We start from the raw sequence: 144,179 nt of genomic DNA, 5'->3' as shown, positions 1-144,179 counted from the left end.
AGAAGATACTATTTATGGAACACAGTTCGGGAGTTTTCAATCCAATATTTCCAACTCATGTGTGTAATCTACAAAGGTGCCTATATGAATTGAAAGAACACCCAAAGCTTGATTTCAGAAGTTTAGTCCACTCTAGATTCTACATAACCTTTTCTACTATACACCCTTTAACTTAGAATTTCTTTGTGTATTAAAAGGACCCTCTCTCCTCTATTGTGAGTTAGATGTTCGTCCCCTTGGAGGGACATATGGATTTAAGCTTATGTTGAAAAAATTATTACTATTGTTCTAGTTTCCCAGATTATGACCACCTTTGTTCTGATACCTAGACCCTTAATTATCAGGTCCTTGTGGTTAAGGTTTTTATTGATTCTGATAGTTCGAACCTTGATAATTTTGACTCTAATAGACCCTTTGAAAGTTGTTGACATAATAGGTTCCCCAAATTGCATTGGATGAACCCCTAGATACTGCATTACCTGTTGTGTGTAATTATTTACTGCAATACCTACACTTTGTCAACCTTATTCACCTTCTTCATACCACTTTTGATGAACCTATTTGTTAATAAGTCAAAATTAGTACCCATATTGGAGATCAGCTAATACCTTTTTTGATTCTCCTTGATTATCGTAGTGAGAGAAGGATTACCATAAGATATGGCACCACTAGTTTTTCCTGAGCGCCAGACTGATTGTTCTACCGGAAAATCAAGCAACTCGATCTCAAGAATGCATTCCTCTATGAAATTCTTAAGGAGATAATATTTATGGAACACAGTTCGAGGGTTTTCAATGCATTATTTCCAACTCATGTGTATAATCTACAAAGTCCCTATATGAATTGAAACAACACCCAAAGCTTGAGTTCAGAAGTTTAGCACCCCACTTCTTTTAAGTGGGATTTACTTGTAGAAAAGTAAACTTTTCCTTTTACATCTTACAACCATTTTCCTTTATTATATGATGACGATACACTCCACACGTGTAGAAACTCCTCAATGCTTCATGCCTTAATTAACAACTTAAAACCAAGTATTCCATGAAAGACATGAGGCCTCTTCCTTACTATATATATAGGCATTGAAGGCATGCTTACCAAGGATGATTTACACCTTAACCAAAAAAAGTATATTTTGATGATTTAGAGAGAACGAAATTGGCATGTGCTTGTGCCATTTACACTCCACTTTCTCAAAAATATGGATTACATAATTCAAATGATCCCTCATTTGATTCTTTCAAATTTAGAAATGTGTTTGGCGCTTTCTAGTGCCTAACTCTCACATGATCAGACCTCGGTCATACTGTTTATCCTCTTTGTCAATTCATGCAAAATCGAGTGGATAATCATTGGAGTGTTGTAAAAAGGAGTACTTCTATATATACTTAGCTAGTACGACTCAATTTGACTTTTGAATCTCTGCTTAATCATCACTTAATCGTGTGGGATTCTCTAATGAAGATTGGGGTGGATCAAATTGTGTACCATGGGCATCGAAAAAATAGTGTATCATCAATAAGTCTAATGCGAAAGCAGAATACATATCCTTAGTTCCTAAACTCACATGAATATTCTGTTGGAGTAAATTAAATAGACAGGAAAACTTTAAGAAGAAATAGAGGATTGAAGGTTAAGAGAATTGTATGCTGAAGTCTTTTCTTTTTTTTTAGTATATGAAATCACAGGAAAGTACAGATTTATATAGACTTAAAAATAACAAACTACTAAGTCACTAAATGACCACTACTTTCATTAACTAAGCAACAACTAATTACTAACCAAAACACAACTAGAAAGTACTGCACCATGATCAACATATTTGCTAACAACTAGCCCTAAAATATAGGACACTACAAACAAACTTAATTGACCAGGTCATACTTTGAATCAGCCTTCAATATTCCTCCTTGATTCAAAGTTACAGACACCAAGCAAAACCCTCAAATAGATAAACTTGTCTGCTGCCAAAGACTTCGTCAATATATCAGTTAATTGCTTATGATTGTTACAATGCTTCAATACAATCTCCTCCTTTGCAACCAAATCACGAATGAAATGGAAACGAACAACAATATGCTTCATTTTACTATGAAAATTTGGATTCTTTGTCATGGAGATTGATGCTTTGTTGTCACAGTATATCTCTGTTGCACTTTCTTGCTTATGCTGAAATTCTGCTAACATCCTTCTTAGCTAGATAGCTTGGCAAGCGGCTGAAGTAGCTGCAATGTACTCAGCTTCAGAGGTGGATAAGGTTGTTGTAGCTTGCTTCTTTGAGCTCCAGTTTATTACTCCTGACCCAAGAGTAAAAATATGTGCCGAAATGCTTTGTCTATCATCCAATGATCTAGCATAATCACTATCAGTGAACCCACATAATCTAAAGTTAGAACCTTGTGAATACCAAATCCCATAGTCCATACTTCAAGTGAGATAACACAAAACTCTTTTTGCTGCTCCAAAATGAACCTTTGAAGGTTGTTGCATAAACATGGATATAACACCAACAGAGAATGCAATATCGGGGTGAGTATGCGTTAGGTAAATTAAACCTCCAACCATGCTTCTGAAACTTCTAGCATCATCCATCTCTGCTCCATCCTTAAGCTGCAGTTTTTCACCAACATTAATAGGTGTAGCAGCAGGCTTGCAATTAAGCAAACTAAACTTAATGAGAAGGTCCTTGGCATATTTACTTTGTGAAAGAAACATTCAATCTTCAGCTTCATGGACTTTAAGGCCAAGAAAATAATGTAATAACCCCATACCTGACATCTCAAACTCATTCATCATTTGAGACTTAAATTCATCCACCAGAGAAATAGAACAGCTAAAATAAATGTTATCATTAACATAAAGGCAAACAATGATGAAATCATTACCTTTCTTCTTTACATACAACGTGGATTCATTCTCATTTCTCATGTATCCCTTTCTCTGAAAATACCCATCGATTTTGCTATACCACACTTGAGGGGCATGCTTTAGACCATACAATGCCTTTTTTAGTTTGTAGACCTTTGTTTCATCGCCCTTCTTTGTGAAACCTTCTGTTTGTGCTATGTAGACCTCTTCTTGTAGTTCACCATAGAGAAATGCCGATGTGACATCAAATTGATAAACTAGCCATTGTGATTGTGCAACCAATGCTAGAACAAGTCTAACAGTTTCAAATCGAGCGACCGGAGAAAATATTTCTTCAAAATCAATACCATATTGGTGTGCATATCCTTTGCCACAAGACGATCTTTATGCTTCTGCAGGCTCCATCCACTTCAAATTTGTCTTGAACACCCATTTCACACCAATTGCATTTTTGTCTTCTGGTAATTCCACCATCTCCCAAGTGCCATTCTTTTCGATAGATTTCATCTCTTCTAACATCGCTCTCTACCACTCTTCCTTTTCAGCTGCTTCTCCATAATGTGTAGGATCTGAAATAGCAAAAGAAAGTTGACAAGTTGTATACATGTCATTAACGTACTTGGGTTCAGCTTTTTATGCCTTGTTGATCTTTTTAATGGAATTGGCTCATCTGAAGACTCTTCAACAGTAGTAGATGAAGAGTTTCTGCTCCCTGAAGTTGAAGAAGATGAATCTGGAGAAGTTGTACAAGAACTGGCTGCTGTAGCTGTAGGAGTTGGCTGCTGAATTGCATCAAAAGTGATTCCAGTAGGCATAGGAATCTGTTCTTGCATCTTATCGTTGCTTCCACTCCAATTTCAGCTTTCCATTTCATCAAATACTACATCCCTTCTATTTAAAATGTTTCTACTAAGACTGTTATACAGTCTATATGCTTTAGATTGTGTGCAGTAACCAATACAAACACATTTTTCAGATTTTACATCCAACTTATGACGAAATTGGAAATTTACCAAAGCATAAGCAATACAATAAAAAATTCTTCAATAACTTTTAGATGGTTTTCTACCCTTCCAAGCTTCAAATGGAGTTTGATACATAACAACCTTTGTTGGAGACAGATTTAATAAATAGACTGATGTCTCCACAGCTTCAGCCCAAAATTGATTCAAAACTCCCTCCACTTGTAACATGCTTTTTGCCATCTCCACAACAATGCAATTTTTTCGCTCAGCAACACCATTTTGCTCCGGAGTATAAGGTGTTGTCATCTCCCTATGAATTCCATTTTCCACAAAAAAAATAGATTAAACTCCTTGGATAAGAATTTGCCGCCTGTATCTGTGCGAAAAGTTTTTATGCACAGACCACTTTGCTTCTCAACCCGGGCTTTAAAGTGCTTGAATTTTTGAAATGTTTCTGATTTGATTTCTAAAATATATTCCCAACTCATGCGACTACAATAATCAGTAAATAGTAGAAAATAACGACTCCCACCAAAAGATGTAGTATGCATAGGTCCACATAAATTAGAATGTATTAATTCAAGACACTTTGAAGCCCTCCAATCTTTTTCAATAGGAAAAGACTTCCTAGTTTGTTTTCCATAATTGCACCCTTCACATAATTCAATAGAATCAATTTTTGGTAGTCCAAGAACCATACCTTTGTCAACTAGCAATTTCAGGCCCTTTATATTGAGGTGACCATACCTCAAATGCCACAACTTTGACTCATTCTTTGCACTTGCAGCAAGTGCAAAACTTTCCATGTTAGAAACATCCAGCAGAAACATCTTGTTTGGTGTCATAGTGATGCAAAATTTTTTGCCTAACTTTTTATTTGTAATGAAACAAGCATCATCATCAAACCAAAGAGAATGCCCAACAGACATTAGTTGTCCAACACTCAAAAAATTGTATCCTAAATCAAGTACAAATTGAATGTTGTCCAACATTTTTACTTTGTCGTGGCTAATGTCAATACCCACGGCGCCTTTTCCTTCAACCTGCATCTCTTTTGCGTTGCCAAGCTGCACCTTTTTCTTTTTCTTTTCATCTAGCTCCTGGAACAAAGATTTGGTTCCTATCATATGATTTGAATAACCACTATCTACAAACCATACATCACTTAGCCTGTGATTTGTATCAATGCAAGCCATAGAGAGATAATTCTCTTTCTCATTTTCTGTTGCTGCAAAGTTTATTTTCTGTTCTTTATACCAACAATTAGCCTTTACATGCCCGTAGCGCTAACAATGATGACATTGAATGCCATTTTTTGTGTTACCTTGCTCATTGGACTGCCTATGCCCATTATTCCTTCCTCTGCCTCTTCCATAGCCACGACCTCGACCACTATGGAATCCTCCTCTTCCTCGACCTCTGCTTGCTGGACCATTATTCTCACCATATTTGGTTGTTGCTTCCTTCACCTGGAATGTTTTATCTTTATTCTTTTCAATAGATCGATTGAGTCTCGTCTCATGGGCTTAAAGAGATCCCATCAGCTCATCAAAGGTAAAACTGATAGATCCTTAGACTCTTCTATAGCAAATTTTGGAGTCAAGCTTCACAATATCTTTTTCACAATCGTTTGATCAGTAACTTTCTCACCACATGATCAAATTTCGCTGACAATTGTCACTGCTCTAGACAAGAAATCAACAATTGATTCTTCATTTTTCATCATCAAGGTTTCAAAGTCACGTCGAAGTTATTGCAATCTCACCACAATGACCTTTGAATCACCTTGAAAGTCTTCTGCAGAATGGACCAAGCTTGCTTTGATGTGGTTGTTGCTGCGATCAGTGAAAATTGGCTATCATGAACTGCCTGCTAGATAAAAAATCAGTGCTTTAGCATATTTTTTCTTACTGTCTCGCAGTCAATTTTTTTTTGCCAGGATTTGCAAATCCTCGTTCTACCAAGTCCCAAAGATGTTGAGATTTGAGAGTTGTTTTCATATGAATACTCCAGAATTCTTAGTTTTTTCCCTTGAAGACGGGAATGAGTGGTTGTGCCACACTCAATGCATTGCCATTACTTGCTATGGCTCTGATACCAAAGATGTTGGAGTAAATAGACAAGAAAACTCTAAGAAGAAAAAGAGGCTCTAAGGTTAAGAGAATTGTATGCTGAGTTCTTTTCTTTTTTTAATCACATAAAAGTACAACTTTATATAGACTTAAAAATAACAAACTACTAAATCACTAAAGTCACTACTTCCATTAACTAAGCAACAACTAATTACTAACCAAAACACAACTAGAAAGTACTGCACCATGATCATCATATTTGTTAACAACTAGCCCTAGAATATAGGACACTACTAACAAACTTAATTACCAGGTCATACTATGAATCGGTCTTCAATATATTCTACATTCTTTAATAGTATTAACATCTTCCTGCACAATCCTTCTTTGCTCTCCACAAATAACACATGTAGGTACACAAACCTCTAAATATCTTATGTGATAGATTTTATACTTGGCTCTCTATGTATCATAATCTATCGAGAAATACACATATTTTCTTTGTTACATTGCTCCTCATATTGCTTTAGATAAGATTTGTTCAAAATCGTATATTAAGAGGCTTTGCTTCTTTGATGAGTTATAAATCTCAATTGAGGGTTTGCAAATTGCACATTATAGAACCTAATCTTAAACTTCAAAAGTCATTACTTAAAATCAATTTATTCTAATGAGGAAGAATAAAAAGGGGTCGTGGGTTTAAGTTAAGATTAAATAAGGTTAAGTTTCTTAATAAATGGATGTGTGTAATTTAATCCTAAATTATACGTGTGACAAACTTATAACGTGCCATATAATTATTTTAAAATCCACAATAGATCAACTTGATCCATTAGTTGTAGGGTATATTTGAGCCTAAAGTTAAAAGGAAGACATTTATGAGCTACTTTTAATATTTTGGGTATATTTTAGCTTCTTTTCATTTATTTAAAGTTTGAACAGATTGAGAGTCTGTTTGGCATTACTGCTAAAAATTATTTATTTTAGAAATATTTTTTAAAAATGGATTTTAAAAAAAGGACTTTTGAAAAAAAAAACAATTTGTGTTTGACTAATTCATTTGAAAAATGTTGTTGATAAGCAAACCGTGTTTGACTAATCTCTTTTCAAAAGTGCTTTTGAGAGTCAAATTAAGAAAAAGGGTAAGTATCAATGTACTTTTAATATTAAGATTATTTATGAAGAGAAACTATGTTAAATATTTATAGAAATTTTTTAATTAAAATATACATATTCAAATTTTCAATCAATATTATACATAAATAAATAAATAAAATATTACTATAAAACTAGCATGATGACTTAAATATAATTCAAAATATCAAGAAAAATAAATTTAAAAATCATTCCAAAAATTCACCACAAAAATAAATAAAGTCCATATTTTTAATCGTACAAAAATGTAGTTGTTACATTTATTTCTGATTCTTTAAATAAAATGTAAAATAATATATAAAACATAAATAATAATGATAATAATAATAATAATAATAATAATAATAATAATAATAATAATAATATAAACAAGAAATAATAAAAAAATATTATATAAAAAAAATCTTGAATGAAACTAACTAAACTTATGAAATATGTTAATTAATTAATAAGAGATACAATAGTAAATATGTATATATGGGAGGGATATTTTAATCTTCAGAAAATAATTTTCTGTTTCTGCTTTCATTTAAAAATAGTTTTAAGAATTTGCCAAAAACTAATTATTTTAAAAAAAAAAAAAAAGATTTTTCGCCAAAAAACACTTTTGGGCTCCCACCAGCAATGTCAAACAAGCTCTAAGAGTGGAAAAGAAAAAGAAAAATTTGGAGCCGGTGTTGCCACTAGTTCCTTACCTAGAGTTTGACCATTTATTTTGAATTAAATTTTAAAAATGTATTTGCAAATATCTACTTGACTATAAATTTTGATATAGATTTTAAAAATCTGTTTCAAAAATATTTTTAATTCTAAAAATTGATCAAACATTTTAGAGTTTTGCTTACCAAAACTTCAAAGCTTTTCCAATTAAAATAATATCCATACACAAATTCAAGTTGCAAAAATCACAATTTTTTTCAAAGTTCAACTTTCCAATGTGGGCAAAGGAGAGGTTATATTCTTGGAGTGTAGCATGGTTGATTCCATTAGTACATACAGTAATAGAAAGCTTTCCATGTATAAAAAGGGAAGAAGAGTAGATAGGAATCTTGTGGGGTCACTGGAAAACGAACTGTTATTCAAAGTTTGTTTATCTTTCACTGTCTTTGTCCTTGATTATCGTTTCAATTTTTGTTGGGCACCGCATCTTTATTTGATTGATCCCAATTATTAACGAAGCTTGCTGGCTGGCTTTGCTGACTATTTGGGTTTGTCTGCTTTTACCCTTTTTACTTAACACCAGAAAATCATGACACCTCGTTTTCTGTTTCTGGGTCACACTTTGAACATTTTTTTCTTACTCTGAAGAAACCTTTCAGTTAACATCCGTCCAATTCTTGATTTTGGATTTGGGAATCTTTTATTTGCAACATAAACTGAATGGGTTTCTGAGGAATAATCAAACAATTGAATTTATCTGAGATGAAGAGTGGGAACTTGGATGTGGGAAAGAGAGTTGTGGTTGTTGCTGTGAAAGCTTCGAGAGAGATTTCAAGAAGTGCTTTTATTTGGGCATTAACTCATGTGGTTCAACCAGGGGATTCTGTTAAGTTGCTGGTTCTCATTCCTAATCATACCTCAAGTAAATTTTTTTCTGCCCTAACATATATACTACTAGTTGTATTGGAGAAGGGCTTTCTCCTTTTATGTTTCATTTTAGTTGCTATTGATTGTGCAATTTGGAGGATTACCCTGTTTTTTGTTTTCTTCATTTCTGCTCATTTTTTCAGAAACACAGTGGTAAGATCTGCGTATACTCTCTACCCTCCCCAGACCCCAATTAGTGAAATTTCATTGGGTATGTTGTTTTATTTTTGCTCATTTTGTTGATAATGAATATGGCAGCTTCTTCCAGAATTTCTAGAGCTATTACCAGTTCAGGCCTTGATTCATGTCGTTGCGCTGTTTAACTTGATCTTTGAAAGAATTAGGATAGTTACTACGCATGTGATTCTAGTTTTTTTTTCTCTTGTCATCACTACTTTCATTTGCTACAGAGAAATCTGTTAAAAGTAGCTTAGAACTGGTTACCTACACTTTCAGGTATAAGGCTTTGGGGTTTACGTAGATTTAACAGCGATTGCACAGCTAGCAACTGGAGATCACTGTCCGGAACGACTTTAGATCAAAAGGATTTCATTTCAGAATCGTGTACTCAAATGTTGCTTCAACTTCATGATATTTACGATCCAAATAAAGTAAGTGATCTATCTAATTCTGAAAAGTTAGTTCCCTCATATAGGATTACCACATCACTCAGTTCTATTTCACAGATGAAGGTGAAGGTCAAAGTCATTTCTGGATCACAGTCTGGAGTAGTGGCTGCTGAAGCTAGGAGAGTTCAGACTCGATGGGTGGTATTGGATAAGTAATACGGTGTACATCTTATTTCATGTTTTCATATAAAAGCTTTGTTTCTTGCATCTGATTAAAATCTAGGCGTTCTCTTGTTGCTAAATGCATATTTCCTTGATGACTCATGTCCAGGAGAATGAAAAAAGAGGCTAGAATCTGTATGGAGCAACTGGAATGCAATATTGTTCAGATGAAAAACTCTCAACCAAAAGTGCTTCGTTTGAATTTCCTTGGATCCCCCAACACTGAAACTGAAGTCTCCCGTACGTCACAAGCATCTTCGAAACATTTAGGTGAAAAGTCTGATGATCACTGGAATGAGATTCGGGTGCCGAATGTGACTCCAGCAAGTAGTCCAGAGCATTCATCATTCACCACAACTGATGCTGGGACATCCTCAATTTCCAGTCTAGACATAGGGACTTCGCCTCTTTTCTTCTCTGAGGTTAATTGGGATATGAAGAAGACCTTTTCACATAAATGCAATCATTATTCAGATGAATCCGATTCAGATACAGATAGTGAAAAACTGAGATCACCTACAACAAGCATATGTTCCCAGCAATGGATGCAAGACATTCTCGTTGCAGCAAAGGATTTCTCACATTACTTAAAGAGAGACTCACCAAGATCCAAAGGCACACTGCTAAAGTTAAAGCATGATGTTTTCCCAGAAAAATCATTTGGACTTGATCGAGAACCTAAAGTTTGTTTAAAGAAAGAAGGGCATGATGTGGAAATAAACAGTAATATGAGAAAAATGATGTTATTAAACAAAGATTCTCCTGCTGATCCTCCTCCACTTTGTTCAATATGTCAACACAAGGCACCTTTATTTGGAAAACCACCTCGGTGGTTCACTTATTCTGAGCTCGAACGTGCTACCAGTCGATTTTCACAAGCTAACTTTTTGGCTGAGGGTGGGTATGGTTCTGTACATCGTGGGCACTTACCAGATGGCCAAGTTATAGCAGTCAAGCAATACAAATCAGCTAGTTCGCAGGGAGACCTTGAATTTTGCTCTGAAGTGGAGGTCCTGAGCTGTGCTCAACATCGAAATGTTGTGATGCTTATAGGCTTCTGTGTGGAAGATGGAAGAAGGTTACTAGTTTATGAATACATCTGCAATGGCTCTTTAGATTCTCACCTTTATGGTACCAACTTCTCTAGTCATATGTTTTTATATCTCAATACTCATTAAACCCCATGTCCAGTTCTTGATCTATATGACATTGAAATGATTTAAGTGAATGGAAATTGAAGCTGTTATTTTCTTCTTTTTTTCTAATTTGATAATTTTGAGTGTGAGGTTCCACTTCTAGTCATAACTCCTCCCTTACATAGATCTGTCAAAAGTGTTTTTTCACCTTACAAACTCACTTTATATGGACGATTATTATGAGAACCTCTTTTGCTCATGTGTAGAGCATGTAGTGAACACCGAAGTTTCTTGAAAGCTTAGGAACCTGTCAAAAACTGTGCAACCCATAATTATATGTTCATAACCAAGTTGTCAATCCACAGGACGTAATGGACATCCATTAAATTGGTCAGCACGTCAAAAGATTGCTGTGGGAGCTGCTCGAGGACTGAGATACCTGCATGAGGAGTGCAGAGTAGGTTGTATTGTTCATCGTGACATGCGGCCAAATAATATCCTCCTAACTCATGATTTTGAGCCATTGGTGCGCATTGCTCTTTTACACTTTAGTTTTTCTATTTGCATTATTGCTTGTCATGTTTTGGCCTTCTTTATATACTTTAAAAGAACACAAGCTTTAGTTGATTCTTGTAAATCTTTGTTCTACATGATGGAAGGGAAAAACAGTTTTCAGAAATATCTTGCCGTAATTGTTTTTAAAATGTAGTAGATTATTTGTTCTCTAAAACTGGTCACAAAACGAACTTCTTCTTGTTCTTGCTTGGTTCTAATATTCTTTTCTTTCATCTACTATTTTAAGCCCCCCTCTTCACTTTTTCTTTGTGATATAGGTTGGAGACTTTGGGCTGGCGAGGTGGCAACCCGAAGGAGACTTAGGAGTTGATACCAGAGTAATTGGAACATTTGGGTAAATAACTATATATGAAACCTTACACAGTTGTCCCGGCACACTATCTTTCGGCCTATTAATTGGTGCAATTTTTTCTTGTTCAGGTACTTGGCACCGGAATATGCTCAAAGTGGTCAAATAACTGAAAAAGCTGATGCATACTCATTTGGTATAGTACTATTGGAACTTGTCACTGGAAGAAAAGCTATAGACATTAACCGCCCAAAGGGCCAGCAGTCCCTCAGTGAATGGGTATGAGTTCTTTAAGTTTTCCTTGTGTTTTATTGGCACATCAATGTCTGTGTATGACCATGCTATAATGGTTTAGAGTACTAATAGTTTATCCTTATATTCCAAATGGAGCAGGCACGTCCTCTGCTTCGAAAGAGTGCCATCTCTGAACTCATCGACCCATGTATAGTGAACTGCTGCTTGGAGCAGGAAGTTCGTGGCATGCTACATTGTGCTTCATTATGCATTCGCCGGGACCCTAATTCAAGGCCGAGGATGTCTCAGGTAGAGATATATACTGAATGTTGCTGTCTAAAAATTTAAACTTGTGAGAAAACTGCCTATTTTTGCTACAAGAGTTTCTAGTTCTGGAAGCTAATTATATGCTCTGACTATAATGACTGTGGTCCAAACTATTGACCAAATGCAAAAGCTTCACTTGATAGACCTCAACAGTAAACGGCAGCAAGTGATTGAAGTTCATTAGTTCTTCATATAAAATTGTTGACTCTAGAGATATAGTAATACGAGAAGACAAAATTGTCTACCCCCACCTCCCAAAAAACAAAAGAAACAGAAAGGACCTAATGTTAATAGATTCTTCATGACTGGTATTTCAGCTTTGTTTCAGTAAAAGATCATTCTTGAGTAAAGTTATTGTAACTCAGGAAGTTCCCCATGGCTCAATAATTGCAGAAGGTTAAAGCTGGTGCTTGCTGGTACTCTATTGTTTGATTCATCATCTAACAGTCTTGTTTCTGGCCTGCTCTATAAGAAGATAAACATTGCTTATATCACTAGAGTAGTAGGAACTGTCATATAACCCGTGTCATTTTTAATTGCTTATTATCGACAAGCAAAGCTCATGCTACTTTCAAGGTTAAACTTAATGACATCATATTAGCAACACCTTAGAATAGAATTCATCTGAATACTATAATATGATCCTTATGTATATACACACTTCTTGTTTTTCTCATTGCACTTGTAGGTACTTCGGATGTTGGAAGGTGACGTGTTAGTGAGCTAGGTTTGTAGTGAACACAATGCTCTGGAGTTGATCTTCAAAAGAAGTCGAGTTTGAAAAAAACAATCGAGCCAAAGCTAGAAAGGATATAATGCTCCACCTGTTCTGGATTGCAAGAAGATGCCACAGGTAGAGAGGTCTCTTATATATGAAACAAGGGGAACTTACATGATAAAAAAACAAGGATGCCATGGCCATTTTTAATCCTCCCACCATCATATAACAATTTTTGTTGCACTTCATGATCCACATGCATTATAGATGCATTATAGATGCTGTAAAGCAGTGATAAAATGAATGTGTTATATTGTTTTGTTCTTTTTTATTCATAGTAGAATTAGGAGAAAACGTTGGATATAGAATGGCAGTGGAAGTGTACCTTGCCTTCAATCTCTGTAAATGCAATGGCATGGCTTGATTTCACAGTTTATTGAATTTTATGCTGTTTGCTTGGTAGAATCCCTTGGAAGATTACCACAACTTAATTATTTCTTATACTCTACTGTTTTAATTTAAACGTATTTAATTGGTATCAGAGCCTGAAGATTTTTCGGGATATATGAAACAACACCCTTTTGCCAACCAATTAAGGTTATATTATTGGTACTTATATAGAGAATTACAGACTAAAACAGATTGGTTAAAAATCAAGGAGGCATTAAGCTTATATATAGAAATATTAGAAACTAAAGACCTAACAGACAGACTTTGTAACCACGGGGGTTTATACTCTTCAAATCGACCAACCCTAGTCAACCCAGAGTTATTAAATGCTTTAAAGTGGGAACTACATAGTATAGATAGTAATATCCAACACGCAAATAGACGTATAGAAGTTTAAAGAAATCATATTAGTAATTTAAATTTTCTCTTAGGATAAATAACGTAGTACTCATACTAGTTTAGGTATATGTCATCTAGATTATATAAGAAAAAATTTAGGCCATACGAAAAACAAATTATAGTTACCAGGAATATCATTGGTATCTATTAAAAATAAGACAGAACTATATAGATATATACGATTTTCTGTTAGAACAAAGAAAACTATATACAGAACAACTAAGGTTATTTTCAAATTTATTAACATCAAATCAAATATCCTCTATACATCAAGAAATAAGACAAATAGATTTACAAATACCCACCATAAGAGCAAGAGTTTATCACTATATAAAAGAGATAAGAGTAGAAACACAAGATTGCAAAAATAGAACTCTATATTTAGCATAATAGAAAGTATTAAGAGATTAGAATACTTAGATTTAGAAATAGTTTCAGAAAAGAAATATCGAAGACTAAAATTTGGATCACTACTTAAGTGTAATTTCGCAGAAGGAGACCATATTTTACATAGCGAGAATCAACATCTAAATACTGTTACAGATCTAATAATAAATTTAGCAGAACATAGTCAGTCCAAAGACGATAAATTTCTAAAGATAATAGAAACCATAGAAACCCTGCAACAAAGACAAAACAAATCATTAGAAAAAATAGAACAAAATTTTGACTTTCTAAAAAATCAGCAACTAGATATAATTTCTAAAGTACAAACCATAGTAGTAAATAAAATAACTGATAACAATCCTCTAGAAATACTAAACAGTCGTGTCACGACCCGATTTATCAAGTCATGATGACACCTACTATAACCCGCCAGCAGGTAAGCCAACCCGTAACCCGTAACAACAAGTAATGGGTCTGAGGGTAGAAATTAAACAAGAGTAGGCAAATAACAATATAAACAGGCGGACGCAAACCAAAAACATATCTACAAATAAAGATCCCTCCCAGAACCTGGAAGTCACTAGTACAGAGCTACTACTAAATGAGTACAAGTCCCAAAACTGGACAACAGAGACTGGACTGTCTCGAAAGGAAAAAGACAAGTCTATATATACAGATGGAGACTGAAATAGTACAAAACGCCGTGTGCTCACCCCCGTCTCCGGATAAGTCTACTCCAAGCTCGATCAACGCTGGCTACTAGTGCTCGGACCTGCATCACAAAATAGATGCAGAGCGTAGCATGAGTACCAAAACAACAGGTACCCAGTAGGCATCATCGGCCGACTGAGCAAGATAAGCAAAAGTAAACTGAAATGCGAATAAAGGGTCACATCAAGTGCAAAGAGTAGTAAATGGGGGGTATGTACACGAGCGTACAGGCAACAAAGACAAGCAATCTAACTAACTCCGCCGGGCTCCCATAAACCCGACGGGTACGCTCGTGCACAATAAAAGAAACCACCTGCACGGACCCCCATAAGCCCGGCAGATGGACTGACAGTTGAAGTAAAATAATGGAGCTAGAAGGTCTATCACAATATTACCAATTTCCGGACTTGTAACTGAACCATTCCCAATCATATTCCAAGATCTCATTACGTCCCGGACTTTAACCGGAATCTCTCCAACCTCCAAAACCTCAACCTGCAGATGAGAGTAATCAAGACTAAACTGAAGCTTTAGTGAGGAATTGGGAATACACCACGTGCAAGCTGGACCACGGACTCGAACCGGGTACTATAGCTAATGAGTCAACCTATATGGGCTGGACCACGGACTCGAACCGGGTGCTGTAGCCAAAGGTCGGGCACGGGTGGGCTGGACCACGGACTCGAACCGGGTGCTGTAGCCAAAATCAGATCACAGGTAAGCTGGACCACGGACTCGAACCGGGTACTGTAGCTAAGCCTGGACATAAATGAGCTGGACCACGGACTCTAACCGGGTACTGTAGCTGAAACCAGATCACAGGTAAGCTGGACCACGGACTCGAACCGGGTACTGTAGCTAAGCCTGGACATAAATGAGCTGGACCACGGACTCTAACCGGGTACTGTAGCTGAAACCAGATCACAGGTAAGCTGGACCACGGACTCGAACCGGGTACTGTAGCTAAGCCTGGACATAAATGAGCTGGACCACGGACTCTAACCGGGTACTGTAGCTGAAACCAGATCACAGGTAAGCTGGACCACGGACTCGAACCGGGTACTGTAGCTAAGCCTGGACATAAATGAGCTGGACCACGGACTCTAACCGGGTACTGTAGCTGAAACCAGATCACAGGTAAGCTGGACCACGGACTCGAACCGGGTACTGTAGCTAAGCCTGGACATAAATGAGCTGGACCACGGACTCTAACCGGGTACTGTAGCTGAAACCAGATCACAGGTAAGCTGGACCACGGACTCGAACCGGGTACTGTAGCTAAGCCTGGAAAAAGTAAGCTGGACCACGGACTCTAACCGGGTACTGTAGCTAAGAATCAATATCCAACCATCCGTCGCGGGAAATATCACCAAACCGATTACCATAAATAATCCTTTTAGTCCGACCCTCATATACCCCAAATCGCCGAGGAAGTATCCAATAATGAGTAAGCTAGACCACGGACTTTAACCGGGTATTTGTAGCCGATATAAAAGCAGGGCATTATGGATACAAGGTCATAAGCTGAGTTACCGACTATCAGACTCAAGTCTGCTATATCAGTCTACAAGGAGCTAACCGTCCGAAACGACGTCGGAAAAAGTTCTACTGCCCAACGACATCCGAAATCTCGCAAGTCTATGGCAACACTAGTCTAAGCCTAGACTAAGGCCAAACATACTTCAAATCAATATTATCATATACACCACCAGATATGGCTATTCAATAATATCAAGAGACATGCTGTCATAATCCAACACTTTCCCGAAATAAGGTCTAAGGCAGGAATTATAGAAATTTAGCATGCTCGACACCCGAACCCCTCCATACTCAAGCAAATCAATAAACAATTGCCTAAACATGCTCAATCTCACGAGAGAAAACCATAGCCTACCTGAAAGCCGATCACGCGTGCTCCAACTCACGGTACCGGATCTTTTCCTCTCCGAACGGTCTCCAAATGCTTCCCCACTAACAAAAGGTTAATCACCTCGTCATTACGAATATATTGACACTAAAATTATATTTTTCGGAGACGGACCCAAAATCGGGTCTAAAACGGGATTGTGGGGCCCACAATTAGAATCTCGAAATCGAATCCGTGGAAACGTCCCAAATACCTTACTAAACTAATACCCCAAAATTATAGCACAAACAGATGCCTAAAACACCGCAAATCAGCCACAACAATTAAAATGGACAGTCCCTTGATCACCAATTTTCGAAAAAACGAGACCCTTTCAACCCAAACAGATTATACCACGACGATCCTTGCGAAAAACTCTACAAGTTAGCCTCAAGAATGACTCAAAACGGACTTACGATGATCAAGATCTCATATTTCAAAATTTAACCAAAAAAACCATCCGGAAATCACCCTGGCAGTGGCTAAAAATCGATTTCTTACCTCAAATGAAGCCTCCCCTCGCGTTTCTGAGACCACCGCTAGATTCCCCTCGAAATTCTCTTGAAGTTTGCCTTTTGAATCACTTAATTTGGATTCAAAATGAAGGAGCAATCTCAAGTTGAAGTTGAAGGAAAAAATATGGACGAATTTCGTCCTAAATTCTGGAAATTTCCAGAATTCACTCCTCTGCCACGTGGCGTCACGTGGCTCTGCCACGTCAAAATTCTACAACCCTTTCAAACTTAAATTTCGATGTTTCGAACTCGTTTGGAGTCGGAAAAATACAAACCTTATATGGAATCTGATTGGAAATGATATTTCGGACTCAACGGTGAAGGCGGAATTTCCATTTGGAGCTCGCTTTGATGAAAAGTGGGTCCCACACCCAGTATCGTTTTGAGCCAGATTCCACAACTGCCATCTAAAGCCTCGGGAAGTGAACAAAGGGTCGTTCTAGACCAAAATTGATCTTCCGAAGCTAATCTAGCTGTCAGAATTTTCATCTGAGCACGACTTCCAAGAAGTTTGACCGAAGTTTGACCAAAGTCAACTTTTTAAGTCATTACAAGTCAAATAGAAAACCTTTATAAAGAGACAAAAGAAATTAAGAAAGAACTAGGTAAACTTAAAGATTTAACCCTTTCATGAACAATCTCTTTTACCAAGAAGTCCTTAGAAAAACAGCACAATTTCAAGTTAACCCTGAAGGTTTATCAGATTACATTCCACCAGGCAAAACAGATTCTATAAGCGTAAAACAAAACAATTTGATAATATTTGCTTTATTAGAATTAAATAAAAATCTAGAAGACCAAATAACAGAAATAAATAAAAAATTAGATATTTTATTGGAAAATAAAACCCCTACTAAAAAAGGTAAGCAAGAAAACGATATACAAGACTTAATAGAACAGCTCAAGAGAGTTGAATTAACTCCTCAAGAGGATAGACCTAAAAGAAAAGATAAAACATGGACCTTTTTTCAAACAGGAATAGAAATTCCCAAGAAAGACAAAGGACCAGTTTCTCTCAAGATCGACTAGGAAACAATATGTTAGCTCGAATACTGAATAACTCATCTAAGCCTAGTAGTAGTCATCAGCTGGATGAATTAATAGATGTAGATAGAGACATAGAAATTTTCAAACAAAATAAATTAAAGTTGCTAAATCCACAAGTCCTCTATAATACAGGTTTTTTCTCATCAACAACACATCTATACAGACATTATAGAGAAGAACAGTTAAGCGTATCAGAAAATGATAGTGAAAGTATAAATTTAATTAGTAAAGAATCTATGCAAGAAATACAGAAAAGACGAATGAATCTCATGCACATGGGATTGGTGGTGATTGGGCTTAAAGGATTAACTAGAAAAAATTTGGGTACCAAAGTACTAATTACTTTATATGATAGCAGATGGTCAGAATCTAAAAGATCTATAATAGGATTAACCGAAGTAGACATGAGTAACAATGGAGGAATATTTTACTGTAGTCCAGATTTCATGATAAATTCAAAAGAATTTGGTAAGTACATAAAAATAGGCATACAGACCAAAGGGTATGAAGAAATGAACTGTGGAAATAATCTTTTATTTTGTGTTGGCTTTATAGGCAAGCTAGCCACAAATAGCAGTTCAAGGTTTAAAATAAAAATAGACGATGCAGTAGGTATAATGGGAAATAAAGGAATCAAACTAATGAATCCTTTAAAGATAAATTCAGAGGAATATGCAGGTAGAGAATGGAATTTAGAAAAATTCTGTAAAAAAGAAGTATTACGACCAAACGATCACCTTACATACACTAATACTAAAGGAGAGACATCGATTAGATTTACTGATTATAAATATACAGATCAAAAAGAAATAGAGGAAGATTTAGAAGATAATGAATCAACCATTAATATGGAAGGTATGAATATCCAAAATATAAATGAAGAAGACTACGAAGTAGACTTATCAATAGCAAAGGCTAAAGAATTACATCAAAAAAATAAAACAACTTTGTTTAAGTGTAAAGGTTGTAAAATGGGAAAAATAGATATCTCTATAGTAGAAACACATTTTAGAGAATGCAAATTTAGAATAGATAATTATGGGTATAGAAAAAAAGAAAACACCCAAGAAGAAAGCGATGATGAGACAACACGCAGTATAAAAGAATTCATGGAAACCGCTTCTTCTAGTTCAAGTCCATTTCAAAAGACAACCCCCATAACACCAGTAGAATATACTATAGGTAATTTACCACGTCATCGGGTATATAGGCAAGACCCGGCAACAGAATCAGAAATGGTTAGACCAATAGGGATAAGAATGCCAATAGAAGCCCCTATCAAGCTTCAAGATGGAGGAGATAGAGGTAAGATATTAAATATAGCAGCTCATGATCCTCAATTGTGGAACTTAGTAATAGATGTGTGGAAAGGAATAGTAGTAGCAGATTACATACATCATTATAGTGAAACAGATGCAGAAACTATGTATAGATACATGGAAACCTTTTTAGGAGAATCAATCAAAGAAATGTGGGAAGCATACAAGGTAACTTACCCTCAAGAATTCCAAGAACTAGTAAATATGGGACCAAATCCGTATAATTTCACTAATAAAATACACAACCTAATAACGGGAGAAGACCCTAATAGCGGATTAGTAGTCTTACAAAAGAATGCATTAATAAAGCTAGAACAACTTAGCATTACAAATTGGAGTCATATCAAAAACTTTTTAAAAGATTATTTCTATTTATGTGCTATAAGAGGCAATGCGTTTGATCAAAGCTTAGGAAAAAAACTTTTTAATAAACTCCCTGGAGCATTAGGAAGAGAAATAGAGGAGAGATGGAGCAAAAGAGAAGGAGTTATGCAAAATCCAAATGCTAATTGGTCTATCGGACATAAAATACAACATGTTATGGAGATATTACAAGAAAAGTGTACAAATATACAAATACAAAAACAATTAAAGCAAAATGAGACTGATTTTTGTAAAAATATATATACAACACAAAGTTATGATCAAAATACACCAAATAAGAAATATAGAAGGAAATATCAAAATAACCAAGACTACAGACCAAAGAAAAAGTATTATCTAAGAAAATCTACGGCGAAAAAGCCTTATCTAAATAAAGATAGACATGTGAGAAAACATAATAATAATAGAATTTATAAAAATAGACTATCTTGTTTTACATGCGGAAGTGAAGAACATCTAGCTAATACTTGTCTAGGAAGAAATAATAGTAGAACAAGAAACTCCCAACTCATAGAAGATTTCCAAGAAACTCTGATAAATGTAGATGAATACATGTCAGATAACGAAAGTATATATTCAGTAATAAGCATAGATGCTTTAGAAGGAAGACAACACGACTCGTCTGATTCAGAAGAAGAAACTTTAATAAATGAGATTGGATTAGACAAATTAGATATCAAGGATTTTACATTTGTCAATATACATTGCGATCACCAATTTTCAAAAGGAAAAGGTTTAGATAGCCAAAAATGTTTTAATTGTACAGGATATCCCAGTAAAGACAGAAGAGCCAAATGTACGAATTGCTATATAGAAGGATGCCTCATGTGCATCAATAAAATATTTAACATTAAAGTTATAGACCAAACCATGAGTATAAAAGATAAAACATTAATGTCTCTAGAAAAAAGGATTGATAGTTTAGAAGACAGAATAAATAAATTAGAAAAAGGAAAAGAAAAGGTAGAAGAAGAAGAAAAGGAAGAAATTGAGCTCTTAAACGAAAAAGAAGAATACAAATCGTTTGAAGGATTAATTTGTAATGAAGACAAAAAGATCAATACTATCAAAATATTAACAAGAATAAGAATTCAAAATTATGAAATAGAAACTCTAGCTCTAGTAGACTCAGGATGTACAAAAAGTATAATAAATAGAAATATCCTGCCTACAGAAATAATAAAGGATTTTCCTGAACCACAAAGCGCCATGCAAATGGACGGATTGTCAAATGTATACAAACATTATGTTAGTAATGCTCAAATAAGTTTTTTAAACACATGTGCAGACTTCTATAAACCTACTTATAAATTAGAAAAAATATGGGTTACAGATTTAAATATTCGGATAGACTTTGTTTTAGGCTTAGATTTCTTATTACATAATAACGGAAGTTGTCTCCTCACTAGAGATGGAGTAATATTTTCTAAAAACATGACTCAAACCTCCATAACAACAGAACCAGTTCCTACAAAATCAAGGTATGTTAAAAATACTGATAATACAAATACATTAAAATGTAAGAAAGGGAAAGAATGTAACTGTATTAAATTACATGAGAGGAAAACATTAAAGAAATTGAACTTTTAGAATCAAGTTTATCTGATATACAAATAGAAAAAAACTATGATTTAATAGAAATAAATACTGAACTTTATAATTTTAAGAAAGGATTACAACATATAGGAGTTATAAAAAACCAGAAGGACCTAGACGAAGTAATTTCCATCTTAGATAAACTAGAAATAATTGGAGAAAGACCCCTGAAGCACTGGGAAGCCAATCATATAACCTGCAGACTTGATATTATTAACCCAGAATATACGGTTAAAACTGCTTCAATAGAATCCACGAATGAGGACCTGAGGGAATTTGAAGATCAAATAAAAGAATTATTAAATCTAGGGGTAATAAGAAGGTCAACTTCAAAGCATAGGTCAGCCGCATTCATGGTACGAAATCACAACGAAATACTAAGAGGAAAAGCTAGGATGGTAATAAACTATAAAAGACTTAATGACAACACTAGAATGGATGGATAAAAATTGCCAGACAAATCAGAACTAATAAATCGGATACAAGGAAGAAAATTTTTTAGTAAGTTTGACTGTAAGTCCGGATATTGGCAAGTCAAAATGCATGAAGATAGCATAGAGTGGACAGCTTTTACCTACCCAGAAGGACATTTCGAATGGTTGGTAATGCCCTTCGGTTTAAAAACAGCCCCTCCAATCTTTCAAAGAAAGATGGATAATATATTTAGAGACTATAAAAACTTTATTTTAGTTTACGTAGACGATATTTTAGTTTTTAGTAATAATACCAATGAACATCTAGGACATTTACAAACGGTATTCAAACTATTCGTAGACAATGGAATTATAATTAGCAAGAAGAAAATGGAATTATGTAAGACTCTTATAAAATTCTTAGGAGTAGAAATTGGAAATGGAAAGATAAAATTACAACCCCATATAGCAAAAAAGGTTCTAGACATGCCTGATAAATTAGACAATACTAAAGACTTACAAAAATTTCTAGGAATACTAAATTATGCACGAAGTTTTATCAAAGATCTAGGAAAGGTAGCAGGACCCCTAAACTCTAAAACAGGAAGTCATGGACAAAAGACTTTTAATGTAGAAGACATAAAACTAGTACAAAAACTCAAACAAATGGTTAAAGATATACCAGATTTAGCCCTCCCACTAGAAACAGATTACCCAATAGTAGAAATAGATGGAAGCCTCGAAGGATGGGGGGCAGTTTTGAAAACAAAAAACAATAAATATGGAGATAAAAAAGACGAAAAGATTTGCGCTTATCACAGTGAAAAATACAAAGAAAAAGGAAATATGAGTAGCATAGATGCAGAAATTTTAGCAGTTATATATGGATTAAATAGTTTTAAATTATACATTATTAATAAACAAGAAATTTTGGTAAGAACAGATTGTGAGGCTATTGTAAAATTCCACCAAAAAATAGAGGGAAAAAATAGTAGTAAAAGAAGATGGTTAAATTTTTTAGACGCTACGTCAATATACAACATATCTTTAGAACATATAAAAGGAAAAGATAATTCTTTAGCAGATAAACTAAGCAGTCTTATGAAAACTAACTATTTGTTTTCAGCATGAGTACAGATAAAGACATAGCATCCAGTTCAAGCTCAAGTGGACAGAAAGACAAGGATTTGTTGCAGACTCTCTTAGGAAATACTTTATTTCAACCACAGACAAGACAAAATACAACGAGCATGGAAAGACAACCTATTTTGGAAAACAAAATTTAATTTTCTATCCTCCATCTAATCTAAGTTTCAGGGTAAAACCAGAAACGAAGATAGATAGACCTCAAAGGTGCTTAATAGACAACCTATGGATAGCATACAACAAGATTCCTCGAGACAACAGTTATTTTGTGTCAGTAGTAAACTCATTAAGCCATTACTTTACGGACAAAAATGAAGACAAAAAATTCAGATTTTATGTAGTAGTCCAAGGAAAATTATAGGGAGTATTTCAGACATGGATAGAAGTAGTAGATTAAATTAAAGACTTTCCTACCCCACTTTTTAAGGGATTCACAAATTTGAATGAAGCACTAGACTATGCCAGAGGAACACTCGGGCCTAACTATTTCATAAGCCCAGCTTTGAGACAAATTTCAAAACCATCTTTACAATACAACATTCAGAAAGACACGGACAGAATAATTTTCTGCGATCATTGTTCCTCAATGACGGAAGGGTTCAAAAGACTAAATCAGACGATCGAAAGACTAGAAACAGAAAAAGGAAAAATGACACAACATATCCACTCATTACAAGAGAGGATAAGATTTTTACTTGGAAATACCGATCAAGATAAGAGTTCTCCATCTCACTACAAAATGGATAAGATGGGTGTACATTCCCCAACGAATGTAGAAAAAGCTATTGTACTAGCTAAAGGTACAGCTAGTCCCGTTCAAACAGTAGCGGGTAAAGACTCATCAAATCCGTTAATGGTTGACACTTTGCCAAAAAGTGTAAGAATTCTGCCGGCAAGTTTCAATACAATGGCAGAAACAAGTAAAAAGACAAAAGGATTCCCCCTCCAAAAAAGAAAAAAAAAATAATAAAAGGATAGAAAAAATAATAAAAAGTTCCCTTTATAAATTACTCACAGAAAAGACTAAGGAGGTACAAGAAAAAATTATACTAGAAAATCCAAAGCCAGATCCAGCAAATTCCAACCACGAAGACATAGAGAGTAGCAGTGATGAAAATAATTTATCAGACCAATTTAATCAACATTACGACCCAAATGAAGACAATGATTCGGGGATGAGTTTTGATTCCGTAACACTACACAACCTGGATACCTAAGAAATACATAAGCAATGACATCATCACAAGAAGACAAACAAATAAGTAAGCAGTGACATCACAAGCCACTATAATAAAGAAGACTCCACCTACTACTCCACTACATATCCATTACCAATAAAGACAACTCCACTATCGCAAGAAGACAAATGAAGGACACTCAATTTCAACAAAGCCATGTGACGATGGGGCCCGAAGAGCACCCGGCAGGTGAAGAAAGTTTTAAGAATTGAAATCCGATTTTCAAATCCGGAGGGACTTCTACTATAAATAAGAGCCATGTTGCAAGAAGAAAAATAGAGCGAAGTGCAAGAAGAGCATTGAGTAAAGAAGTTTGTAAGATTACAAGGATTTTATAGTTTTACATATTCCCCTTCCCTTTCATAAAAAAAAAAAAAAGAGTGTGTAAGTATTTGTGTACAAAGTGTGTGGGTGTTTAAATATCAAGTAGCTGCAAGGTCACTCGGGGACTCCCGAAAGGGAAACCTCATTCCGGCCATTATCATGTGAGTAGTTATTAGTTTTCTAGATCTTCGTAACTTTCTCCCTATATCATGTAGATATTATTATTTTTGTTATGAATATAAAGTGTTTATATGTTTATGGGTATATGTTTATTTAACGTTTAAATTACTCTTAGTAAATGGTTAGTTCCTTATCTTCTTAGTAACCCCGATGGATTAACCTGTAAATGCCTAAGGAAGTTGAAAGTCCGCCATGGTTATGGAACCAAAAGGACTGTGTATCCCAGGGTGTGGTTAAAGAAGCAGGTGCTAAGAACATGGGTTTAAGGAAAAGAGATGAACAGAGTAAAAAAAAAAAAAGTAATTTTGGAAGAAATTACATAGATTTAGTAGCATATCACTACAAACAAGGTAACGGAGCCAGAAGAGGGAGTATTGAGTAGGATTTTACAACCTATATCTACAAACGTTTTACAAACAACTTAATTATTTCTTATACTCTACTGTTTTAATTTAAACGTATTTAAATGTTAACAATGAATTTTAGGAAGCCAAATTTCTTTCAATGTTATTTTTTTACCTTCTCCATTTTCCAAATTTATATAACACACTATAATCGTGTGTATACACTTTTTTACACAATTATAAATTTTATATATATATATATATATATATATATATATATATATATATATAAATATATATATATTACCAAAAATATGTATCTCCTTTGTATAACTATGAAGGATGAATGTATCTTGTTTATGTAATCATATATATAAACAATGTATCTATACTATGTATAGAAGGTCGTTACACATTATTAAACAAGAGAGCGCCATTAATAGAACAACTCACATTTCCGATAAGCGAGGGGACAAGAAACAACTCAACTAGAATTTTAATTGAACAAGCAAGACACGATACACGGTACAGGGCCAGAAGGTCAATCGACAAAGCGATGAAATATAATCATATGGTGGAATGTAATTCTAGAACTTGGGATATCTAGAACCCTCATTCACTTGAGTACTAAATACTACTCCCAAAAAATATTATCTATATAGCTCATACAAACATATTTGTTACGCTTATATAGAAGCTTATCATGAGTTTCGTAAATTTTTCAATTTGCAATTCAAAAATCAAGATTTAAAGGCTTAGTTTCGTAAATGCTCATTGGAAAATGAAGGTTTAGGGTTATAAACACTTATCCAACAGATTCACTGTGAAAAATCTAGTTAAAATCGCCTCCAAGGATTTTCCAAATCTCAAACTAGGAGAAATTGGGGGGAAACCCCAACATTTCAGACCAAAACCCTCCTAGGTCTTGCTTTCACGTGCCCAAGATCGCTAACACGTGCTTCGCGGAAGTGACGACTTGGTCGCGAAACAGCCCCCGCATAAGTGGCCAGCCTCACTTTTGTGAGTCGTCCTTCGCTAAAGCAAAGGTTGCGAAAGCGATGCAATCTTCACGAATGTGAGGGTCAGGAAAAACTTGACCCCTTGCGAACGCGATCAGATCCTCGCTGAAGCAACGTTCATGAAGCGAGCCGTTCCTCGCTAAAGTAAAGCACACCATGCATAAAAAAAATAGCCAACTCTCAAATTCTCGAAGGGATCCTCGGGATTCATTCAGAACCCCGTGGACACAAACCAGATATGCTAGCTGACTAAACTCAACATTATGGACTCAATGGAACCATTAAAACATGAATCTGAGGTCTTGTTGACCAAAAACTCGTAAAAATCACAAGAAACAAGCATAACGCCTAAAAAAGTCTAATCAAGCTAGGGACCTCTAAAAATTCAAAAAAGAACACCTCTGGCCTTCAAATCATCCACCAAATCCAACGAAACTGTCGAAAATTCTTTCTGAACATCCAAACTCCAAATGTTGACCAAAGTCAATCCAAAGACGAAAATCTCAATAATTTCCAATTTAGGACCTCAAATCCTAAATATTGAGTTGTAGTTGTTAATTTCTTATTTGAATATTGTGTTAGTCATAAACAATAGTTGAGTTGTTAATTTCTATCTTGTGCTTTTGTAATTGGTTGAATATTCTCTTAGTTATGAAATGGGTCTTTGATTATCTAGTTAATCTCATACTTTAATTGTTTTTCAAAGGGAGTGATCAACTCTAGGACTTGCTCATTTACTTTGATTTAACTTGAAAGAGTTAATTGAGTTTCGACAAAAAAAACCGATGAACGGAATTGAGGACTCGACTTTTTGGACCGACCTATCCGTCAATCCTTTTTCTTTATTTTTAGCATTGGATTTTGTCCATGTTTGAAATAATTTTATTTTCTCCGTATTACTATATATCTAGAATCAATAATTTTATTTGAGGAACTATTGAACTGAATCCTCCTCCGTGTAATATTAATTCTTGGTGTATATACATGCTAGAACCTCTGGAAGGAAAAAAAAATCTTCCCTTTGGATAATAATGTCAAATCATGATTTTGGTGGAGGCTTATCTACATTGACCATAAGTTACATAATCCTCTAGAAGGATAGAGATAAAATCATTAAATAAAGTTTACATCTTTTTTGACATATAGTATTTCATTAATAACACATTTGGTCTATTTTCTTATTACATTTCTACTATGAGATAAAGCCTAGTTGAGTAAGACAGCTATCCACGAAACTTTTTGAGTATTACTAAAATATATGTTACTCTTAATCAAAGTAAACAGATGGTCAGTTTATTGATTTAAGTAATGATAATGGTGTAGCAGCCAAGTCATTGGCAGACAAAGTACATCTTATAAAACATAAAAAATGGAAGACCTAAAATAGTTGACATGTCAAGTTGTTCGTCTCTTTATTTCAATAAATAATATTATCGAGAAAGGATTTAACCAGCCTATTGGAATGAATTTCTATTTTGGTTTTTCTGGCAAAAATTATAAAGAAATTTACAAGTAGCAAATTTCTTTTCTAAGAAATAACAGTTGATAATGATATCAACGTCAATACACTTTCCACAAGTAAAAACTCTGTTTTCTCACCGAAAAATGTTCGATTGTTATTTCTACAAATATTTTAATTGAAGCGATATGAAAAGAAAAAATAGTACTATTTTCATACGAAAAAAATTAGGAATATTATGCCCATTACTTCAATGAGAACCTGTTTCTCAATGTGCAATTTTTTCAGTCGGCTAGTTCGGTAGAAAATTCATGCTCTATAGCACAAATTTCCTAGAGATATTGACTTGACGTATTCGGGCGCTTCATCCAATACTAAGCGTCCACGGTCGTTCAATAGTAATATAACCTGAGTTGAGGTCGAGTCCCAAGGGAGCGGTTTGTGATTGAGAATCAATAGAAAAGCAAGAACTTCGTTCAAGTCAATTATAGCTAAAGACTTTTACGAAAATAAGCATATCACATTAAAGGGTGACACAAGTGTCAATTATCGAAGGGGGTTTTGTAATCAATTATCAACTAAAATGACAACTAAACACGAAAATGCGAATATGGAGACGGGATTCTTGGGATGTGATAGGAATATGGGCTAAAATACACAATCGGGTAAATGCTATTGATAGTAACTCGCTGCAAATTGGTAACTAGGCTAGACTTTAGTGGGAGTAAATTTTCTCTCGAACAATTTACCCCGAATCAAATCGGTTTCTCTCGAACACCGATAAGCGGCAATGAAGTACAGTTTTCGCCTTAGTCCATTCACTCTCTCGAGCTGAACCCACGACAACCCAATAACCACCAACTATCGATTTAGTAGTTTTGGTTTTAAACCCTCTCTCTCGAGCAAGTCAAAAACACAAAGATAAAATTGTATTTGCAACTAATGCCCCATTAAATTCAAACACAACTGCTGAACGAAATCACCTTTAAACAGCGAATAAACAATCAATTAGCAATACCCAGCAGTAAATTCAACCCATATTCACGAAATCACACCCAAGAATTGGGGTTTTAGCTAGACATAGTAAAGAGATAGAAATTGATATCGAAAAGTGTTTTCATCAAATGGGTACGATAGATATTGTCATTACACACGTCAAAGATGAAGAATCTTCAATACCCACTTCCAATTGCTTAGAAAATGGAAATCTTCAAAGCTAAGAAAAATTGTCTCCAAAAACTAAGTCCTAACACTGAGTAATTCTAAAAATTGGTTTCTAAATTGTAAAACTTGATACTAAACTAAAAATTCAAACATGTATTTATAGTTGTCAAAAAGTGTGCTGCGAAGGATCACTCGGCGCAATTAGTCGGGATCGCCGATCCAATCGGCGATCTGCCCTTTGGTCTGGTTCATCGCCTTTTTGCATTGGCCTCCAGCAAATTCAAGTTCTATAACATTGGGCAATGGAATACAGCATCGCGGAATCGTTCGGCGACTCGCCGACTGCTCATTTATCTCGCCGACTCGATTTTCTCCTTCAAAGCTTGGCACACTGGAACATTAGGCGAGATCATAGTCATTTGGCAACTTGCCTAATGGCTTAGGCGATCCTCACGTTGTCTTTTCTTCGTTTTTTTAGCTGCCTTGTTCAATAGTATCCATGCTTTGTCTCAAACTCCAAATACCTTAAACTCAAGGATTTTCATCAGTTATTGAGACAAATTATGCATTTGAGGACACTAAATCTATCAAAATAAAACCCTAAAAGAGTCCAAATCGTGGACTCATCAACACCCCCAACTTAAACTTTTGTTTGTCCTCAAGTAAAACTCAAGTTCAGCAGTTCAAAACGGATGTCTCAAATAGTGTTACACAAGACTCAATCATGAATGCACACAAACAGACTTAACTTACTCGTGCAAGGATCAATTGTGCACTCAAAGATTCAAGTTATGACTCACCATTACCAAAGAATCTCAAGCTAACTATACTTGTTTCAAATGCAAGTTCAAGCTCAACACAGGTATTCAAATGCCCTCACAAAAAGAAAGATTTCATATTCACTCAATGGTTCAATCAATTAAAGTTTTGGAATCAAGATCAACACTCACACTCACACTCACAAAGATAAAAACAATCCATGATTTCACCCATAGGTTTGCCCTTATTTCCAATCGACTTTTGCTTCAGCTCATTCAAAATCAAAAAGGTCTTTTCAGGGCTGGTAATGGGGCTGAATGTAATGGTATGGTCATTTAGGCTTATAGGCTGAAAATCCACATGAAATGTGATGTGAACAACACCTTCTTTCCTTCTCTTTATAATTTTCATTCAAGCTCAAAAGTCACCTCTTAGTCATCTTCCATGAGTCATTAGAAACCCCATTTTCTTTGTATTTCCACAACTTTATTTCACAACTTTTTCTTTCTTTTTCTTTTTCAATCTTTTCTTCTTTTTCTCTCTTTTTTTTATATGGAAGGGTTCCATTTTTCTCAAAACATGGGCACAAGGGACTTGGCCTAAGTTGGCTATTCAAACAAACCACAAATCATGAGGATTATGGGTAATAGATAAGGAAAGGTTACAATGTTATCAAGTTTCTTCCAAGAAAAGGTCAAGGCTCAAAGGGTGTTTAAAAGAGGTTCACACACTCACAAGGTAAGCCACAACAAGTTATAATGTCAAATTGGTTCAGACTCTTTAAAGTTGCCTAAGATCATCTCAAGAGTTCACATCACTTAGTCAACCGGACCAATTGGGAAAATTCTAGGTGTCATCACACATGGTTCACGGTAAGCTCATCACACAAGGCATTGACACCAATGTCAAACAAGACTCCACACTTTCGCTAGTGTGCAATGTTCATCACAAGAGACTCAATTCGATACTTGGCTAGTCACAACGAGATGCAAGGAGTTCACATATTGTCTACGCAACTTCAATTGGCCTCGTTGTAGCCGCGCATTCATTTTTGTTCGATTATGAGCACTATTCAAGTCATCGATATTGATCAAAACCGATACTCAAATTTGCAAGAGAACAGCCACATTCCACGCATACAAGAGGCGGCAAAAAAATTTCGGAAGGGCCAAAAATTATTTACAATTAAAAGCAATGAGCCACAAGCTCAAACCTTCCACAAAAAGCAGTGTATAACACGAATTTAGCTCAAAGCCCAAATATATAAACAAAACAAGAATATTCACAAAATGAGTCATAAAATGTGAGCCTCACCCCACTACAAATAAAAGCATTTGTCCTGAAATGCAAACAAGATTATCCAAAAGTCAAAAGAAATAAAGACAGAGAGGGAGGTAAATAGGGGATCATGTCTACGCAGTCTCTTCATTTGTCTCAGCATCAGTGCCCGGTGCATCAGTCTCGACTTGGGCATCGGTGCCCGGAGTTACCTCAGAAGGAACTGTAGTGCCAGACCCACCAGGAGCTTCCACATGTATATCTGCCATAAAAGTCCGCACAGCTGCACAGAATCTCCGGGCCCATGAAGGAATAGAGGGGTCTCTGGGAGTAGGCTTCCTGTCAGAATTTGACCTTTTGCCTTTATCTCCAGGTAGAGGTTCTTGTCTTCCCATCTTAGGGGGCTTTAGTCTCCCTTCATTCATTTTGTGATTTTGTGCTCTTATCTCTCGGGGTGGCATGATTCTCCCAACAACTTTTGGTCTAACCATATCTTTATGCGGATTAAGATAAGATTGAAATGTTAGGAGGCAATGTAATCCAACTCCGAGCACCAATCAACAGCTAAAACACTTACAGAGTGTAAAAAATGTAGAGGATAAAGTGCAGGTGTGAGTTTGTGCAGCGTTAAAGAGAGGGAAAATGAAGGTGTTTGAGAAATATAACCTTTTGGCCTTAAAACCGTCCAATTTTTGCCCGTTCGCCGACATTAGTCTTACTCGCCAATTTGCTCGACAAAGCACCAAGCAGACACTTACCTCGCTGAATTTTACAGGACTTCTAGTTGATTTGGAGATCCAAACGACGGACTATATCGGGGTAGGTCGGTGACTCGCCAATTATTTCCTGGTTTTTGCCGAAAGTTACAGACTCCAAGTTAAATTTGTCTTGAGTCCAATGGCGGTCTGAGTCGGGGTCGCCGACTCTTTCGGCGATAAAACTTGGGTTGCCTCCTAAGCAGTGCCTTAATTAACGTCGCAGCACGACGCAAGTCCACCTTCAAACCTCATTCTTGGGGTTAGCCATAGTATCACTAGGCAAACCCCCATGTTGTCTCGGGTTGAGATGAGATGATATATGACCCATTTGGGTCTCCAACTACTTGATCGACATTGAATGAGAGGTGACGGTCTGGTTAAAGGTAGACACATCTTCTTTCATTTCTTTTAAAATCTTGTCTGACCCTTCAACTTTGTTAAGGATACGAGAGAGCATATCCTCAGACCGACTACCTTCTGAATCCTTTGGCTTTTGTTGCTCGTGGGGAGGCACATACATATCCTTCTCCCCATCCTTCCAATTCGGATTATGGTCACTCCATTCACGATCTTGATCTTTCCAACCTTCATCCCTAGCCCAACCTTGGTTACCACCCTGCCTCGGGTAGTTTGAACGATAGCCACCGCCTTGGTTGGCTAGGAAATTTACCTCTTCATTATACAAGGCTTCAAACTTGGACTCATCCGGATTAGCACACCCGACACCCACGACATTGACACTTCGAGCACCAGCTCCCATGATATTTTGAGACAAAATATCAAGTTATGTCATGATCTTGGCCATGTTTTGGTCCCTCTCTTGGTCCTTCTCCATTTGTTCCTTAGTCAACTTGAACGTGAGAGGGGAGACCTGGTCTTCACGGGTATACCACGCCCTGTTTATGGTAGTCATGTTATCCAAGAGCTGAGCCGCTATCACATAAGGTTGTTGCATCAAACCTCCCAGAAAGTTGGTCATCAACACCCTTATTTACCGAATCAAGACTCCGGTAAAAATATTGCAGCAACACGTTATCAGGCAAGCCATTGGATGGGCATTCAAACACCAACTTTTTAAATCGCAGCCAAGTCTCATGAATTGGCTCGCCTTCTAGATGCTTAAAGGTCTGAATGTTGTCCCGAAGAGTCATCATCTTCGAGGGAGGGAAAAATCGCGCTTGCAATGCGATGACCAACTCCTCCCACGAAATGATTGATTCATGTGGCAATTTAGCCAGCCACTTGCATGTTTCACCCATCAAAGAGAATAGGAACAACCTCAATTGGACCGATTCTTGGGAGATATTTTGAAGGAGAATGGTATGGATACATCCATGAAGTTTCTAATGTGCTCATGGGGATCCTCATTAGTCAAACCACTAAAAAGCCCTTTCATTTGCAAGAGTTGCAACATAGTACTCGTGATGTGAAATACCGCATTCCCTTAGGCCGGAGGCAAGTGAATGGCATCAATACCGCCCATGAGGTGAGGGTCATTAGCATGAGGATCATTTAGGTTTCCGATGTCGTCTTCATGGCCTACTTGGCTGCCATTGCTGCCATTTTCGCTCATACTTCCTGTTTTCAACACAAAAATAGGCAAAACAGAACTAAGAATTAAGTAAGTAGAACTATAACTAACAAGAACAAAATTCAATGTAACTAAAAATTCTCAATTAACACCATTCCCCGGCAGCGGCGCAATTTTGACTTGGCGTATCCGGGTGCTTCATCTAATACTAAGCATCCACGGTCGTTCAATAGTAATATAACCTAACTAGTGAGTTGGGGTTGAGTCCCAAGGGAGCGGTTTGTGATTGAGAATTAATAGAAAAGCAAGAACTTCGTTCAAGTCAATTATAGCTAAACTATTTAACAAAAAGAAGCATATCAAATTAAAGGGTGACACAAGTGTCAATTATCAAAGGGGGTTTTGTAATCAATTATCAACTAAAATGACAACTAAACACTAAAATGCAAATATGGAGATGGAATTCTTGGGATGTGATAGGAATATGGGCTAAAATACACAACTGGGTAAATGTTATGGATAGTAACTCGCTACAAATTAGTAATTAGGCAAGACATTAGTGGGGATAAATTTTCTCTTGAACAATTTAACCCAAATTAAATCGGTTTTGTAACATCTCGCACCTAGAAAAGATTATAAAGAGTTTAATATATGAAATATTGATTTTTGGAAAGAATAAGGAAATCTGGAAATTTTTGTCTAAGTTAAGAAAGTGAGTTTTGGCCATTTTCAAACGGCCTTAACTCCTAGCTCAGGATGAGTTAGGAGAATCCCTTGATATGGTTGGAAAGACTTTGCAGAGATATTTCCAACGCCGCCAAGTTTTCGCAATTTCAACATCGTATGAGTGAGTTATGTCTTTCGGAAGTTGGGTTGTTGGATTGAGGAAAGTCCCAATCCAGAATTAAGGAAGGGTAAAGTAGTCTTTTCTCTAATTTATTTCCTAATTCATTTTAGGGATTTATTGGGGTAAAAATTTATTTTTTTGTCAGATTAGAAAAATTAAATTCACGCTTAGGGCTAGGAGAAAAGAGAAAAGAAGAAAGAAAGGGAGAAAAGCCTAGATTTCGCCAACAACGTCAAACGTTTGGAGTGGAATTTGTCGGGGGTGATCCCTATTAAGGTATGTGAGATCTTTCCGTGTTGGGTTAGTTCACCCACACACCAAATTGTTTCAATCCAATTGTTTTGAGTTGTTTAAATGTTGAAGAACTAAGGTTCTTGAAGAACAAATTGTAGAATTCTTGTTGGTTGAGTTGTTGATGCTTGGGGTGAGTTGATTCATGTTTCCGAGTTGTTTTTCAAGTTAGATTGGTTGTATATTGAGGTTACAATTGATCCTAAGTGTTTGGAGAAGGAACTATGGAAGTTAGGGAGGTTTAGAGATGAAGAACGGAAGAGAAAACTTAGAAGTCGCTAGGCAAAAAGGGTTGGGGAGTCGCGCCTGCCAGAGCGCCACAAAAACTAATCTGAAGTTTGGCCTCTAGCGTGTTGCGCCAGTCAAATTTCTCTAAAGTTTGAGGGCTGGCGCCCCGCACCTCTCAAAGCGCCAGGGACACCAGTTCTCCCCATTCGTTCCCCACATTTTCGTACTAGTTCCTAAGTGATGTACCTATGTTTCCTAGTTGATTCTAACACTCTAAGGCACATCTAAACATCATAAAATCATTCATAAACAAGAGATCATGAACCTTTAATCCATAATCCAATTCAAGGAAAGTTAAGATCGAAGTCAAAGAAGTTAAGATCCAAGTCTAAAAGTTAAGAAGCAAGTCAAAGCAAAGTTTCTTAAAGTTTTCAAGAGACTTTAACAAACGTTTCAACTTCATTTCAAAGCCCAAGTTTCAAGTAAGCAAGGAGTAAAGAGTTGAGTCCATTTCTCAAAAAGCTATAAAGGAACCAAGTATTCCCAAAGAGTTTATAAATGTTTTCACATTTGAGCAAGAAAAAGGGAACATCGATTCCAAGAGAGCTTTTAAGCTAAGTTTTGAGTAATTATCTCAATTCAAAGAAAGAGTTTTGTTTTTACAAACATATGAGCTAAGTATATTTTGGGAGTATTATTGAGCACCGAAATGAGGATGCAAGTTTATATTAACTCAAGTCTCCATAAATCATGTAGCCATCATGGGTAGTAAAAGATCTTACTTTTTAGATGACTCCTTAAGATGCTTTTAGCATAGACTAGTGAATCCACTAAGTTAAGCGTTTATATGACGGCAAAGTATACGACAGTTCTGGCAGCGTGGTCAAGACATTGTATCACTACTTAGGCTCTTAGTGGTGGTTGTCGGTTAGAGAATCTCCCACAAAACTTATATTACTTTTATATATAAGTAAAGTTGAGTTTGTTATTGCTTTATATTTAATGAACTAAGTTGTTTATAATGTTTTACAAGCTTTATATATATATATATTGCATGTGTCTTATTGCTTTATATTGAGTTCGGTTATTGATGAGTTGTACAGAGCCAAGGTAAGTGTTCCTTCTTACTCTTTTCAAGCTTAAGTTGTTGTTTAGCATTCCAACTCGCATACTCGTACATTCAATGTACTGATGCCAGTTGGCTTGCATCGTCTTATGATGCAGATGCAGGTAAGCAAGATCAGCATCCAGTGCCTCGTTGATCCAGTTGAATACTCAGAGTCAGTGGTGAGCCTCATTGCATTCCGGAGGACTCTTTTATTCGCTTTCTAGTTTAGTTCATTAGGATGTTGTGAGGTTTGTCCCAACATCCATCTCAGTTGTTTAGAGGCTTCATAGACAGTTAGCAGTTCAGTTGTCTTTACATTATCATTCAGATGTTGTTTAAAGACTGAGTTGCCATTTTGGCTAAACTATTATTTCTCAAGTTATGCATGAGTTATATTTTTTTATGTTTAAGTCTTCCGCTGAGTTAAGTAAGTCAAGCCAAGGTTTCGCTTGAGGCCATCAATGATCTTCGAGTGCCAGTCTCGCCCAGAATGTAGGCTCGGGGCGTGACAAACTTGGTATCAGAGCACAGAATTGAAGAGTCATAGGGAGTCTATGAAGCCGTGTCTGTAGAGTCCTAGTTATCGGTGTGAAGCTCACCACATCTATAATTAGGAGGCTGCAACAATTAGGAACTATCTCACTTCTTTCACATTCATTTCGTGCGATAAGTTAATCTCTATAAAAGTTTCCTTCTAATTTGTGTTTGCGCGTGTTTCAGATAATCATGCCTCCACAAAGAGCAGTCAGAGGTCGTCCTGCTAGACGTAATGTTGATGAACAAGAATTACCCAATGCTCCTGAAGTGTAACCAGGTCCGTGAGGCTATTCAGATGTTGAGCCAAGCTATGACTAACCAGGTCGGGCAACAAAGAGGAGCTCAACAAGAAGAGGCTAACACTTCAAGGATTCATGAATTCTTGAGGATGAATCCTCCAAGTTTCTCTGGTTCCAGCACTACTGAGGATCAAAAGAACTTCATTGAGAAACTGAAAAAGGTATTCAATGTGATGCATGTTATTGATATTGTGAGAGTTGAGCTAGCTGCATATCAACTGAAGAATGTTGTTAGGACTTGGTTTGATCAGTGGAAAGGGGGTAGAGCTGAGGATGCACCACCTACGAGTTGGGCCTGTTTTAAGGAAGCTTTCTTGGGGCGTTTCTTTCCCCGAGAACTGAAAGAGGCTAAGGTACGTGGGTTCATCACACTTAAGCAAGATTCTCTAAGTGTTCATGAATATGGGTTGAAGTTCACCCAACTATCCCGTTATGCTCCGGAAATGATTGCGGACATGAGGATTAGAATGAGCTTGTTTGTTGCTAGGTTATCTTGTCCGTCTTAAGGAAGGAGGGGTTGTAATGCTTTCGGGGACATGGACATATCAAGGTTTATAGTTTATGTGCAGCAGGTAGAGGAAGAGAAGCTGAGGGATAGGGAAGAGTTCAGAAACAAGAAAGCTAAAACATTAAATGAGTCCGGGCAGCAGAAAAGTAATGTGAACCGTTTGTCCTTTCAGCAAAGGCAAAAGAGACCTGCTCCATCATCTGCTAGTGCACCTGCACCCAGAAATAGAGGTGAATATAATGGTCATAATTCACAGAACTTCAGAGCTAAACCTGCACAGTCTCAGGGTAGTGTGGCACAGGGAGGTAATTGGGTTGCTACATGAGCTAAGTGTGGTAGAACTCACCTACGTAAGTGTCATGAGGGCCAGACATGTTGCTTCAAGTGTGGACAAGAGAGTCACTTCTTGAAAGAGTGCCCAAAGAACAGGCAAGGTAGTGGAAATCAGGGCAATAGTGTAACACCCCGACATTCCAAAACATCTAAATTAACTCATATCTTCGTGGAAAGACAAGAAGGGTGAGTAATAAATTAAAAATGATGTGGTATGTCATATTTTAAGTGTTCAAGGGTTGTATCTCAAGTTTTGAAGTTAATTAAGTGGCAAAATAAAAGTTGGCGAAAGTTATCGTAAGTTCCTTTTTAAAGATTTGTCTAAAATTTGGGTCAAATGTCTTGGATGTTTTCTCCCAATATATAAATAGTTAGAAGGCCTATCACCCATTAAATCGAATGCCTACGAGTCTAGTTTGCAACGCACAAAACCCTGTATCAAACCGACATCAGAGCAAAAAGTTATGAGGGTTTTACTAGCGACTGTCGGGGAAGAATCCGGGTCGGGTCAAAATATTGTATGTCGGCTTATTTAACGTTTTAAGCCATGAAAGCATTCCATTTCAGTTCCAAACCAGAGAGAAAGCTTAAGAGAGAGTTCCTATGGAGTTCTAGCATGATGAAGGTTAGTTTTTGACGATTTCTACCATTAAACATTGCCCCCGTGCCTAGAAACGTAATCCCTACACGTGGCAATCATTTTTTCCTTTTATTAGCTACGTTTGAAGCTGGTTTTTGAAGATATAAATTTTTAGTTATTGGTGTTTCTTCAAGGTTTACACTTGGTTAACTAAGGTAATCATTTCGGGACCCTTTTATGGTTGTTTTTATGAATTTCTATGGATGTTTCGACAAGTTGGGGCAATATGGCAAATCTGTCGATTTAAGATTAATTATGAACTGTTTATAGGTGCGTACCAGTTGTGTATATATAGTATTTGCGAAGCTTAGGACATAAGAAGCACCTTTCATGAAAGAACTTCGATCTTTCGAGCATTCATTGGAAAGGTATGTTAAGGCTATTCCCTACTTACGACATGTTTCCTTAAAGCTTAGGAGCAATGTAATTGGATTGTTTTCCTTGTTACACTTGTAGCCATTATTGTTGATTGTTGGCTGCTCGAGTTGATATAATCCTCCCTTATCGGGATTCTTATTCAGTTAGTAGCGTCCCTGTGTTGGACATGACTTAGAGGCTATTTGTATAGGTTGCTTATAACTAAATTGCTCTCTTTTAGCGATTGGATTGTTATTGTTGCCCTTGGGGCTATTGTGGTTAGTTGTAGGAATGTGATCTATGCCTAGAAGGGCTATGTTCTGCCTACAGGGTTATATGGATGCCTAAAAGGGCTATGAGTTTCCTACGGGGCTCTATTGATGCCTAGAAGGGCTATGAGTTGCCTACAAGGCTATATTGACGCCTAAGAAGGCTATGTGCTTCCTACAGGGCCACGTTGTTACATAAGAGGGCTATGAGTTGTCTATAATCTATGTTGATGCCTAAGAGAGCTATGTGCTGCCTACGGGGCTATATTAATGCCTAAGAGGGCTATGTGACTGCCTACGGGGCTAGGGGACTATCGATAGGGGTATATAAGCTGATTGGCACCTTCCGGGCTTATGGGGGGCCTGAGTAGGTGGTTTTGTGTGTTGTTTGTACCTGCCGAGCTTATGGGGGCTTGGATAGGTTGTTGTTTATTATTTTTGATAAGTTTAGATTTAGGAGCAGGTCAGTACACTTATCTTATCCTTGATTTATTTATCAGATTATTCCAGTATATTAGGATACCTCTTCATAGTCTATTGCCTTTCATACTCTGTACATTATTTTGTACTGATGCCCCATTGCCTTGGGGGCGCTGCATTCATGCATGCAGGTCCTGACAGATGACCGAGTAGACCTCCTCAGTAGTAGGATTGACTTTTATCCGGTAGGCTAGCCCTTTCCTTCAGAGCTGCCAGAGTTGGGAGGTTTGTTACCTTTTGTTGTATATATCTTTATGAGTAGGCTGGGCCCTGTCCCACTAATCTTTACTACTCTTAGAGGCTTGCAAACTAGTGTGTGGGGTGTATAGCTACGTTATGGCCATACTGGCCTATGTTGTTGGTTTGCTGAAGTTTGTGAGTTGTTTGATGTATTGTAATGATATATACCTGGGTTTAGTTTTGGTATAGATATCATGGTGGCCTCGACGGCTCAATCAGGACTTCTGTGCTAGTTGGCTATTTATTTATATGATCTCCTGGGAGTAGCTGTTTCTTTTATAGATCAGTTGACAGGGGCCTTGCCAGCCGAGGGATTAGTTTTAAGCTGAGATATACTTGTTTGTTTTCTTGATTGTGTGTGGCTGCCATGCGCTAGTAGCAAATGGTTCAGCAGGGTCGGCTCGGGCCTGAGTTTTGGCATTAGGAGCCAGTTGCGCCCCTCGAGTTTGGGGCGTGACAAATAGGGCCCAATCTTCATCAGTTGCTCCCCCAGACAGAGCTGCACCTAGAGGGGCTACTTCAGTACTGGCGGAGGAACAAACCGTCTTTATGCAATCATCAGTCGTCAAGAGCAAGAGAACTCTCCAGATGTTGTCACTGGTATGGTCAAAGTCTTTACTTTTGATGTTTATGATTTGCTAGACCCAGGAGCAAGTTTGTCTTTTGTAACTCCTTATGTTGCAAATAAGTTTGAGATTCTTCCTAATAAACTTTGTGAACCCTTCTGTGTTTCCACACCTGTTGGGGAGTCTATTCTAGCAGAAAGAGTCTATCATGATTGTCCTGTTTCCATCAATAACAAAGACACTCTGATCTAGTAGAGCTAAACATGGTAGATTTTGATGTCATTTTAGGTATGGACTGACTTCATGCCTGTTATGCCTCCATAGATTGCAGAACTCGAGTTGTCAAGTTTCAGATTCCTAATGAGCCAGTCATAGAGTGGAGTAGTAGTTCAGCAGTGCCTAAGGGTCGTTTCATTTCGTACCTTAAGGTGAGAAAGTTAGTTTCAAAGGGTTATATCTATCACTTAGTCCAAGTTAACGACTCAAGTGTTGAGGTACCTCCCATTCAGTCAGTTCCTATAGTAAGAGAGTTTCCAGAAGTCTTCCCTGATGATCTACCCGGAGTCCTTCCTGAGAGAGAAATAGACTTTGGCATAAACGTCATTCCAGATACTCGTCCTATTTCTATGCCACCATATAGAATGGCACCAGCAGAGTTGAAACAGTTGAAAGATCTCCTAGATAAAGGTTTCATTCGACCAAGTGTCTCACCTTAGGGCACTCTGGTCTTATTTGTGAGAAAGAAAGATGGTTCCCTTAGGATGTGTATAGACTACCGCCAATTGAACAAGGTTACCATCAAGAACAAGTATCCTCTTCCAAGAATTAATGATATTTTCGATCAACTTCAGGGTGCTTCTTGTTTTTCTAAGATAGACCTCAGATCAGGTTACCATCAGTTGAAAGTAAGGGAATGTGACATTCCAAAGACAACATTCAGGACCCGTTATGGTCATTATGAATTTCTGGTTATGTCGTTCGGTTTAACTAATGCACCAGCAACGCTCATGGACCTTATGAATAGAGTCTTTAAACCTTATTTAGATATGTTTGTTATCGTCTTCATTGATGACATACTAATCTATTCAAGGAATGAAAAGGATCATGCTAGCCATCTCAGAATAGTTCTTCAGACTTTGAAAGATAAGGAGTTGTATGCCAAGTTCTCTAAGTGTGAGTTTTGGCTTGAGTCTGCGGCGTTCTTGGGCCACATAGTTTTCGGTGATGGAATTAGAGTGGATACTCAGAAAATTGAGGCAGTGTAGAATTGACCTAAACCCACATGTCCAACTGATATTAGGAGTTTCTTGGGTTTAGCTGGCTACTATAGAAGGTTTGTAGAGGGGTTCTCGTCTATTTTGTCTCCTTTGACCAAGTTGACTCAGAAGACAGTGAAATTTCAATGGTCTGAAGCTTGTAAGAAAAGCTTTCAGGAATTGAAAAAGAGGTTGACTACTACCCCAGTTTTGACCTTGCTAAAAGGTACTCAGGGTTTTATGGTGTATTGTGATGCATCCAGAGTTGGTTTGGTTTGTGTGTTAATGCAGAATGGCAAGGTGATAGCTTATGCCTCCAGACAGTTGAAGGTTCATGAAAAGAATTATCCAACCCATGACTTAGAGTTGGCTGCTGTAGTTTTTTCCTTGAAGATTTGGTGACACTACTTGTATGGTGTTCATGTTGATATATTCACATATCACAAGAGCTTGCAATACTCAAGGATTATGACATGATTATTCTTTACCACCCAGGTAAGGCTAATGTGGTTGCTGATGCTTTAAGCAGGTTATATATAGGTAGTACCACCGATGTTGAGGAAGAAAAGAGGGAGTCAACCAAAGATGTACACAGACTTACACGCTTGGGAGTCAGACTTATGGATTCCACAAAAGGAGGAATAGTGGTGACGAATGGGGCCGAGTCATCAATAGTGTCAGAAGTGAAGGAAAAGCAAGACCAAGACCCCATTTTGCTCGACTTGAAGGAAAATGTTCAAAAGCAAAGAGTATTAGCTTTTGAACAAGGAGGAGATGGTGTATTGAGATATCAAGGTAGACTGTGTGTACCTATAGTGGATGGACTGCAAGAGAGAATCATGGAGGAAGCTCATAGCTCCAAATATTCCATTCATCCGGGCTCCACAAAAATGTATCGTGACTTGAGAGAGGTTTATTGGTGGAATGGCATGAAGAAGGGCATTGCTGAATTTGTCGCTAAGTGTCCAAATTGCCAACAAGTGAAAGTTGAGCACCAAAGGCCCGGTGGTTTAGCGCAGAATATAGAACTTCTGGAATGGAAGTGGGAGATGAGTAACATGAATTTCATCATAGGCTTGCCAAGGTCGCGCATACAACATGATTCTATATGGGTGATTTTCGATAGAATGACAAAATCAACCCACTTTTTTTGCCGGTAAAGACTACCCATTCGGCAGAAGATTATGCCATGTTATACATTCATGAGGTGGTAAGACTTCATGGAGTTCCAGTCTTTATTATTTCAGATAGAGGTGCACAATTTACTACACAGTTCTGAAAATATTTCCATAAAGGTTTGGGTTCGAAGGTGAATTTAAGTACTGCCTTTCATCCTCAAATAGATGGGCAAGCAGAGCGCACTATTCAGACCTTAGAGGATATGTTGAGGGCTTGTGTAATTGATTTCAAAGGAAATTAGGATGATCACCTACCTCTCATAGAGTTTGCTTACAACAACAGTTTTCATACTAGCATCCAAATGGCTCCTTATGAAGCTCTTTATGGGAGAAGATGCAGATCTCATATTGGATGGTTTGAAGTCGATGAAGCAGGGTTGATAGGACCAGATTTGGTTCACCAAGCTATGGAAAAGGTGAAGGTGATTCAAGAGAGTCTGAAAACGGCACAGAGTCGTTAAAAATCTTACACAGATGTTAGGAGATGGCCACTAGAGTTTGAAGTAGATGATTGGGTGTATCTGAAGGTTTCACCTATGAAGGGTGTTATGAGGTTTGGTAAGAAGGGGAAACTTAGTCCCCAGTGTATTGGACCTTATCGCATAGTCAAGAGAATTGGCAATGTAGCTTATGAGTTAGAGCTACCTCAAGAGTTAGCAGCAGTTCATCCGGTATTTCACATCTTTATGTTAAAGAAGTTCATGGAAAATCCTTCATTGATAGTACCAACTGAAAATGTTGGGATTAAGGATAATTTATCTTATGAGGAGATTCCGATTCAGATTTTAGATCGCCAAGTTCGCAAGTTGAGAACAAAGGAGGTCGCATNTAGCAGCAGTTCATCCGGTATTTCACATCTTTATGTTAAAGAAGTTCATGGAAAATCCTTCATTGATAGTACCAACTGAAAATGTTGGGATTAAGGATAATTTATCTTATGAGGAGATTCCGATTCAGATTTTAGATCGCCAAGTTCGCAAGTTGAGAACAAAGGAGGTCGCATCAGTCAAGGTCCTTTGGAGGAACCAAATTGTTGAAGAAGCTACTTGGGAAGCTGAAGAGGATATGAAGAAGAGATATCCACATCTCTTTGAAACTGGAGAAAATGCGGACTAAGGTACTAATTCTCTTCTTAGTATTCTTTGAATTATGAATGAGCATGTTGATTGTTGCTTTTACTTGTTGGGTGTTTGAACTAGATGTTAACACCCTTAGCTTAGTGAAATAAAGCTATTCTAGGAAGAATGTTCCCAAGGGGGAGATATTGTAACATCTCGCACCTAGAAGAGACTATAAAGACTTTAATATATGAAAATATTGATTTTTGGAAAGAATAAGGAAATCTGAAAATTTTTGTCCAAGTTAAGAAAGTGAGTTTTGGCCATTTTCAAACGGCCATAACTCCTAGCTCAGGATGAGTTATGAGCAGCTATTGATATGGTTGGAAACCCTTTGGAGAGATCTTTCCAACGCCACCAACTTTACACGATTTCAACATTGTATGAGTGAGTTATGCCTTTTGAAAGTTGGGTGTTGGATTGAGGAAAGTCCCAATCTGGAATTAAGGAAGGGCAAAGTAGTCTTTTCTCTAATTTATTTCCTAATTCGTTTTAGGGATTTATTGGGGTAAAAACTTATTTTTTTGTCAGATTATAAAAATTAAATTCATGCTTATGGCTTGGAGAAAAGAGAAAAGAAGAAAGAAAGGGAGAAAAGCCTAGATTTCGCCAAGAACGTCAAGCATTTGGAGTGGAATTCGTCGGGGGTGATCCCTATTAAGGTATGTGAGATCTTTTCGTGTTGGGTTAGTTCACCCACACACCAACTTGTTTCAATCCAATTGTTTTGATTTTTTTACATGTTGAAGAAGTAAGGTTCTTGAAGAACAAATTGTAGAATTCTTGTTGGTTGAGTTGTTGATGCTTGGGGGTGAGTTGATTCATGTTTTCGAGTTGTTCTCCGAGTTAGATTGGTTGTATATTAAGGGTACAATTGATCCTAAGTGTTTGGGGAAGGAACTATGGAAGTTAGGGGGGTTTAGAGATGAAGAACGGAAGAGAAAAGTCGAAAGTCGCTAGGCAAAAAGGGTTGGGGCGTCGCGCCTGCCAGAACGCCACAAAAACTTCTCTGAAGTTTGGCCTCTGGCGTGTTGCACCAGCCAGAGCACCAATCAAACTTCTCTGAAGTTTTAGGGCTGGCGCCCCGCTCCTCTCAGAGCGCCAGGGACGCCAGTTCTCCCCATTCGTTCCCCACATTTTCGTACTAGTTCATAAGTAATATACCTATGTTTCCTAGTTGATTGTAACACTCTAAGGTACATCTAAACATACTGAAATCATTCATAAACATAAGATCATGAACCTTGAATCCATAATCCAATTCAAGAAAAGTTAAGATCAAAGTAAAAGAAGTTAAGATCCAAGTTTAGAAGTTAAGAAGCAACTCAAAGCAAAGTTTCTTAAAGTTTTCAAGAGTCTTTAACAATCGTTTCAACTTCGTTTTAAAGCTCAAGTTTCAAGTAAGCAAAGAGTAAAGAGTTGAGTCCACTTCTCAAAAAGCTATAAGGGAACCAAGTATTCCCAAAGAGTTTATAAATATTTTCACATTTGAGCAAGAAAAAGGGAACATCGATTCCAAGAGAGCTTTTAAGCTAAGTTTTGAGTAATTATCTCAATTCAAAGAAAGAGTTTTGTTTTTACAAACATATGAGCTAAGTATATTTTGGGAGTAGTATTGAGCACCGATATGGGGATGCGAGTTCATATTAACTCAAGTCTCCATAAACCATGTAGCCATCAGGGTAGTAAAGGATCATACTTTTTAGATGACTCCTTAAGATGCTTTTAGCATAGACTAGTGGATCTACTAAGTTAAGCGTTCTATATGATGGCAAAGTATAGGACAGTTCTGGAAACATGGGCAAGACGTTGTATCACCACTTAGGCTCATAGTGGTGGTTGTCGGTTAGAGAATCTCCCACAAAACTTATATTACTTTTATATATAAGTAAAATTGAGTTTGTTATTGCTTTATCTTTAATGAACTAAGTTTTTTATACTGTTTTACAAGCTTTATATATATATATATATATATATATATATATATATTGCATATGTCTTATTGCTTTATATTGAGTTCAGTTATTCATGAGTTGTACAGAGCCAAGGTAAGTGTTCCTTCTTACTCTTTTCAAGCTTAAGTTGTTGTTTAGCATTCCAACTCGCATACTCGTACATTCAATGTACTGATGCCAGTTGGTCTGCATCGTCTTATGATGCAGACGCAGGTAACCAGGAGCAGCATCCAGCGCCTCGTTGATCCAATTGAATACTCAGAGTCAGTGGTGAGCCTCCTTGCATTCCGGAGGACTCTTTTATTTGCTTTCTAGTTTAGTTCATTAGGATGTTGTGAGGTTTGTCCCAACATCCATCTTAGAGGCTTCATAGACAGTTAGCAGTTCAGTTGTCTTTACATTATCATTCAGATGTTGTTTAAAGACTGAGTTGTTATTTTGGCTAAACTATTATTTCTCAAGCTATGCATGAGTTATATTTTCTTATGTTTAAGTCTTCCGCTGAGTTAAGTAAGCCAGGCCAAGGGTTCGCGTGAGGCCAGCAATGGTCTTCGAGTGTCAGTCTCGCTCAGGGTGTAGGCTCGGGGCGTGACAGGTTTCTCTCAAACACCGATAAGCGGCAATGAAATACAGTCTCCGCCTTAGTCCATTCACTCTCTCGAGCTGAATGTGTGAGAGAGGATTTATGATTCACTCTCTCGAGCTGAACCCACGACAACCCAATAACCACCGACTATCGATTTAGTAGTTTTGGTTTTAAAACCTCTCTCTCAAGCAAGTCAAAAATACGAAGATAAAATTGTATTTGCAACTACAACCCCATTAAATTCAAACACAACTACTGAACGAAATCACCTTTAAACAGCGAATAAACAATCAATTAGCAATACCCAGCAGTAAATTCAACCCATATTCACGAAATCACACCCCAAGAATTGGGGTTTTAGCTAGACCTAATAAAGAGATAGAAATCGATACCGAAAAGTGTTTCCATCAAATGGGTACGATAGATATTGTCTTTACACATGTCAAAGATGAAGAATCTTCAATACCCACTTCCAATTGCTTAGAAAATGGAAATCTTCAAGTCTTCAAAGCTAAGAAAAATTGTCTCCAAAAACTAAGTCCTAAAACTGATTAATTCTAAAAATTGGCTTCTGAATTGTAAAACTTGATACTAAACTAAAAATTCAAACAAATATTTATAGTTGTCAAAAAGTGTGTTGCGAAGGATCACTCAGCGCAGTTAGTCGGGATCGCCGATCCACTCGGCGATCTGCCCTTTGGTTTGGTTCATTGCCTTTCTGCATTGGCCTCGAGAAAATTCAAGTTCTGTAACATTGGGCGATGGAATACTGCATCGCGGAATCGTTCGGCGACTCGTTGACTGCTCCTTTATCTCACTGACTCGATTTTCTCCTTCAGAGTTTGGCACACTAGAACATTAGGCGAGACCATAGCCATTCGGCAACTCGCCTAATGGCTTATGCTATCCTCAGGTTGTCTTTTCTTCGTTCTTTTCAGCTGCCTTGTTCCTTTTTGCCTAATAGTGTCCATGCTTTGTCTCAAACTCCAAATACCTGAAACTCAAGGATTTTCATCAGTTATTGAGACAAAATATGTATTTGAGGACACTAAATCTATCAAAATAAAGCCCTAAAAGAGTCCAAATCGTGGACTCATCAGATATACAGTAGAAAAAACTTTTATTTCTAATAATATTCTATTATTATCCATCTAAGTCTTCCCTCGTCTCAAGCTCATCAACCTACTCCTTGCAAATCACTGACAAAGATAATTTGATTTTTGCATCACCTTTTTCCATATCTAGGGCACTTGTATATTGTCCTAAACAAATATATTGAATTTGGAGTTGATTTTTCAAATTGACATTCAATTGATAGTTATTATTCTCAAAAATCAATTTTTTTTATTCCAATAATTTCTTCTTTTTTAAAACAAAAATATTTTTTTATTAATTGAGTTACCATCTGATAAATCAACCCTACCATTATGTATTAATTACTACTGCTTATTAAAAAACTTTATAAATTTCCCAGAGATAATCCAAGAGAAAAACTTCTTTAATTTTGTAGATAAGGTTATTTATCCAATGATGATCTGAACAGGATCACCTTGATAACCATTTATAATTATAAAATAATACGTGTTGAGATAATAGCCGGTGTGACAAATCTTCCATTATGTCAGATATTATGGCTATATTTTTAATTAGTTGATGTTTAACATGCTTAAACACATGCAAATGCATGGAATATCAAGACAAATATATGCAATTACCCCATTATACATATTGAAATCAAGAAAATTGATACTGTAATAATTAATTATGATATCTCATAAAATAAAGCTAAATCATTTCCTACTTTATTTTTTTGTTATAATCATTGAGTATTTGGTTTTACTGATTTCAGTACGTAAGCCCCATTAACATAAACGTTACAATATTTTTCCATTCTCAAAAATCAGAACATGAGTTTAGCATTCCTACCCAAGTTGGATATATAAACAAATAGCCTAGTGCCTAGTGGCCCATCCAATCATCTTCACTTGGTGTGCTCCTATTTTCACAAGTCCCAACTTGTACTACAAAACATATTACTATCATATAAACCACTTAATATAAAGTTGTTGATACAATATTCCATTTCCTCTTCTTTTGAATACCCCCCAAGTCTAACCAAGGTCTTGTGTGGATATGGGAAGGAAGTGTTCACATTGTGGTAATATAGGTCACAATTCAAGAACTTGTAGCACTTTCAAGTTAGGTGCTAGTGCTAGCTTTGTTGGTGGATTAAGGCTCTTTGGAGTACAACTAATTGGCATCTCTTCTTCATCTTCTACATCATCTTCCTCTTCTTCTTCTTCTTATGATATCCACTTGAAGAAAAGTTTAAGCTTAGATTGCATGTCTTCACCTCAAGTATCATCATCATCATCACTTGTTACTCTTAATGAAAAGAGTACTACTTGCACAAATGGAGATTATCTATCTGATTGTCTCTTAGGTCAACCTCAAGAGAGAAGGAAAGGTTTGGAATAATTATTCATTTTCTAGATATAATTATTTGACCACTTTTTAGTGGAAAATGTTAGTATGAAAATAATGGTTAAAATCGTATTCAGTTGTCAAAAAATGAGATTGACTATGGATTTCAAAGAAAGTGGAGTTACATTTGCTTATGTAATATGCATCTTCTTCCTTGAGAAATTAGGAACGTGAATTTCTAAGGAACGCTTATTAAAAGTGATTTTGAATTAGGAGTTGGATGGACAGAGGAGGAACATAGGAGATTCTTGATGGGACTAGAAAAGCTAGGGAAAGGAGATTGGAGAGGAATTTCGAGGAAGTTCGTCACAACAAGAACTCCAACACAAGTAGCTAGTCATGCTCAAAAATATTTCCTCAGACAGTACTCAACTCATCTCAATAAAAAGAAGCGCCTTTCTAGCCTCTTTGACATGGTATGTCTCATAATATTTTTAAGTCATTTTTCAACAATATATATATACTTTTCATTTTTTATTATATTTAGTCATAACGGGGGGTGTAGTGTAAGTAGTTTAATTATAACATCTCCTTAGAGCTCATCACGAAGACAATTTTCTTTTATATAAAATGAATATTATTATCATGTGATATATATAGTTGAAATTTAATGTGTGAAATGAACATGATACATAGGAAAGGAGGAAGAACAAAATGGAAGAAAGCAAGGAAGAGTATGGAAATTCAACAAGTCCAATTAGTATGATGGATGAAGAGATAGCATTAACAACCAAAGATACTCTAATTTGGTCTTCTTATTATGAATCCCCACTTAATTTGGAGCTAAGCCTAGCAGCTGCAAATACCTTTCTAATTGGAACTATTCCAGTTAATTCTAAACCAGATCAACTGCCTCTTAATTGTATATATGCTAGCTAATTAATGAATCTATCATGTATTTCAACTTACTTAATTATACCCTGTAATTACTACTTGAAAGTATGTATTTATATTTCAAGTATCTTATTGATTTATACAAGTAGAACGATATAAATATGTTTTTTAATTTGTCCAAATTATAAAACGGCCTGGACGAGAACAATGAATTATTTTGACTTTTTTAGCCCCACAAATCACTTAGAACCAAAGCTATTGAGTTCGATCAAATTCATACCCCAATATAAGAGAAATAGTTAACACTACTTTTTGCCTTGTTTTTTCAGAGAGTAAAACCCTTGTATTAGAACAGATCAAGAAAAACAATTTAAAGGAATTTGGTCAATCAATTACTCGCACTTTTCACTTGTGCAATATAACTCTATAATGTTCAGACGAGGAACCTTCTTAATTAATACTCACCACTTTAATTTTGATTAATAAGCACCTTATTAATTACTTATATAGTATACTTTTCTTCTCTCTTTTTTCTTTGTCGTGAAGGGAATCTATTTTAGGGATCTTTCTTTGGCATAATATACATAAATTTGCTACCAAGTTGTCAATTGTCACATCCCATGGTACATTCACTTTAAAAGAATAGTCCCTTCAACCAACAAGCACCCCCCCCCCCCCAACCCAAACACACACATACACTTTAAACAGTAAAGAGCAAGAGCGTAAGATAAAATGTTTTATCTGATACAGGGCGCGGCGTAAGCTTCAAGGTGGTAGGCATAAATTTTAATTTCATAAATTAATATAATAAAAATATGAAATTACATAACAATTTCAAAAAATATATATAAAATAAGTGTAAATGTATATAGAATTACGTCATTTTAAAGTGGTAATCAAAGTCATCAATTAACTTAAAAAAATAAATCGGAACTATTTATCTCAAAAAATTAATTAGACTTTTTATAGAAAATAATCGAGTAGAAATTTATAAATTAACAAGGAACCTACAATCAAAAAATCAACCAAACCAGAATAACCATTAAAATGATGTGTTTTTACTTTGTAGTTAGCATATTGATCTTCTTCTTACCCAATGAAAGATAAAGAATAAAAAAAATTAATTTTTAAGCTTAAACAGTAATTATGTAGACAACTGAATGAAAAAACAATATTGTATTTTTCTATTGTCTACATAATTTTGAACAAATAAATAATACTCTTAATCAGTGATTTCTTCAATTGCCTCTTTCTTTATTGAAGCTCATGCCCTTTTAACATATAATCTTTTTAGATTTCACCACTTACTTTTTTCGCATTTGATAACATTGAGGATTGAGCTCAATCTTAATGCACTAAATTATAAGTTGAAAAACAAACAAGCTACGTATATAATACTTTAATTGTGTAAATCCTTTGATGAAAATTGTTCGCATTTGGCTTAAAGTGAAAAAAATATGATACCACGTTAAATGGACTAGGTTAGCTAAATAACGGGTCTAGATTTGCGATTTGAGCTAGTGTCGGAGCCAGATGATTGTGATTTGTGATGTGCACAATTCCAAAGCTCACTCAAATAAATAACAATGGATGGCAGCATCATTATATTTTGGCATAATACATAAATATGACCCTTAATTTATCTTCAACTAATAACTATGCCCTCCAACTTTGAGTGTGCACAAGTAGGCACTTAAACTTGTATAAAATTGAACAAGTAAACACGCGTGTCCTACATGACATAAGACACATAAGATGTCATGTAGGTTACAAAATTGCCATGTAAGGTGTCATATAGGACAATTGTGTCCATTTGTTCAATTTTATACAAGTTTAAGTGTCTATTTGTGCACATGCAAAGTTAAAAGTCATAGTTGACAGCTAACACCAAGTTAAAGGTCGTGTTTATGTATTATGCCTTATATTTTTTGGCCCACTCTTGCAAACCAGCTGTTACTTTTACACATAGGACCACAGCTTTAAAGCTTTTTTCTTAATGCAAATTGAGTTAGATTGTCGTATCTATGAAACAAACATATGCACGACAAATTCTGGATATAATGAATGAGTCCAGATATGGGATAAGGCCAAATTTGGACACGTTTCGACCTTCAATGCCATATACTATGCTGCACATGTTTAAGATTCCTCATCATCCTACCATTAAAACCATTTTATTTCTAATCAAAATGAAAAAGTAAGAGTAAACTTTTTACAAGAGTTGACGTTTGGACAAACAGGGTCCACACATTTTTCTTTTTAGTTAATCTAAAAAAAAATTGATACATTTCTTTATTAAGTAACAATTTAATTTTAAAATACTCACTTTAGCCTTAATGAAATAATTTATAGTCATACAAACATTTATCACTTATTTTAAACAACAAATTTCAAAAGTCATACATGTCAAGTCAAACTAACTCATATAAAATAGGACGGAAGATGTATTTGTTTAGTGTCTCTAATACACTGCATGTTGGAACAAATAGGAAAAAAGAACAAGTAAAATGATACCCCATATTTAAAGTGATTTACCTTTTCTCATTTACTTTCGATTTCTTTGCGTTACTTCAAACTAATCAAGCACTTATAGCCAAAAAAGAAATAAGGAAAATACTGTCATTAGTACATAGAATTCTTGCTTCATACACACTTGCAAATAGATGGTGAGAAAGAATCTAACTCACTTCCAAAACCATGTGGGGTTATCAGGAGAAAATAATATAGTAGAAAGGATCTCTTAAAAGTAAACTTTGTAAAATTCATTTGTGTTCTTTCTTTAGCTTTGCTAGTTAGAATAGCAAATTCATTCTCAAGGAGGTAATGCCAAATATGATCATCTAGAGTTCTGGTGTTGGGAGTACATGCAACTTTATGCACTGGCTACCAACCAGAGAACATCAGGATCAGTTCCATACACAACTATATTTCTTACATTCATGTGTTCATCATCTATTTACAGACTACCCCACAAAACCAACACTAACATCAAACTAGAGAATATAAACAATTGCATTACAGATGGACATCATCGTATGTAGCACCTAATTGGCAAGTAATCACGTATCAAAAAATAAATGCCAGAAAATGTTGGCAGATAGGTCAACAGCTCTATATTGTGCAACTCCTCCGATGTATCAAAGAAAACTACCCGGCATTGGTGCATAAGAGCTTCATGATTATAAACTGTCCACTCAGTCAACCTCCTTTGCTCTCTTGTGTGATTTTCTTTTGCTGTTGCTTTTTTTTTATGCAACTATCATGAATCACGGGATCCTTGGATCAGTACACTGATGCGCTTAGAACTGTCTGCGCGTAGGATATCTCCTTTGGGTCCAATCTGGGATGAAAAATCATTTCCAACATCTCAACTTTAAATACAAGCAAGTATTCAAGGAAATGTAACCAAGAGAGCTGATAGCATTGCAAAAAGACCAGTCATTTTTTACACAGGAAAAGTTACCTCATTTGGAATTTCAGGCGAGAACCACCGCAGTAATACTCCAAGATGCACAACAGCAGGAATTAGCTTGAAAAGCAAAGGCGTGGTCACCTGTAGCATTGATTTGGTGCATTCAAATATTAGGATAGAAAACAAAAATGAAAGATTAAATAGAAGATAAAATTTATTACTGTTGAAACCTTTTCCTAAATCTCCATATTGGCCCATTTAATAACTCATAAGTTGTCTTCATCACCAAATTATTAGTTTAGTTGTCAAAGACACATTGCAGCAACACTTATTCCAGGTTTGGCTGCTAACTCTCACCAAAGCATTACAAATATAATTTCCAACCTTAGTGTGATTTCACTGGGTATGTTGTTGTATCTTTACTTCGAATAAAACATTCAAAATTCAGACTCCCAAAGAAAGGACTGCCAAACTACACATACTAAGAAGTGGAGAGTGTTCTGGTAGTAATGAAACTGAGCTTTTAAAACCCATGTTGAACACACTACTCAATGGACTACCCTTTCACATGCCAACTTTTAGCGCTACACAATACTCTTCCTGAACTAGGCGTATTTGAGCACTAAACAACTTTTATTCCAAGTTTGGCTGCTAGCTCTAACCAAAACTCCTTAATGTAGTGCTCAGTACTCACAAGTCTTCCATATTTTTTTAAGCAGCAGCTCTTTACCTCCCAAAGAAAGCATGCATTGTCACATGTCCAGATTCTCATCAATTTATCACTCAGAGAAAGGTAAATAAGTATCAAAGCAAGAAGGCAAGCAAAACGTACAACACTCTCAGAAGTATATCAGATACAGTAACTGTTGCTAGAAAAGAGAATAAACAGTAAACATACCAAGCTAAGTGCAGTAGTGCCCAGAAGCAACATATACACTTTACCCTGCAGCATGACCGAATTTCATTACTTATCTCAAATCAGTAGTCAGAAAACTCAACAATGATTGATTATACATAATTGAGAGTTGCAACAAGGAAAAAAAATACTAGTACTTATTAGTAATTCCATTTCGATACCATCTAGTCACACAAAATAACTACAAAATGGTAATTGAAGGGGCTAAATAATTCAGCACCTCAATTAGATGCAGATTTGAAGCACGGCTAAGAAGAACAAAAGCAAACTCTCCTATTTGAGCCAGAGACATTCCAACCTGGACATACCATACAAAAAAGAGTCAGTAATGCAAAATTATGGAGAACAGATACAAATAGATGCTTTGTATACCAAAAAGAGTTCAAAAATTATGACCTCATATGATCTGGAAAACTTACAAGAATTGCAGCCTTATTGGTGTAGCCAAAACCCTTGACAACTGCCGCAACTACTATAGTTTTTATAACAATGACCAATATAACAGCTGCTACTAAGATGTCGATGTGATTCCAAAGAAAATGAACATGGATAAGCATTCCAATGCTAGCTAGAAAAAGAGCAGCAAAGAAGTTCCGTATAGGTTCAACCTGAAACAAAATGAAAACCCAGCTAAGAACAATGCATGTAGAGCAGATGATGTAACAATCTAACCATAGCCAAGAGTATGTGAAACCCACATCTTCCAACATGCCTACAGCTCTATGAAACTGTTAGAGAAAATCATTTCCTCAAAGAAGGCAAAAATATATAATCTCATATGGAATATTATATAATTCTGGAGAATTAAGTGCCCAAATAGAGCAGAAAAAGTCCTATAGATAAGGAAAGTTATCCCAACTCCTAAAGATGGAATATTATATAATTCTGGAGAATAAGAGTCCAAATAGAGCGGAAAAAGTTTTATTGATAAGGAAAGTTATATCTACAGGAGGATCTTTATTTTCTCTCAATGAGCCTCACCAGGGCTATGCTAGGTTGATTAGGCTGGGAATGAGAAAACAGACAGGAAATCCCACACTGCTCATTGCACAAGAAATGCTTGTTTAGTGCTCTAGTACTCCACATTGATTTCCATTAAGGTTGAGTCACATACATTGGATAATTGGAAAGAATATTTTTGAAGGCATATCTAGAAATATACTCCGCCTTAAATTTAGATCTCTTTGTTAGCATTTTGGTGCAACCTGGTCTTAGTACATGATCTAGATTAGGGGTGACAAATGAGTGGGTTGAGGCTTGCCTCCGGAGTCTTATGTGATAAGAAGGAACCACCGAAACTTAAAGGTAAGGTCTACAAAGTTGTGGTTAGACCAACTATGTTGTATGGGGCGGAGTGTTGGCCACTTAAGAAATCTCATGTCCAGAAGATTAAAGTTACGGAAATGAGGATGTTCAGATGGATGTGAGCATACTAGGAGGGACAAGAATTTGAATGAAGATATTCGGGACAAGGTAGGAGTGGCCTCAGTGGTGGACAAGACGAGGGAAGCAAGGTTGAGATGGTTTGGACATGTGAAGAAGAGAAGCGTAGATGCCTCAAGAAGGAAGTGTGAGAGATTGGCAATCGTGGGTGTAAATACAGGTAGAGGTAAGCTAAAGAGGTATTGGGGAGGTCATTAGATAGGATATGACGTATCTTTGACCTTATTGAGAACATGGCCTTAGATAGAAGGGTTTGGAGGTCGCGGATTAGGGGAGAAGGTGAATTGGTAGTTGAACGATCACTTGCTTTCCTGTTAGATAGGCTGGGTGATCTTATATGTACTTGTTTTCTTACCGGTAGGTTTAGCACTATTCTCGTAGTTTCATGTTTTTCTTTTTCTATTACCACCGGTGTTTCCGATACTTTGTTTATCACATTATTTCGTTGTTGTTACTGTTATATTTTCTGAATGCTATGTATTGTTTTCTATTTCGCATTCATATGTTGTTACTGCTTTCATTTTCATATTCCCTTTTTTCCTTCAAATTGCTTTTACTCAAGCCAAGGGTCTTTTAGAGACACTTTTTCTATCTTTACGAGGTAGGGGTAGGTTTGTGTACACACCACCCTCACTAGACCCACTTGTGAAATTACACTGGATATGTGTTGTGGTATTTCCAAACCTTTATAGACTTACTTTGCTGCCTAGGACCTGTTTGGCCACCAATAAAGAACATGAAGGTTGGAATTTCCACTTTAGAAGATTCTTGAATGACTGGAAAATGGGAAGGCTTGCTGAATTTTTGGCTACAGTAGAACCTTTTCAAGGTCTGGACAATAACAACCGTGACAAGCTAATTTGGAAGATTCTATGGAATAAGATTGTTGAATAATTTCATTCTATGTTTCTATGTCATATACATGGCTTTTATATATACATAAGAGATTGTGGAATAGAATGACCTAAATCCCATGAAATTTGGGATTATACAGAATCATATATTTTACATTAAGGGGTCGTTTGGTGTGAAGGATAGTACCAAATAGTCCTGGGATTAAATTATAGTATCGCTTATTTTGTTGTTTGGTTGGCAAGTTCGGGATAACTTATCCCGGGATTAATAATTAGTACCGGGATAAGTTATCCCTCTCCTTGGGTGGTATAGTAATCCCGGGATAACTTATCCCGGGATAAAATAGGTAAATGACAAAAATGTCTCTTTCAACCCTTTTGTTCTATCACTTTTTACATTAATGAGGGGCATTTTTGTAAACAAATAAATTATTCTTAAACTTTATTATTTTGAATACAACAAACCAAACACTCAATAAAAAATAATCTCAACACAACTTATCCCATCATAACTAATCCCAACATAACTTATCCCAACATAACTTATCCCATCATAACTCATTTTCAAACCAAACGACCCCTAAGAGAAAGAACCAAAGATATGATATTCTAGATTACCACAATTATCCTAAGATCTTAAAGGATCATATCTTGATATGAGGAATATCTTCCCAGCTTAGACGATTATATCTTGATAACAAGAATATCTTCTTGGAAATCCTCTATCAGCCAACACTCCCCCTCAAGTAGGTGAATGGATATCTTCCATTCCTAGCTTGCTTATTAGATCTTGAAACACATTGTTTGTCACTCCTTTTGTTAAAACATCAGCTACCTGATCTTTTGTAGATACAAATGGCATATAAATGAGTCTGCTATCTGATTTCTCCTTAATGAAATGTCTATCTACCTCACATGCTTAGTGCGATCATGTTGTACAGGATTATGAGCTATACTTACTGTTGATTTATTGTCACAATATAGTGTCATAGGTCATTTGCATCTTATCTTCAAATCATCAAGGATTATCTTTAACCATAACAACTCACAAACTCCCATAGCCATAGATCTAAACTCGGATTCGGCACTTAATCTTGCTACTACATTTTGTTTTTTACTCCTTCAGATTTCCTCCTAAGCAAGTACAATATCCAAAACTTGACCTTCGATCCACTAATGAACCAGCATAGTCCGTATTTGTATATGTGAGAAATATATGGGAAAAATATTATTGAATTGTGTATCTAAATAGTTACATTGAAACCCTATTTATAGACACTACATTGGAATCCTTTTCCAACTAGGATTCCTATTCCTATTCCTATTCCTGTTCCTATTCTAAGTAGGAAATACTTATTTATATTCTAACACTCCCCCTCAAGCTAGTGCATACAAATCATCTGTACCTAGCTTGTTATAGATGTAATTAATACGAGGACATGTGAGGGACTTGGTGAAGATATCTGCAAGCTGATCATTTGACTTCACAAATTTCGTAACAATATCTCTCGAGAGTATCTTTTCTCTGACAAAGTGACAGTCAATCTCAATGTGCTTAGTCCTTTCATGAAACACTGGATTTGATGCGATATGAAGAGCCGCTTGATTATCACATACAAGTTCCATCTGATCAATTTTGCCAAATTTTAGTTCTCCCAGCAACTGTTTGATCCAAACTAGCTCACAAGTTGTTGTCGCCATTGCTCGATATTCTGATTCTGCACTAGATCGAGTAACCACATTCTGTTTCTTACTCTTCCACGACACCAGATTACCTCCTACTAAAACACAATATCCGGATGTCGAACGTCTGTCAGAGGGTGATCCTGCCCAATCAGCGTCTGTATATCCAATGATATGCTCATGGCCTTGATCCTCAAAGAGTAGTCCTTTACCGGGAACTGACTTTATATATCGCAGAATACGAACAACTGCTTCCCAATGACTATCACAAGGGGAAGTCATAAACTGACTTACAACACTCACAGGAAAAGAGATGTCAGGTCTAGTCACTGTGAGATAATTCAACTTTCCAACAAGCCGTCTATACCTTTCAGGATTACTAAGTGGCTCCCCCTGTCCTGGAAGGAGTTTAACATTCGGATCCATAGGAGTGTCAATAGGTCTACATCCCATCATTCCTGTCTCCTCAAGAATGTCTAAGGCATACTTGTGTTGAGAAATAACAATACCTGATCTAGACTGAGCAACCTCAATACCTAGATAATATTTCAATCTGCCAAGGTCTTTGGTCTGGAAGTGCTTAAAGAGATGTTGCTTCAAATCGATGATACCATCTTGATCATTACCGGTGATAACAATATCATCAACGTAAACAACCAAATAGATACATCGACTTGGTGCAGAATGCCGATAAAACACAGAGTGAACAGCTCCACTACGAGTCATGCCAAACTCCTGAATTACTGTGCTGAACTTCCCAAACCAAGCTCGAGGAGACTGTTTCAGACCATAGAGTGACCTACGCAATCGACATACAAGGCTACTAGACTCCCCCTGAGCAACAAAACCAGGTGGTTGCTCCATATATACTTCTTCCTCAAGATCACCATGTAGAAAAGCATTCTTAATGTCCAACTGATGAAGAGACCAATGACGAACGGCAACCATAGATAGAAAAAGACGAACATATGCTATTTTAGCCACAGGAGCGAAAGTGTCACTATAATCTAGCCCAAATATCTGAGTATACCCTTTGGCAACAAGGCGAGCCTTAAGTCGATCAGCCTGACCGTCTGGACCAATTTTGACTGCATAAACCCAACGACAACCAATAGTAGATTTACCTGCAGGAAGGGAGACAAGCTCCCAAGTACCACTCTTATGTAAAGCAGACATCTCATCAATCATAGCCTGCCTCCATCCAGAATGAGTAAGTGCTTCACCTGTAGTCTTAGGAATGGAAATAGAGGACAAAGACGACACAAATGCATAATGGGGTGATGATAGACGATGATAACTTAAGAAGGTATAATGTGGGTTAGTATTTCGAGTGGATCGTATACCTTTTTGAAGTGCAAGCGGTTGGCTAGGAGGAGGCAAGTCCGCAGTAGGAGCAGGGTCTGGCGCATGACATGAATCATCTGGGACTAGGGTTGGACGTGGACGGCGATGATAAGTTAGTAGTGGTGGCACTACAACTGGAGATGTAGAAGTAATCGTAGATTCCTCAAAGGTTGGCATAGGTAAAACCTGAGGTATGGGTAAGACCATAGATACATCAGGATGATCAGAAGATGTATAGTAAGGTTGAGACTCAAAAAATGTAACATCAGCGGACATAAGGTATCGATGAAGATCATGTGAATAACAACGATACCCTTTTTGAACTCGAGAGTAACCAAGAAAGACACATTTAAGGGCACGAGGAGCTAATTTATCTTTCCCTGGGGCTAAATTATGAACAAAGCATGTGCTCCCAAAGACACGAGGGGGGATAGGATAGAGATGTGACTGAGGAAACAGTATGGAATGTGGAACCTGATTCTGAATAGAAGAAGACGGCATTCTATTAATTAAATAACAAGATGAAAGGACTGCATCACCCCAAAAACGCAGCGGAACATGGGATTCAATGAGGAGAGTGCGAGCAGTCTCAATGAGATGCCTATTCTTTCTTTCTGCTACACCATTTTGCTGAGGAGTGTAAGGACAAGATGTTTGGTGAATAATTTCTTGGTGAGACATAAACTCCTGAAACTGGGATGATAAGTATTCTAAGGCATTATCACTACGAAAAGTACGAATAGAAACACCAAACTGATTTTGTATTTCAGCAAAGAAACTTTTGAATATAGAAAATAACTTAGAACGATCTTTCATTAAGAAAACCCAAGTGCATCTCGAATAATCATCAATGAAACTAACAAAATAACGAAATCCTAAGGTGGAACTGACTCTACTAGGACCCCAAATATCAGAATGAACTAATGAAAAAATAGACTCTGAACGACCCTCAGTACTACGTGAAAATGTAGCACGAGTGTGTTTCCCCAGTTGACACGACTCACAATCTAATGTGGATAAACTAGACAAACTAGGCACCATCTTTTGCAGTTTGGATAGACTTGGATGTCCCAAACGTTTGTGAATTAGATCTGGGGAATCTGTAACGGAGCATGCTGTTAAGGAATTTGAAGAGGTAAGATAGTAAAGGCCTTGTGATTCATGTCCTGTTCCAATCATCTGTCCCGTACTGCGGTCCTGCATGAGAAAAAAATCATCAAAAAAGGTTATGCTACAATGTAGGGCTTTCGTCAAACGACTAACCGATGCTAGATTAAAAGGAGAACCAGGGACATAAAGAACAGAGTCTAGGGTGACAGAAGATACGGGTTTGGCTTTTCCAACCCCTTTTGGTTTTGTTTGGATCCCATTGGCTAAAGTAATAGCTGGAAGAGATTGTGAATAAACAATATCAGACAATAGTGATTTATTACCAGAGATATGATCAGAAGCCCCTGAGTCTATGACCCATGATCCAAGAGTGCTTGCCTGTGACACACAAGTAAATGAATTACCCGCAACAGAAACATCAGGTTGTGCAACCGAAACTACTTGTGGAGACGTTTGTTTATTTGCACGATACCGAAGGAACTCTTTATATTCCTTTAGAACACTAGGATCATAACTGGGTGGTGGACCATGCAAAATATAACATATGTCACGAGTATGTCCAGGTTTATGGCAATGACTACACTTGGATCGAGGTTTTCCAAAACGTTGTTTACTTGCGCGATTTCGAAGGAGCTCATTATATTCCTTTAGAACAATAGGATCATAACTGGGTGGTGGACCATGCAAAATATAACATACGTCACGAGTGTGTCCAGGTTTATGACAATGACTACACTTGGATCGAGATTTTCCAAAACGTTCTCTCCTTCGTCGATTCTCCATAGACTGGTATGTATGCTGGAAACTGACAAAAACTGCTACAGTGGTCTGAAAATATTGGAAGCTGCCGGAATCTGCCGTAATCTGCCCACAGTGGCCTGAAAATTCTGATTTTACCAGGAACTTGCCAGAAACTGCCCTACAGTGATCTGCTTTCGCCGGAAGCTGCCTGTAAATCACCGGAACCCTAATTCCGGTGATCGGATCTGGAGAAAACTGACTGGGTTCTGGTCGAAAATACTGGACGACCCTAACAGAAGAAAACTGCTCAAACAGATGACCAAAGCAGCACAAACGCGCCAATGTGTGACCAGATCTTGCCGGAAAACTTCCACCTTCGAACGGCGCGTGGAGGCGCGTGAGGGGCTGTTTTCCGGTGGATCTAATTGGGGTTCGGTCGCCTGAGCTTCCCGAGCCTCGTGATGGTGTTGTCTTTCGCACAACACCTTCAGAACGAAAGATGACACAAATCAGTCCCAACCGTCGTCGCCGGAATTTGACACGGTGACTTGAAGTTTCTCACCAATGCTCTGATACCATGTGAGAAATATATGGGGAAAATATTATTGAATTGTGTATCTAAATAGTTACATTGAAACCCTATTTATAGACACTATATTGGAATCCTTTTCCAACTAGGATTCCTATTCCTATTCCTATTCCTGTTCCTATTCTAAGTAGGAAATACTTATTTATATTCTAACAGTATAAGCCTCTAAAATCATGTCTCCTCCTCTTTTGAATAATATTCCTATTCCGGACTTCCTTTAAGATATTGTAGAATCTGGTTGACAGCTTGAAGATGCATTTCTCTAGGATCATGCATAAATTGGCTAACAACACTTACAACAAATGCAATGCCCAGCCTTGTATGGGATAAGTAAATCAATTTCCCTACAAGTCTTTGATACAAGCCTTAGTCTACCACAGAACCTTCTGGAGCATTGCACAATCTATGATTATATTCAATTGGTGTAGCAACTGGTTTACACCCTAATTTTTCCTGTTTCTTACCACAAATCAAACACATATTTTTGTTGGGAATAAAGATTCTTTGTTTTGAGCGTGCCACTTTGATTCCCAAAAAATACTTTAATTTCCCAAGCTCTTTGATGTGAAATTCTTTGAGTAAACACTTCTTCAAATTTTGTATCTCCTCTGAATCATCACATGTTACTATGATGTCATTCACATAAACAAACAATGTTGTCACCTTTCCTGTTTTTGAGTGTCGTGTGAACAAGGTGTGGTCTACTTAACTTTGTCGATACCCTAGCTTGATCATAACCTTTGTAAATCTTTCAAACCATGCACGAGGTGATTGCTTTAATCCATAGAGTGCCTTTTTCAGTCTACACACCATTCCCTTCTTGCTTTCAAAACAAGGTGTCACCTCCATATATACATCTCCTCATCTAAGTCTCCATGTAATTTCATGTGGAATAAGATTGTTGAATAATTTCATTCACATGTTTCTGTGTCATATACATGGCTTTATATATACATAAGAGATTGTGGAATAGAATCACCTAAATCCCATAAAATCTGGGATTGTACATAATCATATATTTTACATTGAGAGAAAGAAAAAGAGATATGATATTCTAGATTACCACAATTATCCTAAGATCTTAGAGGATCATATCTTCATATGAAGAATATCTTCCCATCTTAGAGGATCATATCTTGATAACAAGAATATCTTCTTGGAAATCCTCTATCAGCCAACAAATTCATAGTAAGGAAAACTTCAGACTTCAGTAAAGTCATGTTAATTCCACTTCAATTCTGGTGGGCAGCAAAGGGGTCTTTGGCCATGGAAGCAAACCTGAAAAACAAATGCACCACACAAAGTGGCTTCTTTCACTTGGTTGGTAGTGCGAGAGAATTACTTAACCCAGCAAAACCTCCAAAACGTAGGATTTCAATTGTGCTCTAGATTGTTATCAATGTGGAGACAAGGCTGAAAGTATCAGTCATTTATTATTTGCTTCGTCATCTTACGGACCAGCTATGGCAATTCTTTCTGAATATGGTGAGAATAAAATGGAGCATGCCAGGGTTTACTTATGAGCTACTAAATGTTGGAGCATCAGAGGAAGGATTCCAATCAAAGGAAATGGTGGAAAACCACTTCGGCATGCATATGGTGAACAAGGTGGAGGAATGATATGATCGGTGTTTTTTTTTTTATGACAAGGGAAACCCGCAGTCGCTACCTTTTGGGTGCGCACAAGGTAAAACCCCCGCCCCTATGCAATAGCTCGCAAACCACATAGGAGAGGTAACCCGCACTAGGCAAGCCCAGTGCGACGAGCTTGACCCAGAAGGCAAACCCCTTACTTTCGCTGGCAAGGGGTTTCGAACTTGAGACCTCCAACATGGAAGTCCAAGCCCAAACCATTGGGCCACCCCGAAAGGTATGATCGATGTTTTGAAGATCAAGGAAACTCTATTCAGAAAATCAAGATGAACTATTTACTTTTGTTTCATTATTGGTGTAAACAAGGTGTTGTAAATGGAAAAGGACAAAAACTGCCCCTGCTCTATTGGATTTGGTTTAAAACCCCTACCATACTCTGATGGTTCAACTCCTAAGCAAGTAACAAGGTCCAAATATTGCCCAACGCACTAACAACAAAAACCGAGTCGGGGTATTTGAACCTTTTTAATTGCTTAGGGGTAATATTTGAGCCATTTGAATTGTTCAGGGGCATGTTTAAAATTATTTCATTTGCTGCTAAATTTGAATATCTCATCCACTTGGCATAAGACACAACTGAAGAAAAATATTAAGAAGTATAGGCTAAAGTAGAGAGAAGTATTGAAAACATCCCTAAACTAGGCGCAAATTATTAGTTTCATCCTTAAACTATTCATAGCCTTAAAAACACCCCTTTACTTGACTAACTGAACTTAAATACACCCTCGATCTTGCAACATCAGTGAAATACACCCCTAAATTCTCGTCAAATTTAGGGATGTTTATAACACTTCTCTCGACTTTTTATTATTAGCCCATAATCCTACAAGAATTTGAGATCACTGATCGGGGTGTATCTAAGTTTAGTTAGTCAAGTAGAGGGGGTGTTTTTAAGGCTGTCAATAGTTCAGTGACGAAACTAACAATTGGCGCCAAGTTCAGGGGTATTTTCAATACTTTTCTTGCTAAAACAATAATATTAGCATATCATGTTTCACTAAAAGAATTCTCCAATAAGATTATAGTAGTAAGATCCGGATAAAATAAAGTTTCACAGAATCGGGAGTGGGTGTCCAGTTAGAGGGTGGATCTAGAGGTCGGATCTTTCATGATCAAAACTAAAGATTCGGGGGTATGGATACATGTATGGAAATGGGTGCAGAGATTCATCTAAAAATAATTTAGTTATCTAATAAGAGAGGCATTAGTCGACCTAACTCTAGAGGTCAAAAATAAATTATCCATAAAAGAGAGAGTTGATGATACAAGGGCTTGTGAATCGCAAGAAGCTGAAAGGGATTTACAAATCCAACTGATAATCAACGCTAAGCCTGTGAATATTCAATCACCCAACACCCAAGAAGTACTGGAAACAGAAGCTTCAAATTGGGTTAACTCCCATATCTTAGAGCTGAGCAACACCTACGGGGTAGCGTTTGTAGGTTCCGAGAAAGAAACACTAGCTCTTCTTATGAGAATTGATGAAAGGAAAGCTGCTTTAGATTTTTAAAAAAAGGCTAAGAGAAGACAACTACAACCCCAAAAAGTAGAGGAATTGGCAAGAATGAGTTAAGAAATCTGAAATCAAACTTGAATGAAGTGGTAGAAGGGGCCAGGAACAGTGGGAGAAATTTATCTTTGACTTATAAATGAAAGTCAAATTAATCACTTGGAATGTGAGGGGACTCAATAGACAGAGTAGCAGAGTATTGATCAAAAGTTTATTTCAGAAATGGAAGGCAAACATATATTGCTTGCAAGAAACAAAAGTACATACGGGAGTAGAAGACTTGGCCAAACAGCTTTGGTCATGCAGATGGATGAAATGTGGGTATATGGAAGCAGAAGGTAGCAAAGGGGGGAATCTTAATCATGTGGGACAGTAGGAACTAGGGAGGGACTCAAGTCGAGATGGGTCAACATTTCATGGTCCACATACCAGAGAAGAGAAATTGGCTTGCTGGGAAGAGATATTTGCAATTAAAGAATTATGTGGGGGACCTGGGGTGGCATGTGGTGATTTCAACACAATCAGAAGTATGGGGTAAAGAAGAGGGTGCAATAGAATCACTAATGTAATGACTGATTTTACAAGTTGGATCGAAGAAATGGAACTGCATGATCCTCACATGAGTGGAGGAAAATTCACATGGTTCAAGGGAGTCAATCATCCTAGTGCGGCCAGACTCGATAAATTCTTGCTCTCTATGGAGTGGAAGGAGAGCTTTAAGAACATTAGACAAAAGCTAATGCCTAGAGCAATGTCTGATCACTGACGAGACTGGGAACATAAAAGATCAAACTTTAAGTTTGAAAATTGGTGGTTAAAAGTGGAGGAGTTCAAGGAATTGGTACATTCATGGTGGAATGAGTTCACTGTGGAAGGATGTCCAGATTACAAGCTAACTGTTAAACTTAGAAGGCGGAATGACCTGAGAGACCCCCGTACTTGTATTTGTTTGTCAGTTGAACCCTTCTACTCGTTACTTTGCCAAATGAACCCTTAAACATGATGAAACTCTATTTTTCAAACCCCTTTGACCATTGACCGAGCTTATGCAACATTAAAATGGTTTTGGATAAACGCGTGATCACACGCATTTTGAAGCAAGTGAATACAATTTTTTTATTTTAAAAATCTCAAAATTATAAGACAAAACAATAATAATAAATTTTAAAAAATAAAAAATCAATAACTCCTTCAGCCCACCCAACCCATCGCCACCCCCACCCCTTCTCTCTTTTCATTCTTCTTCAGCCCAGCCCCAGCCCCAGCCCGAGCCCCACCTTTTTCCTCTTCTTTTTAGTCCCAAACCCCACGCACCCACTCCCCGCCCCTACCCCTTTTCTTTTTCTTCTACTTTGACATACACCCCATTACCATAATCATAATAAAAAGCTTTTGTTAAAAAATATCTCATTCACCTTTTTTAAAACTTAATTTTTCAAGATCTATTGCTTGAATGTACTTGTAAACATATTTATTTTCAATTTGAAGTTTTCTTGATATATCTTTTTACCAAATCTAAATAAATAGAACCCAAAAGCATGTGCAAGAGCTAATTATAATTTATCACACTTTGTCGCTGAGAAAAATTTTGAGTGTGAGGAAGACGAAAAATGGTGATTAGAGGGTGGGGAGGAAGAAGATGAAGTGGGAATATGGAAAATGAGTATAGTGAGAAAAATTTGCATCTTTTTTTCAAAATATTATTTATTTTTAAATATTTAATTTCTGATGTGTCATTAAAAAATGACGTGGAATTTCATGTGTAAAATGAGTGTAATACACGCACACACATCTGATGGGAAAATGGTTTAAAATATTGTGTTTGAATGAGTTTAAGGGTTCAGTTGGCAAAGCCAGAAGTACAAGGGTCCAACTTACAAACGGAGCCAAGTACGAGGGCCTCCCAGGTCATTCCGCCAACTTAGAATGCTTAAACATAAGCTGAAAGATTGGAGCAAAACCAATTTCGGGGAAATAACCAACAAAAAGAACAGTTTACTAGAAGAATTGGCAGGAATTGATCTGACAATGGAAAGCAGGGACTTGTCTGAAGCAACCATTGTAGTTGAACTGGAAAATATGGCTAAAAATGAGGAAGCAAAATGGAGACAAAAATCTAGAGTGTTGTGGTTGAAGCAGGGAGACAACACAGTTTTTCCAAAGAATGGCAACTGCTCACACAAGATTTAATACTATTGACAGATTAGTGGTTAGAGGAGAAAAAATTGTAGAACCTGATGAAATCAAGACTGCTATGGTTGAGTTTTAAAAAAGACTTTACTCAGAATCTGAAAGTTGGAGGCCTGGTTTCGACATGATAGATTTCCCAACCATTTCACAAGAGGAACAAGATTGGCTTCAAAGACCTTTTTCTGAAGAAGAGGTGCTGAATGTAATCATGCAATGTGATGGAGACAAAGCCCCAGGCCCAAATGGTTTGACAATGAGTTTCTTCAAAGTGTTGGGACACTGTGAAGGAGGATCTACTGGAACTGTTCATAACTTCCATCAGAAAGAGTTATTTGAAAAGTCTTTCAATGCCACCTTCATAGCCTTAATACCAAAGAAAGTTGGAGCTGAGGAGCTTAAGGATTTCAGACCTATCAGTCTAATAGGAAGTGTCTACAAGATACTTTCCAAGCTTATTACTGAAAGGTTGAAGTCAGTTATGGGGAAATTAGTAAATGAACACCCAAATGGCTTTTCTAAAAGGCAGGCAGATTATGGATGTGGCTCTCTTTGCAAATGAATTAGCGAATTCCAGAGAGAAACAAAAGTTTCCAGGGATCTTATGCAAACTTGACCTAGAGAAGGCATATGACCATGCTAATTGGAAGTTTCTACTTAAGGTGCTAGAAGACATGGGTTTTGGTAAAAAAATGGATCAACTGGATATAAATGGCAATAATGAAGGCTTCTTTTCATCCGAGAGGGGGTTGAGGCAGGGTGATCCTATATCACCTTTTTGTTTATCTTAGCTATGGAGGGGCTCAACCACATGATCAGGAGGGTAAGGGCAAATGGTTGGTTAAAGGGTTTCAAGCTCAGGTGCAAGGACATAGAGAAGATGAAAGGGGAGTCACACATCTGCTTTATGCAGATGACTTACTAATATTTTGTGAAGCTGAAGTATCTCAGATTAGACATATCTTCACTATTTTTGAAGGCATTTTTGGACTGCATGTTAATTGGCAAAAGAGTTATCTTTAGCCAGTGAACAAAGTTGATAATGTGGAGATATTAGCAAGTAATCTTGGATGCCAGGTAGCTACCTTACCCATAAAGTACCTAGGGATGCCCCTGGGTGCAAAGAACAAAGAGATGGAGGTCTAGAGAGATGTGACAGGAGATTGGCAAGATGGAAGAGCTAGTATTTGTCCTTAGGAGGGAGATTAATACTAGTCAAATCTGTGTTGGATTCCCTTCCTTCCTATATGATGAGCCTATTTCCTATACCAAAGAGTATTGTGAAGAGAATAAATTTGCTCAGAAAAACTTTTTTGTGGAATGGAAACAAGGAGCAGAAAGGTTACAACCTTGTAAAATGGAATGTTGTAACACTTCACAAGAAGCAGGGGGGGATTAGGTATCAAGAAACTCAGCCTCCAAAACTCGTCTTTTGCAAAAATGGTTATGGAGGTCCTGTGCCGAGGTTTATGGAAAAAAATCATCATTGAGAAATATGGACTTCAAAGTCACTGGATCACTGAAGATGTCCTTGGAACTTTTGGTTGTAGTGTCTGGAAGACTATTAGGAGACCCTGGCCCCAGTTTCAAAAAATTATTTAACTCAAGGTGGGTAATGGTGTGAAGATTGAGTTCTGGAATGAACTTTGGATAGGTGAAAGGAGCTTGAAATCTCTCTTCCATGATCTGTTCCTCCTCAGCCAACAGACTAGGGCCACTATAGCTCAGATGTGGAGCATACAAGGTTGGAATTTCAACTTCAGAAGGGCCCTAAATGATTGGGAGGTTCAAAGAGTTGCAGATTTTCTTATGGTGATAAATGATTTCTATGGAACTACCAATGCACCTGACAGACCAGTGTGGAAACTTCACAGCAAGGTGCGTTCACTGTGAAGTCATGCTATTGGAGGAGAAATACTGGCCAACTGCAGATTAGGAACTAGCCTTGGAAACTAATTTGGAAAGCCAAAGTCCCCTTAAAAGTTTCTTGTTTCCTGTGGTTTGTGGTTAGTTTGCAGAAAAAGCTTTTTTAACTCATGAAGTACTAGCCATCCATATTTGCTCAAGATGTTTTATGTGTGACCAGGATGCTGAAATAAATAGCCATCCATTTCTACACGGTAAAACAACTGCAAATCTGTGGAACATGTTCTTGTGTATACTTGGAGTGAGTTGGGTGGTTCCCAAAAGGCCAAACACATACACAGCCCCTCAAACTTGGCCCCATTTTTCATTTTGGCACTCCAACTTAGCCTTGTTCCATTTTAACCCTTTAACTCCATTTTTTCTGTTCCATTTTAACACAAAATACTATTTTTATGATTCTTTATTTTATATATATTCTTCAAATGCAACTTCTTATTTTAAATCGACACGTGTCAATTAATTTTAGTTAAAAAAATTAAAAATTAACAAAAAAATTTAAAAAATAGACGTGTGCCTGTTAATTTTCATAAAATAATTAAACATTCGCAAACGAATATAAAAATTTTCAAATAATAATATTATTTTTTGAGATTTCTCTATATTTTTGCATGAAAATAAATTGACGAAAGTTCTTTGATTTTCTTTCTTAAACATTCAATTAAATTAAATAACACTACTTATTTATTTTTTCTTATCATCTAGGCTATCTAAATTTAACGCAAATACTCACTTTTAATTTTTAATATAAATCAATACGAATAAAAAAACTCATCTTCAATACGAGTAAAAAAAGACTCTTGTTCATTGCTAATAACACTACTAAAAAATGTTACCAACACAATTTCGTCAGTTTTTTTTCACACAAAAATACATAACACTCTTAAAAAGAAATTATTATTTTTTAAAATGAATTATTTTTTGTTAATTTTTAATTTTTTTAACTAAAATTAACTGACACGTGTCGATTTAAAATAAGAAGTTGCATTTGAAGAATATATATAAAATAAAGAAATCATAAAAATAGTATTTCGTGTTAAAATGGAACAGAAAAAATGGAGTTCAAGGGTTAAAATGGAACAAGGCTAAGTTGGAGTGCCAAAATGAAAAATTGGGCCAAGTTTGAGGGGCTGTGTATGTGTTTGGCCTTCCCAAAACTACTAAAAGTATGATGGACTGCTGGAAAGAGATTGGAAGAAGAGAATCAGAAGAGGACTGGTGGGAATTGATCCCTGCAAGCATCTGGTGGACATTGTGGAAGGAAAGGAATGCAAGAGGCTTGGAAGACAAAAGCAACAACATTCAAAAAATCAGAATGAATTGCCTTAGTCTTTTTTGTGTAAACAGGATATGGTGGGGGATATAGAACTTTTTGTTGATTTTATAGGGAAATTGTAAAGCTCCATAGACTAGTTCTTATGGCCTTCTATTTTTTACCCTATGGGATGTAGGTGCTCACTCTTATCATTGTTTGGATGATGGAATTTTGTGAATACACAGTTACCTGTTCCTCAAAAAAATAGAGTTGTGAAAAAATATGCCTAAATTTTGGTGAACTATTTGAAGGAAAGATTGCATGAACTATTAGAGCAAGTTTGAATCTGTAATTATTATTAAGTATTAATGCATATCCTTACTCTTTTGGGTATAACATGGCTATTGCAAACAATAGTCTGTGATAGACTCCTTGAGTCATTCAACATTCAAGAGTGATGTTGACCAGTAAATATCTTTAAAGCACTTTCTAGTTGCTGACTGTTTAGTACAAATGGAAGTGATGGAAAGAATCTGAGTCGTGGACTTGTTCAAGACCTTGAAATCTTTCCAGGGCTTCAAAGAATCTGAGGATAGGTTGTGCTGGAAATCTGGAAGTGATGGAGTCTACACTGTCAAATTTGCATACAACTACCAGATTAGACAAAATGCACAATTTGACCAGTGGCCATGGAAATGGAAGTTCATCTGGAAGACTAAGGCCCCTTACAAAGTCTTATGTTTTTCTTGGCTTGGAGCAAGAGAAGCATGTCTCACTCAAGAAAACTTAAGAAGAAGGGGATTTCATCTATGCTGTAGATGTTGTATGTGTGGTGCAGCCGGAGAAAACAATAGCCATCTGTTTCTACATTGTCCTATAACTGGACAATTGTGGCAACTTTTTTTGAACTTGGTAGGACTAAGATGGTCTATGCCAGCAACAAGTTGTGAATTATTGAAGTGTTGGAACTATAATGGCGGTGCAGTGAGACAAGAAGTGGTGGGAACTTGTCCCAGCTTGTATATGGTGGACAATTAGAAAAGAGAGGAACTACAGAATTTTTGAAGACAAAAGCAATCCTGTGCAGAAAATCAAGATGAATTGTATTCTTTTTGTTCCTTTTTTGGTGTAAAGAAAACTATGTAGAGGAGACTGAATCACTAGTTGATATGATAGGTTCCTTGTGAAGCTGTAGGGACTACAGCATGGTTGGGTTTTTGTAATTGTAGATAGCACTGTCATGGTGCAGATCTAATTCATATATATTTATATATATATATACATGTTACCAGTCTAAAAAAAAGAAGTGCAAATATCTTTTAACAATAAAAAGAACATATGCCTAAAGTATATTTCAAACTACCTTTTGTTTTGATTTCAGAAATCATTTTATCAGTCTCAAATTTCTCTACTGAATATTAAACATGGCTATTGCAAACAATATAAAGTCCGTGATAGACTTCTTGAGTCATTACACGTTCAAGAGTGATGTTGACCAGTAAATATCTTTAAAGCACTTTCTAGTTGCTGACTGTTTAGTACAAATATCTTTTAACGATAAAAAAACCATATGCCTAAAGTATATTTCAACCTATCTTTTGTTTTGATTTCAGAAATCATTGTATCACTCTCAAATTTCTCTACTGATTATGGCCAAAGTACCAAAAATCATTTTACCCGATCCAAAATGGATCCCACACTCACGTTGTGTTGTCACGAGTGCGACGCAAAAAATGAAGAGTTTGAGAAACCTACATAAAATAATAGACTAAATGGATTTGATTAATTGTAACTTTTTATCACAACTGCGTGCACATATGTTATATATCGTTCAACCCTATGAGCAAAATGCAACAAGAAAAGCAAGGAAAACCGAATGGACCAATCCCGTCATCACAACCCCATAGGAATTACGAGATCACCCCAAAGGGCAACTTCAGCATGGAGGGGTCACAAACCAACCATAGAACCCTGTGGAACGTATTAGTTGTCCGCTCTTAGGATTAATTTGACCTCACTTTAAAATTACAAGCTAAAGAATATATTAACCAAGAAAGAGAAGCTAAAGAATATATTAACCAAGGAAGCGATACATAAGAACACTATAATTGGGAAAACTAATTTAGAGAAAAAAGCTAAAGCGTAGTCCAAGTTATTAGCTTCATATGTAACAACTTTGACCTAACTCTAACATTAGCTCCAAGCATGCCCCTTAACAATTGAAATGGTCTAAATATACCCTTAGGCAATTAAAAAGGTCCAAACACACCCTGATGTCGCTTACCCCATTGGTGCGGGGGACATATTTGGACCTTTTTAATTATTCAGGGATATACTACTATACTTGAACAATAAGATAATGGTAGGGATATTTTTGGTCCAATAGGTTAACGGGCTGCATTTTTAAACCAATCCAATAGGTCAGAGGCAGTTTGTCCATTTTCCATTTTGTAAATGATGTTGAACTAGTGATAGAACTCATACCTTCCAAGAATAGGAAGGGATATTCTGTTTGTATGTTGTAAATACTTTGCCAGCACCCCCTTGTTGACATTTACCATTTCTCAAAGAAGTCCCTAATCCCAATTTAGTTGGGACCCACCGAATGAATTCTCTTCTATTTTTTACAGTCTAGATGATGATTAAAATTTTCTAATCTTTGAATCTGTTAAACTTGTCTTCTCTGAAAAACTAAAATGTCATCATTTTTTTATATTTGTTCCCTTTAGATAATCTTCAAAAATTTTGATAGGCTAGGTGTCATTGAGAATCTTCACCTTGAAAGATAGTTCAGTATTGTGTGCATAGACAAGAGAGAAATGAGGAAAAACAAAATGCTGATGAAATGTACGAGATGACAAACCTGTTCAAGTGTATGTTGAGCCAGATCGGTTGTTGATATCATTACTCCGGCAGCAAAAGAACCCAGCTCAAGACTCAATCCTAGTTTATCACTACACTGAGATGCAATAGTACATTTAATCCACAAGTAAGCCATTTCTAGGAGATAGTAAGAGGTTAAAAGGTTGAGAACCATGCATTTTCTATTCACAGATATGAAAAGGAGACAAACCCAAGCAACAAGCAAGCAGAAAGCTACAGATGCAAGTTGATACAGCTCATTAGTCTGCAAAAAGTTCAGTAAATCACAGTCAAACATAGAAACAGCTGTGACATAAAGGATGTTTTATTTCAAGAGATGCAAAGTTACCTGTGAAGATAGGCCTATCATTAGCCTAAGAAACCAAGGTACACAGGTGCGACATAATACTGACAAAATGGTCAAGAATATGACCAGAACAACCAATCTGCAATGAAAGGAATAGTAGCAGTCAGGGGCAAGATTGACATTTAACTGTTTAATCCAGTCAATAGCATACAAGAATAAAAAGAAGATCAGGAAATGTGCTCTTTGGATTTTGTTCTGCTGCAGCGGAACTAATAAACAGAACTGGACTTTAGATTTATGGAAAGGAAAGATGGAATGTGCCCTGTAATACATATGTTGTGGGTATGAGATATACGTCCTAAGAGCTTACAGAGACATGCCACCCTGAACCAAAATGACTCAACAGCTGATTTTTATTGGTTTCGCACAAATCCAAAAGGTCAGTAAAGTAGTAGTTGGTCTAAGCTAGTGTGTTTTCACACTTAAGGTGTCAAACTAATACGAAGTAGTGCAATTTCACCTCTCAGCTTTGGACCGTCTTTTTAAACATGTAGGGACTTAACTGGTCAATGCCGAAGTCTACATTGGTCAATGCGGTCCATTTGGAAGGAAGGAAATGCAAGAATTTGTTCAAGCAAAAAGAATCTATAATCACAATGAAGTAAATATGCATCTCTTTATTTCTTTTTGGTGCAACATGGATTTAGTTAAAGATGTGGAAACAATGATTTTTTGAGCTTATTATACAACTTGTGATCCAGCTATACTGTAAGACTATGACAAATTTTTTAACATATCACACAAGTAATGATGCAGATATATGATACATACCTCCCAGCACATACTTTGTTGCTGGAAATAAATAAAACTACCTTTTACTGATAAAAGCAATTTTGCTTGGCATCATAATTTCCAGATAAACCACCCTATATATCATAATCTCACCTCCAAGAAAAGACAATTCAAACAACATATGGCATATGGAGACACAAAAAAATATTTAATGCATGTAACAGCATAGTTGCTTCACATAGATTTGAGTCTATATTCCGAATTCAGAAATCATTCAATAATCACTGCTTACAATTTTGCCATGGAAAACATTCCTTGAAGTGCACCAGAAGTACCGCCAAGAATAGGAAGCAGTGCAAATAGCAAACCAACAGTGCAATCCTGGAAGCCACAGACATCTCAAAAAATTAATCAGGGAAGGACTCTTAAGAAGAAGAATAAGATAAATCTGATGAATAGAATTTCTTTTTTGGTATAACATATCCATGTGAAAGATAGCACTGAACCAATATTTTGTCAAAGATATAGCTATATTTACAAAAGAGAAGGACAGCTGGGACAGACCTGCAGAATAAGAGTTCCAATAGTGACTTGTCCATAGAGGGTGTTAACACTATTTCTTTCCATCAAAAATTTCAACACCTGTTATTCATAAAAAGATCTTCAATACATTTATAAGAAGCTTTACTAAATTATAGCATAATGTGCCTTTGCAACATTACAGTCCATAACATCTAATTAGGGGAGATTCAACATTCAAAATGCATTCCCTTCCTCTGTTTTCCAATTTTCCCTATTCAGTAATTAGAAGTTATGACAGCTAACGTGTCGTGAGAGAAAATCTGTAACAGGTGCAGGTCAGCGAATCCCGAAACAATTTTGCAGTTACTCTTATCAAATTTCTTGGTTCTTTAATACATCAAATCATATTTCTTAGCAGCAAGTTAAGCACAAAACTGATACAGCAGAAACAAAATGCCTACGCATCATGCATTGTGATAATATTCAAATTGAAGTGAATCCCACTCCACATCTTATTAATACACTTTATTCTATCAGTACATCTTTCTACAATACACCACTTTTCAGATTATTCAGAAAACTTTTCCTATGATGGCGAGGTTACTTCCTGTCTAAAAACACTCAATAGAGGTCCTAACATTTTGTAAAAGTAACTGATATTGGGTATTGAGCCCAAAATAGAAAGTGCTTCATGCATGCTTGGTAGAAATTTTTATTCTCCTTTCCTTAATTATACCTTTATAAATTTAAATATCAACTGAATTTTTTTCCATTTTCCTCTAGGAACAAGAAACTTCCATTATTTGGGATAGCTATTCTCAGTTCTCACCCCTGACATGAAATTGAATAAAAGCTAGTGACAAAATACTTGATGGTACAATGAATTGGATTGGAAAGATAAATTCAATAAAAACATCGACTTGCCACTGCTGTCGAAGACATTGATAAGAAAACGCCGACAAAAACACCTTCAGATGCTTCCCCACCGCATAACTGCAAGTATCATTGGTTCATGGCTACAAGTAAGTTGAAGGAACTATATAATAGAGATGCGCAATTTTGCATAATTGGCGTTTCAAACATTAGACCAACAATTCATAAATGCAAATTCTCAGAGCTGAACTACATGTCGAAAAGGTAACTCCAAAAAAAGGCAATAATAGAAATTCCATACCGAGGCTGTTATACCAGACAAACACATAAAGAGAAATATTTGGAGTAACCCTCCTAGCACCGCAACAGCTCGAACAATGCGAAGCTGCAGTTACAAATTAAAAATACATACCTACTTTCACTCAGTGAGATAAAGTACAAAATTTTCTTAATTTAGAAAAGCAAAAGCAAACCTTCGCCGTGGAGAACTCCAAACCCAATGCAAACAGAAGAAAAATAACGCCAAACTGAGCAACTGTTTCCACCTGAATGATGTAACCACTGGAAATTAGGAAACACAAACATAGAAAACCTAAGTAGAATATCCCGTTAGACCATTAGCACAACATTCCATTGTGGGAGTCCAAAAGACAACTTAACCAACATAAAACCATAAGCACAAAAATCTATCAGGAGGTTCTAGACTGTTGCCATAATGCAGTTTTGTACAGAAATTCAATTTCCAGGAAGTGGTAATGGTAAGATGGCAATTAACCAGCTCTCCAAATATATAAATTTGCATCTCAAAACTCTGAAAATGTATGCAACAAGTCATTAGACCTCTTACATTACAAACTGCTAAAGTCAATATAGTAAGGGTAACATGTTCAAGTCCATACAATTCAGTGAGGGGATAAGTGCAATAATTGAGTGGACCTGCAACAGACCTGAAAGACTAACTATTCTTTGGGAAAAAAGGACTAACATCTAAAGATAACTTTTTACCCCAAAATAATGAGGAACTTTCAAGTAAAAAGAGCAAGCAAACCATCCTTCATGTGGTGGCAGTTAAACATAGGCTATGTGGATCCTATAAGCCATAAGACCAACATCAAGAATAAATATAATTTTGTTTTCTATTGACTGGGATGAATAGTTCAGGTATATTTGACAATTTATCATGCTTAAAGACTCTCAGATCATTTTCCTTCAAAGGACACTGGGAACAAAGGTAGTCCCACTTTGTTACGAGAATATGCAGCTGAAACCAATGGTTTTGTAGATATGGTCAAGGTTTGCTGCAGTCTTATGATGCAAGAGGAAGGTTGTTAGACAGTTCATGTATCTATTATTATATTTAGTGTCCCACTCCTCAGGGACAGAGTTACCCTTGTCTGTGGGGTGTCAAGCGACACCCCTTCATCAGAAAATTACGTTGTATAGATAGGTCGAATTTTGATTTGATACTTATATATATTATTGTTGACACCTCTTGAAACAAGGTGAAGAGATAGTGCAACGGTTGAGCGGTTGCAAAAACTCTCAATTGTTGGCAGGTCAAGTGTTCGAACCTGGCTCAAGGTTTTTTTACTTCAGCGTTTCTTTTTTCATTTTTTTTTTGCGTGCTTACTACTTTATATTTTGAAACCCCTCAATAAAAATCTTGGCTCCGCCACTGCCGCTTCCACATCAAAAAAAATGTATTATGTACTGTGTAAAGTACAAGTATCAATAGGGCTCGGTGCAAGACAATAGTTGAGATGAATGATGAATCTTAATAATATTTTCTCTCGTGCCTTATTTCGCACATGGTAACAGCATAGTGGTGAGAAACACCCACGAAAGAGAACACAATCAGACAGTCACCATGCCTCAAATTCCAGCGACTTTATAGGATTGTTTTGCATCACCTACTCTTCCTTCTGTGGTTGTGCGAAAACTAGCACTACCACAAGATATGTAATGGTCCGATACCTAATCCCAATCAGATTCTCTGGCAGCAGAGAAGCTAGGATTCTGGCTAGCCAGTAACTCGACACGCTGGTGCATGAGGTACTTTTTCGGCATCACGGAAGGTTCTTCTGAGGTGGCCTCTTGCCTCTTCCAACGCTACCCATAGGGATTTTGTGGGATAGCAATTGGTGGAACAGTGTTAAATCGGTGTTACAGTTGATTTCTCTACCTTTCTTCACCGTTTCGCCCATTTCCTTGACTTTTGTGTTACTTGGTGACCTTTTTTGCTGAATCTCTCTTCAATCCAACCATGCCTTTTAGATTTGATGTTTATTAGGTAGGCATTAAGCTTGAATTCCTAATTCCCATGTGTTTTGTTCCAAAAACAAATTCGAGACTGATGATTGCTCATAATATTTAGCTCAAGCTTCCTTGGTAGAGTTGCAGTGCAAACGTCAAGCTATCTTCGATCACTTAACTAAAAAGGCTCGAGCAAGTTGGGAGAAGGTTTGTGTTCAATTATGTAATATCCTGTGGCAGACTATTGAATCCAAGTTAATGTGTTTGTTTCGTCGCAGACATGTTATTCAGTTTGGGAAAACACTTGTAGCTTAAACACTAATGACATATCTCATTTTTATAATGTGATTCCTCAAATGACTAACTTAATTAAAGAATTGAATATGTCTGCTTCTTCGCGACAGGTACAGCAAGTCAGGGAGGAATTTGAGAAGTTGAGAAGAGAGGCCACCTTCCAAGGTGATGCCATCCCTAGAATATTTGAAGAATAAATGAACTGGATAATTTCAAAAAATATATATATACTAGTCATGGAGGTCTTTCACAGAGGAAGAGTTGGTGTCTCTTTAAAAGAGTTCAGGCATAGAGCATATAGGCCTGACCCTGATGGGTTATCCATGACATTATATCGGAGGTGTTGGGGAGTTACTAAATCTGACTCAATTGTTCCATCAGTTTGCAAGCATAGAAAAATCTTCAATGCCTCATACATTGCCCGCATCCCCAGAGAAGAGAGAAGTAGAGTTTAAGGACTTCAGGCACATAAGCTACATGGGAAGTTTCTACTATAGTGTTGTTGAGTTGCTCACTATGGTCATGGGCAAGCTAACAACAACCACAGAGCTAACATTTACACAAGGAGGCAGAATATTAATGCAATAAAGCTTGCAGATGGAGTTCACAGGATGTTGAGAAAGCCATCAAGAGTATGTCGATGATGATCCCTGGTGTTATCTTTTGGTGTTTATGGACAGAGAGGAACAAAAGATGTTTTGATGGAATTTCAACTTCTAGAAATCTTTTGCGAGGCAGATGTCTAGTTAGCCTTTTTAGTTGGTCCAAACTGACCCCTGTAAATAATTTAGAACTCTTCTTGGATTTTGTTAGCTCTATAGCTTAGAAAGAGGCAACAAATCTTTTTTTTTTGTGAGCTTAACTGATCTATCCTTGTAAAGCTTGCATCTTCTTGATGCCTTGAAATGAATCTACTTACTTCATCAAAAAAGACAAAAAAAATAAAGATTGCAGATGGGTTTTTCCTCAATGTCCATGAAAACTAGACATTGAGAAAACATTTGAACATGCTGATGGGGAAGTGTTGGCATTTGCTGATTATAGTAGTGCTGGTTTTTGTTGATTGATAACATCTTGGTAACTTAATGAATAAAAAGTATTTTACATGATAACATTATCTATATAAGTTACTTAAATGAATCAGAAAATCAACATACCTGCACCATTTCGCTGACAAAGTTAAAACCCCCAGGTCCAATTACAGATCCTGCTAGCAAATATCCTGTGAAAACCTGAAAGATATTAACAGGATAGGACTTACTTGTTTCTGGCAGGTAATGCATAAATTAAAATGTGTAAAAGCAGCCAAGTAGATATTATCAGCATCTAAATTAGCACTAGTGCAGAAGAAAAGGAAAGAGGTTGTCCAATTAGCAGTAGAAGCATGCAAAGGATGAGTTATCACACCGGTTGTCCAGCACAAGCAAAGGCAATCCCACCGCAAGTTGCAGAAACAATGACAACAACAAGATCGGATATCAATCTGCCCATTGATTTACAATAAAATCAGATCACTTAATAATATAGCTCCTCTTAACATAATAGTCTTCCTTTTTCACTAAGTTCAAAATGACCAGGATGGACAGAGTTATAGCTAACCTTAAGTCTAGCTGCAGCACTGGAAACTTCGACTTGCGATTAGACATGATGAAGACATTATCCTAATGAAGGAGCAGGAGGGAAGCTACCAGTTAGTAAATCATGGTCAGGAATCCATAATCATCTCTCACTACTACCAATGCTCCTGTGCGGCCTATTACCAGACCCAATTCTTTCTAGATGCAATAGGTACCTTTCGATCTATCAAGGTAGGTGTATCTTCAGCTCCATTGTCATTCTCCAAGTGGAAAACATCATGCAACTGGAATGACCTAATATAAACCAGTAATACAAACAATTTTCAGTCTTTTAATTTCCAATAACATGGAGACCACTGAAAGTAGCTAGCATGTGTCAAATATTAGATTAACCTTACTTTTCCTCCTTTGTCTCATTCTTCTTGGGCTTGACCCTTGCAACAGTTTCCAAAACTGCCTGAGAAATGAAGCATTTCAAGAAATGTTTAGTTGCACTAAATAATTCCTCTCTTCACTTTTACTTGTCCACTATTCCAAAAATATATTTACACTTTTACTTGTCACTTTTAACATATCAAGAAAAGACAAATTATTTTTTTCCTATTTTACCCTCAACATTACGTATTCCCCAAATCATTTCCCAGGACCTAAGATCAATTAATATGGGTATTATGGTAAAATACTCATATTAATTATTGTTTCTAAAGGGGCGTGCAAAGTCTAACGTGGACAAGTAAAAGTGAATGGAGGTAGTACATCAGATTTGGAATCAGGTCACAGTTATTTCCAAACGTGTTGCACAACCATCTAGAAAGCAATTGATATTGATACAGTTTTCTTCCTTAACTCAATTAGTAGGACCCCTAGAGTCCACTCCTTCCCCACACTACGAGTGAAAGGAAAAAGTACGACTACCATTAAAGTAGCCCAAGCAAGACTAACTCTATCCAAATGAACTATGTCCCCAATCTCTCTATATATAATGGAATTGTTCCATGATTCCTCACTAATAATAGTGGAACCAATGGCGCAGAGTCAAAAAGAACGACAATGGGAAGACACATCCAAAGATTTTTCTCCGACATTTATTATTCAAATTGCAAGCTACATGGTAAGCAAAAAATAGAGCCTTAAGCTAAGGAATAGTGCATCATTTAAAACAATCTACTAGCTGAATAATTCAATAAAACATCCAAGTTACTAAAAATGAGAATCTCTTGTTACCATAGCAGCCATATGTTAATCTGTATCTAGCTCTCAGGAATAAGAACAGCCAATAAATTCCAATATCAAAATTCTTATTTCATAAATTGATAAACAACATAATAGCACTTCATTCTTTTTACTTTCCAAAGACAGTCAATGTTTAATTAGCTATTCTTGTCAATTGCAGATTAACATCTCTCCCCTTGTCATGTGTTATTGAAAATGGAAATATCAATATCAAAAGAGCAACACGCTATATCTTATCATCAGGACCTACACATAAACAGACAGTAAATATCACAATACCATTTAGCTCAGAAAAGCAAGCTACTTCATTTTCATCAAAATTATGTTATGCCTATTTTGAACTACAAGCATCACCGTTATCATGCATCACAACTTGGTTAATCGGAGTACAGGGATTAAGTTTCAGTCCAAATATGAGCAGAACAGCCACTGAACCTCACATCGTAACACTAACACCAACCTTTATCTCCTTTGAGTAACAGAAGTTCAACCGGTTGGTAATAAAAGATTCATCAACACATAACAGTAGCTAATTGACCAAGGGAGCAAAACAAAACTTGCAGTATAAGAACAGCCATCAGAACTAGAATGTACTTCGTCAGAGAAGATGTTCCAAATGGCAGAGCCGAAAACTCATCCTTGAAAAGTAGTTCTTTAAATAGTTCCCATTTATAGCTAAATACTCTAGTGGATAAATATATAAATAACAACCCTCAAACAAGCCAACTAAAGCTACAGATCAGCAATCAGACTACAAATACCCTATCCAAGCGCTATTTCAAGGAACAGATAAGAGAAGAACTATGGCAATACCTTCTTCCAACTAAAATTTCAGTAATTTTTTTAAGTTCAGAAGTAATTGGGCGCCAAATTATTTTCACAATTAGTCTATTTCAGACAACTCGAAGGAACTAGGGACAAACCTCTTGCTCCGCCACGCTATTGTTGAAGCTTCTGTGATCAGTTACTGAAATGAAAAATAAATAAGTAACTGTATCAAGAAAGACCAGATACGAGTGTTACTGAAGCCTAAATCACAATCAAAACCTTCTTCATCACTAGTAATAGAGGTAAGTAAGTATATCAGAGGATAAACAAGCAAATCAAGAAACAGAAAGCGTATATGTAACAAGACTTTCAGTAATTCTACTGAAATTGTTTTCTATAATCAGAATAGTGTGAAATAGCTACTCTAAAAACATGCAATGTTAGCCCGGCATTGCATATTTTGATCGATTTAAGAAAGGCAAAGTCGAATTTGAACTAACCATCTGTCTTGTCGTCAGTCTCGTTGAACTCCTTTTCGAGAGCTTTATCGATCATGGTAGCGAAGGTAGATCTAGACGAGTTGAACTCAGAAGCATTTAGGACATCGTTTACATCTTCAGGCTTCACAGCAGGATCAGGATCAACATCAGAGAGGACGCATTGTAAGGAGAAAGAGAGAATGAGGAGAACGAAGATCACTTGCATTTGCATTTTTTTGTTAGAGAGAAAAAACTCTGATGAGGGTTTTAGAGAGAGAAGGAGGGTTGTATCGTATCGTAAGTAGATAAAGGAAAAGGGTGCAGTGAGTAGCAACCGATAACCGATTGAGAGAGAAAAAGCAGAGCCTCGGGCACCGGGAGAAGTTGAGTGAAAGTACAAAAAAGTCCTCCTTTATATTCGCTTCTTGTGATTTCCGTCAGGTGTTTCGACACACCAAATCTCCCTAATCGTCAAACCTTAGTCACATCTTTAATTATTTTCACCATTTTGTGTTTACGTGATCCCAAAGCGAACCAAATCGTTGGCAAAGAAAAGGGGGAAAAAGGGCAAACTATTGTAACTAGTATAAGTATTCGTGTATTGTGCGAATAAATTAAAATATAATTATTTTTTAATTTAAAAATAAATAATATAAATTATTATTGAGTAACAAAAGTGCATATATAATTATATATGATATTTTAATTTTATATTAATATTTGATGCTAATAGAATTTTATCATAATATATGTACATGGTATGTTCTTTCAAGAAACAAAACATTATTATAACAACCTATACTTCTCCTAGTATAATGAAAATTAATAGCTTATATGGCGTGTGTTGAAAACTATCAAATGACAGATATACACTATAAAAGTGAAAAAATGAGTGGTTTTTTCCTTCCACCCACGACCCTTTTTCTTTTTCTTTTTTAAACTGATTTTGTATTTCTAATTTTCTTCATATCTTATATTAGAAACAAATAGCTAACTAATAAAAATGTAAACGTTAAAGCCACATTAATAGGTAACGGCAATTTGCAAAGAAATTTTAGGAAAAGATCTAAATTATGTAATTTTAAAATAATTACATATTTTTTAAATTATATATAATAGATGTCAATTAATAAAAATAAGTACTCTAATTAGAATAAAAAAAAGAGTCCAAAAATACTTAAACATTAGCCACATGTTTTATTATTTATTTTTATAAAAATAAAAAAGAGTTATATCAAATATGGTAACTTTCTAATTTTTAAAAGAATACATCTAGCAAATATATAGATTTTTTGAAAATTTAAATTTTAAATACCAACTAATACAAATTTAGATTGTTTAAAATATTAGTTTTAAATAATTTAACAAAAACTTAGGATATTGATTTGGATAAAAACTATTTTTTATATAAATAAAGTCAAAAAGGGTGACCAAAGAAAGAGTTAAGTTATTTTTTATTTTTTTTATTTTTGTAAAACCATGTTTTTGTAAAGTCTTTACACTTTTAATATTTATTTCAGATTTTAAATTGATTTTAATAATTAATAAATTTTGTAATTTTTTTCTTTTTTGCAGATTATGTGTTTTTTAAAAAGTTACAATCATAAGTGCACAATAATAGTAAAAAAGAACGGGTGGCTTTTTTCTTGCACCTACATCCCTTTTTCTTTTTATTTTTAAAATATTTTTCTTAAAAAAATCTCTTCATATCTATATATTTGAAACAAATAGCTAATAAAAAATGATTAAATGTTAAAGCCACATTAATCAGTAAATGCAATTTGCAGTAAAAATTTAGGAAAAGATCTAAATTATGTAATTTTAAAATTATTATATATTTTTTAGATAATTAAATAGATGTCAATCAATAAAGATTATTCTTATATTAGATATAAATAAGAGTCTAAAAACACTTAAACATTAGCCACATGTTCTATCCAATGTGGATTGTAGAATTTGCAGTAGTTCTATAAAATAATTAAAATAATAAGTCAATAAGAATTATATTTTTTATCTATGGCAAATAAAATACTAAATAGGGTTTGTGAATGTTTGTTCCCATAATAATAGATTAAAGACATTAAATAGAAAAAGTAAAATGGAGATATGAATAAATCATAGATAAAGATTTAAAAGATTGAGATTCAAATTCAAATAGATAATCTTATGTAAAATTATAGTTATTGGCTAGAAAAAGTAACAACTTAAAGATACTTCTTCTTAAAAAGTATTTTGTACGAAAAAAAATGATCATGATCTTTTAAGACTATATAATCTATATAACGAATGCACAATCTAATACTAATTTAAAAAGGGGTGGGAAAACACTAATATGTTCTCCTTTTTAAATTAAGTTTTTTCTTTTACACTTGAGAAGAGTGAAAGAACAGAAAACAAAAAACAGAGAAACTTTTTTTCTTTTTTGAGAACATCAACAAACAATTAGAGATTTAGTTTGTGAATCATAAACTTTGATTCCTTGAGACTCAAAGTCGGACTTGGAGCAACTGTTTCACAAGATTCAATTATTAATCTGACAATTTTCTCCATGTTACCTAAATTATTACATCGGTATCAGAGCCATGGATGTTTGTTCTTTCATTTTGAATATTGTTTCTTGTAGTTGGTCACTATCGATAGTTGTTAACAATTGTCATATTCTAAAAAAAAAACTTGAAATAAAGGATATAGTACATGTTACTCACTTGTTACAAAGCATATTTGAACCCAATATTGTGCTTTTGATTTTGAATAAAAAATGGTGTTTGAGCAGTGTGTATTTGGGTTTTTTTTCTCTCACACAGAAGTAGAATTCATAGATATTGATGATTCGATGTCTTTATCATTCATCTTTATTGAGATTATGGATTGAAAGAATTTTTAAGGAAGATGAGTAAAGTTTTCTGAAATATTTTTTTTAGGAATATGGTGAAAGCGTATTTCAATACCGAGAGAAAGTGAGGCAAGATTTTTCTTAGATAAAAGATGGTGTTGGCATGTCCTTTCTTATTTATAAGGGAAAAGGGTTAAAAATACCCATCAACTTTGCTTTATTGATTGACTTTACCCTTACTGTTAAAATGAAGTTATTTATACTCTCACCGTTAGCAAACTTGTCATTTATACCCTCCAAATTAACGGTTACCTTAAATCGACCCCAAATCCCCAATTTCAATTTAAATTACCCATTTAAAATTGATTCTCTCTTTTAATTTGGACCCGACCCACTAAACCAAATAACATTGGTGAAACTTTAAATTTTCTTCCCCAATGTTGTCAAAAACATAGATTTTATACACTAATGTACAACTCAATGTACATAAACCAACAAAAATGAAAAAGCACCATTAGAGGAAATGGAAAGCTACTGTCATGGTACAAATCATTTTTGCATAGACGATAATAAATGAGAAAACACCATTAGAGTATTTAGTGATGTTTCTTTGTACTCCGACAACCTTTGAGCGATCCCAATGATGACAAATACAACTAAAAAACTTAATTGCAGATTTAGTGACAAATACAATTGAAGAACTTATTGGAGATTCACATCTTCTCCTGGCAAGATGACAATCAAAAAGCAAGAGGCCAAAACCCTTATGCCTCACTGTTCCACCCCATTTTCTTCCACACTAAATTTTCTTACATATTCCCTGCTTTCAATCTTTCAATTTTTTGCCATTGATTTGAACCAAAACCCATCAATATTTCATTTTTTTTTATCTCAAAAAACCATGTTGGTAATCGGCAGGAGAAAACATCGGTTCAAATCAATTTGTGTCGGTTCATTGGAATCGGAGGAAGAGTAAGAAGAGCCAAATGTGCGCCAGTTCGTCGGAATCAAAGGAAAATTAATAAAGAAAAGAAAGAGGACGAAGAGAGTTATCCTTATATTGCTTGAGACGATTCTGGATCTTTTTGATGGAGCAAGAAGAAGTCATTGTTCAAGTTGTTGAGAGAGAAAGAGAAGAGAAGGGTTTGTTGTTATTTGTTTAGTATAATGGGTCGGGTCGGGTCGGATTTGGGTAATAGATAATTGGACAATTTTAATTGAAATTGGGTCGATTTTGATTGATTTGGGGATTTTCATCTAAATAAGGGTACATATGACAAGTTTGCTAACAGTGAGGGTATAAATAACTTCATTTTAACGATAAGGGTAAAGTCAACCAATAAATCAAAGTTGAGGGGTATTTTTTACCCTTTTCCCTATTTATAATGAAAAAAAAAGGTATGAGATTTTGTTATTTTTTGGTCTTGTAAAAGGGCCTTTTATTTTTTTCTCAAAAGAAGTTCCTTAAAAAGAGAATTGTATTTGTAAAAAGGACTTGTTAAGTTCGTAGGATGAAAAAGAAGAAGGACTTGTGAAAGTACTTTTCATGCTTTTCTTCTTTGAAAAGATGTTGATGTTTTTTATTTATTTTTAATAATGACAAAATAAAGTACCTTTTAGATTGGTTATTGAAAAGAGCATCTAGTGCTTTATATTACATATTATATATTTATATAAATGAAAGACTTGTCACTAGGGGTGTTCACGGGTCGGTTTGTATCGGTTATTGGTCAAAACCAAAACCAAACCACCTTAATCGGTTTTAAAATTATCAAAATCAAACCAAACCAAATATAATATAATATACATTTATCGATTTGGTGGTTATCGATTTCAGTTTGGTTTGGTTCGGTTATTCGGTTATTAACCATACACAAAATTAAAAGAAACAATTCATTCAAAATGTGAAAAAAGTGACAACAATCCATTCAAAATGAAAAATAGTTAGAATGACTTAGATTACTGAATTTTCGATCACTAAATTTACTATCAATAAAGCTTTAAAATTCACTATATTGGCCTAGAAGGAAGAGAAAATAACATTTTCAGTCCCACAAAGAATTGTCATAGACACTCATATACATGAAATCAATAAGATAAATGTTTCATCTTGGGCATTTTTGCTTTCAATAAGTAAATTATAAAGAAATTTTAATAAAAATATGTATAAGATCTTAAAAATTGTTTATAAAAACAATATATTAAGTATGTATATTAATAAAATATATGTATATAATTCATCGGTTCGGTTCGATTCGGTTATTTCTTCGATTTTTTCTAATAAAACCATAACCAAACCAAACCAAATACTATCAGTTTTCAAAAATTTAAAACCAAACCAAACCCAAATAAAATCGGTTTTATTTTATCAGTTTGGTTCAGTTTTTTGATTTGGATCGGTTTTAATCCAAACCATGAACACCCCCTACTTGTCACTGCTAATTTTTTTCCAGATAACATTTTGTTTTTCCTTTGAAGATAGTAGTACTGTTTTGTCTTTCGTTTAATATAAATGAAAAAATAAAATATGTGGTCCATTTTTCTAGTTGTTGTACCTTTTATTTTATTATTTGAAAGGAATAATATATAAATATGATTTTTTTTTGGACATTACAACAACTATTTTGGGTCCATATAATTTTTTTTGGCCTTTTAAATTTAATTTTTTTAAGGCTATGAGTTATCTTATTTATTTAATAAAAGAGTAGTGACCAATTGTTTTGACTAGATATGTGTATTAAAATTGGTCTTGAAAATTCGCTTAGTCCTTATGTTCCTTAAACAATTCCTTGTCTTCTACCAGAAATTTGTGACATACGTTGTCACATTAAATGGTATTAACCATATTTCTGTTTTGTTTCCATTTCAGATATGGCTGAACGGGAACATGCTCAAATTACTCCAAGTGGGAATTCTCAAAGTAGAGCAAAGGGACGGGGTAGAAGAGCAAGTCGTCGTAGGACATGTTTCCGAGGGCGTGAGGTCATACAGATTGGTGTCCTAAGGGCGACACAAAATCTGTTAAGGAATCAAAGGGCAGATCGGAGAAAAGAGAGAAGAAATTTAAAGAATTTGAGTCTTTGAAGATGTCTCCTAATATTTCAGCACGAGATTTTATTTACTTTTTTTGAAATAAAATGGGTTGAACTGGCTGATTATAAGGAAATTTCAGATTGGAGGGCCCTAGCTTATTTAACAGACGCTCTCCGTGAACCTTGGGGCAGTAGATTGACCGGTGTTTATCATGACATTTGGCCTAGTCAGCCTTTTAGGGTGTATATTTGTTGCCTTGAAGACTTGTGGGAGGATTTTAGTCTTTAAAAAACTAGTAATTTGTTTTTATTTATTTGTTTTTCAATATATATGAATTATGTAGTTTGTTTTTTCTCTATTTATGTTATTTAGACTTGAAAAATCCTTGTTATTAAAAGTCTTCAATATATTAGTATACACATTAAGAAGTTAGTTTCAAATTTTGGTTAAATATTTATTTTGTAGATGATGCTTGGATGCTTACGTGTCTTTTCGATTTTATATTAGATATGAAACCTTTATGAGAATTGATTTGCTTGAATGTGTATGTTACATGCATAATTGATTAAAAATTGTTGCCTTATTATATCTCAAAACAGACATGGCATCAAAAAGTATCATTGCTGACTTAAACAAATGTGAAAAACTTAACCGTGACAATTACGACATCTGGAGTCATAAATTATGATATGTACTAGAAGAGCAAAATGCTCTGGAAGGTATAAATCATATTTTGAATCAACCAGAAGAGGGTAGTTCTGCAAAACACAGAAGGGATCTTGAAATTTACAAAGCTTGGAAAAAAGCTAACTCCAGTTACGTGAAATAATAGTTAGTTCTGTAGTTGATGACCTCACACATGAATGTGAGGAATTTATTACTACTCATGTTATGTGGGCACACATCTAAGAATGAAGACGGACAGGCATCTGATGCCCTCAAGGCCCGAGAGAACCAACATGTAACTTGTGCTTACTATGCTTATAACTAGGACACTCTTGTGATAAGTTCACATAGGATACAACGATACGAACCAACATAAATAGATCCAAAACATATATACAAGACTTGGCCGTTGAGGCCACAACTTGTTAAGACACAACTGAACCATATACATAAGTCTACAAAGCCTCTAAAAGACAGAAAACCTTAGAGTAGGTCGGGACAGACCCCGTCTTACTGTTAACTACGATACAATACCAAAATGAATCTACCAAGGACTCAGTAAAGCTCTGAATCAATCTAGAGCTCACCAAAAGTAGCTGAGTGTCGTGTGCTCCTACTGAGGAGGTCTACTAGTTGAAGTACATGTGCCTGCAACTTGAAATGCAGTGTCCCCCACGAGGGACGTCAGTACGAGAAAATGTACTGAATATGTAAGGCAATAACATATATAAAATAAGAGTTCGAATGAAACCAAGTATCAATATATGTGTGCATAAATCAGAACAGAAGACCACCTTTGCTAACTCTTGTGGGATCATGTATGTTACATTCTTATCTTTACCTTTCTGTGTGTTATGATCTTTATAAGAAATGTGATACGAATGACCAGCTGATCAGTGGTAGAAGAGGATGACCCATGCTAGGCATTTTAACCCTTGGAATGCGGTCCTCATAATTACACAAATTGGGATCGGCTCATGCTAGGTTTTCGCCCTGAGCTGCCACCCTTCTATAACAATTGGGATCGGCCCATGATAGGCTTTTGCCCCTGAGTTGCCACCCTTAATTATACAGATTGCTTACTTAGATTCTTTAATATTTGAGATTGATATTTTGGTTGTCATAATCATTTTTTATATTTGGAACTACGGACCAGTAGTAGAAGACATGAAAATAATACTTCAAGGCAGTAACAATGACATAAGGAGCTATGTAACATCAATGCATTACTTGTGAGCTTAAATGACACGATTGACTTCAACTGACTAAGAGGATGATTCACCAAACTTGCTTTTGCAAATACCATTTATATACCAGCATATAGGAGGATAATTACATAAGTATAGAGTAGTGAACATATAATGAAGTAATTCTATACACTAAGGAGAGGGGGAATTATTGTCAGCTATTTGGAGATCGTAAGCTGCCACTATGTTTTCTTTACTATGAATAGAACTTAGGAAATTCCCTTATTGATATTGATTGCAAGTATCAGATTTCATGTCGAAGAATATTGAATCGAATAGCCTTACATACCTTATCCTCTTACCAATACAACTATCATGATTCAACCTCCCCTTTTTGGTTTTAATCTACAATATAAGTCATGATAAACTAAAATTAGCTGCTATCACACCGTGAGCCTCATAAAATAGTAGCTAACTTGACGGATTATGAGCCCATATAGCCCTCAAAATAATGTGTATCACCACACCCTCCTTCTCTGCCCAATACATACATTATATATCCTTTTCCAAGATTACCCAAGTTGCACCAACAACAATACATATAAACAACCTCAAATATTCTTTATCATACAACCAATTATTGAACTCACAACCCCTTTGAGTTCTTTATGACAACACATCCATAATTCCTCACTCATAAATAAAGAGGACAAAAAAAAGAGCAGTCGCCTTACCTTAATTTATGCAATTTTCCCTTTTAACTTGGAATCTTCAAGAACTTCAACTTCCCTTCACACTTAAACCAAAGAAGAGAAGAAAAGCATCTTAATAACCAAGGAAGTGAGCTGTAGCTTCTGGAAATATTATGCCTTTATACTTATACTTGAGCATGAATAACATGTTTTCCTAATCATCCATGGGAGAATTAAGCTAAATTCATAAGTGTTTTCACTTACCTTGTCTTTTAGAGATGATGGTTTCTTCAAGAACCCTAAAAGAACTTTAAGGCTGCTGTTTTAATCCTTAAGAGAAAAGAGAGAGATAACTGGAGTTAATCCTCAATATTGTGTGTTAAAATAAGTGAGAATAACAGCCAATATATCTTATATTGAGTTTTCTTCACCTTTAAGAATATCCTCTATAAAACTTCATTTTCAGCCACTAATTGGTCAAGTAGGTGATGCACCTGCTTATGTACATCAAACAGCTCAAAAGGTCAAACTAGGTGATGCACCTACTTGCTTTCACTTGGGCTTAAATATTGGGCCTTGACAGATTTTGGCTGTTGGGCTTAAATTTCATTTTCCTTTTATTTAACTTAGTTTGGGCCTCAAGTGACTCCATTAGGATAGGCCCAAATCTGATCCATAAACCTTGGCCTTTTAAACTAGATCCATAAAGCTCAAGTAGGTGATGCACCTACTTGGTCCTTTGGACTGGTCAATAAGTCAAAGTAGGTGATACACCTACTTGTCACATGCTAGCTTAGTTAAGTCAAGCAAGCACCTCACTTATTTTATTCCATTTTCTAAATATTAATCTCTTTTGCTTTAACTTAGCACTTTTCAACTTTAAGCTCAATTACCACCTTACTGTCTCTTTAAATACTCCCGTTGGAGTTAACTTGCAGTACACATGCTGAAACGTGCAAGGCATCACATCACTTTCCGAGCTAGTTTAAACCGACACTAATCATATAAGAATCATGGTCCCTCACCTATACCATAAGGCTAAGTCAAGTATCACAAGAATATAACAAGCATATGCGTAATACGGGTTGTTACATCCTTCCTCCCTTAAAACATTCATCCTCAAATGTTAGCATGGTTATCCAGCCCAAACATGTTCAAGCCTAAGTTAGTACTACTAATCACATAATACATATAGACTTATACTTACTTGTCAACGCCTTAACTACGCATCTTCATCCTTCTCATCGATCTGAAAGAGATAAGGATACTTCAATTTCATTGCTTCTTCCGCTTCCCATGTAACTTCCTCTACTTGTTGGTTCCTCCATAATACTTTTACAGAATCTACTTCTTTATTTCTTAACCTCTGAACTTGTCGATCCAGAATAGCAATGGGTACTTCTTTATAAGTGAGATCTCTCGTAACCTGTACATCTTCAGTAGGAGTAATACGAGATGAGTCACCTATGCATTTTCGAAGCATTGAGACATGAAACACCAAATGAATAATGGAAAGCTCTTGAGGTAACTCTAACTCAAACACAACTTGGCCAATTCTTCGAATAACCTTATGCTGCCCTATATAGCATGGACTCAACTTTCCCTTTTTACCAAACCTCATTACCCCTTTCATTGGTGACACCTTCAAGAACACCCAATACCCTATAAAAAATTCTAGTCCTCTCCTTTTAACATCCACATATGATTTATGTCGACTTTGAGCTATTTCTAGCCACTGCTGTATCATTTTGACTTTTTCCATAGCTTGATGAACAAGATCTGGCCCAAATAAGGCAGTTTCACCTGTTTCGAACCAGCCAATTGGGAATCTACATTTTCTACCATATAAAGCTTCATAAGGTGCCATTTTAATACTTGAATGGCAGCTATTGTTGTATGCAAACTCGATCAATGGCAAATGATCATCCCAACTACCTTTGAAGTCCAATATACAAGCTCGCAACATATCCTCAAGTGTTTGAATTGTACGCTCTGCCTGACTGTCCGTTTGAGGGTGAAAGTCTGTACTTAAATTTACTTGTGTGCCCAAACTCTTCTGAAATGATCCAAAAATTTTGCAGTGAATTGAGCTCCCTTATTAGATATAATATAGATTGGCACTCTATGTAGATGAACTATCTCTTTAATATACAACCTCACATTATTCTTCAACTGTATAAGTAGTCTTGACTGGCAAGACGTGCGCTGATTTGGTCAGTCTATCAACAATTACCCATATAGAATCAAACTTCCGAAATGAACGAGGCAAACCAGTGACAAAATCCATGTTGATCATGTCCCATTTCCAAATTAGAAGTTCTATACACTGCATATAACCTCCGAGCTTTTGGTGCTCTACTTTTACTTGTTGATAATTTGGACATTGAGCCATAAATTCCGCAATGTTCTTCTTCATGTCCCCCTACCAATACATTTCTTTCAAGTCATGATACATTTTAGTTGACCTCGAATGGACAGAATATCTCAAATGATGTGCTTCCATCATAATCCTGTTTCTTAACTCATCTACATTAGGTACACACAATCTGTTTTGACATCGAAGTACTCCCTCTTGTGTAAGCTCAAATGCCTTTGTCATACCCTGTTGTACATTCTCCTTAAGCTTTAATAGAATAGGATCAATGTACTGCTTCTCTTTCACTTCCACTACTAATGAGGATTCTGCCACATTTTGCACAATAACCTCGTCGTCTGGAGATTCAAGAAGGCGAACCCCCAAGCTAGCTAGTTGACATAGATCCTTAGTTATTCTTTGTCTTTCCATAGACTGCCCATAAGTGCTTGCCATTATTTTACGACTTAACGCATCAGCTACTACATTTGCTTTCCCGGGATGATACAAGATATCAATGTCATAATCTTTTAATAGCTCCAGCCATCTCCGCTGCCTCAGATTTATGTCTTTTGCTTAAAGATATATTGCAAACTCTTGTGATCAGTGTATATGTCAACATGAACTCCATACAAGTAGTGGCTCCATATCTTCAAAGCAATACAACTGCTGCTAGCTCTAGATCATGAGTTGGATAATTTTTCTCATGTGGCCGCAGCTGCCTTAAGCCATAAGCTATTACTTTACCGTGTTGCATCAATGCACATCCTAGGCCCACTCTCGAAGTATCACAATACACTGCATACCTTTCTGTTCATTCTGGAAGTACCAATACATGTGTAGAAGTTAATTTATTCCTCAGCTCTTGAAAGCTTCTTTCACATTCATCACTCCACTGAAACTTGGTTTCTTTGTGTGTTAGCTTTGTTAAGGGTGCATCAATGGAAGAGAATCCTTCAACGAACCTTCTGTAATAACCTGCCAATCCAAGGAAACTATAGATCTCCATGGGCGTTGTAGGTCTTGGCTAGTTTTTCACGGCTTTCATCTTTTGGTTATCAACCCTTATTCCTTCATCGGATACAATATGACCTAAGAATGCCACAGATTTCAACCAGAACTCATATTTAGAGAACTTCGCATACAACTTACGATCATGAATAATTTGTAAAACTTGCCGCAAGTGATTAGCATGGTCATCTTTCAATCTTGAATACACCAAAATGTCATCTATGAATACTATCACAAACACATCTAGAAATGGCTTGAATACCATATTCATCAAATCCATAAAGTTGCTGGTGCATTTGTTAGCCCGAATGACATGACTAAAAACTCAAAATGATTATACCGTGTCCGAAAAGCTGTCTTGGGAATATCTTTGTCTTTGACCCTTACTTGGTGATACACCGACCTCAAGTCGATCTTTGAAAAACATTTAGCACCTTGTAACTGATCAAACAAATAATCAATTCTAGGAAGGGGATATTTGTTTTTAATCGTTACCTTATTCAATTGTCGGTAGTCGATACATATTCTTAACGAGCCATCTTTCTTGCGTACAAATAAAACTGGTGCTCCCTATGGGGACATACTAGGCCTTATGAATCCTTTTTGTAATAAGTCTTTTAAGTGCTCCTTCAACTCCCGTAATTCTGCTGGGGCCATTCTATATGGAGGGATGGATATAGGTTGAGTATCTGGAATCACATCAATACCAAACTCTACTTCTCATTCTGGAGGCAAACCTGGAAGATCTTCAGGAAATACATCGAGAAATTCATTTACCACTGGAATGGATTGAAGAGTTGGTGGCTCTGCATCTATATTTTTCACTCTCACTAGATGACATATGTATCCTTTGGACATCATGTTCTCTGCCTTAAGATAAGAAATAAATTTACCTCTTGGTGTCCCAATATTACCTTTCCATTCAAGGACGACCTCTTTTGGAAAATGGAAATGCACCATCTTAGTTCGGCAATCTACCGTGGCATAACAAGAAGCTAACCAATCCATACCCATTATAACATCAAAATCCACCATTTCTAGCTCAACAAGGTCAGCCAATGTGTCACGATCACAAACAGTTACAATGTAATTACGATAAACCCTTCTAGCTATAATAGACTTTCCAATTGGTGTAGACACTTCAAATGGCTTCACTAATAATTCTGGTGTTCTTTTGAAGTTTTCACCAATCAATGGAGTAACATATGATAGTGTAGACCCTGGATCAATTAATACATATACAATATGTGAAAAGATGGACAATGTACCTGTAACCACATCCGGCGAGGCTTCTAAATTTTGTCGATCCTCGAGAGCATATGTGCAATTTTGAACTCCACTAGAACTAGCTGCTCCCCTAACTCCTCTACCACGACCAATAGGCATTTGTCCCCTACCTAAAGAAGGTGCTGATGATGAGGATGCAATAACTGATCTAGTAGGTTGTGCCACACCACCCACACCCCTATGAGGGTAATTTCTCATCATATGACCCGGTGTACCACACCAAAAATAAACATTTGTCCCAAACCAACATGCACCTAAATGATTTCTTCCATATTGTTTACAAGACTATCGATGAGGTTTTGATTGGCACATACTTCCTTGCTCTTGGTACCCCGATGTTCGTGAACCTTGGCTTTCACCTCTTTGCCCAAACTGATTGCCCCTATACTCTTGAAACTGAGGTGGGGCACTAGCTGTAGAGTAGGAAGATGACGGCCTAGGCGGTCTGTTAAAGAACCGAGGCCTAAACTCACCTTGGGATGGTGTAAACTGCCCCATGGATCTGGCCCTCTTAGAATGCCCTGTTTCTGACTCTTGTGTCCTTCTTCTTTGCCTTTGATCCTCCAACTTTTGTGCAAAAGCTTGCATCCTTGCTATGTCCATATCTTTATTCAATGAAGTAATGGTACAATCTCTAACCAGATATGAATCAAATCTATCCATATATCGATGAACTTTATCCTCCATAGTAGCTACTACATTAGGAGCATACCTGGATAAGGAATTAAATTTGAGACTGTACTCTCTCACGCTCATACTTCCTTGGTGGAGATTTAAGAACTAATCTGCATGGGCCTCTCAGATTTCCAATGGCAGGTAATGGTCAAGGAGTGTCTTTTTAAACTCTTTCCATGTAGTTGAAGGTACATCTATTTCCCTAGATTGCTTCCAAGATTCATACCATAATATAGCCACACCCTTTAATCTATATGCTGCTAGCTCGAGCGCTTCTTTACCACTTATATGCATAACATCGAAAGTGCGTTGGATCTGATCTATAAAATCTTGTGGATCTTCATTAGGATCTGACCTGGTGAATGATGGAGGGTCCAAGTTAAGGAAATCACGTATCCGCGTGCCAGCTGTTCTATCTACACCACTAGTACCTGCAACTAGTCCTTCTTGCCTTTGGCTATGGCCAACAACTATACGTGTCAATAATTGGACTGCATTCCTCAAATCTTGCTTGGTAGCATTAGTAGGGGGTTCTTGAGGTGCAACTTCCCTCCTTGAAGTCTGTGATAAAGACTCATCTTGAGCCTCACCTTGAACAACTTGACTAGGTGGTGGTTGATTGGTCCCTTCTTAGGCAGCCACATCTACTCGCTTACCAATACTTTTACTCCTTCTCGTAATCGGCATCTTTGATATAATAAAATAATTTAGAAATTAGATATGATTAACCTACTACACTGGTTCCATCGTACGATCTAAGAAATGAAAGAAAAGAGAGAACTCCTACATGTCCCGTAGCCTCCTGTTTATAAATGTGGTGCACAACACATCCATAAGCAAAAATCTACACAGACATGACTTTGTAGACATCCTAGGATGACCTGCTCTGATACCACTTTTGTCACGCCTCAAATCCCATGAAGACAGACAGACACCCGATGCCCTGAAGGCCCGAGAGAACCAATATGTAACTTGTGCTTACTATGCTTATAACTATGACACTCTTGTGACAAGTTCACATACGATGTAGCGATACGAACCAACATAAATAGATCCAAAACATATATACAAGACTTGGCCGTTGAGGCCAAAACTGGTAAGACGTAACTGAACCATATACATAAGTCTATAAAGCCTCTAAAAGATAGAAAACCTTAGAGTAGGTCGAGACAGACCCATCTTACTCTTAACTACGATACAATACCAAAAGGAATCTACCAAAGACTCAGTAAAGCTCTGAATCAATCTGGAGCTCACCAAAAGTAGCTGAGTGTCGTGTGCTCCTACTGAGGAGGTCTACTAGCTGAAGTACCTGTGCCTGTAGCATGAAATGCAGCGTCCCCCGTAAGGGACGTCAGTACGAGAAAATGTACTGAATATGTAAGGCAATAACATATATAAAATAAGAGTTCGAATGAAACCAAGCATCAATATATGTGTGCATAAATTAGAACAGAAGACCACATTTGTTAACTCTTGTGGGATCATGTATGTTACATTCTTGTCTTTACCTTTCTGTGTGTTATGATATTTATAAGAAATGTGATGCGAATGACTAGCTGATCAGTGGTAGAAGAGCATAACCTATGCTAGGTATTTTAACCCCTGGGATGCGGTCCTCATAATTACACAAATTGGGATCGGCTCATGCTAGGCTTTCACCCTGGGCTGCCACCCTTCTATAGCAATTGGGATCTGCCCATGCTAGTCTTTCACCCCTGAGCTGCCACCCTGGGGTACGTCTGTAACCCACCTCCAACAGTAAACTATCAAATTTGAAACTTATAAGAAGCGTCATGATCAAAATGTCATACAACACCTAATGATGATGTCAAGCATGATAGTTCAACTCAAGAGTGCTGGCCATGTTCTTTCGGATGAGCAACAAGTCCAGGCAATGATTCGGTCTCTTCCCAGTAATTGGGAATATTTGAAGGTTAACTTGACCCATAATGATAGCATCAAAACCTTTTCTTATGTTGCCCGCCACGTTGAACTTGAAAATGAACGCCTTGGTGCTGCTAAAACTGCTTCTAATGCATTTGTGGCAGAGTCAAGTGGTACAAAATCTTCAGGCTTCAAGCGCAAAAAGAACTGTAAAAGAAATGGGAAAAACAAAGAGATTGGAGAAGGACCCTCTAAGAAAAAGAAGAAGTCAAATTCCAAGAAAAGAAAATGATTTTTCAAGAAGAGAGACAAGAGCAAAATGAAGTGCTACAATTGCCAAGTGTTGGGGCATTTTGCTCGTGAATGCACTGAACCAAAAAAGGTATCATTTTTGAACGCATCTGTAAGTGCTACATATGTTTCTAGCACTTCTTTACTAACTGAATCTTATCTTCTGTGGATATTAGACTCAGGATCCATCGACCACGTGAGTCGAGATTGAGAAGCATTTGTGGAGTTTCGTCGAGTTTAATCTAAATCAAGGTGGATCTACGTGGGAAATATTGTGAAACTAGAAGTTAAAGGGATAGACACTTGCAAAGTGGACTTGCGTGGTGGTCGTTCTTTGATGTTGCATGACGTCCTATATGCTCCAGAGATTCGACGAAATTTAGTATATGTGTCTGTTCTATTAGATGTTGGTTTTGATTTGTTTTTTTATTCGTAATAGTGTTAGAATAACTTTAGATAATGTTTTATATGGTTTTGGACTTCGTTATGACCGTTTTATCGTACTAGATTGTAATCCTTCAACTTAGGACTATTATGTTGACCGTTGTGTAATGACATGTTATTCAAGTAACAATAATAGTAATGTTATTACATGGCATGCAAGATTAGGTCACATAGGGCAAGATCGAATGAATATGTTGGCAAAAGAAGGACATTTAGGTTCTTTAACCAAAATTGATATGTCAACTTGTGAAAATTGTCTTACTGGAAAGATTACGTGTAAATCATTTGGGAAGGCTAAAAGAGTTGAGTTCCCACTTCAATTAATACATTATGATATTTGTGGTCCAATGAATGTGAGGGCAAGGTCTGGTGCTACATACTTCATTACATTTATTGATTTCACGTGCTTTGGTTATGTCTATTTGAAATCTGAAGCACTTAGGTACTTCAAAAGATATATGAATGAAGTTGAAAATCAATTAGATAAAAGCATAAAAGCTTTAAGAACTGACCGATGAGGTGAATATTTGTCAAAATAATTAGAAGAATTATGTGCTGAAAAGGGTATTATCAGACAGTTAACTACTCCTTATACACCTCAACAAAATGGTGTAGCTGAAAGAAGGAATAAAACATTATTGGACATGACAAGATCAATGATGGCGCAGGCAAATTTATTTATCTCTTGGGGAAATGTATTATTGACTGTGGCTTAAATATTGAACAAAGTGCCTTCTTGATCAGTTTCTTCCACTCCTTATGAACTTAGGATTGACCATAAAACAAACCTGAATGATCTACCACCGAGGGGTTGTGTAGCATATATTAAAGATCTCTTTGGTGAGTTTGGTAAACTAAGTTCAAAAGGAAAGAAATATATCTTTATAAGGTACTCTGAGCGCTTCAAAGGGTATGTGTTCATCGATGAACTAGAGGATGGAAGTATTACTAAAATCATATCATGAAATGTCAGATTTTTGGAAAATGATTTTCCCAAAATGGGTGAAATAGATTAAGTTGAGCCTCTCTACGAAATGTTCAATTCAGAAGATCTGGTAATGTTGTCAGACATACTTGATAATTCAATGGATCAAAAAATGATTTCTGGCCCAAGTGGGAGTTATAAATCCCAAAATTCTATAGAAGAATTTGAACTTCAAACACGTAAGAGTACAAGAAAAGGTGTACCTAAATGATCTTATGAGATTGAGGATTATGTTTTCTAGGTATCTCCTACAGAATTGGATGAACCTAATTCTGTGATTGAGACCTTATTGAGCCCTAAAAGAGATGAATGGTTAAAAACGATGAAAGAAGAATTAGAGTCCATGAAAACCAATAATGTTTGAGATCTAGTTGACCTTCCTAAGGATCATAAAGCTATTGGGAATAAATGGATTCTCAAAGTTAAACGCAAATTAGATAGGTTGATAGAAAAACACAAGGCACGATTGGTGGCAAAAGGTTTTACTCAAGAAGTTGGAGTCGACTATGAGGAATTTTTTTTACCATCTTTGAAGTTTACCTCCATACGATTATTTTTAGCTATTTTTACACGTTTAGATCTAGAATTCCACCAAATGGATGTGAAGACCGCTTTTCTCGATGGAGAATTAATTGAGGAAATCTACATGGAACAACTAGTAGGTTTCGCTGTTAAAGGCCAAGAAAAGAAAGTTTGAAGATTGAAAAGATCAATTTATTGCCTAAATCAATCTTCAAGGCAGTGGTATCTGAGATTTCGTAAGGAGGTGATGTCATTTGACTTCATCATGATCGATGAAGATCAATTCATCTATGTGGAAAAGTCCAATGAAAATTTTGTTGTTCTTTCTTTTTACGTAGATGTATTTATTAGCTGGAAATAATTTGGAGTATGTGAAAACTGTCAAGTCATGACTTTCAAAATCATTTGATATGAAATATATGAGTGAAGCAAACTGTATATTGGTTGTTAAGATCCAAATAGATCGTTCCAAGAAATTTTTGAGTTTATCTCAAGAAACTTATATAAAGAAAATATTGGAACGTTTTCGAATAAATATTTGCAAATCCATGGATACTCCTGTAGCAAGGGATGAAACTTTAAACCTTGAAATATGTCCAAAGACTGAAAAAGAAAAGGAAGACATGTCTCGAGTTCCTTATTCTAGTGTTGTCGGGAGTTTGATGTATGCTATGATGTATACTCCCCCAGATATTTGTTATGTTGTAAGTATAGTTAACAAGTATCAATTCAATCTTGGAAGAGATCATTGGAAAGCAGTAAAGAGAATATTCCGATACTTGAAGGGAACTGCAGATTATACACTTTGTTATATTGTATCTGATTTATTCATAAGAGGTTATACAAATGCCGATGGAGTTGGTGATCAGAATGATAGAAAATCAACTTCTGGTTATGCTTTCTTACTAAATGGTGGTGCTATTTCATGGAAACAAATAAGCAAACTTGCACAACTCTTTCAACCATGAAATATGAATTCATGGCTTATGCGTCAACAGTACAAGAAGTTGTTTGATTAAAGAGATTCTTTGAGCATTTGAATATTGCAAAGAATTCTAATGGTCCCATGATTCTATATTACGAAGGCCAACTCTAGACACTTGTTTGAAAAACATGTTAAGGCTCTAGGTTTGCGTAGAATAAGATGATATTTCAGTATTGTAAAATGACTTGATTGTTATAATATTCTCATATATATAATACTATTGAATTTATGTTCAAATGTAGTATGCATGTGATATTTTGTAAGAAATAAAGTGTGTCGAACAAGTCGCGGGATTGACTCACTCACACAAGCAATCACCTCTTACGTCGAGGAACGTGAAGAAATGAGTTTCACCACCATATTATAATTTGTTTTATGAGCCAGACAAATGTTTCTCAAATATAATGAGTTTAAGGATCACTGAAAAAAAGAGAAATTATGGTTAAACATCTTGAGGTGTTTAGACCGATGAGCCCACAAATTGGACTCATTTAGGGCTTTATTTTGATAGGAATAGTGTCCTCAAATACTTATTTTGTCTGATGAAAACTCTTAAGTTTCAGGTATTTAACGTTTTAGTGGAAGCATGGACACTTAGGCGCAAAAAGGAACAAAAAGGCTGAAAAGAATGAAGAAGCTGAAGCCTGAGCATCGCCAAGCACACTTGGCGATTCGCCGAAGGGACGCACTCCGCCCTTTGTTCCAGTAGGCGAAGCCTTGAAGGAGTAGGATCAAAAAGGTGATAAAAGGGGCGGTTGGCGTTTCACCGAATAATTCCATGAAGCAGTACTAAGTCGCCTAATGACACACAACACGACTATGATGAAGGCTAGTGCAAGACGGCGACGAATTACACCAAAGGGCGAATCGCCGAGTTCATCGGTGATTCCGACTAACCTCGTCGAAAGATCCGCCAACACTATTTTGGAAGTGGGTCTTCTCCATTCTTCTTCCTTTGCTTAAATCAAGGTTTAATTCCTTATAGCCATTTGATTTTAGTATCATTTTAGGTGTATTTTGTTATTTTTCTTGATGTGTGGCTAAAAACCCCCATTCTTGGGGTGTGATTTAGCAAGTATGTGTTGATATTGTTGTTGGGTGTTGCTTGCTAATAGAATAGATGTATTTTAATGGTGATTTCACCTAGTGGTTGTGGTTTAATTTAATGTGTTTGTAGTTGAAAATACAAAAGCACCCATGTGTTGTCGGCTTGCCCGAGAGGAAGGTCGCGAAACCAAGACCGCTGGATTGATGTCCTAAGAAGTAGGTCGACATGAGGTTCAGCCCGAGAGGGTGAGCCCTAGTCCCATATCCTAACACTCAGCTCGAGAGAGTGAGTGGGGTAAGGCGTAGGCTGGTCTTCATGCCGCAAATGGGTGTCCGAGAGGAACACATTTGAAACGGGGTAAGTTTCCCGAGAGGGAACTTATTTCCATCTAAAGCTTAGCCTAGTCACTATTATGTTGCAAATTTCCTATCGAAAGCATATACCCAACGATTTATCTCAACTTGTATTGCGGTCACACCCCAAGAACTTCTCCCCATACTTGATTTTCCTTATTTTTGCTATTTTCTTACTACTTGTGACAAAACCCCCAATTGATATTTGACACCTTAGTGTAACCCCTTTTAATTTACAATGTTTTGAATCGTTAATATCTTTAGCTACGACTAGTTTGAACTAAATTTTATTTTTCTACTAATTATCAAAACCACTCCCTTGGGACACGACCCCAACCCTTGGTTGGGTTACTATATTATCGACGATTGTAGACACTCGTACAGTAGGTTAGTGTCGTTGGTCACGATAAGCATCAAAATAGCGCTGTTGTCGGGGAGTGGTGTTGTTTGAGAATTTTTAGTTTAAGAGAGTTTAAGTTCTTATTAGTTGTAGTTTACTAATTTAATTTCCAGTTTATTTTTGAGTATTTGTGTGCCACAACAGGCCATATTAGTGCAGACGGGGATAACAGCTGCCAAGAGGGTCACTCAACGGGTGGTGTATTTCATCAAGACGACATCAATGATGCTAATAGTGTTTATCACCCAGCCGACGTGGGCGAGATGGGTGAAATTTGTATGCCACAAGCTGACGAAAATGTAATGTTCGAAGTCACCAACACAACACTCCAACTCATACATTCAAGAGGTTTATTTGGAGGGTTAGAACATGAAAATCCGCACAAATATGTACGAAGCTTTGTGGAAGTGTGCACCCCTTTATCAGTCAAGAACCTATCTCAAGAATCCATACAGTGTCGCTTATTTCCATTATCATTGACTGGGGGAACCACTAAATGGTTGGTTGAGGGCCCAAACAACTCGATCAAATCATGGGAGGAGCTGGTTATGGCATTTCACGAAAGATTCTTTCCTCTATCAAGAATGATGAAACTAAGATTCGATATTCAGAATTTCAAGCAATATGAGGGTGAACCAATTCACGAGTGATGGACAAGGTTCAAGAGATCTTTGCGTAAGTGCCTAACGCATGGGATGCCAGGTGAATTGCTGCTCCAATACTTTTACCGTAGTCTGGACTTGGTTAATAAAGGGATAGCTCATCAATTGGTGCAAAGAGGAATAATGTTACAATCATTTGAAGTAGCGTCATTTCTCCTAGATGGTATGACTAAAGTAAACCAGGCATGGTATACCAAAGATGATCAAGTTTCCCTATTATGTTTTCGATTAACGCAAGAATAGATTGAAAAAGAAAAGGAAAAGGACGAAAACATCAAGAAGATGTTATCTCAAATGGAAATCCTACAAGAGCATATGAAAGGGACACATGGAGTATTTCGAGTTGAGGAGGGTTCTTCTTTCGATTACTCAAGACCGGGGGAGAATGTTAGAACTCCAGAAGATACGAGGAGGGTTTCCACCCATGCTATCAACCGCGGGGCGGGAATCAAGGTTGGAACCATTATAGGGGTGAAGAACCAAAGAAATATAGGCACGATTGGGCTGAGTAGGATGATCAGGAGGAGGACCATACTCACTTGAGTGAAAGCCCGAAATCTAAAGGGAGTGCAAGTAGTCCTCGGATAAATGATTTGCTATCGTACATACTCAAGGGGTCTGATGATTTGCTAAAAGGAATGAAATATAACTTTTCATCATTGATCAGTAAAGTAAATTCCCATGCTGATGCCATGAAAATGCTGGAAGGTAAGTTGAGTCTATTATCAGCTCAATTAACATCTAAAACACCAATTGACTATATTGAAAGAGAGCTGGATGTAGTTACTCGTAGCGGTAAAGTGGTAATAGGGGATATGATGGAAGATGAGGATCCTCAAAAACATGAAGAGAGCCAAGGTGTGGAGGAACAAGATTTACCTATTCTACAAAGCCTTACTAAAGAACCACATGAGGAAGCAGAACAACAAGCTCAAGCTCCAAAAGTCATGCACCCTTTACCCAAGATACCTCCACCATTTCCCCAATGTTTGAAAAAGAAGAATGAAGATGAGAAGTTCAAATATTTTTTTGTCAGTATTCAAGAGTTTATCTATTAACATTCCTTTGGTAGAAGCATTGTTGGAAATGCCGGGATACGCCAAATTTATGAAAGAACTTGTTACTAAGAAAAAAAGCTTGGACTATGAAACGATTGAGGTGCCCCATAGTTGCAGTGCAATTATGACAAATGATTCAATCACTAAGAGAGAGGATCCTGGGGATTTCACAATCCCTTGCACAATTGGCATGCTTCAATTCGCTAAAGCCTTGTGCGATTTAGGAGCAAGCATCAACTTGATGCCTTATGCAATATACAAACAGCTTGGTTTGGGTGAACCAAAGGCAACCACAATGAGACTCTTTATGGCTGATCGATCAATCAAGCACCCAGTGGGGATACTCTATGACATATTGGTAAAAGTGGATCGGTTCATCTTTCCTACTGATTTTGTGATTCTAGATTGTGAAATCGATGCTGAAATCCCTATTATTTTGGGAAGGCCATTCTTAGCTACCAGGAGAGCATTGATGGATGTTGAAAGCGGGAAATTAAAGTTTCGTGTGAACGATGATGAGGTGACCTTCAATATCTATAGATCCATGAAGCAACCAAGTAATATCCATGTGGTGTCTACTGAGGATGTGATAGATGAGGCAGTGGCAAGTGTGAGTCATTTAATGCGCAAGAATGAACCCCTTGAATCTGTACTTGCCGATTATGATGAATCCGAAGTTCAGGGCTAAGAGGAAGTGGTAGCTACTTTATCAGGATTAGGAGCATATTCAAGGAATCCAATTAAGTTGGATATCGACCTGAGAAACAGAGAAAGTCCCCTACAAAGCCATCGATAGAAGAACCACCAAATCTGGAGTTAAAAGCCCTACCCTCTCATCTCAAATATGCCTTCTTAGGAGCCAATAATACTTTGCCGGTAATTATCGCCGCCAATTTGCTTGAAAAACAGGTGAAATTGCTCATTGAAGTACTACGGAAGCATATAAAAGCTATTGGATGGACAATAGCCGATATAGTAGGAATTCCTCCTGGCATCTGTACTCACAAGATTCGGCTCGATAGTGAATGTAAACTTAGTGTGGAACATCAACGGAGATTGAACCCTCCAATGTAATAGGTGGTAAAAAAAGAGATCATCAAGTGGCTAGATGCGGGAGTGATCTACCCTATTACAGATAGTAAATGGGTAAGTCCGGTGTAATATGTACCCAAAAAGGGGGTATAACCGTAGTCCCAAATACAAAAGGAGAACTTGTGCCAACAAGACCAGTGACTGGGTGGAAAGTATGCATGGACTACCGAAAGCTTAACTCATGGACCGAGAAAGATCATTTTCCAATGCCTTTTATAGATCAGATGCTTGACCGATTATCAGAAAGAGGGTGGTATTATTTTCTGGATGGGTACTCCGGTTACAATCAAATCTCTATTGCGCCGGAAGATCAAGAGAAAACCACTTTTACTTGTCCTTATGGAACATTTGCATTCAAAAGGATGCCATTCGGGCTATGTAATGCCCCAACAACATTTCAGCATTGCATGCTGTCTATTTTTGCAGATATGGTCGAAGACTCTATGGAGGTGTTCATGGATGACTTCTTAGTCGTAGGGGATACATTCGAAGAGTGTTTGACTCACTTAGGACAAGTACTCCAAAGATGCGTGGAAATGAATCTGGTTTTGAATTGCGAGAAATGTCACTTTATGGTAAAAGAAGGTATTGTTCTTGGGCATAAGGTGTCACAAAAGGGGCTGGAAGTTGACAAGGCAAAAATTGAGGTCATTGAGAAATTACCCTCGCCAATTTCTGTAAAGGGTGTTCACAACTTCTTGGGACATACAGGATTTTACAGAAGGTTCATTAAAGATTTCTCAAAGATTGCACTCCCATTATGCATACTCTTAGAGAAGGAAGTGAAATTCAACTTTAATGATGCTTGCGTGACTGCATTTCAGTGTTTGAAAGAGAAACTAATATCCACTCCTATTATCATCAGCCCTAATTGGTCCGAATATTTTGAGCTAATGTGTGATGCTAGCGGTATGGCTCCGGGGGTTGTGTTGAGGTAAAAGCACAACAAACTGTTTCACCCAATCTACTACGCAAGCAAGACTCTAAATAGTGCCTCACAAAATTATACGGTTACTGAACAAAAGTTGCTTGCAGTATTCTATGCATTTGAAAAATTCAGGGCATACTTGTTGGGCACAAAGTAATCATACACACTGATCATACTGCACAGTACTTGATGGCAAAGAAAGATGCAAAACCACGATTGATTAGGTGTGTACTACTATTACAAGAATTTGATTTCAAGGTAAAAGATCGAAAAGGATGCGAAAATCAAGTGGCTGATCATTTATCAAGGCTGGAAGGAGGGCGAATGTTGAGCATGAGGTTGACATTGATGATTCTTTCCCCGATGAACGGGTGTTTGCAATATCTCTCAAGCATACGCCATGGTATGTAGATTTTGCAAATTACACTGTGTGTGGGCTGATACCGGATGAGTTGACCTTTTACCAACAGAAAAGATTCCTGTTCGATGCTAAAAAGTACTTTTGGGACGAACCATACTTGTTCCGAGAGTGTGCTGATCATGTCATTAGAAGGTGTGTTCCAGAAGAAGAAGCGATAGAAATTCTCCATGCTTGCCATACATCTCCAGTAGGAGGTCACCATGGTGGTGTTCGCACCGCCGCTAATGTTCTCCAAAGTAGATACTACTAGCCGTCACTCTACAAGGATACACATGAGTTTGCAAAGAAATGCTCTAAATGTCAGCAGTAAGGCGGAGTCTCTAGAAGACACGAATTACCTCTCACTCCTATTTTAGAGGTCAAGCTATTCGATGTATGGGGAATCGATTTCATGGGACCATTTGTTAGCTTGTTTGGAAATAAATATATCTTAGTGGTTGTAGATTATGTTTCCAAATGGGTGGAAGCCATCGTACTTCCAAACAACGAGGGAAAAAACGTTGTCCAATTTCTGAAACGCTACATCTTCGCAAGATTTGGCACTCCGAGTGCAATTATTTGCGATGGGGGATCCCATTTTTGCAATAAGTGGTTCTCAATGGCACTGAGTAAATATGGGGTGAAACACAAAGTGACAAATCATCCCCAAACAAGTGGCCAAGTCGAAAGTGTCGAATCGGGAAATCAAAAGCATCTTGGCAAATACAGTAAATGTCAATAGAGCTGACTGGTCTAGGAAAATCGATGATGGACTATGGGCATATTAGATTGCTTATAAAACACCTATCGGTATGTCTCTATATCAGTTGGTTTATGGTAAGGCTTGTCATTTGCCCGTCGAGTTAGAATACAAGGCACTGTGGGCATTAAAAACTTTAAATTTGGTCTGGTAAAAAACTTCAAGGGAGAGAGTAGAGCAGTTGAACGAACTTGTTGAATTTAGACTCAGATCATATGAAAGTTCAGCCATCTATAAAGAGAAGATGAAGAAATGGCATGATGCTCAGATACTCAAGCGGGACTTCAAGGTAGGAGATTGGGTTTTGCTATACAACTCGCGACTTAGAATCTTCCCCGGAAAGCTCAAATCCAAATGGTCTGGACCATTTAGAGTAACGCGAATGTTCATCAATGGTGCCATAAAAGTTGAAGATCAGGAAGGACCTCCATTTATAGTGAACGGTCAATGTCTGAAATTGTATCTAGGGGATTGTCAAGATATTTCGTTTGTCAAAGTGGTATATCTGGAAGACGCCTCAAGGCGCTGCTGCGTTGTGCCACGACGTTAACTAATGCACTGTTTGGGAGGCAACCCAAATTCCCTTTAATTGCTTTATTTTTATTATTATCAGTTCTTATTTCCTAGTAATATAATGACATGTTGTTTGTGTAGGTGAAAGTACGCGAGGTGTTTGAAAAAGTGAAGGATGGAAAATAATAGATCCTGTCGGCGAGTTGCCGAAGGGGTTGGCGAATCCGACTTTATTCGTCGTTTGACTCAAGACCTCGTCAACACTGAACTATGTAAAACTCGGCGAGATTTGGATATTATTTGCGAATCGCCAACCATGTCGGTGATCACAATGAAAACCTCCGTTTGGACCTTCTCAATGACTGAAGATTCTGTAAAACATGGCGAAACAAGAAAATGCTCGGCAACACGCCAACTGATCCGGCAATTCAGACTGATATCGCCGAGTACGCAGAAATTGAACAACACTTGAGTAAAGCTGAAATAAGGTGGCTGTGAAGCATTCGGGAAAATGGTTTGAAAGTAGGCGTGGTAGGTGGTTTAGCGATGTTGTAGAGAGCTTGCTGAATTACTCAATGAGTCATTTAACGTCCCCACCTCATCGTCTTTTTAATGCTAAAATTGTGGAAGGTCTACATAGAAAAGTCGCAGAAGAACCATGCCACCCTGGCAGATGGAACAACCGCATAACCAGGATCACTTCTTTACTTCTCTATTTGTCTTACTTTTTTTTAGTGTAGGGTACATTTATTCGCATTTGAGGACAACTGCTTTTATTTGAGGTGGGGTGAGCCCCACCTTTAGTGTGCTATTTGTGTTCGTGCTTTGTATATATATTTGGGTTGTTCTGTTTAAAATTGTTGCTACACTGCTTTTCTGTGGATGTTTGAGTTTGTGGATCCACTTATTTTTTATTTATTTTCTTATTACAAAATGATTTTGACCCTTTCGATTTTTTTTTTAATTTTTTTGCACATTTTTGCCACCTCTCATGTGTTGAATGTGACTATTCTTTGGCAAAAATTTGAGTCTCGGTTTCGATCAATACCGATGACTTGAATAGTGCTCTCAATCGAACGAACAGGAATATACGGCTATGACGAGACCAAATGAAGTTACATAGACAATATGTGAACTCTTTGCCTCTCGTTATGATTAGCCATGTATCGAATTCATTCTCTTGTAATGACCGTTGTACACTAGCGAAAGTGTGTGGTCATGTTTGACTTTAGTGTCGATGCCTTGTGTGATTAACTTTCTTTGAACTTTGCATGAATAAATCTAGAATTTTCCCTGTTAGTCTGATTGATTTAGAAAGGTGTGCTCTTGAAATGATCTTAGGCAACTTTAAAGAGTGTGAGCCAAATTTGACATATACCTCTTTTGTGACCTACCTGTGAGCGTGTGAAACTCTTTTGAACACCCTTTGTGCCTTACCTTTCTTTGAAAGAACCGTGATGAACCCTAGACCTTACTTGACCCACTATCTATAATCCTCTTGATTTGTGGTTTAGCGAATAACCAACTTAGACCAAAAGCCTAAGTTGGGGTGTGGTAAAAAGGAAAAGGAGAAGTCAAGAAGTGCAAGAAAAGTCCCCCTTAATCCTGGTGTTGCAGAACAATGGAAACTCTTCGAAAAAAAACATATTTGTGGAATAAAGTACCAAAGAAATCGGGTTTCCAAGCAATCCATGGAGGTGAATAAAAAGATGACTTAGAAGCACTAGAAAAGGAATTGATAAAGAAAAAGAAAGTAATGCCTTGAGAACACCACATCTCAAGAGGATGAAAAGTCATTGAGCCTAAATGACCATACCTTTGCACTCATCCCCATTACAAGCCTTAGAAAGACCTTTTTGATCTTTAGTAGGCTGAATCGGAAGTCGATTGGAAAATAAGAGCAAATCTATGGGTAAAAACATGCATTGTGTTCCTCTTTTTGAGTGTGAGCGTTGCATCTGATTCCTGATCTTGAATTGATTAACCTCTGTATATGAATATGAAATCATTCTTTATGTGAGGGCATTTAGATACTTCATGTTGAGCTTGATTGCACAAGTAGCAAGTATTGCGAGCATGAGAATCTTTCGAAATGATGTGTCACAACTTGAATCTTTGAGTACACAATTGATTGTCCTCAAGCACACTCAAGTTCAGTCGTTTAACAAGGTGTCTCAAATAGTGCATTCATGAGTTAGTCTTGTGTAGCACTATTTGAGACACCTTGTTAAATAACTGAACTTGAGTTTGCTTGAGGACAATCAAAATTTCAAGTTGGGGGTGTTGATGAGTCCATAATTTGGACTCATTTAGGGCTTTATTTTGATAAGAATAGTGTCCCTCAAATACTTATTTTGTCTTAATATCTGATGAAAACTCTTAAGTTTCAGGTATTTGAAGTTTTAGTGGAAGCATGGACACTTAGGCACAAAAAGGAACAAAAATGATGAAAAGAACGAAGAAGTTGAAGCCTGAGCATCGCCAAACACACTTGGCGATTCGCCGAAGGGACGCACTCCGCCCTTTGTTCAAGTACGCGAAGCCTTGAAGGAGCAGGATAAAAAAGGCAATTAAAGGAGCAGTCGATGTTTCGCTTAATAATCCTGCGAAGCAGTACTAAGTCGCCCAATGACACAGAGCACGACTATGCTGAAGGCTAGTGCAAGACGGCGAAAAACTACACCAAAGGGCGAATCGCCGTATCGGCGATTCCGACTAACCTCGCCGAAAGATTCTCCAACACTATTTTCTGAAGTCTATAAATACTAAACTTATTATTAATTTTGTAGAGTCGAACATTTATTTTAATTTCCAGAATATAATAGTACTTTTGGGATATTTTCTCTCAAGTTTTGAGAGGGTTTTTTAGGAGACTTAAAGAATAAAGGATTTCATCTTCCCCAAGTTGGTAGTGGGTCTTTTCCATTCTTCTTCCTTTTCTTAAATCAAGGTTTAATTCCTTATACCCATTTGATTTTAGTATCATTTTAGGTGTATTTTGTTATTTCTTGATGTGTGGCTAAAACCCCCCATTCTTGGGGTGTGATTTAGCAAGTATGTGTTGATATTGTTGTTAGGTCTTGCTTGTTGATAGGATAGATGTATTTTAATGGTGATTTCACCTAGTGGTTTTAATGGGTTTGTAGTTGCAAATACAAAAGCACCCATGTGTTTTCGGCTTGCCCAGAGAGGGAGGTCGCGAAACCAAGACCGCTAGATTGATGGCGTAAGAAGTGGGTTGACATGAGGTTAAACCCGAGAGGGTGAGCCCTAGTCCCATATCCTAACACTCAGCTCGAGAGAGTGAGTGGGGTAAGGCGTAAGATGGCCTTAATGTGACAAATGGGTGTCTGAGAGGAACGCATTTGAAGCGGGGTAAGTTTCCCGAGAGGGAACCTATTTCCATCTAAAGCTTAGCCTAGTCACTATTATGTTGTAAATTTCCTATCGAAAGCATGTACCCAACATTTTATCTCAACTGCGGTCACACCCCAAGAACTTCTCCCAATGCTTGATATTCCTTATTTTTGTTGTTTTCTTACTACTTGTGACAAAACCCCCAGTTGATATTTGACACCTTTGTGTCACCCCTTTTAATTTATAATGTTTTTAATCGTTAATGTCTTTAGCTACGACTAGTTTGAACTAAATTTTATTTTTCTACTAATTATCAAAACCACTCCCTTGGGACACGACCCCAACCCTTGGTTGGGTTACTATATTATCAACGATTGTAGACACTCGTACTGTAGGTTAGTGTCGTTGGTCACGATAAGCATCATAGACTGAGGTCTGTACGATGTTGGGTAATCGAAAGAATGAGTCACATACACTTATATAAGGTGAAAACATCGTAGAACGTGTTTCATACCACGTGTGTCAAGCGATCAATAAGTCAATGGGAGAATGGTTTCTGCTTTTTCATTATGTGTAACCATCTTGGTCACCAATCTTCTTTTTAGGGAGTCGGAGATGATCGAAAAGGTACCAAAATAGGAACTTTCGATCAGAGAGAGCTCAACAAGGTCAAGGCCAAGATGATGAATATTCCAAGGGAGATCGAAGAAGATGAATGAAGTCCCTGAAAAGTTAAAATGTCTTTTCAATTAAATACCCTTTGACCTTTAGTTGTTTCTTGAAGTTTCAATCGATGTTGCTACTTTAGCTTGTTACTAATAGCCATGAATGATTCGGCAATGCAGTACATGTCTAGGAAATAGTTGAATTGGAACAGATAGATTCAAGAAAAAAAGAAAGACGATTAATTGAATAATAAAACTTGTACACACAAGTCAGCTATTGCACTAAACATATAGAGTGTAATTTTGTGTATAAATTTAAACATGAACTCGAGTTAACCTCTTTAAGAGGATGAGGGATCGAATAAGTAACTATTGAAGTAGTGAATGCAGTCTGGGGTATTGTGAGTAATGATGCCCTTAAAACAGTAATGAATTATTTCCACATGTGATTGAATTCCTATGTAGGGCTTGTAAAACCTTAAAGTTAAGATCATGATGCTCACAGGTTGCACGAACTATTTGTCGTATGAATTGTGTGTTTAGTCGATTTTGTGTTGGCTTGGGTCTTGTCCACCATGTGCGAGTGGGAGATGTAAGTTTTGGATTGTGGGTCGCCCATGGGGACCGACCCGACCCGATCCAGCCCAAGATTAATTTTTTTTTTCTAAAAAAAGAAGAAAAAGATAAATACTAATTTAAGAAGGAGTGGGAACAATTACATAGTAACTGCTCCAACGTTAATATGTTCTCCTTTTTAAATTAAGTTTTTTCATTTACGCTTGAGAAGAGTGAAAGAACATAAACCAAAAAATAGAGAAATTTTTTTGAGAACATCAACAAACAATAAGAGATTTAGTTTGTGAATCATAAACTTTGATTCTTGAGACTTGATGAGTCCACAAATTGGACTCATTTAGGGCTTTATTTTGATAAGAATAGTGTCCTCGAATGCTTATTTTGTCAAAATATCTGATGAAAACTCTTAAGTTTCTGGTATTTGAAGTTTTAGTGAAAGCATGGACACTTAGGCGCAAAAATGAATAAGAAGGCTGAAAAGAACGACGAAGCTGAAACCTGAGCATTGACAAGCACACTTGGTGATTCACCGAAGGGATTTACTCCGCCCTTTATTCCAGTACGCAAAGCTATGAAGGAGAAGGGTAAAAAAGGCGATGAAAGGAGCAGTCGTCGCTTCGTCGAGTGGTTCCGCGAATCAATACTATACCGCCCAATGGTCCAGAATGTGAAGGTGCTGAAGGAAAGCACAAAATGATGATGAGACAGAGGAAGGGCGAATCACCGAAGTCATTCGGCGACATCGACTAACTTCACCGAAAGATCCGCCAACACTACTTTCCGAAGTCTATAAATACTGAACTTATTATTATTTTTCAGTGTGGAACTTTTATTTTTAATTTCCAGAATAAAATAGTACTCTTTAGATATTTTCTCTCAAGTGTGGAGAGGGTTATTCGGAACTTGCAGAAAGGAGTTCATCTTCCCCAAGTTGGAAGTGGGTCATCTCTATTCTTCTTCCTTTGCTTAAATTAAGGTTTAATTTCTTATACCCATTTGATTTTTCTATCATTTTAGGTGTATTTTGTTATTTCTTAATGTGTGGCTAAAAACCCCCATTCTTGGGGTGTGATTTAGCAAATATGTGTTGATATTATTGTTGGGTCTTGCTTGTTGATAGGATAGATGTATTTTAATGGTGATTTCACCTAGTGGTTGTGGTTTAATTTAATGGGTTTGTAGTTGCAAATACGAAAGCACCCATGTGTTTTCGGCTTGCTCAGAGAGGGAGGTCGCGAAACCAAGACCGCTAGATTGATGGCGTAAGAAGTGGGTCGACATAAGGTTAAACCCGAGAGGGTGAGCCCTAGTCCCATATCCTAACACTCAGCTCGAGAGAGTGAGTGGGGTAAGGCATAAGATGGCCTTAATGCGACAAATGGGTGTCCGAGAGGAACGCATTTGAAACGGGTAAGTTTCTCGAGATGGAACCTATTTCCATCTAAAGCTTAGCCTAGTCACTATTATGTTGCAAATTTCCTATCGAAAGCATGTACCCAATTATTTATCTCAACTAGTATTGCGATCACACTCCAAGAATATTTCCCCATACTTGATTTTCTTGTTAATTTTTGCTGCTTTTACTACTTGTAACAAAACCCCAAAATTGATATTTGACACTTTCGTGTCACCCCTTTTATTTACTATGTTTTTGTTTGATAACTTCTTTAGCTACGACTAGTTAGAGCTAAATTTTATTTTTCTATCAATTCTTAGAACCACTCCCTTGGGACACGACCCCAACCTTTAGTTGGGTTACAATACTATCGATGATCGTAGACACTCATACCGTAGGTTAGTGTTGTTGGTCACGATAAGCATCAAATATGCATCGCTGCCGAGGAGTGGTGTTATTTGAGAATTTTTAGATTAGTAGAATTTTTGTTCTTCTTAGTCGTAGTTTACTAACTTAACTTGTAATTTTGTTATCTTGTCTATATTGAAGCTGATGAAGTGAGTATGTCGAGTAGCACTTGGGAGCTAATGGACTTTCTTCCAGTAGAGGTAATGATATTCCGGGAGTGTATCCTCACCTTCAAGCAATTGGAGGGTGAACGGATCCACAAGTCATGGGCAAGGTTTAATGAACTGATCAATCAATGCCCAAATCATGACATTCCCGACATAGCACTCCTTGACTGTTTCTACATAAGTCTTGGTCCTGGAAACAAGAGGTTGGTTGACCAACTCATTCCGGGAGGCATTACGAAACATCCATATGTGATAGCAGCCCAACTTCTTAATCAAATGGCTGATACGAACCAAGAAGTAGAAAAGGACTTCATGTTGGCCGCCCTAATGACTTAGATGGATGAGTTGGTTAAAAGGATGGTGAAGATCGAAATACAGTGTAAGAGGAAGGATAAATACATCCCTCCTCATGAACGAAGAAGTCTCAAGGACAATGAGGTTAAACGCCTTGAGGGAATGCTCTCAATCATTCTCCACAAGGTGACTGAGCAAGATATAGAGCTGAATGGAATGAAGGAAGACATTGAAGGAATGAAACAGATGATTTGGTCTCATTCCAAAGCTGTCCAACTGCTCGAGAACCTGAGGAGTAATGCGTTGCCTCAACTCCATCTGCAGAGAAACAGGGGGTGGCCTAATGAGGACCTGGCCAACCCCAACAACGAAACTTGAGCAAATATTTGCGTCGTGCCATGACGGTAAATAAGGCGCTTCTTGGGAGGCAACCCAAGGTCTTAAAAGTTTAGGATTTACTTTTATTAATAATGGTATGTTGTGTTGTATGTTAAAACGAGGAAAGTGTTGAAAACTTTAGGTTGGCGAGCAGAAAGTCCATTCCGCGAGTCGTTAAACAGGTCTGCGAGCCTGACTGGATCCACCGTTTGGCTCAATACGAGAGTCGTACAGAGCCTGTAAAACTCGGCGGACTTGAAAAGCAACTCGGCTCATCGCTAACAAGTTTGGCGATCTCGATGCAGATCTGAAAATTGAAGAATTCTGAAGATAGGGCTAGATAAATGACCACTCGGCGAATCACCGAGTAGGTGGGCGAGTGCGACTAACGTCACCAAATGGACACAAATTGAACAACATATATGACCAATAGTCACACTTCTTCATTCTTTCTCACTTACAAACTCCATAACTTCACACCAAGGTAGTAATTTACAATTTCTCACTTTAAATTAGTATTTTAGTAGCGGATTAGTGCTTGGAACTTGGATTTTCATTGCGGCCTAGCATTACAACTTTGTTCACTCAGTGAAAAGGTTAGTCTCTGAAAACTCTTCGTCCGCTCTCGAAAAGATAGACCTCATTTGCAACCTAGGAGTCCACTAATAGGTTAGATCTCTATGATATGAGTAGACATTTTCGAGTACCTGCTTCTGTTTTGTAAGTTAGTGCCTATTTGCTCTTACTGATTCGACTTCCTTTTTCGCTCTGATTACTTTGAATCTAAATGTGAAAAACTATACATAGTGGGTGTTGACCATGAATGGGTGCTATGGGTTTGGGCTAAATTTCATTAATGCTTGGTTTAATTTTGCTTTTGAGGTCTGCGCGATCAATTGTGAAAAGTTAGTTGAATCTCACGCACGTTAAGTCAGTCGGCGAGCTGAGTTGAGCTCGCCGAATCACTCTGCAGTTCTGCCCCTAGACCTAAATCACTTTAAAATTCTTATCTTAAGTGCTGTGGGTTCTGTAACTTTCGGCGAACATACTTATGATCGCCAAAGAGGTTTGGCGAGTCGCTGATTAGATCGGCGATTCTGTCTAAAATTTTATGCTACAATGTAATTACTCACTATTCTCTCTCTAACGTTTCACAGATATGGCCAAACAACCAACTAGAGGGAGGGAGAAAGGAATTGTGATCAGAGAAAATACACATCCACCCAGGGGCATGGCTACCACAACTTCAAAAAGCAAAGAAAAGGGCAAAACTCTCGAATATCTGACGCAAGCTCTGAGAGCACATGCTTTTACACTACCGAACCACCCACATATAACAGTGAGAGCACAAAGTCTGACGAAAATTACTAGACAGAGCCAAGAAGGGCTGAGTTACAATCCAAAAGGATACATGATCCATATCGGATCAGAGATAGCCAATCCACCACTCCGACTCCTCCAGCTTCAGGGAAAACATTAGTGTTGGCACATCCAGTTCAAGGCCCCAAACATGGATCAATGAATAGATCAACAACGGTTGGTCTAAGGACGATTATTGAGGAGAAACAACTTTCCATAGATGGGGTTATTGATAGGTATCCAGAAGTGATGGAGTGCCTGAAATACCACAAATTCCAAACCTTCACAAGACATCGTGGCTCTTACATACCAAGCTGGGTTAGAGAATTCTACGATGCATACAGTGCATTAGTACCTCAATGGAAAAGGTTCGTCCCATCTTTTAAAGCAGTTGACCACGTGGTTGTCAGAGGAAGAAAGGTAGCCTGTGACAGTGAACCTATCAACGTAGCTTTGGGAATATCCGATAAGATTAATGACCACTGCTAGCACTTGATCAGGACGCAAAAGTTGGATGGAATGAAAAAGTGGTTAGCATTGCTAGTCTCAGATGATAATGCTCCAACATGGTTAGCAGAAGGAGTTCCAATTGAGAAGAAAAATCCGAACATAGTTGCACGGTACTGGTTCAGATTCATCAGCAGCGCAGTTACGCCATCACAGAATGAATCAATTCTTCGTCATGCTAATGCAGCTTGTCTTGGATGCATCATGGAAAAAACCAGGATAAATCTTGGGAAGATCATTTTCTCTGAAATCCATATGCGTGCAAAGCAGGGCCAGACATCTCTCCCTTTCCCCGTATTAATCACTGAATTATGCAAAAGAGCTCGGGTGCTTGGAGATGCAACGAAGGATGTGGAATTGGCTGCAACCGTCTCCACCAGTATCCGAAAGATTGAAGCCGAATATCTTAAGGACCAGGCAGAAAAGAAACAGAAGGAAGCTGTGACCACTAGATCTATACCTGTAGAGGCATCTTTTCCTACTCCGGCCCTTAGGCCTTCAGCTGTTGTTACCCTCTGTGAACCGATCACTCAAGCATCCTTGATCTGCATGGGACATCTTACCCAATCTGCTAATTGTCGAACTACCAACATGGAGAGCTCTATTCTAGGCATGACAATGCTGTGAGACCACTGATTACCACTATTGATTCTTTAGAGGCCAGGATGTTAGTGTGTGAACACGATCAAGGAGCCATAGAAGAAGTAACAGCCGTAAAGGCCACCATCGTAGAGCTGAAGAAAGATGTGGACTACCTAAAGTCCACTGATATATCCATGATCTTTGGAATAGTGGAAGTTCCAGATGAGATCGAAATGCCTCAAAATGCCGCAAGACATGGAGATGGAATGGAGCATATAGTTGATCCTGAATCGGAGGCAAAAACTGACGAAGAGTTATTTGAGGAAGCTACAACGGATGACATAGCCGAGACTAAAGAAATCATGATAAATGCTGCTATGCGAGCGACTTTAGCAAAGTCTCCTGCTGCGAGATCCAGTGGAGCTGGTTCTTCGGGTGGTCATTCTGGATACTGATGCCTAGACAGATGGAGCAACAGATTGGCCAGAATTACCTCTTTACCCCCTCTTTGTCTTTCTTTACTTTGCCTTATGGATTCTGTATTACTTGCATTTGAGGACAAACTACTTTTTATTTGTGGTGGGTTGAGGTCCACACCTTTTGTGTGCTAGTAAATACTTGTGTTTTGGTGTACAGTTGGGTTATCTGTTTCGATTGTGTTTTTAAAACTGCTTTTGCGATTGGTTGAGCTTATGGCTCTCTTTTAGGTTTAATTGAAAAATGATTTTGACCCTTCTGAAAAATTTTAATTTTATCGCACATTTTTGCCACCCCTCGCGACGTCTTGTGAAGATTTGGTGTACAGGTGGCTGTTCTTATGCAAAAAATTAAGTCTCGATTTCGATCAATACCGATGACTTGAATAGTGCTCTCAATTGAACGAACATGAACGTACTGCTACGATGAGGCCAAATGAAGTTGCATAGACAATATGTGAACTCTTTGCATCTCGTTGTGATTAGCCATTTATCGAATTGATTCTCTTGTCATGACCGTTGCACACCAGCGAAAGTGTGTAGTCTTGATTAACTTAAGTGTCGATGCCTTGTGTGATTAGCTTGCTTTGAACCATGCATGAATAAACCTAGAATTTGCCCTGTTAGTCTGATTGATTAGAAAGGTGTCCTCTTGATATGATCTTAGGCAACTTTAAAGAGTGTAAGCCAAATTTGACATATACCTCTTTTGTGGCCTACCCGTGAGTGTGTGAAACTCTTTTGAACACATTTGAGCCTTACCTTTCTTTGGAGGAACCTTGATGAACCCTAGACCTCACTTGACACACTACCTATAACCCTCTTAATTTGTGGTTTAGTAAATAGCCAACTTAGGCCAAAAGCCTAAGTTGGGGGTGTGGTGGAAAGGAAAATGAGAAGTCAAGAAGTGCAGGAAAAGTCCCCCTTAACCCATGGTGTTGCAGAACAGTGGAAACCCCTTCAATTAAAAAAATAATAAAAAATGTCGAATAAGGTACGAAGGAAATCGGGTTTCCAAGCAATCCATGGAGATGAATAAACATGAGACTTAGAAGCATTAGAAAAAGAATTGATAAATGAGGAGATGGGAATGCCTTGAGAACACCACATCCCACGAGAAAAGAGCCACTGAGCCTAAATGACCATACCTTTACACTCACCCCCATTACAAGCCTTAGAAAGACCTTTTTGATCTTGAGTAAGCTGAATCAAAAGTCGATTGGAAAATAAGGGCAAACCTATGGGTGAAAACATGCATTGCGTTCCTCTTTTTGAGTGTGAGCGTTGTATCTGATTCCTGATCTTGAATTGATTGACCTCTGTGTGTGAATATGGAATCATTCTTCATGTAAGGGCATTTAGATACTTTTTGTCGAGCTTGAACTCGCACAAGTAGCAAGTATTGCGAGCATGAGAATTCGTGGTAATGGTGTGTCAAAACTTGAATCTTTGAATGAGAAATTGATCTTTGCATAAGTAATTTGAATCTTGTTGTGTATGTTCATGATTGAGTCTTGTGCAGTACTGTTTGAGACACCCTTTTTGAATGGTTGAACTTGAGTTTGCTTGAGGACAAGCAAAAGTCTAAGTTGGGGTGTTGATGAGTCCACAAATTGGACTCATTTAGGGCTTTATTTTGATAAGAATAGTGTCCTCGAATGCTTATTTTGTCTAAATATCTGATGAAAACTCTTAAGTTTTAGGTATTTGAAGTGTTAGTGAAAGCATGGACACTTAGCGCAAAAAGGAACAAAAAGGTTGAAAAGAACGACGAAGTTGAAGCCCGAGCATCGCCAAGCACACTTGGCGATTCGCCGAAGGGATTTACTCCGCCCTTTGTTCCAGTACGCGAAGCCCTGAAGAAGAAGGATAAAAAAGGCGATGAAAGGAGCAGTTGGCACTTCGCCGAATGGTTCCGTGAAGCAGTACTAAACCACCCAATGGTCCAGAACGTGAAGGTGCTGAAGGTAAGCACGAAACGATGATGAGACAGACGAAGGGCGAATCGCCGAAGTCATTCGGCGACATCGACTAACTTCGCCGAAAGATCCGTCAGTACTATTTTCTACCGTCTATAAATACTGAACTTATTATTATTTTTAAGTGTGGAACTTTTATTTTTAACTTCTAGAATAGAATAGTACTTTTTAGATATTTTCTCTCAAGTTTGGAGAGGGTTTTTGGGAACTTGAAGAAAGGAGTTAATTTCCCAAGTTGGAAGTGAGTCTTCTCTATTCTTCTTCCTTTGCTTAAATTATGGTTTAATTTCTTATACCCATTTGATTTTACTATCATTTTAGGTGTATTTTGTTATTTCTTGTTGTGTGGCTAAAACCCCCATTCTTGGGGTGTGATTTAGCAAATATGTGTTGTTATTATTGTTGGGTCTTACTTGCTGATAAGTTAGATGTAGTTTAATGGTGATTTCACCTAGTGGTTGTGGTTTAATCTAAAGGGTTTGTAGTTGCAAATACAAAGCCACTCATGTGTTTTCGGCTTGCCCGAGAGGGAGGTAGACTGATGGCCTAAGGAGTAGGTCGACATGAGGTTCAACCCGAAAGGGTGAGCCCTAGTCCCATATCCTAACATTCAGCTCGAGAGAGTGAGTGGGGTAAGGCGTAGGCTGGTCTTTATGCGGCAAATGGGTGTCCGAGAGGAACACATTTGAAACGGGGTAAGTTGCCCGAGAGGGAACTTATTTCCATTTAAAGCTTAGCCTAGTCACTATTATCTTACAATTTTCTTGTCAAAAACATGTACCCAACTATTTATCTCAACTAGTATTGCGGTCACACCCCAAGAATATTTCCCCATACTTGATTTTCTTGTTAATTTTTGCTGCTTTTACTACTTGTAACTAAACCCCAAAATCGATATTTGACACTTTCGTGTCACCCATTTTATTTACTATGTTTTTGTTCGATAACGTCTTTAGCTATGACTAGTTAGAGCTAAATTTTATTTTTCTATCGATTCTCAAAACCACTCCCTTGGGACACGACCCCAACCTTTAGTTGTGTTACTATACTATCGACGATCGTAAACACTCATACCGTAGGTTAGTGTCGTTGGTTACGATAAGCATCACGACTCAAAGTCGTACTTGGAGCAACTATTTTCACAAGATTCAATTATTAATCCGCTTATGTTAACATGTACACAATTTTGTTCCTGTTACCTAAATTATTACACAATCTCTATACAATGAACTTGATCTTATCAAATATAGTTATAAAAATAATTAATTTATAGAACTCATTCTTTTTAAACTTCATCCTTATTCATGAATAAGAATCTAAGCAATTGCAATTGAATCTCATTTTAAACCCTTTTGTTTGATTTGACTCTTTGGCCAGAAACTCAAGTCTAACAAATTTTGAGGAAACTTGAATGCTTTCTCTGTCTTTCTAAATCGAAGTTGTTATTTGTAAATTGGACACATCACTTCACATTTTTAATAGTCAATTTCATGCCAAAAAAATCAATTAAAATATCAATAAAATGAATTCTAAATAGCATATGAGATATTAATAACAATTTACACAAAATAGGGGAGTTTAGGTTGCAACTTTGACACTAAATAAGTAAAACATCTAAAAATTGCACATAAACTAAAAACACCTCGGTAAGACCTTAGTAACATGTAAATAACCTTTTATATGATGAGACAAGAAAATCCAAAATTATGTGTGCATAACATCCCAATGTTATTCTCAAGATATTCATTTACTGATTCCTCAAATTTTGTTTACAATCAATAAACATCAACCTATTTGTTCTATCAAGTAGGGAGACATGAAAAATAGTGTCCCCTATTCCGTATAAATTTAGCATTACTTCACTAGATTGTAATGAGCCACTTGAAATCTAACATTAATTTAAAATAAAGCGCACTTATTGGAAATCTTTAAGCAGAAACGTAATACACTTCTACTAATATCATTGATACATTAGGAGATAGAAGCATGTATGAGTACTTCTTGGTATTTAAAGTAAATGATAAAAGTGTAACTTCAAAGTACTTACTTATCTATTTCATATCTTTAGAAGCTTGTGGCCATGGAGATTCTTCAATAGATCTACTACCAAATAGAAGAAAAATCATGAAATTCATCGAAAATATCTATAGTGTTTCTGTCATGGTCATTACGTACATGTTCAAACACTTAAGCATTCACTGATCAACAAATTGGAAATAGAATCAAAATCATGAAGAAATACCAAACAATACACATTGTCAAGAAATCAATAAAGCTATGATGTGATTTGTAAACTTAATGGTTTTGACAGGATGATTGTTGTAGCAATCTGAAATATGTTGTTTTATTGGGAAAACTGGGAACGGTTAAATTAAAACTGACATATTTTTAGTGAAAAGTAGTACAATTTATTTTATATTGAGAGTTGATAACTGTTCAATTTTATAAAAATTAAATAGAATACCAAAATATATTTATTAAAAAATACTAAAAGACGTAAAAAGAAAATGTTTTTTGGTGAAAAGTAGTAGAGTTATTATGGGAGTTGATAACTTCTCAATTTTAAAAAATTAAAATAGAATAACAAAAAGTATTTAAAAAAAATACAGACGTAAACTTTTGACATATTTAACTTTGACTTTTTTTTAAGAAATTGTATTTCAAAACAGGAAAATTTAAAATTTAAATTAAAAAACAGTAGAGATTTTTAATTTTAGGTGGTTACTCTTTTTTTTTCTTTTAGGTTAACTTTTGACACATATTTAAAAGATTTTTAAATTAGTTTTTGAATTGTTAAATTATTGGATTATTGTGGTGATGACATGTGACACTTCTTACCTCTCCTATTATGTATAGATAGATTGTAAATAGGGATGGAAATGGGGTAGAGCGGATGCGGGTTGGGGCTGGTTTAAGGCTATGCGGGGCAGAACGGGTTTAAGGTTGTGCGGGGCGGGTTGAAGTGGGTTTTTATAAACTAATGTGGGATAGGGTGGGTTGCGGGTATATGTGATTTTACGTGCGTTTAAATTTAATTTTAATTTTTTACATGTTATAAGAGTGATAGAGCATTATTTATTAATATAATTTCTTTAAAACTATTAAAATAATCAAGATAGTATGAAAATGGTTCAATAAAAATAATTTAATTTCTTACATGTTTCCCAATTGACTTCTAAAAAATAAAATTTTAAGTCATTATATTATTAAATTAATACAACTTAATGAAAAAATGAATTTAGTTTTATTAATTTTATTTTTAGTATCAAACGCAACTAGAAAAAGAAAATATTAAAAAAATTATGCAGGATGGATTTACACGGAGCGGGTCTATGTGGGGCGGGTTGAAAATGAAAAAAAGGTTATGCGGGGCGGGGTGGATTAAAAATTTTGTGGGTTAAGTTCAACCCGCCCCGTTCCCACCCCGCCCTGTCGCATTGACATCCCTCATTGTAATATATATATAAGTAACGAAATTTTATTATCAAAGTAAACTTTGAAGAACATATTTTCTCTGTCCAACAAGTATCCAATATTGACTTTGCACAGTTATTAAGAAACTATAAATAGAAGAATAATTTTACTATATCATTTTTTTAATATAATAAATACAATATTTTGAAAAATATAATAGGGAAATTACTATAATTAATTATAAGAGTCAATTGAGAACTAAAAGTGTAAAAAATATCCATTGATTGTTAGGGTTTTACCCTGATTTTCTTACCTTATTTGAACTTTATTTTTTCCTAAAATAAAAGACAAAACATTACCATAAATGTTTTTACTTTTTCTGAAAGGAAAATATAATATTCTTCCATATTTGGTTTATTTTTTCCTTAGAGGAAAAATTTGGAGATCTATAAATTGAAGATCCCTATTCTCATAGCAAAACAATAGCATCCACAATGTAGACATTCAAAGAGTTTAGTTTATGGGGAGATTTATTCTCTCAACAGTTATAATATTTTTCTTTTAAATTAGTTTTCATATTAATAATATTATGTTTTAGTATCGCTTTATTTGTCATTTAATTTATCACCGTCTTGATTGCAATTATAAGCTTCCGTATGACGCCTAATCACCTTCATGACCCAACATTGATTTCATAAAGCGGACAAGTATTGTTGGACATCCCAAAATAGCAGTGGACAACTATTGTTGGACCAATGGAGTATTATTAAAAGAAACTGAGAGTTGTACATCTACCCCAAATTTTAGTGCAGTGCACTGCTTAACTACACTTGCTATTTATAGAACTACTAGCAAGCTAGACATATATTCACATATACTCCACAACTTTCACCTCATCATTTACTCTTCGCCAGATTAGTAATTGTGATCTTCAAGCTAGGTTGTTACTTTCATTTTGTATGTTTCTTTGGAGTGTATAATTGTCTTGACAATCCTCTTCACTAGTTGCTGCTTATATTGAAAATTTTGCATGTTTCTTTCCTCCATAGGTAATAAATAGTTGTCGCAAGAGACAATCTATACATATCATCTTTAGCATTTTTGCCTTTACATATGAGGTAACCTATGTAGTAGTCCATGATAGTTCAAAGTCTCAACTTCTAGGTACCTTGTTGACTCCAAGCCATATTGGGATTTTATGCCAAACTTGGGCATATATTAAGCAAGAGAAGAATAGATGAGAATGAGATTCATCAACTTTATTACACAATGGGCAAGAGGGTTCAACCTGCATCCCCCATCTTAGCAATTTGTCTCTAGTATATAGTTTTGAGAGAGCGACTAATTTAAGTATAAAAATTCACTTTGCTGATCCCAGGTTGTTGCAAACCAATCTACTCCATTCCAATTTTTGGACCTCACTATAATACCCCTTATTTAAATAAAGACATATTGGTCTTTATTAAAAAGAAAAAGAAAAGAAAAGAAAAGAAAAGCAAAGTGGGTTGTAACCCTAAAAGAAGAAGGCATCAGTTGACGATTAAGAGGGTCTTAGGAAAAGGGTACGCATCAGCTATACATAAAAAGTTTTAATGGAAACAAAACAAGGGACCAAAGAAGCAATGAGAGCTCCTAGTAGAAACCTAAGGAGAAATCAATAAGAGGTTTATAATAGTTGTGTGGTACCACAAGAAACTCTTCCCCAATTAATTTTTATCTCAAGGTAAATATTTCTGATTCCATTGACATGGTATACACTTATTGTCGGGGTTTGAGTTTAATGATTATGTTAATAATTTGAATATGGGGAAGTTAGTTAATCTGAATATGTAAATACCCATGGATAAAAGGAGAATTGATTCCACTGATTATATTTCTAGTATCAAGTGTTGGGTTACATTGTGATGTTACGTTGAGTGGTGTATAAGTGGGGTGAGCGGCAATAAACATGAACTTTTATAGTGAGATAGTTAGAGCATGACCTACATATGAATCATAGGTGGAAGTTTAAAAGAGAAATATTCCAACAAGGCCATGGTAGAAAAAGGTTTAGTTTGAGCGGAAGTAAGATGTGAATATTTTGAAATTATGACTCTTCGTTACGTGAAATTGAAGGACTGTCAAATTAACGAATAAATATGAGTTGACAAAGAGAGCGGTCGAACCTTAACCTTGGGGGTTGGGTATTGTATATTAGTTATGAAATATCTTTATCAAGGAGAATTAACATGAAATTGCTATGATGTGATTATAGATCGACCGAAGAAAGTCGTACGGATTGCTCGAGTGATGAGTTTGGTATTTCAACACGAGTACAGTGAGTAGTAGTCTAACCATAATTTGTGTTTTATAACTTTCATGATATTTACATGGTTTATAAAGTGAATGATTTACCGAAATATTTTGAACTTGCATATGAGACAAGTCTTTTACTCGATATGATACCGAAATAATTATTTGAGATGAACTCGTTTTTATAAGATATATTATTGATACTTGAGATATGATTACTTCTATCGAAAGAGTTTAATATTTACTTGAGGAATAGTATTTTGGCATATGTTATGATTAAAGTTTTGTTTACTATAATTTGACAACAACTTGAATGTCTTATACCGTTTTGAAAGGTTTCTACTTATTACAAAGAATAGTATAAATGGGAGTAGACCTTGGTGAATCCCATAGCTAACGGCGGGTTCGTTAGACCTGGTGCACCTTGTAGTTACAGATTACCGATAAATTCCTTGCTAGTGGGAAGGTAGAACTAGCATACCGTTATCGATATCCCTCGAGTAGGGATCTACCGCTATGAATATTTAACTCCTTTATGAAGAGTTCACCGTTATTGGTTACTTCTTAAAGAGAAGGCCACACTGATTACATGATTCATCCTTGGAAACCCCCCAACTATAAGATTTGATATGGAAATGTTTTTTTGAGTTTACTACTAAATTTTACATTGATTTTGCTTACATGAGGCAAACAAGATTGAATATTGTACCATTTCTGAAAGGGCATTGATTTCATCATTTTGATTATCACACTAGCATATTTTTTGACTTATCCCTCATTAAAATGGTTGTGGTTAAGTATTATTACTCACTGAGCTAGCGTTTCACTCCTCGCCAAATGTTTCTACAGAGAACTTAGGTGGTATTGACGAGGATTTCATTAACTAGAGAGTGTGATTTGGTACCCTCTGGTGAGCCCCGCATTGCTTCGCGTGGCAAGAGATTTATCGAATTGCTATGTTTCTTTTATTTTTTTATAAAAAAACTATTAGAGTCGCTCCATTTGTCTGTCCTTATTTAAGGTTATGCGTATTCTTTAATATTGTAGTCAGTGGCTAGTTTTAAACTTCTTTTCATAATTGGAGAAAAATTAGTATAATTGTGTTTGATTGAATCGTTGATGGGTATTAGGTCATGAGATCGAGATGTCATTAGCTGTATAGTTGCTGGCTAAGACATGGAAAAATTAGATAGGCCCAAAAACAAAGGAAACTCTGCCCGATTTTTTGTAGATTTATGTTAAGGCTTGCTTGAGATTCTTTCCCCTTAGCGCCAGTCACAAACCTAATATAGGTCATGATAAAGTTGTTATCAGAGCTTAGGCTATTCCCGTGACTTATAAAGCACACGTTATTAGTAGAATCTCAATTATGGTTATGTTGCCATCCATTTCTATAATCGTGATTATGCGAGGACGTGATATGATGTGTCTATCTTTCTTTCTTATTGTCATGACTCAAGGGTACCCCCTAGATGTAACAAGGCACATAGAACCCCTAAAGGCTCCATGTAAGCCACTTAGCATATCATAACATAAGTAAAGAACAATAAAGAGTACAAACACATTTCAAGTCCAAAATTTTCAAAAGGAAAGCTGAAGTCTAGACTTGTCACAATTAGCCATCTATTACAATACTTGAATCAAAATAGGGTTATAGCCCTTACAACTTAATCCGAAAGTCTAATACAATGAAAAAGGAACTACAAGGACATCATCCGTCCTCGAACCATGAGTACTGACCACAAGCAAGGAGAAATGAACAAATCCAAGCTCTAGCCACAATGGGGACCGCCTTGAGAACCAGACACTACACTTGAGGAAAATGTACGAAAATATGGGTTAGTACAAAAATGCACCAAGTATGATAGCCATGCATAAAAATCTTGAAAACATGCTAAAAGGGACATTTTAGTTGAATACATGCAATTTACTAAGTTAAACCATCATTTTGGAGATAATAGAAAACATAAGTCATAAGCATGTTCATTACGTAGACCATCATATCATAGGAGGACATACCATAAGTACCCTCAAAGTCTACTTGTGGAATGCATGAATAAGATCCCATAATCCCACCCATGCTAAGTAAACCTCTTTAGTCCATCATCCATGTTCACTATCTTTACTTGCAAGCTAGCAATATCTTTAAAGCTTTTTGAACACCTACGAGATACTTCTTCAAGCATGCCTTAGTTCCTTATTAACTTCTTGTTCAAATGGGGAATAAGCCTTAAACGATATGAGACCATGTGAGCTTTAACATGGAAACCGGTGACTCCCACACCGGAAAGGATTGGTCTACTTGCCTAAGGTAGAACATGTAACTCTTAACTTAGGTGGATCCACTAGCTAAATACCTATGTGGGCACATAGTTTATGAGATATGGAGATTGCTACTAGAAACCCGACCTTTCTATGGGAGAGCTTCCACCTCACACAATATCCACTCGGTGCTAAGCATTAAATTCCCATGGAGTAGTTAAATATCTATTAACATCATTATTCATTAAAGGGCTCCCTTGGCCTACCGATTCAAGGTACATCAGCAGAATAACTCTTTTATTTGTACATGAAAGGGTGCACATGGCCCACCGATTCAAGGTATATCATTATGTGAGAAGACCTTTCACATCAAGTTCATCATGAGTTCCTTAGATTAACCTTTCAATCAACCCACAACAACAACATTATCATTATCACTTTACGCTAAAAGTGTTCATAAAGCATATACATAAATCTCAAATCATGCGTAATTCACATACTTGCCCTTCAAGGACCATAGATCATAGTACATCAACACATCTAGAATTACTACATTAGACATGGATATAATCATAATTTCAAGTAACCCAATCTCTACTTGCAAAATTTCATAACATTCTTCTATAATAAACAAACCCACATCACAAGTTCGTAATTGGAGATTATGGGGGTTTCATGGGTTCTTGGGGGATTTCAACATAAATCAATCAATAAATCATCAATTCAATCCTAATATATCATAAATAAATCATTTGAAATGTTTTTGAAAGGAACCCATGACTTGGAATCAAACCCTAGCTTTTTGGGGAAATTTCTATCTTTGAAATTGAATTTGAAGGGACTACATGGATGAAGACTATCCATGGATGAAGGACTACCATACCTTATTGATGAATTCTAAGGAATTTGAGTAGAAACCCTAGCTTCACCTTCTTCCCTCTTCTTTTTCTTTGAAGTTCTAGAGAGAGAATTTTTGGAGAAGAGATGAATTTTGGGAAATATTTGGGTGTTTGGAAAAACTGACTTAGTTTAGGTGAATTTGACTTAGAATTGACTTATATGGTGACCCTAAACTTACCCAAAACAACTTCACTTTGATAGGACCAAAAATGGAAGTTACCAAAATAACCCTTACTTTAAGTGAGTTGCCAGGTGCCACGAGGGGCTTCACGAGTCGTGGTTATGACCACGAGTCGTGGTCCCACTCATGGACTTGGGGCAGTGGCTAGGCAACAAGTGCCTTAAGCTCACAAGCCCAAGGTATCTTCACAAGGGGCTCCACGAGCCGTGGTGCTTACCACGAGTCGTGGTCCCTCTCGTGGACCTTGAGGCCGTGGCTAAGCCACTTCTCTCAACCCTCACACCACCAACTCCCTCCCTTGAGCCTTCCCACGAGCCGTGTTCTTAACTACGAATTGTGAAGTGGCTGATGAAAAGGGGAGGCTATTTTTGGGCAGATTTGGCAAGGCTACTGCATAGCCCTCCATGAGCCCTCCCACGAGCCGTGGTATTGACCACGAGTCATGGTGATGGGCGTAGTAGGTGGCCTATACCAAAGAAGGCTAACTTAACCCACTCTTTTGGCCCTTGCCCTCCTTCCTTAATTCTAACCTTTTTTCCTTAACGTTAACCCTCACGTTTAAGCTCTAGTTTAGCCTACTATTTTTCCGAGGTGTTACAATATCTCCCCCTTGGGAACATTCATCCTCGAATAATGATCTAGACACCTTACGAAAGTAAAGACTCAAGACTAGCAGCCCATCATGCATGCAACATCAAAATAATGCACAATTCAAAGGAGGAAACTTTAACTCCATCTCAAACATATTCAGTGCAATACAAGGAAGTAGGAACTACATCTAACAACCCATTATGCATGAAATTTCAACATTTCTCATATTCATAGGAGGAACTACCTTCTCCAACTAAAAACTTGCTCAACACAATACCATGGAGCCATGATGCAATTACTCTCAAAAGCATATTAAAGCATGTTCATCATCATATCTCATGAATTTAAATATGCAATTCATACTAAATGCATAACAACATGAGAGACATAAATCATGAAAACTCATTTTCTTACTAAACATGAATTTCTCAAGAACATGCATAACACAAGGAAATCATGGAAAACACATATAGCACACATGACTCCCAAAACTAGGAAACTCAAGAGGAATTACTTACCTCAAGCTTGAATATGAGTAGAAGGAAAGAGATGAGGGTATCAGGACTTCATATCGACCTCAGCCTCCCAAGCGCACCCTTAACTAAATGGTTTCTCCATAAAACTTTTACGGAAGCTATTTCCTTATTTCTGAACCTCTTGACTTGCCGATCTAGAATTTCTACCGGAATTTCCTCATATGAAAGACTCTCATCAACCCCCAACCCTTCTAAGGGGATAATGGATGCTGGATCTCCAATACACTTCTTTAGCATAGAAACATGAAACACCGAATGCACCGGAGCCAACTCATTTGGCAAATCTAACTCATAGACAACTTTCCCAATACGCTTCAAAATTTGATATGGGCCCACATATCGGGGACTAATTTTTCCCTTCTTGTCAAACCTCATCACACCTTTCATAGGTGAGACTTTTAGATAGACCCAATCATTAACCTCAAATTTTAGATCCCTTCTTCTAACATCGACATATGACTTTTGCCGACTTTGGGCCGTTCTCAACCTCTCTCTAATAAGCCAAACTTTCTCAATGGCTTCATAAATTAGCTCGGGACCTATCAAAGCAATCTCACCCACTTAAAACCATCCAACCAGAGACCTACATATCCTACCATACAAAGCCTCAAAAGGAGCCATACTGATACTTGAGTGGTAGCTATTATTGTAGGCAAACTTTATAAATGGAAAGTGGTCATACCAATTACCCTTGAAGTCTATAACACATGCCCTCAACATATCTTCTAATGTTTGGATGGTATGTTCTGCTTGGCCATCAGTTTGGGGATGAAAAGCCGTGCTAAGCTTAACCTTAGTACCAATACCTTTTTGCAATGACTTCCAAAAGTGTGAAGTAAATTGAGTACCCCAATTTGAAATAATAGACAAAGGAACCCCATGCAACTTCACTATCTCCCTTATATACAACTTGGCATAGTCTTCCGCCGAAAAAGAAACCTTGACGGGGACAAAGTAGGCTGATTTTGTCATCTGATCTATAATGACCCAAATAGAATCATGTTGCCTTCGGGTGCGAGGCAAACCCACAATAAAATCCATATTAATCTTTTCCCACTTCCAAATGGGGGTCGGTATATTTTGGGATAAGCCTCCCGACCTTTGATGCTCAACCTTAACTTGTTGACAATTAGGACATTTGGCTACAAATCCCGCAATATCTCTCTTCATACCATTCCACCAATAGACTTCCCTTAGATCACGGTACATCTTGGTGGCTCCTGGATGAATAGAATACCGAGAACTATAGGTTTCTTCTAGAATTTGCTCCCTCAAACCATCAACATCCAAAACACATAACCGACCTTGGTACCTAAGCACCCTATCTCCCCCTTGGGAGAAAGCCTCAACGGACTTCTTGAGTACCAACTTTTTCAACTCAACTAATATAGGATCAAGGCCTTGTTTAGACTTCACATCCATCACAAAGGATGATTCAAAACCATTATGGATCATGACACCACCCTTGGTGGAATCCACTAGTTGAACACCTAGCCGGGCCAACCTATGCACATCACGAACCAATTCTTTATTTTCATACTCTACATGTGCCAAACTACACATGGACAATCTACTAAGAGTATCCGCTACTACATTAGGTTTGACGGGGTGATAAAGGACACTCATGTCATAGTCCTTCAATAATTCTAACCACCTTTTTTGGCGAAGATTCAAGTCCTTTTGACTAAACACATATTGTAAGCTCTTGTGATCGATAAATACATCAACATGCACTCCATATAGATAATGCCTTCATATGTTAAGGCAAAAACAACCGCCGCTAGCTCAAGGTCATAGGTATGGATTGGTTGCACGCATATTATGCCTCTATTGATTGTTGGACTCGGGTGGTTAGGTTCCAATTTCCTAATGAGCCTCTTAGAGTGGAAAGGAGGAAATTCTATGCCTATAGGGCAATTTATGTCTTACCTTAAAGCTAGGAAGATGATCTCGAAAGATTGCTTTTACCATGTTGTTAAGGTCAGGGATGTAGATTCCAAAACCGAAATGGGACAACTTCTATAAACCCTCTTAGCCACCACCAAGTCACCAACCGGGGTAGAGACCAAAAAAGGTTCTAATAACACTTTGGGGAGTATTTCAAACTTCATGGCCACAAAAGGTGTCAGAAAGGACAAACTAGCATCGGGATCTAACAAGGCATATACATCAATAGAAAAAGGCTTTTAACATACCAGTCACAACATCCGAGGAGCTCTCTTGGTCACCACGGGATTGAAGAGCATAAAAGTTGTTTTTCTTGGGCATCGAAGTTTGAACCGCTTGGAAGAGCTTGATTGCCTTCTCTCCCCTTGGCCGTAAGCACATGGCAATTCCTTATTTGATGACCGCTCTTACCACAACCATAGCAACCATCGTACCGGCTAGACACTTACCCTCATTTTTCCTTCCCCATCTAGAGCAATTCGACTTGGCCAAAGAAGAATCCCTACCATTACCTCATTGAGGTTTAGGTTTGGACACCCTATCCTTGTTGACCCTTGAAGAAGCACTTGAGGAGCCTTGGATGGAAAACCCTTGTTTGAACCTTAGCCGACCTTGTCCATCGGACTTAGCATTGGAGAAGTTACCATCATTGGTCCTTGGTCTTTTCATCTCCCTATTCTTTCTTTTGAGCTTTGACTCCTTAATTTGTTGGGCGTGCACCATAAGACGTGAGATAGTCATATCACCAATGAACATTGTCATACAACATTCTTTCTCTACCAAGTAGGACACTCCCATCACAAACTTATTCATCTTGGCCTTTGAGTCCGCCACTATAGTTGGAACATACTTGGATAGTTGGGTGAACTTAAGAGCATACTCATTCACACTCATACCTCCTTGACGAAGGTTAATGAACTCTTGCATATTTTGGTCCCTCAACTCTAGGGGAAAGAATCTATCAAGAAATGCCAATTTAAACGATTCCCATTTTATCGGGCCCGCTCCTATGGGTCTCTCACCCTTCCATTGACCATACCAAACTTGAGCAACACTTTTCAAATGGTAAGCGGCCAGCTCCGCTTTTTCTACCGAAGTCACCCCCATAATATCAAGTATTTTGTAAACCTCATCCACAAGTTCTTGAGGGTCTTTTTCCACTTTAGAGCCATGAAACTCGGGAGGGTTCATTCTTGCAAAATCCCTCACTTTAGAAGCCGTGGAATTTATATTAAGGTTCACATGAGCCACACCATCTCTGTTGGCCTGATCCGTCACCGCTTGAGCTTAGGCTGTCATAACTTAGACTAATATTTGGATAGTAGATCTAAATTCTGCATGAGTCACATTCTCAGCCACTGGATCAATCGGAGCTTGATTATCTTGAGGAGGAATTCCTTGATTCACATTCTCATCTTCTATCCTTCTAGCGTTAGCCCTTTGTGTATTCATATCCTGAAGATACAAGAGAAGGATTAGGAGAGAAACTTTATAGAGCTACACTCTAAGGCATGACTTAAGAGTAATGAAAGAAGTGTACTTTCCTACACATCTTATAGCCTCTCATTCATAAATGTGTAACTTCAAACTCATGAACAAGACTCTACTAGATGTGGCTTATGAGACATCATCCTAGAATCATTCTAAACCTTGTGCTCTGATTACCAAGTTTGTCACGACCCAAGGTTGCCCCTAGACGTAACATGGCACATAAAACCCCTAAAGGCTCCATGTAAGCCACTTAACATATAATAACATAAGTAAAGAACAATAAAGAGTAAAAATGCATTTCAAGTCCAAAATTTTCATAAGGAAATCGGAAGTCTCAATTAGCTATCTATTACAATACTTGAATCAAAATAGGGTCACAACCCTTACAACATAATCCAAAAGTCTAATACAATGAAAAAGGAACTACAAAGACATCATCCATCCTCAAACCATGAGGACTCACCACAAGCAAGGAGAAATGAACAAATCCAAGCTCTAGCCATAATGGGGACCGCCTTGAGAACCGGACCCTACACTTGAGGAAAATGTAGGAAAATATGGGTTAATACAAAAATGCACTAAGTATGATAGCCATGCATAAAAACCTTGAAAACATGCTAACATTTTAGTTTAATACATGCAATTTACTAAGTTAAAGCATCATTTTGGAGATAATGGAAAACATAAGCCATATGCACGTTCATTACGTAGACCATCATATCATAGGAAGACATACCATAAGTACCCTCAAAGTCTACTTGTGCAATGCATGACTAAGATCCCATAATCCCACCCATGCTAAGTAAACCTCTTTAGGCCATCATCCATGTTCACCATCTTTACTTGCAAGCTAGCAACATATTTAAAGCCTTTTGAACACCTACGGGATACTTCTTTAAGCATGCCTTAGTTCATTATTAAATTCTTGTTCATATGGGGAATAAGACTGAACCGACCTGAGACCATGTGAGCTTTAACATGGAATCCGGTAACTCCCACATCAAAAAGGGTTGGTCTACTTGCCTAAGGTAGAACATGTAACTCTTAGATTAGGTGGATCCACTAGCTAAACACCTATGTGGGAACATAGTTTATGAGATAGGGAGATTGCTACTAGAAACTCGGCCTTTCTACGGGAGAGCTTCCACCTCACACAATATCCACTCGGTGCTAAGCATTAAATTCCCATGGAGTAGTTAAATATCTAGTAACATCATTACTCATGAAAGGGCACCCTTGGCCTACCGATTCAAGGTACATCATTAGAATAACTCTTTTTATTTACACATGAAAGGGTGCACATGGCCTACCGATTCAAGGTATATCATTATGTGAGAAGACCTTTCACATCAAGTTCATCATTAGTTCCTTAGATTAACCTTTCAATCAACCCACAACAACAGCATTATCATAATCACTTTACTCTCAAAGTGTTCTTAAAGCATATACATAAACCTCAAATCATGCATAATTCACATACTTGCCCTTCAAGGACCATAGATCATATTACATCAACACATCTAGAATTACTACATTAGACATGAATATAATCATAATTTCAAGTAACCCAATTACTACTTGCATAATTTCATAACATTCTTCTATAATCAACAAACCCATATCACAAGTTCATAATTGGAGAATATGGGGGTTTCATGGGTTCTTGGGGGATTTAAACATAAATCAATCAATAAATTATTAATTCAATCCTAATATATCATAAATCAATCATTTGAAATGTTTTTGAAAGGAACCCATGACTTGGATTCAAACCCTAGCTTTTTAGGGTAATTTCTATCTTTGAAATTGAATTTAAAGGGACTCCGTGGATGAAGACTATTCATGTATGAAGGACTACCATACCTTATTGATGAATTCTACGGAATTTGAGTAGAAACCCTAGCTTCTTGAACTCTACCTTCACCTTCTTCCTTCTTCATTTTCCTTGAAGTTCTAGAGAGAGAATTTTTGGAGAGGAGATGAATTTTGGGTGTTTGAAAAAAATGACTTAGTTTAGGTGAATTTGACTTAGAATTGACTTATATAGTGACCCTAAACTTTCCCAAAATGACTTCACTTTGATAGGAATTGAACGAAAGTTCCCAAGATAACTCTCACTTAAAATGAGCTGCCAGGTGCCACGAGGGGCTCCACGAGCTGTGGTCCCACTCGTGGACTTGAGGTAGTGGCTAGGCAACAAGTACTTTAAGATCACAAGCTCCAGGCATCTTTACGAGGGGCTTCACGAGCCGTGGTGCTTGCCACGAGCCGTGGTCCCTCTCGTGGACCTTGAGGCAGTGGCTAAGCCACTTCTTACAACCCTCACACCACCAACTCCCTCCCAAGAGCCATCCCATGAGCCGTGAAGTGGCTCGTGAAGAGGGGAGGCTATTTTTGGGAAGATTTGGCAAGGCTACTGCCTAGCCCTACATGAACCCTCTCAGGAGCTGTGGTCTTGACCACGAGTCGTGGTGATGGGCGTGGTAGGTGGGGCAGTGCCTATACCAAAAAAGGCTACCTTAACCCATTGTTTTGGCCCTTGTCCTCCTTCCTTGATTCTAACCCTTTTTCCTTAACGTTAACCCTCACGTTAAAGCTTTAGTTTAGCCTACTATTTTTCCGAGGTGTTACACTTATTCCTCCTTATGTGTGTGACTAATAGGGTCAACTATGTTAATCTAACATTCTTTATCTTACCATCGCATGTCTTGAACTTTGTCACCCAACTATTACAAAAATATTTTGCCAATCTACTCGAAAGTTCTTTATAGAACTCAATTGTACATAAATATCCTTTTTGGGAAAAATGGGTAGATACTTGAGAGTATATTGACTACTAACAGTTGACCAATGTAATAATGTGCAATAAGTAATCACTGTCTTTTATGAATGACTTATTTGATTACTTACATGGAGCCGCCTATTTCTCAAATGTTGATTTTTGGATTGGTTATTGCTAGCTTGGAATTAGAGGAACATATTTTAAGACAACTTTCAGAACTCGATAGAAGGATTAAAAGGTTCTTTGCAATATTTTTTAGACTTACCTATGTTCTAGTTGCATTTATGGACTGAATGAACAAGGGTTTCAAGGAATTTCTTGAAAGATCAGTGCCAATGTTTTGATTATATCCAAGGCTATTTTCATAGCTAGACTGAACACAGGGATCGTCTCTGAATGGTATTTCAAACACAATAAAAATATCAACTTTATGTCGATTTTCTAAGTTTAAAGTGTATCAACAAATTGAAAATAATATGTGTACTGAGAAGATAGAATCACTTGACAGTCTACTATAAATATTTGGTGGAGTATTTTTAAAGAATTATTGTGTTACTGACCAAGTTATAAAAAGAAAAGAAACAAATTTTAGTAAATGATGGAATGTGAGTAGAGCTTTATAAGCTCAAGACATATTGACCACCATACTCGTGATAGTGCTATTGTTAGCATCTGGAGCATTCATGGTCCTTTGTGATGCTTTGAGGATGGAATTAGAATATGTTCTTATATAAAATGGTAATTTAATAGCTTATGTTTCGAGAAAGCTAAATTAGTAGGGAGCAAAACTATCTCGCTCATAATTTGAGGATAGTCTCGATGATATTTGTTCTAGAGATTTAGATGTGCTGTTTGTACAATGAAACCAACGAGATTTATACAGAACTACAAGAACTTTATATTTATGTTCAAAAGGAAAGATTTGATTCTTCCATCTACACCACCGGAGGAAACTACTCAATGACTGAAAAATTTACTATTCAGTGTCATTTGGGAAAGGAAAATGTTAATACAGATGCATTGAGAAACAAATCCATGGGCTATTTAACATATAGTTCTTGCGAATAGATTCTTGACCTAAGATGTGTACACACTCTAGGATGTGGATACTGAATTAGTGTGAGAAACTCGAAAGACATTGTTGGCTTATGTTCAAACCAAGTCTTTATTGGTGAAGCACATCGAGATCACCTAATACAAGGATGAGAATTGGGTGAATATTGAAATAAGGTTACAGTGAGTAATGACATGTATATGAGTATTGACAATTATGTTGCTTTTGGAGTAAGTGACTGATTATAATGATCGAACATAGATGATGAAGCTATAATTCTTAATACATGGTAGATCTGGGATCTTCTAAGACACGTAAATCAATTGTACTGGTGGGATCATATAAAGAAATATATTGCTAACTTTGTTTCTAGTTGGTTGACTTGTGAACATGTTAAAGATGAGTATAAGCAACCTATATTACTACTACAATATGAGATTCCACAATGGAAATCGAAAATAGTGACTATTGGTTTTATGACCAAGCTACCGCGAACCCTTGGAGGTTGACTCTGTGTGGGTGTTTGTAGATCGGCTTACAAAGTCAGCACACTTCTTACTGTTCAAAAACGTGATAAAATGGAGAACATCTTCAAAAGAAATTTACATGAACAAAAATGTTAAGACTCCATGAGTTCCATTGTCCATCATATTGGACCGAGTATCACTGCTTACTTCATGATGTTGGGAAATTTATCAAGAAATATTGGGTACATGAGTAGATCTTAGAACTGCATTTCAGTTGTAGACATAAAAAAAATTTAAGCGTAATGTACAAATCATAGAGGATGCGTTAAAAGCTTGTACTTTTGATTGTAAATATAGTTGGACGTTTACTTATCAATAGTGAAATTTAACTACATTTCACTTATTAATAACTACTAGGCAAGCTTTCAGAGGAGTCTATACGAAGCCATGTATGGTGGGTGATGTTGTTTCTCCACTAAATGCTTTGAAGTTAACGAGGATGATGTATTATTATTTGAGATCATACTTGGTACATGAAGCTATGAACAAGGTTCATTTAATAAGACAAAAGTTGCTCATAGTAAGGTCCAATAGATGGAAGTTTTATACATATAAAAGGAAATGAATTTTAGAGTACATAATTGGATATTGAATCTTCCCTACGAGTTCCTCCGAGAAAGGCGCAAAAGCTATGTAAGATAAAGAAAAAGAAGATAAGGCAAATTGAGTTTGAGATAAATAGGACCTTATGAGATTACTTGACTAAGTAGGAGCAACGTTATTCATCTAATGTTTTATGTTCTATGTCAGCAAAAAAAAGTATATTAGACTCCTCTCGTGTCCTTGAAGTATTGACTCAATGGCTTGAAACGAACTTAATTTATGAAGAAGAGCCAATGGCTATTCTTGACAAGCAAGTAAGAATAATTCACCTCGAGAGAAATTGTCCATGGAAGTGTTATAGAAAATCATGCTGCGAAAGAATTCACTTGAGTATTGTAAGCTAATTTGAACAATCAAGTATCCACACCTATTTTGGATACAAATGACTTAAATTTAGGGATCTAATTTCTTAAGGTGGGGAGAATATAATACGCCATATTTAAATAAGGGCATATTGGTCTTTATAAAAAAGAAAGAGAAAAGAAAAGCAAAGTGGGTTGTAGCCCTAAAAGAAGAAGGCATCAGTTGACGATTAAGAGGGTCTTAGGGAAAGGGTACGCATCCGCTATACAAAAAAGAGTTTTAATGGAAACAAAACAAGGGAACAAAGAAGCAATGAGAGCTCCTAGTAGAACCCTAAGGAGAAATCCAGAAGAGGTTTGTAATAGTTGTGTGGTACCGCGAAATTCTGAGTATCGTTTGATTTGAAAATGATTGTAGGCTCTCTTTGACTGAGTCTTTCAAAGCCTACCAAATGACATTAATCCTTAGTATGTCCCACTTTGAGCCTCAAGCCCTTTTTTTTGGCGAACCACATTTTAAAAAGGTTATACCCTTTTGAGTGCTCATATGCACTATATCTCTTTTGGCCCAACTTTCTTGAGCGCATTGAAGACGTGTAAGTTACAAAGAAAGATTCAAAATTTAAATTTGTCAAAGATAAAAGTTATCAAAGTCCCTGAAAGTTAAGAATGCAAAAACGACTTCAAAAACAAGAAGAAAGAGTTAAAAATTTCCCACAAGTTCAAACAAACAAAGTTTCAACAAATGAAGAAGAATACTAAAAAAAAAATAGGAGAAACTTAAAAAAAATGAAGAAAAGGGGAAAAAGCTCAGACAAGCAAATCTTTAAGAGATGTCAAAAAGTGCAAAAAAAGAAGGGACAACAAAGTGAATCAAATGCTAAAAGCGTTACACACATTGGAAGCACAGATTCAGTGCAATGCTTAAGAAAGGATTAAATTATTTTTTTCCGAAATGAATATTCTACCGGTCCCTAAGCCTACATTACAAGACAATAACAAGCCCTACATGATTTCATTTCAAATGTTCTCATATTAGTGAAGATTTACTTGAAGGTCAAGCTAATGGTATCACAATTGCATGCATTGAATATTTTTCCAAGTGTGAGTGTATTTCACAAAATGTCCTCCAATCAAAACACTTTAAATGTGTGCAAATAGAGAGTTTATTTGTGGTAAGGGCACTTGAAACACGATGTTAGGTCTAGTTCAAAATCTTTGTTTGTAGAGAGATGAACAGATCTTGTCGTTACATAAGTACATTCGAGGTACTATTTGAAGCTTTATGAATTACCTCGAAGTCAATCTCAATTGAATGATAAAGCTTTGTGATAATTTTCTATGCAATACTAATTGTTGGCACTAACTACAGTTAAAACATGTTTCATTGTTCCAAAAATAAAAATGGGCAGAACCCACTTTCCAATACTTGTCCAAAGTAACTTTGTGGACTGTTTCATTGTTAAAATTGTATTTTTGGGTCATCATACCCTTCAAACTGACATCCTTTTAAATTTAGGTCGTTATACCTTTCAAAATAACATTTAAAAAAAATTAATTTGTTAACTCAAATAATATGATGCTTTTGAAAAATTGCTTTGTCATGCCGTTCAAAATGACACATTTTAATTTGTTATCCTATTTTATTTGATATTTTTTTAAGTTCAAGATGTTATTATGATCAAAATGTTGCATTTTTTATATAAGTTCAAGTTTACATACCTTATGTTGCATTTATGTTACATTTGTTACTAACATTGTTATTGCAAATTTTGTAGTACACCATTCATATCAGTTCAAGTTAGCTCGTCTGCCTTTAAATAGACATGTTGGGTTGTCACCTCGTTCAAAGTGACATGTTATATTCAAATTGTGTCGTTCGCCTTTCAAAGAGACAAGTTGGGTTGTCACCTCGTTCAAAGCGACATGTTAAGTTCAAGTTGGGTCGTCCGTCTTTAAAGAGACACGCTAAGTTGTCACCTCTCTCTAAGTGACTAATTAAGTTCAAATTGGGCCATCCACGTTTAAAGAGACACGTTGACTTGTCACCTCCCTCTAAGTGACACATTAAGTTCAAGTTGGATCGTCACATTTCAAGACACAAGTTAAAGCACCACCTCATTAATAGTGACATGTTATTCACATCGTTTTCCTCTCAAAGAGGTACACTACCTTCACTATGCAGATTTGGAAGTAACATCGAAGGTATGTGAATGTTTTCAGTTTACAATCAATCCTTGCATTTTGTTTATTATTTTTAGCCACATTGGCAGATGTAGAGTATTGTTCAAAATCTCTACTAACGTTTCATATTGTTTTGTTCAAAGTTTATCAAACCAAATTTGGGTTTGTCAACTTTGTTCGACCATGATCTCTTTCATCGATCCTAATAAACCAAATGAGCAACTTGTTGACACCAAATTTTGATCTAATATTTTTCAAAATAAATATTTTTAAATAGTTTATTCATTAAATTGTTTGAAATTTTGCAATTTTAATGCAATGTATTGATAACTATCATTATTTCTCAAAATATTAGGATTATTACCAGTTAATTTTGTTCACATTGTTTTGGTCACAGTCGGTTGAATATGTTCTAAATATTTTTTCAGTTTGATTAAATCACCATTTTTTGTTAAATTGCATTTTTACATGCCACTGATTACATTCATTACATTTGTTATTTGTTATATTTGTTAATATTCATTTTGATATCTTTTAGCACAGTCCAAAAATACATTTAAATATATATAAGATTTGCATACACATATATTTTATTAACCAATGGTTTTGACCCACGGTTTTAGGATCATGGTATTGTACAAAGATTGTTTTTAAATTTTATATCTAAGTTCTTATTTGGTGCCAAAGCAAGGGGTGATGAATTTTTTTTATTTTAAGAATTTCATATTTTTCTCTGGTCCCACCACCACAAGAACCCACCAGATGCAAGACAAACCACCCATCTTTTTCCTTATTCTCCGACCAACATCTTGACCTCCACCATTTTTCTTAATCTACGATGACAACAAGAACATAAAAACACTCCAACGACCCATTTCTCTGTTCCAGACCAGCCAAGTTGCCAAGATAAAACCCTTTTCTCTTTTTTTTCGGCAACGAATCAGCAATCCACTCCACCAAACCGCTCCACATCACCTTTCACCCTTATCTATGAAAAACACATGATGCGGAGACACGAGCTAAAGACTCAACGTACCTTAGCACCCAAAATCCCTGACCAGCATAAGCTCTAAGCTCCAACAACCAGCAATAACAACTCCATCTCCGGTGAGATCCGAGCAAAAACCACCAATAACAACTGGTATCTTTAGATTTGGCGGGAAAATGCTTCCCTCTGCTAACCCTTCTCCATTTTGTATCCATATATATGTATACCTTCTGTGCCTGTTTGAGTTATTATTTGATATTTTTGTTATTATTGTTTGAAATATTTGACATTTTGTTTCTTATTGTTTCTTATTTTAATTTTGACAAAATATATTGGGCTATTCTATTGTTCCTCTTGCTTGGGCGTTAGTTTTACCGTGCATTTTCATATAATGTTGCTTTATTTTGACTAATTATATGGTCATTGCTGCTCTTTTTTTTTTCTTTTGTTGTAAATTTTGTCATTAGTGTTAGATCTATTTTGGTTGTTTTTCAATGTACTATTGCTTTGTTATCTTTTTTTTTTTTTTTTAACTTTTTAGTTCTTGTATTTTTTTGATTTGTTTTTGTATCATTCACTATTAAATAATGCTTATTATGTTTGAATTATTTTGTGTTTTTAACTGATTCAAGTTACTATTTTATATCTGTTATTGTTCATTGTGCTAGAATGATATTTTGTTATGTTTGTTTCTTTATTATATTATCAAATGTATTTGGATACAAATTAAAATTGACCAATGAAAAAATCTCTCTGTCGGTTTTCGAGGCCCTCCATATCATAAAAGATGGAAGTTTAGTTTTAGTTCATAAAAATTGTATGTTTAAATTGGCCGACGAAGAAATTACTGTCGATTTCCAAGGCCCTCTATGTTCATAAGACAAATTTTTATTTTTTAGTTATTATTTGATTCATTTAATTTTATTCATATGTATTTATTTATTTATTTCTAACACTCTTACTAAGTGTCTTTACAGATACCCGGAGTTGCTTTCCATTAAAGTTATTCGAATGAAGTTCGAATAATATTTTTTATTTTGTATATATTGACGGTAGTCAAACACTAGGTCGTTTCTTATATTATTGTTTTACTTTATGATTTGTGTATATTATATGTTTATTATACTTGTACTATATTTTTTTACCTCATCCTCAATTGAAAGAAAATGAATTCAATCGGGATCCACAGTTGTGGATTTTGAAAGATGCCTAATACCTTTCCTTCACAATCACTTGAACCCTTACCTAGAATTAATTGATTTTGTAGACATGTTTTAGTAATTAATTAATTAATTAATTGATTTCTTAGTTTTTCCTAAAATTAGGTGGCGATTTCCTTTTAAAATTATTCTTTTCGCTTTTAGAACTATTATATTCTTTAAATTTTGAATTAATTGATTATTTTTTTGAGTCACCACGACATTGTGGCTTCTGGGATGTCAACAATATTGTCTTAATACAAGTCATAATCCAACCCACAAAAATAGTAGAAACGTTCAAGCTAATTAGGACATGTTCGAAGAATGGCCACTCAATAGAATCGTAAGTTTTTTTGCATGTCAATCTTGAGCATGCATCTGGAGGATATTTACTTCCTAGTGTACCCTTTTATAAGTTCATGAATTACAAAAATATTATTAGCTATGACTCTACTAGGTACAAAATCTGCTTGTCCATGATAAACTAAATTATGCATCACAGTTTGCAACCTTTTGGTTAGAAGTTTGATATTATCTTATAGAGTAGCGCAACGTGAGATAGGTCGAAATTATTTAATGGATGAGGGGTTGTGTACCTTAAGTATCTGAGTTACAAAGGTGCAATGATTTCTTTGTACATCCAATTGGTATTGAAAAACTGCATCACAACTTCTAAGATATCACTCCCAACAGTTGTCCATGTCATATTAAAGAAGTGATCATTAAAACCGTCACGACCAGGTGCTTTAAGGTTGACAATATTACATATACCCAGGGAGATCTCTTTCTTTCTAATTGGGGCTGTGAGTTGCATCTGTTGGTCTTTGTGTAGTAAGGTTCGTGATGATTGGTCGATCACTGGTAATTGCTCAGCACACGTGCCCAATAAAATTTTATAAAAACTAATTATTTCATTCTCAATCCCCTCCTAATGAGTTGGTATTATACTGATTCATTAGACTCAAATTCATGAATTAT

At 36.6% G+C, this 144,179-nt stretch overlaps 5 protein-coding genes and 1 long non-coding RNA gene across 6 annotated transcripts; 3 read left to right on the top strand and 3 right to left on the bottom strand.

The window, feature by feature from the left end:
• The first annotated feature begins 8,088 nt into the window (after window positions 1–8,088).
• On the top strand, window positions 8,089–13,159 carry LOC125877164 (inactive protein kinase SELMODRAFT_444075-like). Its single transcript, XM_049558501.1, has 9 exons — window positions 8,089–8,642; window positions 9,104–9,258; window positions 9,334–9,428; window positions 9,548–10,569; window positions 10,940–11,100; window positions 11,408–11,484; window positions 11,571–11,718; window positions 11,833–11,982; window positions 12,689–13,159. Exons 1-9 carry the CDS (start codon window positions 8,483–8,485, stop codon window positions 12,725–12,727), a joined length of 2,007 nt encoding a protein of 668 aa, XP_049414458.1. The 5' UTR covers window positions 8,089–8,482; the 3' UTR covers window positions 12,728–13,159.
• A 1,326-nt stretch (window positions 13,160–14,485) lies between these two features.
• On the bottom strand, window positions 14,486–17,209 carry LOC125877173 (uncharacterized). The gene is made up of 3 exons (XR_007447578.1): window positions 17,073–17,209; window positions 16,560–16,636; window positions 14,486–14,726 (listed from the first exon to the last, which is right to left on the bottom strand). It is a non-coding gene; the product is annotated as an uncharacterized LOC125877173 (long non-coding RNA).
• A 30,676-nt stretch (window positions 17,210–47,885) lies between these two features.
• Window positions 47,886–49,338, top strand: LOC125877171 (transcription factor MYBS3-like). Its single transcript, XM_049558508.1, has 3 exons — window positions 47,886–48,308; window positions 48,539–48,741; window positions 48,962–49,338. Exons 1-3 carry the CDS (start codon window positions 47,975–47,977, stop codon window positions 49,202–49,204), a joined length of 780 nt encoding a protein of 259 aa, XP_049414465.1. The 5' UTR covers window positions 47,886–47,974; the 3' UTR covers window positions 49,205–49,338.
• Window positions 49,339–51,873: 2,535 nt separating this feature from the next.
• LOC125877165 (K(+) efflux antiporter 4-like) lies at window positions 51,874–82,049 on the bottom strand. Its single transcript, XM_049558502.1, has 20 exons — window positions 81,761–82,049; window positions 81,416–81,459; window positions 79,658–79,716; window positions 79,475–79,553; window positions 79,282–79,343; window positions 79,090–79,165; window positions 78,840–78,914; window positions 75,609–75,680; window positions 75,437–75,520; window positions 75,187–75,255; window positions 74,305–74,382; window positions 74,033–74,121; window positions 72,991–73,087; window positions 72,853–72,906; window positions 72,643–72,738; window positions 53,907–54,095; window positions 53,708–53,785; window positions 53,470–53,514; window positions 52,623–52,712; window positions 51,874–52,499 (listed from the first exon to the last, which is right to left on the bottom strand). The coding sequence occupies exons 1-20, from the start codon at window positions 81,969–81,971 to the stop codon at window positions 52,419–52,421; spliced, it is 1,728 nt and encodes a 575-aa protein (XP_049414459.1). The 5' UTR covers window positions 81,972–82,049; the 3' UTR covers window positions 51,874–52,418.
• Window positions 82,050–91,372: 9,323 nt separating this feature from the next.
• On the bottom strand, window positions 91,373–92,017 carry LOC125877384 (uncharacterized). The gene has a single exon (XM_049558694.1). It carries the CDS (start codon window positions 92,015–92,017, stop codon window positions 91,373–91,375), a length of 645 nt encoding a protein of 214 aa, XP_049414651.1.
• Window positions 92,018–103,691: 11,674 nt separating this feature from the next.
• On the top strand, window positions 103,692–114,709 carry LOC125877383 (uncharacterized). The gene is made up of 7 exons (XM_049558693.1): window positions 103,692–104,040; window positions 104,129–104,760; window positions 104,880–105,138; window positions 105,630–106,126; window positions 106,264–106,389; window positions 106,440–106,788; window positions 114,348–114,709. The coding sequence occupies exons 1-7, from the start codon at window positions 103,692–103,694 to the stop codon at window positions 114,707–114,709; spliced, it is 2,574 nt and encodes an 857-aa protein (XP_049414650.1).
• The last annotated feature ends 29,470 nt before the right edge of the window (window positions 114,710–144,179 follow it).

This window comes from Solanum stenotomum, chromosome 9 (assembly GCF_019186545.1).
Source record: "Solanum stenotomum isolate F172 chromosome 9, ASM1918654v1, whole genome shotgun sequence".
NCBI lineage: Eukaryota > Viridiplantae > Streptophyta > Magnoliopsida > Solanales > Solanaceae > Solanum > Solanum stenotomum.
The sequence above is the reverse complement of the archived record's forward strand: the minus strand, read 5'-3'. Positions and strand labels throughout refer to the sequence as shown.

Bases quoted from the DNA above. Each gene is read 5' to 3' on its own strand.
- LOC125877164 (XM_049558501.1), top strand. From the start codon at position 8,483: ATGAAGAGTGGGAACTTGGATGTGGGAAAGAGAGTTGTGGTTGTTGCT. The intron at 10,570-10,939 runs GTACCAACTTCT...GTCAATCCACAG, and splicing joins TTTAGATTCTCACCTTTATG to GACGTAATGGACATCCATTA. The intron at 11,719-11,832 runs GTATGAGTTCTT...CAAATGGAGCAG, and splicing joins AGCAGTCCCTCAGTGAATGG to GCACGTCCTCTGCTTCGAAA.
- LOC125877171 (XM_049558508.1), top strand. From the start codon at position 47,975: ATGGGAAGGAAGTGTTCACATTGTGGTAATATAGGTCACAATTCAAGA. The intron at 48,309-48,538 runs GTTTGGAATAAT...ATTTTGAATTAG, and splicing joins ACCTCAAGAGAGAAGGAAAG to GAGTTGGATGGACAGAGGAG. The intron at 48,742-48,961 runs GTATGTCTCATA...CATGATACATAG, and splicing joins TTTCTAGCCTCTTTGACATG to GAAAGGAGGAAGAACAAAAT.
- LOC125877165 (XM_049558502.1), bottom strand. From the start codon at position 81,971: ATGCAAATGCAAGTGATCTTCGTTCTCCTCATTCTCTCTTTCTCCTTA. The intron at 79,554-79,657 runs GTAAGGTTAATC...GGTTTATATTAG, and splicing joins AATGAGACAAAGGAGGAAAA to GTCATTCCAGTTGCATGATG. The intron at 78,915-79,089 runs GTGTGATAACTC...AATATCTTTCAG, and splicing joins TTGCTTGTGCTGGACAACCG to GTTTTCACAGGATATTTGCT.
- LOC125877384 (XM_049558694.1), bottom strand. From the start codon at position 92,017: ATGGCACCTTATGAAGCTTTATATGGTAGAAAATGTAGATTCCCAATT.
- LOC125877383 (XM_049558693.1), top strand. From the start codon at position 103,692: ATGAAATATAACTTTTCATCATTGATCAGTAAAGTAAATTCCCATGCT. The intron at 106,127-106,263 runs GTTGTGTTGAGG...TGAAAAATTCAG, and splicing joins CTAGCGGTATGGCTCCGGGG to GGCATACTTGTTGGGCACAA. The intron at 106,789-114,347 runs GTAGATACTACT...TCTATATTGAAG, and splicing joins CGCCGCTAATGTTCTCCAAA to CTGATGAAGTGAGTATGTCG.